The sequence below is a fragment of the Convolutriloba macropyga genome, chromosome 15, assembly GCF_964194025.1.
Source record: "Convolutriloba macropyga chromosome 15, txConMacr16.3, whole genome shotgun sequence".
NCBI classification, from domain to species: Eukaryota; Metazoa; Xenacoelomorpha; order Acoela; family Convolutidae; genus Convolutriloba; species Convolutriloba macropyga.
This window is the reverse complement of record NC_134482.1, coordinates 32,263,679-32,407,857: the sequence shown is the minus strand read 5'-3', so window position 1 is coordinate 32,407,857 and position 144,179 is coordinate 32,263,679. Positions and strand designations below refer to the sequence as shown.

At 35.8% G+C, this 144,179-nt stretch overlaps 3 protein-coding genes across 8 annotated transcripts in view; all 3 read left to right on the top strand.

Moving 5' to 3' along the window:
* Positions 1-31,368: 31,368 nt before the first annotated feature.
* Positions 31,369-56,144, top strand: LOC142354241 (sodium-coupled neutral amino acid transporter 7-like). 2 transcript variants are annotated; one of them, XM_075406495.1, is made up of 6 exons: positions 31,369-31,400; positions 31,739-31,930; positions 46,787-46,948; positions 51,415-51,788; positions 54,429-54,717; positions 55,554-56,144. In XM_075406495.1, exons 2-6 carry the CDS (start codon positions 31,855-31,857, stop codon positions 56,036-56,038), a joined length of 1,386 nt encoding a protein of 461 aa, XP_075262610.1. In that variant the 5' UTR covers positions 31,369-31,400; positions 31,739-31,854; the 3' UTR covers positions 56,039-56,144. The 2 variants fall into 2 exon arrangements, with proteins under 2 accessions (XP_075262610.1, XP_075262611.1); XM_075406496.1 differs by having other exon boundaries at positions 31,383-31,414.
* A 2,916-nt stretch (positions 56,145-59,060) lies between these two features.
* On the top strand, positions 59,061-111,081 carry LOC142354039 (uncharacterized). 5 transcript variants are annotated; one of them, XM_075406301.1, is made up of 10 exons: positions 59,061-59,427; positions 66,588-66,745; positions 73,045-73,242; positions 79,965-80,288; positions 88,128-88,205; positions 90,747-90,950; positions 91,554-91,765; positions 103,349-103,916; positions 104,391-104,485; positions 110,864-111,081. In XM_075406301.1, the coding sequence occupies exons 1-10, from the start codon at positions 59,305-59,307 to the stop codon at positions 111,034-111,036; spliced, it is 2,133 nt and encodes a 710-aa protein (XP_075262416.1). In that variant the 5' UTR covers positions 59,061-59,304; the 3' UTR covers positions 111,037-111,081. The 5 variants fall into 5 exon arrangements, with proteins under 5 accessions (XP_075262416.1, XP_075262417.1, XP_075262420.1 ...); XM_075406302.1 differs by lacking the exon at positions 88,128-88,205; XM_075406303.1 differs by lacking the exons at positions 59,061-59,427; positions 66,588-66,745; positions 73,045-73,242 and adding exons at positions 76,453-76,957; positions 77,533-77,771.
* A 28,467-nt stretch (positions 111,082-139,548) lies between these two features.
* The window catches only part of LOC142354752 (protein Smaug homolog 1-like), a 16,884-nt gene continuing 12,253 nt past the window's right edge, over positions 139,549-144,179 (top strand). The window contains exons 1-4 of the mRNA XM_075407134.1: positions 139,549-139,770; positions 139,994-140,300; positions 142,365-142,504; positions 142,780-143,007. Coding sequence (XP_075263249.1) covers positions 139,551-139,770; positions 139,994-140,300; positions 142,365-142,504; positions 142,780-143,007 — 895 coding nt within the window. The 5' untranslated portion in view covers positions 139,549-139,550. The remainder of the gene's footprint in view (positions 139,771-139,993; positions 140,301-142,364; positions 142,505-142,779; positions 143,008-144,179) is intronic.

Below are 144,179 nucleotides of genomic sequence, written 5' to 3'. Positions count from 1 at the left end.
ACAAGCGGTTGAAATGAAGCAAGAGTCAACAATCTGTTGGATGTAGCTCTCTATCGAAACTGCGCTCTTCGAGTTTCATTTGTTGAGCAGTTCAGCAAAATCTACACTTGCTCTGATCACGATACAATCCAAAGGCTATTAGAATGCTCACACCAGCAAGTCAAGCCTTACATCCTCAACTATTGTAGTTATGGAAATGCATAATTCTCCGATATAAATCGTACCAATAAAAAAAACGCAGTTTCAAGCATTTTTCAGATTCCTATTTTGCATAGAGCTTTATGAATACTTGGAGCAGCTTATCGAAATTCATATTCTTAGAACAACCGGCATCGCCAGTCTCTTGGAAGCCGACGTAGATTGACCTAGCACATCAAACCATCAATGGAAGCTCAAAACACAGAAGCAACTCCTGGTGAGTAAACCAATTAGCTATTGTAAAATTTTGGAAACCAATTTGGAGAAAATCGTTACTGAATGAGATGGGTGTGATCGATTTAATCTCCAGGAGAAAATACTGTCAGTTCGAGACACAAAAATGATCTTCAAGCACCTGAAAAGTTTGAAGACGTCGCCTGACCTGCCCGCAGTTATGATAAAAGATGGGTACCCAACCAAAATTTCTCAGGAGAAAACTGGCTTACTAATTGAGTTCTTTCGCTCGGTTTACTCACCCAAGACGATTTTGGACATAAATAATTTCAACAGTGCAAATCCAGCACACACAATTTTGGATGTTTTCAGAGATGAGATAGCAGAAATTCTATTGTGGCTCAGTAAATCGAAGTCAAGAGGCCCAAATAGCTATCCCCATATTGTCTTACGAAAACTTGCTTTACACATGATTAAATAATTAAACAAGTTAATGAAGATCATCAAAAGTCTCCAGAAATTTCATAAGCTATGCAAGATAGCGTCAATAACTCCGATATACAAAAAGAGACACAAACGACAGGTTAGAAACTACAGACCACCTTCCCCTCTGAACATAGACCTCAAAATACTTGAAGAATGCAAACACCAAGCACTCTAAAAGCACTTTATCATGTTATTCAGGAAGCGTCACCACGGTTTTATCAGGCGAAGGTCAGCCATAGCGAAAAAACTGTCATCTCTGCTGAGGACCTACGAAGCTTTAGCTTTAACTACACGAATGAATTGTTAGCCTTCTACACACATTTCAGCAAAGCCTTTGACAAATTTCCAAATTATGGAATTTTGAACAAAGTTGCTGCTATTGGAGACTGATGGTGTTTCTAGTGACACTTGGTTGACAAGGAAGCAGTATGTAACATCTGATGGCATTTTTCTTAAACTCTGGATGTAACTGTGAGGTACCACAGGTCTCCCTTCTCGGACCACTGCTATTCTGAAAAATCAACCTTGATCTAACAGTTGCTCCCAAACTCAGCAGCCCTACATATTTGCAGACGACCTCGAAAGACTAGAAATTGGAAGATCAGATATTAAAGTGCACGCAGAAGCAACAGCAATAGACAAGTGGATTTTACCAAACACAATGGACTTGGCGATTGGCCAATGTGCTAATCTTATTTTCAAGGTGAAAAACGTCTCCTTCTTCCAGGGAAGAGAATTGCTTCAGGCACAAACGTAAATGACGGACTTGAGAATCACCATCAACAAAAACCTGAATTTGGCAGCGCTCATAATTTTGAGACCCAAGGAAGCCAACAAGTTCATATACTCTAAATACGAGATGTTCTTTACGCAGTAAACATGCACATCAATTTAAATCCCTACAATTCTTATGTTATGCCTGTCCTGCTTTTTGGATTCAGTTGTGTTCAGGTAACTAGAGCAGGCCTGAAAACGCTTGAGAAGTTTCAAAAAATAGAACTCAATTGGATAACTGGACGATATAAAATACACAACATAAATGGCCTGAATATTCTGAATGTATTGGCTCTGCCAAAGTACATTCAGATGACTGAACAATTTTTCCTTTCAACGCTAAACCACTAGATAGAGAACTCATGGAAAAACCTCTACCGATTCCAAACCAAGGAAGAACCCCAGATGTGTTTAGTCTTTAAAAAATACGAACTGAGAAAACGGGACATGGGTTCACATCACAAACAGCAAGAGACGATATTTTTCAATTTTTCAGATGACGTTATTTCAGGTAACTTCAGAAAAACCTTCATCAGATATCCAACGCAGACCAGAAGTGCAACATCAAACGGAGCAAATACAACAGCCAGCGGACAACCGACAACAAACGCAGATCAATTCAAAGATTCATCAAATAAAATAGATTCAACGCAAAATTCCAGCACACTTGATGCCTATAGACGACATTTTTTTCATGGCAAAGGACAGCACTACAGAGGCAATGGTAATTGGAGATTCAAACACCAACCGCATTGACGGAAGGCAAATTGGACCAAGTATCTTGAGAAGAGCTTTCGGGGGTTATAGGATCTCAGGACTATTTGAGAGAACCGCAAACATCCGAACAAAGAAACTGAACCATGTAACAATTCTAATGAGAATCAATGAGTGTCTATCGGCTGATTTTGACATATTTGAATCATTTGCGCCATACAAAAAGCTTATATATACATTTGCTTACAAATTCATATAAGCGAAAATATCAATCTGCACTCTAATACCGCTTGGTGCCTTTAGAAGAGAGAGTAAGGTTAGTGCCAAAAAATTTAACAAGCAACTCTGCAGTTTAGTTTCAAAAGTGAAGGACCTACCCTGCAAAAAATTTAACATGATTGATTTGAATGCCGAGTTTCAAAGTCACCATGATTTTATTCACACAGATGGCCTCCATCCTTCTGAATCCGGCGTTAAGTTTATTGTGAAGTCTCTTCACAACATTCTGATAAATTTAAATGTTGAAATAAACGACTCCAAAAACACCGAGACCTAGCCAAAATTATGTATTTCAATTTTTTTAATTATATTTCTAATAACTAACATTTTGGATAAGGTCGTCCTTTTCTTAGCAAGATGCTTGATGCTATTGAGTATTGCCATAACTGCATTGCAAAAAATAAAATTATTTGTGAATGTAGTGTCACGGGTCACCTGGAATTAACCCAAATTGACTCAAGCAACGTTTATTGCGATAATTATTTTGCTATTTGTGACGTGGAGTCAAATTAAAGACCAACAGTTTTCTTCCAATTCAATGAGCACAACATTGTGGGAGGCTTAGACGTAAAGGATACCAAACCCGCTAAGCTGAAGAGGGGCAAACAGATTAGATCCTATTTTGTCTAAACAGGGGTATGTATAATTTTTTTCTGTTGGCAGGATTATAAAATATATGTAGAAGCTACGGAGTGTAATAAATTCTGGAATTTTACTCAAAAAACCATAAAATAAAATTCCCGAAACCTTCACTGGAAAAAAGCCGGAGAAGATGCTATCTTTGACATGAGGTTTGCTCTAGGAGCTCAGCAACATCATTTACAACAAACCTTTTGGACAAAGTCGTCATTTTCTTAGCAACATGCTTGATGCTCTTGTGCATTGCCATAACTGCAACGCAAAAAATGAAATTCTTTGTGAATGTAGAGTAACGGGTCATCTGGAATCAACCCAAATTGACTCAAACAAAGTTTATTGCGATAATTTTTTTGCTATGTGGTGACGTGGAGTCAAATCAAAAACCAACAGTTTTTAACCAATTCAGTAAGCACAACATTGTGGGACGCTTAGACGTAAAGGATACAAAACCCGCTAAGCCGAGGAGGGGCAAACAGAATAGATCCTAATTGGTCTAAACAAGGGTAAGTACAGTTTTTTTCTGACGGCAGGATCATCACATGGTATGTAGAAGCTACGGAGTGTAATAAATTCTGGAAATTTGTCATATAACCAAAAAACGATAAAGTAAATTTCCCAAAACTCTCACTTGAAAAAAGCCGGAGAAGATGCTACCTTCGACGTGAGCTTTGGTCTAGGAGCTCTGCAACATCAACGACATTTTCTGATAGCTAAAAATTTTTAAATTTGTACAAATTGAGTCACCTAATAAAACGCTTTCCCTGAAAAAAAAAAGCAAATCCGGAATCAAAAACGTTTGCCTCCTACACTTCCTCCAAATGCTTTAGTAGATGCGTAAAAAGATTTCTGTTTGTCGTAAATCCATCGTGTTGGCTTCGCTTTTACATCTGCCTCGAATTGAATTTGGTATCGCAAAAAGATGGCGTCTAACTGAAAGATTTTGTCGAATTAGTCTCAGTGCTTACCAAAAACTCCCCGATTACTATCTGCGGTGACATAATCTTTCTAAACGCAAACTGATGTAATTTACACCACGAAGGATGCCGCAGAACAAGAAATTCTTGACCAATGGGAAGGCAAACTGTTCCAACAAACGGTTGATTATGAGGCAAGAGTCAACAATCTGTTGGATGAAGCTCTCTATCGAAACTGCGCTCTTCGAGTCTCATTTGTTGAGCAGTTCAGCAAAATCTACACTTGCTCTGATCACGATACAATTCGAAGGCTATTGGAATGTTCACACCAGCAAGTCAAGACTTATATCCTCAACTATCGTAGTTATGGAAGTGCATTTTACTCACAAATTAATCGTCCCATAAAAAAACGTACTTCGAAGCAATTTGCTATTACAATTTTGCAAAGAACTGTATGACTACTTGAAGCTGCTAGTCGAAAATCATGTTCCGAGAAGAAGCCAGCATTGCCAGTCTCTTTCGTTGTGGATTACAGCCAGCTTATCATACCTAATGCAGGCTCAAAACACAGAAACAACTCCTGGTTAGAAAACCAATCAGCTATCGTAAAACTCTGGACACCAATTTGAAGAAAATTAATACAGAATGAGCTGAGTCTCGTCAAATTTACCACCAGGAGAAAGCAATGTCATCTCGAGACACAAAAATGATATTCAAGAACTTGGAAAATTTAAAGACATCGCATAATCTGCCCTCAGTTATGATAAAAGTTGGGTCCTCAACCACGACTTCCCAAGAGAAATTTGGCTTACTAGTCAAGTGTTTTTACTCGGCGTACTCACCCCAGACAAACGTGGATGTACAAGATCTCAACAAATCGAGCACATCCACATATTTGGAAGGTTTCAGAAACGAGATAGCAGAAATTCTATTGTATCTCAGCAAATCGAAGTCAAATGGCCCAAATGGCTCTCCACATATTGTCTTACAAAAAAATGCTTCACAAGCGATCAAATAATTGAACAAGTTATCGAAGATCATCAAAAACTTCCACAAAAATCATAAGATTTGCAAGATGGCGTCAATAATTCCGATACAAAAAGAGAGAGACAAACGTCTGGTTAAAATCTAAAGACCACTTTCTCTTCTGAAAGTAGACCTCAAAGTACTTGAAAAATGCACATTTCGAGCATCTTACAAGCACTCTATCATGTACCCCACAAAGCATAAACATGGTTTTGTCAGTCGAAAGTCAGTCATAACGAAAAACTGTAATCACTGTCGAGTATTTACGAAGCTCTAGCTAGGAAATCCACTGATGAAAGATTAGCATTCTACCCACGCTTTAGCAAAGCCTTTGACAAAGTTCCACATTATTGAACTTTGAAAAAAGTTAGCTCCTGCTGTTGCAGTCTGAGGGTGTTTCTTGTGACGAGTGGTTGAGTACCTATAAAACAGGAAGCAGTATGTGAAATCTGATGATATTAGTTCTTAAACTCTGGATGTAACCATTTAGGAATCACAATGCTCCCTCCTGGGACCACTGCTATTCTGCATATTCATCCTGGATCTAACAGGCATTCTCAAACTCAGCAGCCCTACATTTTCGCAGATGACCGCAAAAGACGATAGTTTTTCAATTTTTTTAAATGACGTTATTTCGGGTAACTTCAGAAAACCCTTCATCAGAGATCCAATTCAGACCAAAATTGCAACATCAAACGGAGCAAATACAACAACCAGCGGACAACTGACAACAAACGCAGATCAATTCAATGATTCATCAAATAAACTTGATTCAACGCAAAATTCAAGCACAATTGATGCCTATGGATATTTAGTCATCCCAAAGGACGGCACTACAGAGGCAATGGTAATCGGAGATTAAATCACCAACAAAATTGACGGAAGGCAAAATGGACCAAGTATGTTGAGAAGAGGCTTCGGTGGTCAAAAGATCTCAGGACTACTTGAGAGAACTGCAAACACCAGAACAAAAAAAACTGAAACTTGCAACAATTCTAATGGGAATCAATGAGTGTCTATTGGCTCAATTTGACATTTTTGAATCAACTACGCCATACGAAAAACTTATATATACATTTGTTTACAAATTCATATAAGCGAAAATATCAATCTGCACTCTAATACCGCTTGGTGCCTTTAGAAGAGAGAGTAAGGTTAGTGCCAAAAAATTTAACAAGCAACTCTGCAGTTTAGTTTCAAAAGTGAAGGACCTACCCTGCAAAAAATTTAACATGATTGATTTGAATGCCGAGTTTCAAAGTCACCATGATTTTATTCACACAGATGGCCTCCATCCTTCTGAATCCGGCGTTAAGTTTATTGTGAAGTCTCTTCACAACATTCTGATAAATTTAAATGTTGAAATAAACGACTCCAAAAACACCGAGACCTAGCCAAAATTATGTATTTCAATTTTTTTAATTATATTTCTAATAACTAACATTTTGGATAAGGTCGTCCTTTTCTTAGCAAGATGCTTGATGCTATTGAGTATTGCCATAACTGCATTGCAAAAAATAAAATTATTTGTGAATGTAGTGTCACGGGTCACCTGGAATTAACCCAAATTGACTCAAGCAACGTTTATTGCGATAATTATTTTGCTATTTGTGACGTGGAGTCAAATTAAAGACCAACAGTTTTCTTCCAATTCAATGAGCACAACATTGTGGGAGGCTTAGACGTAAAGGATACCAAACCCGCTAAGCTGAAGAGGGGCAAACAGATTAGATCCTATTTTGTCTAAACAGGGGTATGTATAATTTTTTTCTGTTGGCAGGATTATAAAATATATGTAGAAGCTACGGAGTGTAATAAATTCTGGAATTTTACTCAAAAAACCATAAAATAAAATTCCCGAAACCTTCACTGGAAAAAAGCCGGAGAAGATGCTATCTTTGACATGAGGTTTGCTCTAGGAGCTCAGCAACATCAACGACATTTTGTGATAGCCAAAAGCCTTCATTTTTGTACAAATAGAGGCACCTAATAAAACGCTTTTTCTGCGTCAAAATAAACAGCAAATCTGGATTCAAAATCATTTGCCTCTTACACTTCCTACAAACTTTTAAGTAGATGCGTAAAAAGATTTCTGTTTGTGGTAAAGCCATCGTGTTGGCTTTGCATTTACATCTGCCTTGAATTGAATTTGATGTCGCCAAAAATTGGCGTCGAACTGAAAGATTTTGTCGAAATACTCTCAGTGCTTCCCAAAAACTCCCCGATAATTGTCTGCGGTGACATAATCATTCCAAACGCAAACTGATGTAATTTACACCACGAAGGATGCCGCAGAACAAGAAATTCTTGACCAATGGGAAGGCAAACTGTTCCAACAAACGGTTGATTATGAGGCAAGAGTCAACAATCTGTTGGATGTAGCTCTCTATCGAAACTGCGCTCTTCAAGTCACATTTGTTGAGCAGTTCAGCAAAATCTACACTTGCTCTGATCACGATACAATCCAACGGCTATTAGAATGTTCACACCAGCAAGTCAAGCCTTACACTCTCAACTTTCGTAGTCAGGGAAGTGCATATTACTCACAAATTAATCGTCCCCATAAAAAAAACGAAGTTTGAAGCAATTTGCTATTCCAATTTTGCAAAGAACTGTATGACCACTTGGAGCTGCTAATCAAAAATCCCGCATTGCCAGTCTCTTTCGTTGTGAATTACAGCCATTACATCACACCTAATGTAAGCTCAAAACACTCAAGACACCAAATTGACATTCAAGATCATGGGAAGTTGAAGACATCGCATAATCTGCCCGCAGTTATGATAAAAGTTGGGTCCTCAACCACGATTTCTCAAGAGAAAATTGGCTTACTAGTCAAGTGTTTTTACTCGGCGTACTCACCCCAGACAAACGTGGATGTACAAGATCTCAACAAATCGAGCACATGCACATATTTGGAAGGTTTCAGAAACGAGATAGCAGAAATTCTATTGTATCTCAGCAAATCGAAGTCAAATGGCCCAAATGGCTATCCACATAATGTCTTACAAAAAACTGTTTCACAAATGATCAAATGATTGAACAAGTATACGAATATCATCAAATCCTCCACAAAAATCTTAAGATTTGCAAGATGGCGTCAATAATTCCAATACACAAAAAGAGAGACAAACGACTAGTAAAATCTGCAGATCACTTTCTGATCTTAACACAGACCTCAAAGTACTTGAAAAATGCCTATACCAAGCATCTTACAAGCACTTTATCTTGTACCCCACAGAGCATCAACATGGTTTTGTCAGTCGGAGGTCAGTCGAAAAAACTGTAATCTCTGCCGAGGATCTACAAAGCTCTAGCTAGGAACTCCACTGATGAATAGTTACCTTTCTACACACATTTCACTAAAGCCTTTGACAAAGTTCCACATTATTGAATTTTGAAACCAGGTATTTGCTGCTGTTGGAGTCTGAGCGTGTTTGTTGTGATTACTGGTTGAGTACCTATAAAACAGGAAGCAGTATGTGACATCTGATGGTATTAGTTCTGAACCTATGGATGTAACCAGTGAGGTATCACAAGGCTCCCTCCTGGGACCACTGCTATTCCGCATAATCATCATGGATCTAACCGAAGTTCTCAGACTCAGCAGCCCTACATTTTCGCAGACGACCGCAAAAGACTAACAATTGGCAGATCAGGCATTGAAGTACACTCAGACATAACAGCGATAGACAAGTTGGTTTCGCAAAACACAATGGAGTTGGCAATTGACAAATGTGCTAGTCTTATATTCAGGGGGAAAACGTCTCCTTCTTCTTCGGAGGAGAACTGCTCTAGACGCAATTGTAAATGAGGGACTTGAGAATCACATTCAGCAACAACCTGAATTGGGCAGCACATATAATTTTGAGACCCAAGAAAGCCAACAAGGTCAAATACTTTTAAAGAGAAATGTTGTTCACGCAGTAAACATGCACATCGTGTTAAGCCCGTACAAATCGCCTGTTTTGCTGGTCGTGCTTTCTGGACTCAGTTGTGTTCATGTAACTAGAGCTGACCTGAGAAAGCTTGAGAGGTTTCAAAAAAGAGAACTTAGTTGGATAACTGGAAAACATGAAACCCAGTACACAAATGCCTTGAAGAATCTGAACGTATTGCCTCTACCAATGTATATTCAGACGAATGACCTATTATTCCTTTCAAAGCTAATCCACTAGAGAGAGAACTCACAGAAAAACCTGCACCGATTCCAAACCAAGGAAGAAACCCAGACGTGTTTAATCTTGGAAAAATACGAACTGAGGAAGCGGGAAATGAGTTCATTTCACAAACAGCAAGAGTAGCAAACAGAATCATTTCCGAAATCAATTTTCTGAATCCTGATGAACTGAAAGGAAAAACGTTTTTGAGAGAACGATTGTGGTTGTTTGTAAATATAAACTTCTCGATTGAAAACGTCTGCACATGGCAATACGCTTGTGATTGTAAAATGTGCTAAAGTAAGCGGAAGAGACTTTAAAACAAGTGTGCCAGATAAATAACTCGCCTCTGCTAGCGAGCTGAAACACTCCTACAACAATTGTCTGGAGCTCAACAGAAAATCTCCTACAACAAACAAAAACTGTCAAGAGACGAGTCATTATCATTTTGTTGTTAATTTAACCTTTGAAATTTTGAGCATGTTACTAAGTGCGGACGCTTTCACCACTCTGTTTAATCAAAATCAATACATTATCTTGCAATCTTAAAAAGAAGATATTTATTATATACGAAGAACTGCTACGCATTTAGCTGAAAATTTGAAAAAATCAACAACCCCTAGTGAATTTTTGAAAAGTGATATGTTTTCATTTTTTTAAGATGACGTAATTTCAGGTATTTTGGAAAACCTTCATTAGAGATACAATTCAGACCAGAACTGCAACATCAAGCGGAGCAAAAACAACAGCCAGCGGGCAACTGACAACAGACGCATATCAATTGAAAAATTCAACAAATAAAACTGATTCAACGCAAACTTCCAGCACAATTGATGCCTATAGACGACATTTATCCATCCCAAAAGACAGCACTACAGAGGCAATAGTAATCGGAGATTCAAGCACCAACTGCATTGACGGAGCACAATTTGGACCAAGTAAGTTAAGAAGATGCTTCGGGGGTCAAAGGATCTCAGGACTGCTGGTGAGATCTGCAAACAATGGAGCAAACAGTGTGAAACAAGTAACAACTCTAATGGGAATCAATGGTTGCCTATTGGCTGATTTCGACATAAACGAATCAATTACGGCATACAAAAAACTTGTATATACATGTGCTCTAAAATTCATATCAGAAACAATATCAATCTGCACTCTGTTGCCGCTTAGTGCTTTTAGAAAAGAAAGTAAATTTAGTGCCAAAAAGTCAACATGCAACACTGCAGTTTAGTTTCAAAAGTGAAGAATCTATACCACACAAAAACTAACATGCTTTTGATCATATTCACACAGATGGCCTCCTTCCCTCTGAAAACAGCTTTATGGTTCAAGTAAAGTCGGTTAACGTTGGTTAAATCTCTTCTCAACAATCTGATAAACTTAAATATTGAAATAAACGACTGTGCTACCTCAATTTGAACGAAACAGAACCGAGAAACACCAAGACCTAGCCAAAATGATATATTTCAATTTTTGTATTTATATCTCTAATAACTAACGTTTTGGTTATTGTCGTCCTTTTCATAGCAACATGCTTGATGCTCTTGCATTTTGCCATAACTGCAACGCAGAAAATAAAATTATTTTTGATTGTAGTGTCACGGGTCATCTGTAATCAACCCAAGTTCACTCAGGCAGAGCTTTTGCGATTATTTTTTTGCTATGTGGTGACGTGCAGTAAAATCCAGAACCAACAGTTTTTACGAATACTTTTTAGCAGTTACTAAAAAATGTTCTAAAATTTTGCACTTGAACGCGCAAAGTGTTGTTTAAAAAAATCTCATTGAAACATGACCTTCAGTATTCAAAGGATAACACAATTATTGGACTAATTGAAACTTGGTTAACTGAAAATAATTGATCTAACCTCGGAACGTTTTGAACGGTACTCATGCACTATTCCGAAATGAGCGCTTTCAAAAAATAAAAAGAAAGATGAAGTTGTGACTGTATTTGTCCCAAAGATAATATCATTAAAATAAAGACCTGACTTAATGACGTTTGACGAAAATGTGTTTGAGTCTGTTTGGGTTTAATGTAAAAAAATTTTTTCAAAAAAAAATTGAAAAAATGCATATCAACGTAACGTACAATCCCTCAAAGCAGAATCAAGAGAAATTTTTCGGCGATTAGTCATACAATCTAGACTAAACTTTTGGAGAGTTCAACACTTTACTTGTGCCGGGTAACTTTAACCTCAATTGTTTAAACGCAAGTGAGAAAAACAATTTGGAGAACATCGTAACATTTTGGTCTATAAATTGTTGGCGTATATGAAACCAAAAGACTAGAACTATATTCAGAGTCATATATTGGTTGCTTTTTGATCAAAATAATAGAAAAAAAAACCAGCAATTTTTTTTTGAGACGCCATTCAAATCAGATTTTTTAGCATCTCTTTTTGAACCTGATATCAAATCGATAAAGTTCAATTCAAAAAGTATATACTGTTTCGACAAAAAAAACAGTACAATGCAAATATTTTTGTTAAAGCCCTTTCAATTTCCCCGTGGCACTCCATTCATCAAAGCAATGTTGCTCCCGTAATGTCTAATATTATGATATCGATTGTTAGCAATGCACTCAAAACTCACTGTGCATTCTTTTGAAAAAAAAATAATTTGAAATCGCTAACATGGGAACCTGTTAAAAACTGAATGGTTTGACTAGGAATGTAGAACAGAAATAAGAAGAAAAGAAACTGCATTTAGGCCTAACAGAAAACAAGACGTCTACCAATTGGGATTTTTATAACAAAAGCGACAATCTCTATCAAACCTAATAATTGTTAAAAGAGACAGAACATCGAAACCATCGTTTGAATCTCTGGACACTGAAAAAAACGCTGGAATTCCATTAATTCCATTAGATTGAAACAAAATAAACTCAGTGCTGTAACTGCGTTGCAAAATTTATTTAAAGACTCACAAACTAACGAATTTGAGATTGCGAGTTTTCTAAATCAAACTTTTTCTAACCTTGGTAATTTTTAGGGACAAGAATGTAAAACGATGCACCCACAAAAGTACCCTAAGCAAACTTATCAAACCGTTCTGTTTTCAGTTTTTTACAGAAAAAATAGTTTACAATTTTGTCAGGAAATTGAGTTCCAACAAGCCACTAGGTCCTATTTTGATTCCTGCCTGGGCTATAAAAGATTGTCAAACATTAATTGTACCACATCTTACTTAATTTTTTTCCAAAAGCATTCGACAAAATATTTTCCAGAATGCATTAAAAAACGGAAATCAGCCACCTCTGCAAAAAAGTGGACCCAATAAATGCAAACAACTAACGCCCAATATCAATCACAAATGCATATTCAAAAATTTTTGAGCGATTCCTACATCATCAAATAACAAATCACGTACAAAAATTTCACCTTATGAATTGGCTTCAGTTTGGTTTTCGAAAAAATAACTCCACAGTCGATGCTTTGTTATTTTTCATAGAATCAGTTTGTGAGATTGTTGACTCAAATAATTTTGTCCAAACTGCACATTTGGGTCTCATGAAAGCATTTGATTTCATATCTCATGATATCCTATTAGATAAACTAAAAAATGGCTTTGACATCGATGCAGAAAACATTTTGAAAAGCTTTCTTTCTAACAGATTTCAAAGTGTAAAATTAAACTTAGTTTTCTCCAACAGGATAAAAATTGTCAGAGGTCTAAACCAAGGAACAATTTTGGGACCGCTCTTGTTGAATTTATAAGTGAGCTGTCTTTGTACATCTATTGACACTGACAAAACAATGATACAGTACGTTGATGATTGCCTAGTTTTTTCTTCTAACGAGGATGAAAAGATAGCAAAAAAATTCCTTGGAATCAAACATACATTATTTAGCAAACTACTTCAGAGATCATCAAAGAACTTTGAATTCTTCAAAATCAGAGTTCGTTTGTTTCAGCAAACGAAATGGTCATAGATAAAAACCCAAGACAACGATAATAGAAAACAAAGTACTCAAGAAGTCTAATGAATGTAAATATTTAGGACTAACAATTGATAGTAGTTTCAGTTTCATGAATCATATTAAATAAAAGTTAATGAAGATGCCTCAGGGGTTAAACACCATAGAATGAATTGGAACTCAGCTCCCTTCATCAAGTCTAGAATGTTCACTTCCATCAATTGTTTTGTCACATCTCATATATTCCGCTCTATTTATTCAGCACATTAGAAAACCTATGATGACTTGTCTAGCAAAGCAGCTGAACTGGGGTCTTAAAAATGTGTTTTTCAGCTCTTTGCAAATTGTCACAGCGCTTAAAAATAAAAAAAGCTGACGGGGATTGAACAGCGAATTGATCAACTTTCTAATTTTTATCTCAGAAAATATCTTAGCAGAGAAAAATACTCATTCAAAACGACAGTGATTTTGCCAAATGCTAAATACTCCGTCAACGAAATTACTCAAAAAATCATTTTCAATGACCACAGATCAGTTTCTTTTCGAAACATTTCCTTTTTTTCCATGCTACGTCAAACAAATGGAAACCAATAACTACCATATCAACTCAGGTGATTTTAAAACCGGCAAGGTCGTTCAAAAAATTGTTATTTATATACACATTTCCGCAAAGCCTTTGACAAAGTTCCCCCACTGTGGAAATTTGAAAACAAGTTGTTGCTGTTGTAGTCTGAGGGAGTTTTTTGTGACTACTGGTTGAGTAACTATAAGACAGGAAGCAGTATGTGACATCTGATGGTATTCGTTCTCAAACTTTGGATGTAACCTGTGAGGCATCACAAGACTCCCCCCTGGGACCACTGCTCTTCTGCATACTCATCTTGGAAGTGACAGACATTCTCAAATTCAGCTGCCTTGCATTTTCGTAGACGACCACAAAAGACTAGCAAATGGCAGATCAGACATTGAAGTACACGCAGACATAACAGCGATAGAAAAGTTGGTTTCGCAAAACACAATGGAGTTGGCAATTGACAATTGTTCTAATCTTACATTCAGGGGTAAAAATCCTGTGTATTCCTTGGAAAAGAACTGCTTCAGACCCAAACGTAAATGAAGGACTTGAGAATCACTATCAGCAGCAACTTGAATTGGGGAGCGCACATAAATTGGAGAGCCGAGAAAGCCAACAAGGTCATATACTCTAAAAGCGTAATGTTGTTTACGTAATAGACAAGCACGTCAAGTTAAGCCCGTACAAATTACCTGATATAAAGGTCCTGCTTTTTGGACTCAGTTGTGTTCAAGTAACTAGAGCAGACCTGAGAAACCCTGAGAAGTTTCATAAAAGGGAAATTCAATTTGATAACTCGACAATATGAAATTCAGTACATAAATGGCAGGATGATTCTGAATGCATTGCCTCTACCAATGTAAATTCAGATGATTGACCTAATATTCCTTTCAGCGCTAACGCACTAGATAGAGAACTCATAGAAAAACCTGCACCGATTCCAAACCAAGGAAGAAGCCCAGATGTGCTTAGTCTTAAAAAACGAACTGAGAAAGCGGAAAATGAGTTCAAGCTTGAGAAGTTTAAAAAAAGAGAACTTAGTTGGATAACTGGACAATATGAAAGCTAGTACACAATTGCCTTGAAGAATCTGAACGTATTGCCTCCACCAATGTACTTTGTACTTTCAGATGACTGACCTCTTATTCCTTTCAAAGCTAATCCACTAGATAGAGAACTTATAGAAAAACCTGCACCAATTCCAAACCACGGAAGAAGCCCAGACGTGTTTAATCTTCAAAAAAATACGAATTGAGAAAGCGGAAAATGAGTTGATTTCACAACCAGTAAGAAAAGCAAACATAATCAATTCCAAAATCAACTTTCTGAATCAAGATGGACTGAAAACAAGAATTATTTTGAGAGAACGATTGCGGATATTTGTAAAAATAATCTTCTCGATTGAAAATGTGTGCACATGGCAATATACTTGTGAGTGCAACATTTGCAGAAGTAAAGGAAGAGACTTCAAAACAAGTTTGCCAGATAAATAACTCGCCTCTGCTTGTGAGCTGAAAAACTTCTACAACAACTGTCTAGAGGTCAAGAGAAAAAATCTTACAACAATCAACAACTGTCAAGAGACCGTTCGATATCATTTTATTGTTACTTCAACCTTTGAAATTTTGAGCATGTTACTAAGTGCGGACGCTTTCACCACTCTGTTTAATCAAAATCAATACATTATCTTGCAATCTTACAAAGAAAATGTTTATTATCTACGAAGAATTGCTACGGATTTGGCAGAAATTTTCAAAGAATCAACAACCACTAGTGAATTTTTGAAAAGTGGGAGTTTTTCAAATTTTCAGATGACGGAATTTCAGATAATTTCAGAAAACCCTTCATCAGAGATCCAATTCAGACCAGAACTGCAACATAAAGCGGAGCAAACACAACATCCAGTGGACAACTGACAACAAACGCAGAAAAATTCAAGATTCATCAAATAAAAGAGATTCAACCAAAAATGCCAGCAGAATGGATGCCTATAGACGACATTTTTCCATCCCAATGGACGACACTACAGAGGCAATGACAATCGGAGATTCAATCACCAACAGCATTGACGGAAGGCAAATTGGACTAAGTTTGTTAAGAAGAGGAGGCTTCGGTGGTCATAGGATCTCAGGACTGCTTGAGAGAACTGCAAACAGAGCAAAAAAAGTGAAACAAGTAACATCTCTAATGGGAATCAGTGATTGTCTATCGGCTGATTTTGACATAAAGCTTGTATATACATATGATCACAGATTCAAACCAGAGACGAAAGAAATCTGCGCTCTATTACCGCTTAGAAAAAAGATTATTGCCTTTAGAAAAGAGATTAAGTTTAGTCCAAAAAAAGACGCAACTCTGCGGTTTAGTTTCAAAAGTAAAGGACCTATTCAACACAAAAACTAACATGATTGATTTGAAAGCCGAGTTTCAAAATAATTATGATTATGTTCACACAGATTGCCTCCATCCCTCTGAAAACGGCTTTATCGTTATGATAAAGTCTCTTCGCAACGACAGTCTATGTCTAATAACTAATTTTTGGGATAAGTTGTCTTTTACTTAGTAATACGCTTGATGCTCTTGTATATTGCCATAATTGCAACGCATAAAAAATGATTATTTGTGGATGTTGTGTCACGGGTCATCTGTAATCAACCCAAACTGACTCAGGCAATGTTTTTTGCGATTATTTTTTTGCTATGTGGTGTCGTGGAGTCAAATCCAGGACCAACATTTTTTTACGAAACTTTTTTAGCAGTCACTAAAAAAAGTTCTGAAAACATTAAAATTTTCCACTTGGACGCGCAAAGTGTTGTTAAGAAAAAATCTCATTTAAATATCACCTTCAGTATTTAAAGAATAACAGAATTATTGGACTAAATGAAGCTTGGTTAACTGAAAATATGTGATCTAACTTTGGAACGTTTTAAACGACACTCATGCATTATTCCGAAATGACCGCTTACAAAAAGACAAAGAAAAGATGGAGGTGTCACTCTATTCGTCTCAAAGATATCAGCACCAAAAGAAAGACCTGATTTAATGACGTTTGACGAAAATGTGTTTGAGTCAGTTTGGGTTGAATGTAAAATAAGATTTTTAAAAAGAAATTCGAAAAAATGCTCATCAACGTAAAGCAACGTAATGCAATCCCTCAAAGCAATATCAAGAAAAAATTTTAGGCGAACAGTCATAAAAATAATGCTACGTTTTTGGACAAAGCAACACTTTACATGTACCGGGTGACTTTAAACTCAATTGTTTAAACGCAAGTGAGAAAAACAATTTGGAGGCTTCGTAACATCTTTTGGCCTAAAAATTGTAAAGGTACATGAATCCAAACGATTTGCACTAAATTCAGAGTCACATATTGATTGCTTTTTGACCGAAACTATAGAAAAAACAAGCAATTTACTTTTGAGACGCCATTCAAATCAGGTCTTTTAGCATCTCTTGTTGTAACTGATATCAAATTGATAAAGATGAAAACAAAAAGTATATACTTTTTGACAAAAAAACAGTTCAAAGCAAATATTTTCGTTAAAACCCTTTCATTTTACCATGGCACTCCATTCATCAAAGCAATGCACTGGAAACTCACGCTCCAGATGTTAAAAAATTTATTTGAAATTGCAAACACAGGAAACTGTTAAAAACTGAATGATTTCACTAAGAATGTAAAACAGAATTACGAAGAAAAAAAATGCATTTATCACTTAACAGAAAACAAAATGTCGACCAATTGGGATCTCTATTTTAAAAGCGACAATGTCTATCAAACCTAAAAATTGTTAAAAAAGAAAGAACATCTAAAGCATTGTTTGAACCTCTGGACACTGAAAAAAACGCTGGAATTCCATTAATTCCATTAGATTGAAACAAAATAAACTCAGTGCTGTAACTGCGTTGCAAAATTTATTTAAAGACTCACAAACTAACGAATTTGAGATTGCGAGTTTTCTAAATCAAACTTTTTCTAACATTGGTAATTTTTTAGGGACAAGAATGTAAAACGATGCACCCACCAAAGTAACCTAAGCAAACATATCAAACCGTTCAATTTTCAGTTTGTTACAAAAAAAATCACAATACTGTCAGGGATTTGAGTTCCAACAAGCCACTAGGTCCTATTATGGTTCCTGCCTAGGCTATTAAAGATTGTCAAACACTCAGTGTACCACATCTTACTTACTTTTTTTAACTAAAGCATTCGACAAAATATTTTCCAAACTGCACTTTAAAAGCCCTTGGCTATAAAAGATTATCGAACACTCATTGTACCACATCTTACTTTCTTTTTTTAACGAGAGCATCAGAACAAATATTTTCCAAACTGCACTAAAAAAGCGGAAATCAGTGATATCTACAAAAAATTGACCCAATGGATGCAAACAACTAACGACCAATATCAATCACAAATGCAATTTCAAAAATTTTTGAGCAATACCTACATCAACAAATAACGAATCACGGACAAACATTTCACCTTATAATTTGGCTTCAGATCGGTTTTCAAAAAAATGTTTCCAAATTTGATGCTTTGCTATTTTTCATAGAATCAGTTCGTAAAAGTTTTGACTCAATTAATATTGTCCAAACTGCACTTTTGGATCTCTTAAAAGCGTTTGATTTCATATCAAATGATATCCTAATAGACAAATTTAAAAATTTGGCTTTGACATCGATGCACAAAACCTTATAAACTTCTTTCTAACAGATTTCAAAGTGTAAAATTAGACCCAACAGGATAATGTACCCCAAGGAACTATTTTGGGCCGCTCTTGTTAAGTTTATAAGTGAGCAATCTTTGTACAGCTATTGATACTGATGCAGCATTGATAGAGTATGTTAATGGTTGTCTAGTTTTTGCTTCTAACAAGGATGCAAAAAGATAGCAAAAAAATTCTCTGGAATCAACATACATAATTTTGCACACTACTTCAGAGATCATCAAATATCTTTGATTTCTTCAAAGACAGAGGTCGTTTGTTTCAGCAAACGAAATGGTCTGAGATGTGCTGAATAAATAAACGCTCTAGTTATTCAGCTTATTAGAAAACCTATGATGACTTCTCTAGCAAAGCAGCTGAACTAGACAACCATTAACATACTCTATCATTGTTGCATCAGTATCAATAGCTGTACAAAGATCCCAAACAGGGGATGGCGATTGAACAGAGAATTGGTCAACTTTCTGTTTTTTATCTAAGAAACTATCTTAGCAGAAAAAAATTCATTCAATACGACAGTGATTTTATCAAGTGCTAAATACTGCATCAACGAACGTACTCAAAAAAATAATTTTCGATGACCACAGATCAGCTTCTTTTCTTGGCAGCTCTTTTTTTCCATGCTACGTCAAAATAATGGAATTCACTAACTACCAAATTATTATTATTATTATTATTATGACTTCGTGGATATGCCACTGTGATGTTATTCCCGCTGTTAGGTTCTAGGATATGCACGACACTTTTCACAGATACAAATGACTGTCCATGTGCAAGGATTCTGCTCATTCGAGTTCCTGCAAATCAACTCTAGAGATTTTAAAACTAGCAAGTGTGTTCAAAAAATTGTTATTAAAGCACTACATAGATCAAGCGTGATTAGTTTTGCATGTTTTTGTGGCGTGAGTTTTGACTAGTTTAATCTTTTAAAACCTCACTGTGGAATTTTGCAACAACTTTAACGTAATTTTATTGTGATTTATACGTACTTCAACAATTACAGCGCTACACAATAAAGTGTCTTCTACAACAACATTTTTACTATGGAAAATAATAAATATAGTTGCTTCTCAAACACTAAAAACAGTCCAGGCAAGATACTGACGGTAATTTTCAACGTTGTATAGCAAGTCACTTATGTCGGAGTGACATATGAGAATAGAAGTAGTAGCGAACTCTTTAGGGATATACCATGGGTTTTCACCCTTTATGTCATTAGTGAGTAAGTTTGGAATGTTGGTTACAGTTCGTGCATTGGCAGAGTATCCTCCAGGTACATAGATTGGCTTCGTTGAACTTTTCGAAGAATTTCCAAATTTGCTGTTATTCGTGCTTTTCTGTTTTATTTCGTTGTTGAGTCGATATGTTTACTCAGAATGTTGTGCAGTCTTCCGTTTCGTGTCCAGAAGTTATCGTCGGTCCTTTTGAGTCTGGTTGCGAAGATCTGAATGAGAGGTAACTTTTGGGTATTTCCCATTATAGCCCCCCATTGTGTTATAATTCCTAATCAACATTAAGCTATAATTCAACTGAGCATATTTTATCAAGATTCAGAGAATGTTTGACGTTGTTAGTATACAAATTAATTAAAAAGTAGTGGACCCGGTACAGTAACCTGGGGCACACCTCTTTTAACTTTGCACCAGCTGGAGAACGTATTATTGACTCTTACTCGTTGGTATTCAATAAAATCTTGAATCTTTTCCGTTTGCACCCCAGAGATGCACGTGCCATATTTTTTACATCGTGATTTACTAAATGGCACGTGCTCTGTACCGGGGGGGGGGGTGCATAATGTACCAGGGAAGGGCACAAACGGAAAAGATCCCAAAGTTTTTCTGAGCTTTCTGTAATATATGTTTCATTTTTCAAGTTATAGCATCATTGTCCAGTGCTCTCGTTTTTGCTAGTTATCTTCGTTTATGGGTCTAATTTAAAGAAAGTTTCTCCCATTAACATCTAATTGGTGTCTGGGTAGGGGGTATAGACCAGATAGGTTGTCTGGTCTTCAAAGCTGGTGGAGGGGCTATAATGTGAATTATGGCAAACACCTGAGTTTCTCAATTGGGTTATCGCTTTTTCAGGTTGACTGTAGATGGCCATTCAGGATGATGATAATGAAGATCTGGAAGAGTTGCCGATGTCTGAAGATGAGGAGAGCAGCAAAGTAGCAGCAGGTATACCTTCGAGGATAGTTTACACCGCGAAAGAGCTTCATGATCTGCGGGAGTCGCCTTTCTGCAACGTGAAACCGGAGATTCTGAATGACGAATTTTTTGATGCAAACGGTCGATGGAACCCAAATTTATGGCATTCCAGTCTCTTCAACTCCAGTAAAGGCAGACGGAACCTCTCTAATTCAAGGAATAAGGGCGGAAGCCGTAACTACACTTTCGGGTCAAATGCGCGATCGTGTTATGAAATAAGTAGACGAAGCTATGGCATTCAATACGGCAATTACAGGTCGCGGGAACAAGTTGCAGCTGAAAGTTACAGAAGTTCAGTTCAAGAACCAGTAGAACAAAGTTTTTGTTCTTTGCCGCAATCCTCATCTGCATATGAACTTGGGCAGGCACGCACTGATTCTGTCCCCAGCGAATCAGAAAACGCTGCAATTTCTTCTGTTGACTCGCGACAAAAGCGAAACGTAACATTTGCATCGGCTGAGTGCTCAGCGTCTGCTAACCAAGATTATCCACAGCAAGCACCAAGCACACTTGTAACTGATCAAAACGCAGTTTCTACTAGCCACTCAGCGGATGAATCAAACGTAAGTGTTGATAATCGGTCAGAAGGTGAGCCTGAATGGCTCTCTGTTTCTGTGGAAACAACTGATGCGGAGTTTGATTTCGGAAATCTTGAAGATCTCAAGAAAGAGTATAACGAGCAGGTTTCTGGTGAAAGACCAAGTGGGTCCACAATTGAGCCCGGCTGCAGTCAGTCAACAGCCGTTGATCAATTCTTTTCAGCGAATAGCAGAAGTGGCGACAAGAGTCAGGAAACGCCATCGAGCACACGCGTTCTGCCACTAATGACTCTCGAAGATATTGAGTCAGGCTGTCACCCGGACGCTAATCTAGGAACGGGAGTTCAAACAGATGCTTCCGATGACTTAAAAGCTTTCAAGAGTTTGGTTGACAACGTGAACAAAAGTTCAAGTGACGGTCTTGTTGTGCAGTCCAGCGATGTTTTAAATGAGAGTACCCTGCAAAATCAATCGCGTGTGTCTCAAATGTTTTCACAGCAACAAATTGTATCTGCAAATTTTCATTCCGGTAGAAAAGTACCTATTACTTGGAATAGTGACAAGATCTTGGCGTTCGAGAGAGCTGCGATGCGAAATGCTGCTCCATCTCATTTGGAGTCATCTGTTCCAGTGTGGAACCAAAACTGTTTAGAAAAATTGTCCCTTGGAGGTGAGAGTTTTTCGATGACTTCCTTAGCTTCGCAACGGTCTGTCAACAACACATTCGGGTCGTCGTCTAACGAAGAAAGCTCGGCAACTTGGAGCAGCATGCCTCACGTGCTGCGACAGAACCGCGAGCGCCAATTAACCAATGCTTTGTTTAACGATCCAGCGACGTTGCTGGCTCAAAATCTGCAGCACAATTCTCAGCAAATTATGCGACAGCAATCCGAGGCTTTGCTATATATTCAGAAGCTGCAACAAGAGCGACTGGCATTGACATTAGCCCAGCAAAAACTGCTAGATGCGAAAAGAAATGCTGGACTAATGCAAAGTGCCGCACATTTGCAATCTGCTGCTGAGCTCCAAGAAGCTATTCGGATGAACGAGCGAATGGAGCTTCGATTGTTTCAGGACCAGCTACGGCTCCAAGAACATCAGCGACTGACGGTACCGCTGAACGATCTTTTCATGAGCGTGACAAGAAATGCCCATTCTCTAAACCCATTACAGACTCAGTTGAATGCAGGTTTGAGGATGCGACATCCGATTCCGCCAGGTGGCATCAACATGCGACCTCAAAGTATGCGTCCCCAGCAACCACCACCTGGTTTAACTCCGGCTCTGCAGATGATATTCCAGCGACAGTTGATGGGAGCAATGCAACATGTCCAAAACTGAAATGACTCCAGAACATCTTTATAAATGATCATTGCAAGTAACAATGATGCATTCGATATGGGCTATTCTCATGTAGCTCGGAAATGTAACTCTATCTCAAAAACTACGGGTTAAGTTAGTTAGAAACCTATAAAAGAATAAGCCCCAAATTGTATGCCCAAATAAGCCCCATTAAATCTATTAAATGCGCAGGTACACTTGATAAAATTGGTATACTTTCAATACAGGATAACATTGATTGTTTATCTGCGCAACATATAAGACTGTTGTTGTAACAGTGCAAGACCTCGTCAAAATCTTAGAACTGTTTCCTGAAATCTGTTTTCTTCTTGCTTGTATTGCCTTTCGAAATTGATCCTTTCGAATCGTAATTAAAGTTTATTTTCTGCGAAAATGTCGGAGCGTCACTCATTGTATTTACTATCTAACGGTATCATGTACTACTCACACGCCATTTAAGATGCGAATTGACCAAAGTCACTAAAGTCAAAATTGAACTTGTGAAAATGGCCGAAGAATATTTTAGGGAACAGAAAACAGTTCGTATAAACTATCAAGTATGCCTTTCTCTGTGAGTGCAATACAAGAAAAAGGTGCTGTATGTATTTATGTTAACAAATCTTTAGTTTTAGTGTTACTTGTTTATTTTTGTTTGTTTACACTTGAGTGTGTATTCTACCTGCCATTCTATCATAATCATTATAAATTGGCTAAAGCAATGATCTACTAATAAATATAGGCTGGCTCACTTCCAAACATAAGGATGAAATATATTTACAAAAATAATATGCATACTCTACTCTCGGACAATTTTGACAATAAAGAGAAACTTATTTGGATCATTGTCGATATAACCATTTTTCTGACTCAAAACCCGCGCTGTCGTTTAAATTTGTAAAAATAATCCTCAATTTGCATTTTAATGACTGCCATTAATTGTCAAGGGTTTTGAGTTAGCTTAGGTGCCTTTGCGGCCGCTACGATGTTTAGCTTGCATGACTTCATTTTTACAATCATGTAAGGATCGGATGTAAGGAAGGATTTGCCCGAGGTGTGTGTGATAGTGGTGCCCTGTGAAATGAACTTTGTTTTCTTTCCGACTTATTTTTCTATCTGCTGATGTTGGACGACTAATGATTGCATTATGTCCTGTGCAATAATTCTGTGTCTTCTGTATTGACTGATCGATTGCTTTCTGATTATTGATGCTTGTTTAACCTACTGCTGCTTCTACTAAGGAACAATGAAGGTAAACTAAATGGATGCTTGATTAACTTCATTAATTTGAGTTACTATTACTGCTGCTGCTGTTGATATATGAGTTGAAAAGCTAATTAATGTTTGGTTTGATATCAGACGTTGTAGAAACTAAAATAAAATTGTTCCTCTTTAATTTGATTTTTTCTTACGGGAAGTTTTCTCACTGAATATATTTTTCGGTGAACAAAATAGTGCGAAAGATGACTGACGGACTGTTAAGTTGATCTCCAAATAAGGTTAAAAGCAGTCAGCTGTATCTGCGAGGGTAACTTCTTGCTTTCGGCTTGATGTGAATTGAGCGTTATTTCAGTATTTCATTATATGCACTTGTATCCAATCATTGAAATACAGCTTCATAAAAGACAATTGGGTTTGCGCCACAAACGCTCGGCAGTTCTGCAGCTCCTTATGTACCTAAAAGAAGTGAATGAACTCTACTACGCAGCAAATAGTGAACACATATATGCCGTCTACGTGGACTTCAAAAAAGCTTTCGACAAAGTTGCCCACGAAAAGCTAAAAGACTTCAGCAGTGGTGGAAAACTGCTCAATCTTCTAAGCAGCTGCATTGAGAGCGTAACCAATGTGTCAAGGTAAACAATGCCAGGTCAAGTTTTAGAAATGTGACCGGTGGTGTTCCCGAAGGGTCCATCCTAGGGCCTCTCCTCTTCCTTGCCTTCGTCAACGACCTTCCCAGAGCCGTTTACAATTATTCATCGTATGGCTATGCTGACGACTTCAAAATCATCATGGAGAGCAAAACCGACGCAAATCGGATTGTTACAGAAAATATTCAAACCTGGAGTGAAGAGAACCATATGTCCCTTAAAAGTCGAGAAAAGCAAAATTTTTTGTGTGAAAGGAAGCGCCTCATGCGAATCCGGCGATTCACTCGAAGTGGTGTCGCAACAAAAGGACCTTGGAGTAATCATATCTAGAAGCCTCTCCTGGAGTGATAATTGTTCTCGAAGAGCAACCAAGGCCTGGCGATCCTTCTGGTTCTCGAAAAGAGGCTGCTCACACAAAGCCAATCCCGCCACAAAACTGAATGCGTACGTTAATTACATAGTACCTGTTCTGACCTACGCTTCCCAGGTCTAGTACGCATCAAAAACTGACCTGAAGTCGCTTGAAGGAGTGCAACGCAAAGCCACTGCTTGGATATGCGGAAAAGATGCTGACTACAAACAGCGACTACTAAAACTCAACATGCTGCCTGTATCGTTGTATCTCGAACTACACGATATTCTATTTTTCAACGCAATATGTCAAGGCAAATATGCTCTAGACTCGAACGACAAACCTAAACCCAGATCATTAGAAACGCGGCAAAACGAAAACTTCGAAGTTCCTTTTAACAGGCTGAAGAAGACCGATACAATTTTTTGGACATGGACTGCGCGACTTATGAACATCCTAAACAAGCACATACCTGAAAATTATTCAACGAAATCAAGACTGACAAAGATATATCACAAATTCTTCGATAGGAGCTACAATGTGATGGAACCCTGCTCTTGGCGAGTTCTCTGTCTCTGTGGCTCCTGTAAAGCTGCCAAGAAATTTGTGCCAGCTGAAAACTGAAGGGTTTATTTCACCCCTGGTCTCGTCCTAAAGCCTATCTACTGCTACTAATACTACTATACATATCGGCTAAAGTGTTTCATAATAGAACTTTCAAGTAGCCTTTGAGCCCTCTGATAAAGGGCCTGTGCAAGTGAAATCTAGATTATGTTCCTTTTCCACTTTTGATGAGAACAAAAGTAATGACCGCCACTAGACTTGTCTTGGAGTCCTTGTCTTCTCCAGTACTGAGGAGAACTCTCCAGTTTGCGGGCTGCTCTGGTCGAAGACTGCTTTTTTGTGATAAGTTTTGTTATCGCTTTTAAGAGCCATTCTTTTTATCCGTGGAGCAGCTACAATACTCTTAGTTTGAGCACCATATCAATTTAATAAAGTATCTTGCATCGCCAGCAACCCACCCAGAAAAGATATGGGTCGTAAGAATTCAACCCTCGGCCAATAAGAGAAGAATGACAGTCATTTTGGTCTCATTTAATTGAGAGTTGTCGAACTAAAAAACCACATGCGATTGATTCCGGTCAGTCAAATAGAGGCAGTAAAAGTCCAAAACCAGTTTGTTGGATAATTTAACCACCAACATTGTCACGAGAGAATTGTCCCTAAAGACATTAAAGTTTACCGAAGACAATCAAATTTTCACAAGCGGTAAAAATATTCATTTGTAGCAAAAAATCCGAAGCGTCGCTTGAGATTTCCTTTCTTTTTCGACGTCCGCGTTCAACGGCATTTCCAGCAAGTATTCTGTACAAGTTTTGGCTACCGTTAGAGCGATTCCCGGTTGTGGGTCAAAGTACTTTATACCCGCATACTTTTTTTGACTCAGCAAGTAATAATGGACAGATTAAAACAAAATATTCCTTATTTTCCTCATATCAAATCAGTGCAAGATTATGAAGCAGAAATTCGGAGAAAAAAACTGTCAACATCTTCATGGACGTTTTTAATGTGAATTTTGAAAAAAAAATTAACACATCCTGCATAAATTCAATTATTTAACACAACGTTTTCATGTTCTTGCAATTTTTAATTAGATGCTATAAAGCAGAGGTTTTAAACGCAATTAAACACTATGTTGTGAGCTACACAAAAATTAGCATTGTTTTTGGACGCATCAAGTTTTGCTTTAGTTGTAAGTACTTTGTTTCTCGCAATAACGCCATTTTTACTATGCAGTTAATTTTGGCAAGTCTAGTAAATTGCAAATTCTGTATTTTCGGACCCATATTCTGCACAAGAGAATCATTTGAATTGCCGTCGGATAATTAGTCACAGGTTGCTCAGTTATGGGTCTTTTCTTTCAGTTTATAACTCACCTGCTCTGATTTAGTTTCAATCGATTGAAACCAAATTTCATCATTTGTGAAATCTGTTAAAAACAAGCAAATGGTTCGAAGTCAGTCCTGGTTTTTTGTGAAGACGGATAACTATATCGTATAGACAAAAGTATCCTTTCAGAAGAATTTCAAAGCTAAGATGAGAACTACAGAATTCGTTATTAGAAATTTTATAAAACTTTCGTGAGAAATCCTGCTGATTCATTTGTTTTTATCTTGACCTATGAACGCTAAAAACTGAAATTTTGTTGAGCTCCTATGAAAAGTTTATTTTTTTTCTGGTGTCTCAAAATATTTGAGAGCTTAAGAACTCATGCACAATTGGCTTTTCAGATAATTTTTTGAATAAAGTGTAATTGATTTCATGCAGTAGTAATAACATACTCGTGTCTGATTACAAAGACACGTTCTCAAAGTTAGGTGCCAAACTTTCAGCAGACTGAACCATCAAACCAAGTTGCCAAGTTGTTTTTGGAAAAGTGGAATGTTTTAGAATTCTTATACGCTAGTGGAATTTACTGTAATCCCTTATCACAATGAAATGACGGAATCGTGTGAATATTTTCAGTCATGATTTACAAATCATTTTGGACAATTTTTCACTGTCATTCACTAATTTTTTGCGGAGAGCGTTTTTCACATATTTAATTCTTTCACTTGGAAAATCGTGTTAGTAGTGCTTTCAATTTATAGATATTAATAAAAGATCAAAATCTTTAGAGCTGTTTGTATTGAATTCTATAAGTTTTTCTGTAATCATATACTTTGCGCATAAAAAAACAGAGTACTCAGAAAGATTGATCCCTAAAAATAATGTAAACTAATTTAACCAAGCGTGGATGAAACCATCTTGGTAGTCTCCGTTAAGGAGCTAAATAGTTCAAGGGAAAATGTCGGTTTCGAAAACATTCCATCCTGAGAGATAGCAACTGCATTTAGATTAGTAAGCATCCATAATTAAATTTTTGTCTTAATATGTTTGTCACATAAACAATTGGTAACCAATCAGTGGGTGCTTCACGGTTGTTTTGAGTTCAAATTTGATCAGTCCTAATTTTTTACTCAAATCTATGGCTAAATGAAGCAATTGAATTGGTGCTTTTTACGGATTTTTGGAGCGTCATTTTTATTTTAAATGTCCATTTTTTTTCGCTGTTGTACTTGTATTTAATTCTGATATTGTATTGTGCTCTTTCTTATGTTTCATAAATTTTTTAAAGTCTGGGTGGTAAAAACTTCGTTTTTTAAACACTCGTTAACCGATTTTTGTATCTCTTAATGCTCTTAAGAAAAATTAATATCTGAGTGATATTCTCAGCTTCATTTTTTATGAAAATTTTTTTTTGATAAGCATAAACCTATTTATTTTTCAGAAATCATTTAAAATAATTTTAATCCACAAAAATAAAAATTTTATTTGCTCTCAAACAAAATTTGTAGCAATTTTTTTAGTCCTGTCGGTCTTTTTTAATAAGATTTTTGCTTGACTGATTTTCTGTCGAACGCTTTTGACTTTTCGTCATCAAAAACGGGATAAGCAGGTAGAGCTTAGCGGGCATTAAGTGCTATTAGAGCCTTTCAGCTCAAACTGTTTCGGAGACTTATACTTATTTATGGTGTGAAGAGCGGTTCTTTAGAGGTTGAAGACCACTCCACTGCCACCACCCCCCCACGCGCTGTTACCCCCACCCAACTGTTACCCTACCCCCCCCCATCAAGCCCTCGGTGCATCCCCCCGTTTCTAGCTAATGACTATCAATTTTTGAGCTTTTTATTTTTGTCATCCCTAGGTTTCAAGGAACCTCCTCTAGGTTTTGATATTAATTTACTGCATAGTTTCCAGTGGTAATGGATTGGTTTCAACATTTTAACATCACGAATTTTAGCATTTTTTGACAAATCATGCAATTTTCAAATTTTTTGACATTTGTTTTTCTTTATTCAGGTTATACCAGACCCAGGGACCAGAAAAAATTCTAATGGGTTTGATAATAAGTTACTGACAAATTTTTATTGGCCATGGAATAGTTTTTCAACTTTTTATTGGCACAAATTTTGGCATTTTTTTCTTATAAAGCTTGCTTTTTTTCAACATTTATTGAAAATTTTTGTCGTTTTCGTTAGGTTTCTTCAACCTCAAGAGCCAAATAAACTCCTCTAGGATTTGAAAATAGTTTACTGTATAATTTCTAGAAGTGATGGAATGTCTTGCAAGATTTTAACATCACGAAATTTAGCATTTTATGACAAATTTTGCCTTTTCTTCAATTTTTTGATATTTTTAGTCATCATTCAGGTTTTTTGAGCCTCAAGGGCAGAAAACTTCCGTTAGGTTTTGATAATCAGCTACTAGAAAAATTTTATTGTTCATGGGCTATTTTTCAACTTTTTAATATCACAAGTTGTTAGCATTTTTTTAAAATGAAACTTGCAATTTTCAAGTTTTTTAAAAATTTTTCTATTTCATTGGTTTCTCTAGCCTCAAGAGCGACGGAGCTCCCTCCAGGTTTTAAATTATGTCGCCGCATAAGTCATAGAAGTATGTGATAGTTTTTCAAGATTTTATTTTCACGAAATTAAGCAATTTTTAAATATTTGCAATTTTTTCATGTTTTTGAATTTTTCCGTTACCAGGTCCCCTGCGACCACCTCCAAGGTGTGCTAATAAGCTGCTGTATACTTTTTAGAGTTAATGGAATGATGATCATTTTTTATTCCAGTATTAGTAATTTTTGGATAAAGTTTCCAAATTTTCGGAAATTTTTTATGTTTGAAGTTTATGGACCTTTTTGAGCCAGTGAAAATAATTCAGGCTTGAAACAAGGATACTGGATAGTCTCCTGATGCAATAAAGCGGTTCTTGAGATAATAATATCTTGAATTTCATCAAGATTTTGTTGAAAATTGCAATTGTTTCCAAATTTTTTCAGTTTTTTTAATACTTTTCTGAGTTCAACGACCATTATTGGCAAACGAAACTTTTTAGGTCTCAGAGATGGGTTACTTGACAGAACTTTCGAAACAAATAATAGTTTTGAACCTTTTTTGCTGCAAAGTTGAATTTTTTTAAGTTTTGCCTTTAACTTTTTTCTTCTATATGATTCCTTTACTAACAAGGCTCAAAAACTAGAAGTTGCAGAGTCGAATCCCATCTTGGAAAGTTTTACTGTCTCTGTCTCTCTGTCTCTCTCTCTCTCTCTGTCGAATTGGGTTTCTTCTTTTTCCGTCTCATTCTCCTTTTTGTCTCTCTCTCACTCTCTCTCGTTGATTCCGCACTTCAGCTGCTGTTATGTGGCGTACATCATCTCTGAACCTCAATAACAATGAGTTATAGTAAAAATGTTTTTTATCATAAATGACCTAACATACACTTTTGAGAAATGATCGTCAATTGCTCTCAAATGCAATTTTAAGCAAATATATCCTTATTGTCGCTTTTATGCAATGTTTCGTTTGGCGGATTTTTCCTCCATTTTACGTTCGTCCTTAGAATCGGGATAAAGAGGGGGCCCCCAGTTTGCATTAAGTGCTCTTAGAGCCTTTCAGCTCAGTAGAATTTAAGTATGCGATTCACAGAATCTGTTTTGGAGTCTTATACTTATGGCGCGAAGGGCGGTTCTTAGAGGTTGACCCCCCCCCCCCCCCCCACTTGCCACCCCATCAGCCCTCCGGTGCACCCCCCCCCCACCACTGCGCTCACTTACGCCCCTTCAATTAAGCTAAAGCTAGCCTCACTAAACTGTACCTAGCTACTGACGAAGCCAACCGCTCGCCGGTCGTTTGAGAGCAATTCGCCCGACGTTAGTGGGTTATTTTCATAATTTTTGACAGACAGATGTACGCGACAATGAAATTGTGTTGGGTTTTATCTAAGTCGTGTCAGCATGGAGAATTAAATGCATAAATTCGTGGACATTTTGGTATGAATAAATCGATTTCTTTATAAAAAAAATATGAGAGAAAAGCAATTGCTATAAAAGAAATTTCCGGCCAAAGTTTTTTTTCTAAAGTTTTATGAGTTTTTAAGATATTTTTTAAGAATCTGACACCTTGGAAGTTTTGGGGCAACATCGTGCGATGTTTTATGAGTTTTTAAGATATTTTTTAAGAATCTGACACCTTGGAAGTTTTGGGGCGACATCGTGCGATGTTAACAACCAATTGGAAGAGAAAGTTCACAGTTGGCTCGCACATTATGCACATCATTTATCAAAAAAGCTTTTTTGGATTAATAAAAGCACCGTGATTATCCATTAATTGTCTTGAACATTCACGCAACCGAAGCTCCTTTCGACGACAAACATTTGGTTTTAATGGATGCGTTTGAAAACTCAATTATCATTCTAGAACCATATTTTCTTTAGATTGTGATCCGAACGACACTGACATTTGTGAATGTGTGAAATGTCAAATTTGCTGAACAAACTGGGGAAGGTGAACTGAATTGGCCTTCGTTTATTTATTAAATCTAATCGCCTGATGGCCATACGTTGTTATTTACTTACAAGTTAAAATAGATCAACTGAGTAAATTTTGAAGGATGCCCAAGTCGAGAGATTTCTGTAATCCTTCCTATAGTTAAATCCGAGGGTGTTTCTTTATTTTTTTAGTACTAAAATTGCATCTGCAACTGACTAAGAAATTGGGTTTTTACTGTATTTAAAGTCTAATTTATATTTTTATCATCAAATTGAAGTTTGACTGTTTCTTCAGGTCTGACTCTTTTTCTTTCGGATTATTAGAAAAAAAACTGATTTAAAATGAAAAATATCTCAACCTCGGCACCCATTAAATCGGTCAAAGACTGTAAAATTAATATTAAAAAATACGAGTGGCAAATGTAATTTTCTCTATTTATTTTTGCTCTTAACCCTCGGCTTGGGTAGGTGAAATATTTGGTCTATTGGCGACTAAATTTACAGCATCGAACTACAAGCTGGATTGCTGACCATACCCATAACAGATTCTTGTTGAAGATAAGGCAATACTGTCCATTGGATCTATGAAGGGATCTAACAGCAAGGAGCGATTGATGCTCCTTTCAAATCCCAGTGGAAGTAGCAGTCTAGCTATCAAAGGTACTCACTCAGTTTTTATTTTTTAAGAAAAAATGATATTAATTTCTGAAATCTTGATTTTCAGCCAATCATTCAATCTTCTACAAGATTGAAACATATTTTGAAACAAAGCAAGAAACATACTTTTAATGCGTCGAAAAATGAACTAAACTGTTGAAAATTGATTCATTAAACTGTTGATCTGCTGTTTTGATAAACATAGTCATGATAACCAACTTAATTGTTAATTCAATCTTCCACATCTGTACCAGTAAATTCTTAGATTTTGCAAGGCATGCTACAAGTTTTTTAGCCATTTAAAAATTTTACAGTTAATTAGTCGGTAATGTATCTGCTCATACAAATAATATTAAACAATTAGCCTATGTCTGTGTGTAGCACAGAAACTTCTATCATTAGGTGAAAAAATGCAGCTTGTTGAATCAAGAACGTCCGCATCAAAACGTGTAAAATTTTGTTAGCGGTCAAAATTATACTAATATTTGTTGAATTTTGCTAAGCTTATCAAAAGTGCGCTCAAGAGTCTTTCTACTGCATAACAACGGTGATCTATGTGTAAAAAATGTATTTGGAATTCATTATACAGAGGAAAAAATTGCCTTTGAGACCAATGGACATTAAGATATTTTAAGAAATTAACTGTTAAGAAATTTGGAATTTTGGCTATTATATAACAGAAATGGATAAATATGAGGGTTTTCATATCCGTCATTTCTTTTCCATTTGAATTTTTCAAAAACGTTTATAATGAATCTTGTGTCATCTTGGCATTAGAACTTAACTGTTGTCTCGCAGGAAAAATTTGGGCAAATTCGTTTTGCAAAATATGGCAGTATTGGAAGCAAACACGATTTTGAGTAACCCCTCAATGCTTTTGAGGAGTTTGTGTGCAACTTTTGTGCAATTTTTGCATTACTTTTGGCTTAACAAATTCATTGGCTTAAGCTGTATTATTTTGTAGTTAGCGATTCAACAGAGAGTTTATTCATAATATTTTTAATCAACAGCACAAAAAATGTTGATGGCATTTTCAGGTTTTTCCAAAAATTTATCTGAGTTTTGCATGTTCTAGTTCATTTTCAAAATAATTTTGCACTAATTGGCTCTTGAATCTCATATTTTAGACTCAAAATAAACAAGGAATGAGCAACTTTAATAAGTGAAGTTATTAAAAATTACGCACAAGTGAATCTGAGCTGAATATATTGTTCCTTTGAAATTATGGAATTGAGTGAAGTTTAGCAACCGTTTTTGGGCGTTTGGCTGATGAGGCTTTAGTTAAGTTTGATTGAAGGAGGTGCTTGTGTCTGTCTGTGTTTTTTAACTGTGAACCCAGAAAGTAGTTAAAAAACGGTTTTTATATAAAAATTACACGCAACATTTTCGTATTATATACTAAATTTTGCTTGGGTTTTCATTAGTGCAAAATTACACAGTCAAAATTTTGATTGAAAAAATACATACTAAATAATACATCAATTTTTTGATACAGTACAAGAGTTTTTTTATAAACTTTAAACAAGTACATCTTTTGTACTTCTAAATGGCGATAAAAATTTAATAGTGAGCAAACATATGAAACTAGCGATGAAGTTTGGAAAAGATAATCACTATATTCGAACGAACTTATCATATGTTTCATGTTTACGAGGGTCAGCTAGTGAAATTGAACAAATCAGCGATTAACCATTTAACCACAATTTGCGTCCATCAAGTGTTCGTTTTTTGAGTTTTTGCCAGACAAGAAGCACAGTTTTCAAGTCTTCAACGAAGGTTGCTGTTTGTTTGGTATAGGAGTTTATCTAAAAGTCACATATTTATTTCAAGTGCCAACTTTAGCCCCAACTTCAACTTTACTTGCATCTGGTTATCAAACTCAACCTTAACTGAGCTATGATAACAATTAATCACCTTGCGCAGCGTTTAATTGATCAGAATTTTCGAGTTAAAATTGGTGGAAAAAATGATTTTCAAAGTTTGGCCAGTTGCATCGAAAAAAAGGCGAAGTTCTTTTTTTGATCTCCAGAGCTGCTGCTAAAACTTTGGATTCTCGCACAGTCATCTCGTTTTGCCTATATCTCTATTTTTTGTCTATCTTTTCTCCAAAGGATTGTGTCTCCTCAGTATTATTTAAATCTGTTAATTTAACTAACCTGTACCAAAAAAGAGATAAATTTTCTCCTTTTGCTATTCTGGTTTAAAAATTCTCGAAAACAGCTAATTCTTTGATATTGACATAACAAATTTTTGTAAATTTTGGCATGTTTTCGAGAAAAAATGAACATCAGCTCTGTCACCATGTCTTAAAGTAACAGTTCACAAACAGAAAATCAGTAAATTTTTCTCCCTTTAAAAATGTGAGACACACTTTTTTAACAAGTCCCCGTTTTGGATGAGCCAGGATATAAAAATGACACTTGATGGTGGAAATGCCAAAAGGATTTTTTATTTTTTATTAGAGCCTTCTGGATAATGCATTTTTTTGCGCTAGCTTCGCCACGCCTGTTAAAACCGAGATTTTTTCTGCAGATCCCTTATTTCAGAACTCTTGCAACAGTTCTTTTTTAATAATGGATCTGCTTTACCCAATTGCAAAGTTGAATCGACCAGTTTTTTGTTTTGACTATTTTTTATGAACACAAACCCATTTTTTTCACCGTCAATCTTACAAAAAATGCTAGGTGTTTCTTAAATTTCTTCAGCAGCCTCTAATTACAGCCCTTTGCAGAGACGTTGAAATAAATTGTCAGATGCAGTTTTAAAATTTGCTACAATTCTACTGAACACTAAATTTGTTGTCTACAGCTGGATTAAATTGAAATAAAATTACCTCACAGAAATTTTCCTGAAGGTAAGTCAAAAGCAGTTCACAAAAATTTAGAAAAAAGCACAAGACCTAAATTAGAATTTATAAAAAAGAAACCCTATGCGACTGCCAACAATTGTATATATATATATATATATATATATATATATATATATATATATATATATATATATATATTATATATATACATATATATATATATATATATATATATATATATATATATATATATAAATATATATAATTGTCGGCAGTGGCATAGGTTTTTGTTTTTTATAATCTAGACTATATCTTGTGCCCTTTTCTACGTTTTTGTGAACTTCTTTTGACTTACCTACAGGAAAATTTCTATAAGCTAATTTTATTTCAAATTTTTTTAGTTGTATACAAATATAGTTATATATAGTTGGCAGGGCTTAAAAACAACTTATTTTCCTTTCAGAAACTAATTTTTGTTTACAAATCAGCTTTTGCTTTTTTGTCGTATTTCCTTTTTCAGTTTTATAGAAAATTAAGATACAACTTATCTGTAATGCTTATTGCCACTTCGTTAGCGACCTCAAAAATCAAATCAAGTGTTTGTTAGGTTTTGGTATTCTTTATTTTCTAAAAAATTTGGGTAAAAATGTAATGTCAAACCTGGGTAAAATTGTAATAAACCGGGGTTTTGTGAGTAAAATCAAATTAATAATGCCAATTATTGGAAAGTAAGCTGTTATTTAGAAGCAAGTAAGCATCCCAAAAGATAGAAGAACCGTTTTAACGATTTTAGGTTTACTTAAGAATATTGAAACAAAAAAGGGAACCAAAAAATTGTAATTGTTGCGTTTTGAACATTAATACGTATTCAAATTAACACTTGGTCGAATTATGGCAATAATTTTTAAGCATCGCTTTGTAAATTATCACTGAAATTCTTAAGCTGACTTTTTTTTCGTTTTTGCTGCACTTTTTTTGAACTTCTTTGTTCGAACTTTGGGGGTGATAGGGACTTTTTTATTGTTCCCTAACATACATGCAGATCAGGTATGACTCTCTGTGACCCTAGAAAGACCTTAAAAAATTCTCATGAGCCATTGCAAGATTATACTACCGATGCTTTTGTCTTGATTGGAACCGTGTGTTTTTTGTTGAACTGACTACATTTGTTCTACAAGAAACTACTATTGTTTTAACCGCAAGCGTTTGTTTATGAGTCGATTTCTTTCTGCAACTAAAAATAGATTTAGTTATGCTTCCATAAACCATATCTAAATTTGCAAAGAAATACCAGAGATACCGGAAGGAAAAGTGATCATAACTAAGTAAATATTATTGCTTAAATTTGTTTCATTAAATCTTAAATAAACAGTCAATATCTTTCTTAAAACTATTGTCCATTCCTAGTGAGAGTATAGTCCCCTAGTGCAATGAAGAACCCATTGCCCGATGAAGGTAAAAATTCAATGATTTTTTCCTGCTGATTAAAAAAGGGCATTTGTTTTGTTTGGGTAGACTATGACAAATGATATTTGGGTAGACTATGACTGTAATTGATATTTATCCACAACTACTGTTCCGGACAGTCTTGCCTCTGAAAAAAATAACTGTTCAAAAACTTATTAGTTTCACCGACCGCCTGTTAATGCCCAGTATTAACTTCCTCATTGAAGCAATGTAAAATGCCATAATTCGGATGATTGATTTGTGTAAATCGCCATGATTGTAATGATTGCTAAGGGAAAGATGAAAAAAGTCACGTAAAACGGAACTGAGTTGTAACTTTTGATGTCATGTAAGGAAACCCAAACAAAGAAGCTCAATAAATGAAACTTGTAACTTGAAATAATTGGAAGAAAATTGACATGATACAACAACGAAGGAACGATAGGCAACGCCGTGATTAAATTTGCGCTACGATGAATTCCACCAACAAATGAAGCAAGCTACCTCCAGGAGATGACACAAGGAAGTGGTTCTTCATCAATGCAGTAGAAGATTGTTACTGAATGCTACACTTGTCGGTAACTGGTCAATTCTTTTTGGTCAACGTCACATAAGTGAGAACAAAACAGTAAAAAAAAACAGTCGCGAAGTAGTCAAAGAGTTTGCTCATATTCAAGGTCAGAAGTCAGAAAATCTGTAAAAGTGGCAAATCTTGACGATGCGATAGATCGGGGGTCAAAAGACAGACACTTTTTAAAAATAAATGGTGGTTTTTTGTTCCGACCCCCTTTTTGGAGGGGAGGGAGGAACTATATAATCAAATGAGATTTTTTGTTCAAGCAATTTTGGCTGATCGATATAATCATCGTTGAGCTTTGTAAGTTGCATCATTAAAAAGCACGTACATCCTAAAATATGTAAATAAAAAGATTTTTTTGAGTTTCGTTTTTCACTTGGAGTTATCGAAGTTTAAAATTTTGCGAATTTTCAGAAGTTTTTTTCACATTTTCCGTAATTTGTGCTAAAATTTTACTCAACTTTGCTATTAGAATTTCAAAAAAGAAAAATTTTAACGGTAGAATGTGATTGTTACAGTTGAAGATAGTAGAGCATTGCTGAATTGTTTGATTGGAGTTTTTTGGCTAAAAAATTTAATAACATTTTCAAAATTCAGATACATGTCATCAAAAATTGCAGAAAATATCCTTCTTTTCGTCAACTTTGTTTAAGTTTGCCGAGATTGGAGACATAGAAACCGCTGACAAAATCGCCGTAAATTCCAAAAGAGAGCTAGTTGAAATCCGCTGCCCTATAAAACTCTTCTGGAATTAAAAATATGCCATCTTTTGCAAACTTAACTCAATAATTATACAGACTGCATCATTGTTTTTTTTACATTGAAATATTTCACTTAACGATTGGCTTGCTTCGGAAACATTTGGAACCCTTGAGTAGTGTGTTGGACCCGCGCTGAAATCAGGAATAGGTTTTATATCATCATGGATCCTTACAATCAGAAATTTTAAATTTTCTTTCTGCCTTTTTTTCAAAAACAGATTGCTTTTATTGTTGTTCTTATATTGAGTACTGACAAAATCTTCGATTCTCGTCTTCAAAAATGAAAACTCTCCTCTACTTGGGCCAAATGTAGTTTTAGTATATTTTCAGAAAACCTAATGGTTTTTATGGCATTGAAGAAAAATCTTAGTAACTGAATTCTTGTGTTTTGCCTTCAATTGTTATTCTTATTGCAGTCTAAATACTAAATCGAACCAATTACAGATCCACATGGCTCCATACAAAAGGCTTCTGTGAACTTCTACAAGGAATTCGGTTGTTATCTAATGTCCCTAATGACACTAAAAAATATTGATTTGAAAAAATTTCAGTGATTTTTTGAACTTGTCAATTTTTTTATCATATTTCTGTTAGCAAGTCACATCGCTTACCTATTGAACTGTAATTTCCTCTTTATAACGGTTTTGTTTTTCTCAAATGGTTTTTGTTCTTATTGCGTTGGTTTTCATAAAACATTAGCGATTTTTGCAAATTAAACCATTTTTGTAGGTTTGCTTCCTCAGTATCGCAAAAAAGCGCGGTTAAAACGATTTGAAAAAATTGCAATTAAAAACTTTTAATGTCTTCAGTAAACCGCTTAATGTTTAATTGGCTGGGGCACCGTTTTTGTGCAAATTTTGATTTTTTTTCTTTTTGCCCGTTTTTGTTATTATTTTTTTAGTGGTATGGCATATTTTGGATAATGAAAGGTCTCACTCAATGTTTTCTGAGGCATAAATTAATCTCTCAATGAGTTCAGTTGATGCATAATGTTTCTAATCAATTTGACATTATTTCTCAAAAAAGAAAACTTTTTTAAAACTTTGCCCTTTTGCTCATTTCTTGTCGACTTGTTACCAAGTCGCATTGAGGAAAAGTCCCAATTTTTTTCTAATGATATTTAGATTAATCTTCTTTAGTATAAGTTTTATCTGAGGCTATTTTGGTTTGGTTATTAATGGTTTCTGAAAAAATTGGACAACTAGTTTTGGTCGTACTTAATACTTGTATTTATACGATTTTTTTGCCATCTTTTCTGGTAGTCACATTAATGACAGGTCTCATCGGCCGTCTAAGGTAGATTGCTTTATTAGATTCTCAAAATGGACTAGATTTGTGAGAGGAACAGCCAAAGTCTGTTTCGAATAATAGCGCAACAGAGCAACAGTCCGAGAAGACTAGCTTTGGTAGACATTGCTAAAGCCCGAAATCTTTTTTTTTTCAAGTTTCCTAGCTCGAATAATTTTCTGGAACTGTTAAGGATCTGATAAATGAAAAAAGATCTGCAGAAGAAAGACCGCCTGTTGCGCTTATCACCTCTTTTAAAAAATGGATTTTTACGCGTTGACGGAAGGACAAAAAGATGCTTCTTGCTTTTTGAGGCAAAGTACCGCACAAAACTAGAGGCAAAAGAGGAAATTGTAAAACTTTATTTAGAAGTGTCATGCAATTTGCATCCATCTTTACGTAGAGTATACCAGGAACTACATCCAACAAAGATGGCACATCATTGGAGATCGCAAAGCCTTAGAAGGTTTTTTTTTCAGATGCTTTGAATGTCGAAGTTTTCGGGCTCCAACGACCAATGGCTGAACTTCCAGGAAAATAGTTATGGAGACGTTTCATTGCCTGCAATCTTCACGAATTTTGGTTGGGCTACCTTGGACCATTCGCAGTAATGCATAAATACAAAGAATTAAAAGACATGCATCTGTCATTTTACATGCCTTGTCCAGCATGCCATTCATCTGCAAGTAGCAGGAGACTTGTCAAGCGACAAATGCATCACAGCCATCATCAGACTACTCATGTCAAGACGTGGCCAGCCACGAGTTTTGATGTCAGACAACCCGACAAGCGGGATACCGTAAACAGCTACAACGAAAACTGGTTCTGCACCTCACTTTGGTGGCGTGTGGGAGAGACTCGTCCAAATAATTAAACGAGTTCTCCTCATCAATCTTGGCTCCGCAAAATTTCCACCTGATGTCTTTGCAACCCTTGTCTTGGAAGCGGAATGTCTGGTAAATTCCAGGCCATTGACTCACGTGAGGAGCGACAACCAGGATGACGATCCTCTTACATCCGATCATTTCCTTGGGACGACTTTTTGCGAAGGTGCCAACATTTCTCTTTAAGATTCAGCCTGTCTAAAGTCGACATCATGGACCCAAGTCAAGCAGCGCTTGCATCTGTTCTGGAAACGAATGCTTCAAGATTACCAAGAGTAAAGTTAACTTCAAAAGAAGCTCCTGTGGGAGTTGACTCCCAGAGGAATCTGGCCACAAGGATGTGTCACCAGGATTTTCACCGCAGCCGATAACATCGCTAGGTCTTGCGAATTGGAAACTGCTTTAGGTTCTTTAACCAGACCAGCCGTTAAGCTGCAAAAGGTGTACCTCAAACAACCGTAAGGTTAGGGTTAGGTTTTATGGCCCCGAGGATGTTAAAGCCCAGTATTAACTTCTTCGTTGAATCCATGTAACTTGCCATATTTGATAATTGGTTTGTGTAAAGCGACATTTTTGTAACGATTGCTAACGATTGCTATAGATGAAAATAAAGTCATGTAAAACGGAAATGAGTTGTAACTTTTGATGTCATGTAAGGAAACCCAAACAAAGAAACTCAATAATGGAAACTTGTAACTTGAAATGTTTGGAAGAAAAGACATGATACGACAAAGAAGAAAGGATAGGCAACGCCGTGATCACCGCCTGATTCCACAGTCCTATAGATGAAAAGTTTTTCTGCACGGTGGAAAAATGAACAGATCCTCTACAAAGATACTGGGGCAGAAACCAACTTTTTAAGCTTTTTAAATAGACAGGCTTCAAATAGAAAACGTAACTTCCATCAAAAATCCTCTCTATACAATGAGACAACCTTCATGTCAAGGTTTTCTGGCATAAAATTTTTATTCATTCTATTGTTAAGGCCAAGTGAAGATTTCAGCACTTTCTAGCTGAGTTAGAACTTAAAATAGATTTTTTAGAAGTAGAGGAATGATACTATATTTCATACATTACAGTGTACTGCATGCCGTCTGCTTGAAGTTCCGTATTGTGGATTTGGACATAATAGCTCGTTCTGAGATTATTTTAAGTCTGAGTTCCTGTTCCAACGATTTTGTTTTACTTTTTGTAAGCTGCTTTGTCATGACAATAGGCAATGCTGAGCAACTAACGGTAGCTCAAAATTGTAAATTTTACCAGTTAGCTTTAATATATTCCATAAATTTGAATGTTCTTGTATTTATAAAGCCAAAAACAAACAAATCTAACTTTCATAACAAAAAAACGGATGATGAATTTCAAGTGTAACTTTTTAATCTCTTGATAACAAAATCTAAATTATGGCACCCCTATGAATAATCATGTGAGAACGCCTTAAGAGATAAGGTTTTCTAACGGAACTGGTCTTAGGCAAAACGTCTTTTAGAGACACAATATGAAATGTTCTAGAGACTGAGGTTTGGTATGCGCAAACTTGCATCAAAGGAAGAGAGATTAAAAAAATGGGTTTTTTTAAGAAGAAATTTCACGGTTTTGCGACAACTATATTCAATTTACTTGCGCATTAGTTCAACTTAAATATTTCTGAATATGAAAAAAATTCAGTATCAACTCAATTAACGCATATTTCGCCCATAACGTTACTCTATACAGAATAGTTTTTTGGCATAATTAGCAAAACTATCCTAAATGACCTGGAAATGAAATTTTAGCGCTCAAATTTTATCACAATATTTGCGACTATCTATATCCGAGTGGAACTGATTTATCGAGCGTGACGGATAATTTCTACGATTGCACCGAAGCATTTACATAAAGAATCTCTTCACCTTAATTTTAGCTATTTGTTTTCTAGCAGTCTTCACAGCATAAAAAACATTCTTCATACAGCAGGAAAATTTTGTAAATTTTTGTAAACGAAAGTTTTTACATTTTTGCAAAGTAATTTTCTAAGAAAAAATTCAAAAATAAAATGAGGTGAGATTTACACATATAGGTTTTTCCCAATTTTTCTTTTAAAATATCAAACGTTCTTTAAATAATTTGAAGCGTTTAATAAGTATAAACTGTAACGTTATCTAATCCTCAGAGACACTTGAGAGCAGATCTTTGGCCCAATAGTGACCTCTCTTTAGGCAAATGATTGTGTAGTGTAAATGAGTGATCAACATCTACAGAAAACAATTTATTATTATACATTTCACAAGTCATTCTAAATTGTGACACGAAAATTGGGTGCCACTTGCGAAACATTTGCCATAAATACAATGGCGCCTTTTTATTTAAAGTGTTTTGAAAAGTTGTGATAAGTTGTGAAAAGTATGCCCAGGATGAAGTCCGCGACCCGAGACAGGTATTGGCCAGACCAAACAGACCGAAACAAGGGTATTAGCCAGACGGAACAGCCCGAAAAATGGGTTTTGACCAGACCAAACAGACCGAAACAAGGATTTGGCCAGACCGAACAGACCGAAACAAAGGTATTGGCCAGACCGAACAGACCGATACAAGGGTATTGGCCAGACCGAACAGACCGAAACAAGGGTATTGGCCAGACCGAACAGACCGAACTATGGGTATTGGCCAGACCGACCAGACCGAAATATAGGTATTGGCCAGACCGAACAGACCGAAATATGGGTATTCGCCAGACCGAACAGACCAAAATTGCCATTGGCCAGACGGAAGGCGCGACCCAAATTTTTTCCAGACCATTGTGGACAGTCGCACCGGACCCCCCTGTCCGCGACCCGAGTCGGTCTGGCCAATACCTGTCTTGGGTCGCGGACTTCATCCTGGGTGTGCTGGTGCACTATCCTTATCAACATTTTTGCAAAATTTATTCCATTATTTTCAAGAATAAAAACCAGTTGAACCACTAAAAAACTATTGATGAACTTCCTGTGTAACTTTTTTGTCTCTCAATAATTAAAACGTTTAGTATTAAATGACTAATTTGATAATTGACAATTAAAACCCTATTATTTGAGCAAGTCAGAAGCTTTGTAGATGTGACAAATCTCGACGATGCGATAGATCGAGGGTCAAAAGACAGATACTTTTTAAAAATAAATAGTGGTTTTTTGTTCCGACCCCCACTTTGGTGAGGAGGATGGAACTATATACTCAAATGAGTTTTTTGTTCAGGCAATTATGGCTGATCGATATATCCACAGTTGAGATTTGTAAGTAGCATCATTAAAAAGCACGTACATCCTAGAATATGGAAGTAATAAGTTTTTTTTGAGTTTCGTTTTTCACTTGGAATTATCGAAGTTTAAAATTTTGTGAATGTTCAACTGTTTTTTTTTCACATTATCCGTGATTTTTGGTAAAGATTGACCAAATTTTGCTAATATAAATTTAAAATAAAAAAGTTTCAACGGTATTGTGTGATTGTTAGCGTTCGAGATAGAACAGCGTTGCTGAATTGTTTGATTTATTTTATAACAATTTCAAAATTCACATATTTTTCACCAAAAATTGCACAAAATATAATTTTTTTCGCCAACTTTGTTTAAGTTTCCCGAAATTGGATACATAGAAACCGCTGACCGAATCTCCTTAGGCTCTAAAAGAGAGCTTTTTGAAATCCGCTGCCCAATAAAACTCTTCTGGAGTTAAAATTATGCCATTTTTTTGCAAATTTAACTCAGTAGTTATACAAACTGCATCATTGTTTTTTTTATTTTGAAATATTTCAGTTGACGATTGGTTTGCTTCGGAAACATTTGGAACCCTTGAGTAGTTTTTTGGCCCCGCGCCGAAATCAGGAATAGGTTTGATATAATCATGGGTTCTTACGATCAGAAATTTTGATTTTTTTGTTCTGGCTTTTTTTTCAAAAATAGATTGCTTTTTTTGTTTTTCTTATATTGAATACTGACGAAATCTTTGATTCTCGTCTTTCAAAATGAAAGCTCCCTTTTACATAAAAACGTTGCCAAACGTAGATTTAGTATGTTTTCAGAGAACCTAATGGTTTTTATGGTTTTGAAGAAAAGTCTTAGTAACTGAATTCTTGTGTTTTGTCTTCAATTGTTATTCTTATTGCAGTCTGAATACTAAATCTAACCAATCAAAGATCCAAATGGCTCCTTAAAATGGTTAATGTTAACTTCTACAAGGAATTCGGTTGTTATATAATGTCTCTAATGAGATTAAAAAATATTGCTTTGAAAAAATTGCAGTGATTTTTTGAACTTGTCAATTTTTTATAATTGTTTTGTCAGTTTTTAGATTATTTTAGCTTATTCTCAATGCCAACAGTTGAATCAGTCATCAAATAAGACTTATAAACAAATTCACAAATATATATAAAAATATAATTAGATATATACATAAATATATAATAAAAAATAAATATGATTACATAAAAAAAAAAATTAAAAATAAATATAAATAAATAAATACATTTATACAAATTCAAATAATATATATCTTTTTAAAGTTTTATATGAACAAACTTAGAGTTTTGTATACTTTTTTAAGTTTTGTCCAGTATTCTCTGTTAAATTTTGTTGTATTATGCCCAGTTTTGGATAATAAAAATTCTCAATGGCCAACTATAGATATATAAATGAACTTAGTAACTGATATCAGTATATATCTAACAGTTTTATTCCTTTTCAATTTAATTTTTTTTTCAAAAGTAATTGCAGTCTTCAACTTTTCCCTTTTTGTTCGGATTTTCGTCTTTTTTTCGTTTTATACACTTTTGTATATTTTTGTTATTTTAATTTCATTAGTTATAGATCTTTCTAGTTTTCTCGTTGAACCAAAATAATTTTTTTGGTTAAACGTTTTGACTGATGTCTATAGGGATTAAAGAAATTGTTAGAAGAGTTTTTGAATTTTAGATAATTTTCACTTTTTGTGGTTATTTTTGATGTTATTTTGAAATATTTGTTTTGCAAAAAAAACTTTACGATGTTCAAAGAAGACGCAAGTGAAAATTTAAATGGTTCCGTAATGTTGTTTTTGAAATTTTATATTTCTACTTGAATTTAATGTTATAGTTTTCCGGTTTAGTCTCACTAATAGCAGGAGGAATTAGTTTGCGAAGAATATCCGAATGAAACTGTCTAATCTTTCTGTCGAAAATTTGTGTAAGCCATGAATTTTGAAAATACTTGCTTTTGAAAATGACAATTGATTTCTGAGTTTTGCGAACCTTATTTCCGGTAAATTGTAACTTAATATCCCTATAGACAAGTCACATCCCTTACCTATTGAATTATAAATTCCTCTTTATAACGGTTTTGTTTTTCTCAAATGGTCTTTGTTCTTGTTACGTCGGGTTTTCATAAAATATTAGCGATTTCTGCAAATTAGACCAATTTTTTAGGTTTATTTCCTCTTCACAGTATCACAAAAAAAATGCGGTTTTTTGGCCATTTGAGAAAACGGTAATTAAAAATTGTTAATGTCCTCAGTAAACAGCTTAATATTTTATTGGCTGGGGCACCGTTTTTGTGCAAATTTTGAGGTTTTTCTTTTTGCCCATTTTTGTTATTTTTTAGTGGTATGGCATATCTTGGATATTGAAAAGTCTCCCTCAATCTTTTCTGAGGAATAAATTAATCTCTCAATGAGTTCAGTTGTTGCATAATGTTTCTAATCAATTTGACATTATTTCTTTTCAAAAAAGAAAACGTTTTTTAAAGTTTGCTTTTTTGCTCATTTCTTGCCGACCTGTTACCAAGTCGCATTTAGGAAAAGTCCCAATTTTTTATTCTAATGAAGTACAGATTAATCTTCTTTAGTATAAGTTTTATCTGAGGCTATTTCGGTTTGTTTATTAATTTTTTCAAAAAATTCGACAACTAGTTTTGGTCGTAATTAATACTTCTAATTATATGATTTTATCGCCATCTTTTCTGGTAGTCATATTAATGACAGGTCTCATTGGCCGTCTAAGGTAGATTGTTTTATTCATTTAGTAGCTCGTTGAATAATATGTTAATTTTTTATTCTCTTCCTCTTTTGTTAGTCAATTAAGTGGAAAATGTAGATGAGCGGGGTCAGAACATCATGTGCGAACGCACATTACCAAGCCTCCTTGTTTTCTATAGAGTTGCACTTATTTCACCAGGATAACTTTTTGATGGTGGAAGTACCGCTAAAATGATGCATATCTTTCCTCGGAAGGTTTTAGTTCAGCATGAAAATTAAAAAAAAGGTCTACAGTTATTTTTTATCATTAGGTTGTTTTGCCCTATAATCTTTGTCGATTTTTTGCCAAACTTGAAAACCAGCTTTACGACGACCACATTATCGACCCTCCTTGTCATTTTTACTCTCAGTTCTACTCAAAAATAAAGTGTTTAAGTAAAGTGCGCAAAGTGGACATTGAGTATGTTATTTGATCATTGGAGTTATATTGTCAGAGTAAGATCAATCTGAATGAAGAATTGTGAAGGGCACGAATGTTTTTTTTTAAAATGGGTTTGTTTTTAATCTTTTGGTTTATAATTGAAATCTGTACTTGTGCAAGTGCAAAAAAAGACATGAAAAATTGAAAGTTAATAGTGGTTCTACGGAGTTTATGTTTAGGTGCCTGAAATAAAGTCTTTTTTCAACAAAAATTCAGATAAGAACTGTGTTTTAATTCCAATTTATCTGTAAAAAAAACAAAACTGTATCAATGTGAGCAGAGCTCGACTGGAACCGTGCAAAAAATCTAACACAATAAGCATTTATCATGCATGCTCTCACAAGATATCAATTTTTGCCATAATCTTGTAAGATCTTGCAAGTTAACCTCACGGTCTCTACTGCGGAAGTTGATTTTTCGTAAGTTCCAGTTTTTTTTGCGATAGTAACTATCTTTTTAAATATTATATGACTGCTTGAAAATCGGGATCTTTCCAATATAGCCCCCATCCCACCCCCAGCTTAGTAACCATATAAAGTATATAGCCAACCATTACAGCAATTATACCATCATGGGGGTTTGAATTTCGTGTGGGGGCTATAACGTGGAAAGACCCGATAACTACAACTGCAACAAGCATCCTAAATATTATTTAGGCCCGACTCTGGTTGGCTCTGGACTAATTCTGCTGAACACAGCCTTCGGTGCCTCTCTTCTAACCCTGCCCTACATCGTGAAAACTTCGGGTGGGGTGGTGCCATTTGTAGTCATACAGTATTCTGTCGCCACTCTAGCCATGATCAGCATGTTTGTACTGGGTCAGTAATATTACCACATATTTCAGTGCTCTGTGCAGTGTTTTACAATGCATCTACTCTGTGCATACACTGATAAGGCTAAAGTTTAGTGAATCAGTTCAAATTTCAGACGACGTTCAGTTAGTCTGAGCTTCAAATTCCTAGAATGTTTGCTGCCAAAGCATAAAGAAAAGTATGATGCGCTGCAAGTATTTTCAATTTAAAATTTTCATGCCTTAATTTTTCATGGTCAAAAATCTAACCACAATTATTTATCCATAAAGCTGTTCGGGTGCGGGATACGTGATTCCCATTATAGTGACTTTACAGCAAGCGCCCGTAGCAAATCGAAGCGGACTGCTTTCTCCGTTTCAATCCCATGATTTGAAGAGAGACAACAACGAATTTTGTCGCATTTTGAGACATTTGTACCGTTTTAAACAAAATTTTTATAAATGCTACCGTGCGCAAAACTATGATTTTTGATTTCATATGATTGGCCCTCCCGGATCATAGTAACATTATAAAACAGCGCTGAATCGTAGTATTTCCCAGTTTGTGTTTTTACTGTGAACAGATTATTATCATGTCACTTTTTACACTTTTCAGACAAAAAATCAAAGTAAAAAACCGGCTCTATGAAAACACTCTGAACAGTACAAAATCTAATTCTGGATTTGCTCTGAGCGATCTTAAAAAACATACTGTGAATACTCTGAATCGACTTTTTCTCAGAATAAAAAGCAAAACAAAAAGTCCAACAACAATGAATTGCACCAGATTGTATCTATCTTTTTTATTAAAAAAAATCTTTATGAATATTTCATATTATTTCAGCAATTTCAGCCCACCATTTTGTTCAGAGTCATCTAAACTCAGAGTTTGCTCATCATCATCATCATCATCATGTTGCCAATCATTCCCTGATTGTCAATGTTTCGAAATACAAGCGCAGCAGCTTGCTAAATTTACTTTTTCTGAATTCCTGAGTCATAATAAATTGAGTCATAGACAGCCCCCTGGAATTTCCTGCGATGACACTTCGATATCGTCCACAAACACTGTTGACTGTGAAATGTCCCGTAAACCCTGCCAGTTAAGCAGCCAAAATCCAGGTACTCGATTTTGATTACTTCAAAAATCTCACAACTAAAACAACGAGGAGAACAAAGAAGAAGAGAGAAAGAGAGAGAGAGAGAGAAATTGGGGGGAGAACCAGGGGGAAACAAGGAGAGGGAGAAAAAGAGGGGAGAGAGGGGGGAGAGAAAGAGAGGGGCGAGGAGAAAGAGAGGGGGAAGAGAGAAAGAGGGGAAGGAGAGAGAGAGAGAGAGAGAGAGAGAGAGGAGAGGCGAGAGATAAAGGGGAGAGAACCGGGGGGAGGAAGACAAGGAGAGGGAAAGGGAGAGAAATTGACCCCGTCCGTATTGACCCGTATTGGCTCCGTTCGACCCGTATTCGCTCCGTTCGAGCCGTATTGGCTCCGTCCAACCCAATTCACTCCGTCCGGTGGGTTTGTCATACCCCCCGGACATATCAACCCCCCCATTTGATTATTCAGTTATAGTTAATACGTAACTGGTCAAAGTGCGGGCAACTGGTGGCCTATTTGTATATTCAGTTTACAACTCAGGAGAACTAGTGCCAAATCAAATCAGTCCTGAAACATTGTATTCCATCTTTATAGCGTCGGCCCAGAACTGTATGTTTCGGGGCTTAAACGAAGACATTCATGCAAAATTCCATAACAATCTGAAATAAAAACCATAAAAACTGCAATTTCGGTCCAAATTTGTCAGGTTTCAAGCATTCGGCGTGTAATTTCTGGTTTCGGCGTGTTTTTACTGGTTTTGGCGGGTTTTTTGCTAATCTTAATAATTTCTGTGCAACGTTTTAAGATTGTAAGTTATCGTGATGCTCAGAAAGTGCCTCGACAATAATTTCAAAATTTTTGAAAATGCCCAGTCTATTTTCAGAGAAGAAGCATCTAACGGACTTATACTGAACATTGTTAGTAGCATGATACTCTTAGAATACACTGATACAGTACTGGGCCAACGATATACAATTGTAATACAATGTTTCAGCACTAGCTTTCTATGGCACTAGGGTCCGCGCTAGATTATTGTTCCGACCTCACTTGTGCGTGGAGCAACTCAAATGGGTTTTTTCAGTCAATTTTGGCCGATCGATATGTTCATTGTAGAAAAATATGAGTGGTATCATTAAAAAGCTCGCGCAGCGTAGAATTATAATTTAGTAAGTTTTTTCGAATTTTGTATTTTTCGAGCAGATATTGAGGGTTAAAGTTTTGTGTGAACACAAGATATTTGGCTTGATTTTGTTCACCTTCAGCAAAATTTTCGTTCTTGACTCATAGGGAAGTAAACTATCAAAAAATCTTGAATTCAATTTGAGAGTTGTTTTTTTCTTAGAAAAAGTTTCATACTTTTTGGTTTTTTGTTTTTTTACGTCACCCAGAGACTTGTCACTTTTCTTAAATAGGTTCACCAAAAGTGCAATAGGTTTTCCATTGAACATTAGGTAAACCTATCTAATGCTTTGAGTGGACAGCTAATGGCTGATGAGACTTCAAAAATAATTTTTGAAAATTTTTGAACATTAAATGAACTTAAACATATTTTCGTGAATTGTAAGTCAGTCTCAGTAGGGACATAACCCCCTTCTTTTTTACTAAAATCAGAATCATTCTGATTTGCTGTTTTTCTAACTATTGGTTTTATGATTTTGATGTTATGAGTTTCCATAAATTTTTTTTTTAATATTTGGACATTTTTTGTAATATTGGTTTCTTTGAACTGTTATCGTATTATCTCAAAATTGATAGTTCCCATTGGCTTAGTGAAGGCGTTCAATGGATCGTAGATAAATTTTTCACGGACATACGTATGATTTAAATGGTTTCGACACTTTCTTCTTGCACCTTTTGGTTTTTGCACGTATTTGTTATTGTTTTTATAGGAATAAGACTTGCTGTGATATCTTATTGATGAATTATGAATGACCTATATCTTTCTTCTCATCGAGGCATAATTTAGTGTGCTTTTTCAATTCTGTTAAGGATTTAAAAATAGTTCTACCTAATTTTTTTTCAGCTTGAAATGATCTTATAATTTTTTTCGTGAACTATGAGTCATTCTCCGTGATGACAGCACCTCTTTTTCTAATTTAGCCAAACTAAAACTGGTTTCCGGTTTTATTTTCCATTTATTGGTTTTCTGGCTTCGATGCCACGAGTTTTCATAATTTTTTTATTTTTGCATACTTTTTTCGTAATTTTGGTTCCTTTTGGAATCTTATCACATTATCCTAATAAATATATTTTCCATTGGCTATGACAAAATTTTTCAATGAATCAAAGATTAAATTTCAGAGAAAAGCTTTTGGTATAAATGATTTCGACAATTTCTTCCAGCACTTTCCTATTTAATTTTTATTTTTTGCCTGTATTTGTTGTTTTTTCCATAGTCATAAGACTTATTGACCATTCTTTTTCGATCATTGACCAATCTTAATTTTTTTCGGGAACATTAAGTCAATCTCAGTAATTACAGGATCCATTTCATTTCTACTTCAATCAAACTTAATCTGGTTTTTGTTTTTGTCTTCTAACCATTTGTTTAATGGCTTCGATGCCACGAATTTTCATATATTTTTTTAAAAAAATTTTGAGCTCTTTTTTTGTAATTTTGGTTTCTTTTGAAATTTTAACTTATTGTCCTAATATCGATAGTTCCAAATGGTTTTTTGCCGTTGTTTTATATTCATAAGTCTAATTGTGATGTCTTTCTGATGACTTACGAAAAACAAAAATTTCTATTTTCCCCTCGATGCATAACTTAGCGTATTTATTTACTACTGTTGAAAAAAATTGAGTTTGATGGCGTTGAAACCATGGGTTCGTTTTAAAAACAAACTAACATTGCTAAAATGACATTGCTAAAATTGCAAATTGACATTGCTAAAAGTTAATGATTTTTAAGAATTTTGAAACTGTTTTTGTTATGCTGATTGATTTTTGACTTTCGCCTCATTATTTCTTCTTTTTGTGACTTTTTACCCAGTCTCATTAAGGAATTTTTCCATCTGCTATGTATTTAGGGAAAAGTAAATTTGTGTAGCTAAGGTTTTATCCGATTGCATTTTGCTTTGTTATTAGGTGCTTTTAAATTTAGATAATGATTTTTTTCCGGGAAATTTTTGTTTGCTTATTTTGTTGTTTGGTTTTTTTTTCTCGTATTTTTTTTAATGGAAAATCTCGTGAGCGCTGTAATGAGGCATGCCAATATGTAGTTTGGTTGTGTAACAATTTTTTAAAACTCAAACTTCTATTTTTGATTATCTCTTCTTTTAATAGACAATTATGTCAAAAATGTAGATGATCTCGTGTCGGAACATCATGTGCAAATGCTCATTAACAAGCATCTTTGTTAGGTAACTCTAATCGACCTCTGTTTATTAATTTTCAGCTAAGTTCGCACACGATGGCAACTGCAGCCTACCACGTGAAATTGTAGCATCCGTTCTCAAATCCTCAGCTTGGGATACAACTTACGCCCTCATTATCCTAACCGACACGTATCTGGGCTCGATTGTACACTTAACAATCTGCGCAGACCAATCAGAGAAGATTGTAGAACTAGCCACTGGAACTGAATTCTTCGAACAACATTATTTGCTGCTCCGAAGACTCGCGATTGTAACTTTGGGACTGTCAATTTTTCCCTTTTTGGTTCCCAAGTCAATCAAAATGCTCCAATTTCCTGGAATTTTAACATGTGTCAGCTCAATATCTGTGATATTCCTAGTGTTCTACATTTATTTCTTCCAAACTCACGAAAAGGTTGGTTTCAATTGTGAATTAATCCAGCAGTTACAATTCTTTGTTTATTTTTGTTTACTCCACTGTTTGGGTTTGTAGTGACAGTTCAATGTTAGTTGATCCGCGCTGAATAAATTTTGTGTTCAAACTGTTGTTGCCATTGAGCAAGCCTAAAAGTTTGTGAATCGCAATCCGAAACCGTCAGATTTATTCTCAACTCTTGGAAATTTCCACCCAAACACTACATCAAGAATACTTTTTCTTAAGTTAGATTTAATATGAAAAAGTACAACACTCGTCAGGTTCAATTTCTTTCTTTGAGACGGCATATGGTTCTCTTTAACAAATTTTTCGCAAAAAAAAGCTTTTGATGGGAGATATTAAAAGACCAGTGATTATGTTCCACGATTTCTGTTATATAATTAGCTGTGCTCCAATTTAGCTGTGCTCCAAATTTGTGATAGCTTTTTGAAACGACGACTGGTTATCTTCTTCCAGGATAATTTGAATCTGGTTAAGCAGCAACCTGCTCATAACCTGATTATCAGACATTTGTAATAAATTTGATTAGTTAAGAAAAATCACGCTGATCATGTTTTATCAAACTGTACGTCAGTTATATTTGACAAATCAGTGGAAAAAACCTGAAAGTTAACACTTAATTGGCAGAATTAAAAGAAAAATGATCTCCAAGAGCTTGTAATTTTGGAGCTAAAGGTGTTTAAATCTTGAAATTTGAGATGAAAATCAAATTCAGTGTTGTGACTTGCTTCACAGCTGCAATAAGCAGCTACTTTTCTGTTTTTTAAGCTGAAGGAAAAGCTCAATTAGCAGCACAAAACAATTATTTTTTATCTCTTACGTTTCAAAACAAAGTTTCACAATCGTTGCAAAACTGTTTCTAACAAAATTGTATTGGCATAAAGGGGAATTGAAAACCTTTTTTGAAGCATAAAACTGATAAAACTTGATAATGAAAAAAGTTTAAAAAAATGCAAATTTAGCTCATTCAGCATATTAGGTTGGTTTGAAACACACTTGAGCTGAATTCTAGTATGATCAGAAAATGAAACTGAAAATTGCTTGCGCGCCAAAATTGGTCAAAATCTATTAGTCAAAATACTCTTTTGTCTTAGCCTATAGTTTATTTAACAAAATTGGCAAAAATACACCTTAAAAATACGTTTTAGCTGAATTTTATAACTCATATTTGTCACGCTTATTTTTCAAGCCTTATCGCAAAACATTCAAAGCAATTTCTTCGTAGCACGTCAGCATCTCAGTTTTGATAACAAAGATCAACCTGAATTATTTTACAAAATTTGTTAGATGAAAAGGAGTCCAACGAGGAAACGAGGTGATTAAAAATTGTTCGATAAGTAGCAATTTTTGCTGAATTGGGTTTTAGTTTAAGAACGATTTTGAAAAACTATTTTGAGGAACCATTAATGGTTATGATTGTCGATCTGTCACAAAAAATTATATTGCTTAAGATGTTGATTATTACAACCATGCCGACCTAATATAATACTATGCTGATGTTTACCAGTGCCAAAACTGAAACCGATTTTAAAAATGACGAAACTGTCAATACCAACTAAATATCAGTTAAATGCTATTGGAATTTTAATTTCAAAACAACCAGGGCACGTTGATCAGTAGCTCGGTTGTGATAGATTCGTATCAAGTCTCACGGGCCGATGCGGCATGGCCATTGTCCTCAATTATCATTGTTTGTTTTAAATTAATCTCGCTCCAATTATTTCATCCAAAAATCTCACAACTTCATTGTGATTGGTTCAGATTATTTGCGCTCTTTTCAGTTAACGGTATCTGATTGGTTTGGAAATTTATTGGATGAAAAATTTAATGCATTTTTGGTGCTCTTATAATTGGCATAGTATTTCATCAGCTCAGTTGTACGTTACCAGTAATAAGTTATAGTAAACATGAACTAAAAACACGTTTAGAGCTGTCAAAAAATCAATTCCTATGCATGATTGAAAAAGACGCCCACAATCTTTTTGAATTGGAAATACTACTGTTAATTCAGCAAAAAAGTTGATAGTTGGATTATGAAAGTTTCGAAACCTTACAGATTGAGTAAAATCTGGGCAGGATCAAATGATGAATCAGCAATCGGCGAAGATTTTTTCCTTTCTTCGAAAATTTTGAAATCGTAATATCGAATTTATTCTCGTCTGCCTAAACAGAATAAATGATTTTAGGAATGGCTGTCAGAAGTTATGATGCCATTATAACAGAAATTTGTGCCAAAAAGGCAAATTAAGAAACAGACGTTGTTGATTCCTGACTGAATTTTCCGCATTTGGCATTGTTGAGCATACAATCGAGATAATGTGAATCTTGTAAAGGAATCCTCGCTTCCCCTCATTTGTGCTGGTAGTTCATTTAATCAAAAATTTTTATTCTAAAAAGGAGGATGTTTTCGACAAATCAAGAAAATCTCTTTTTCTTAAATGACTTTTTATGACAATTCTTAATTGATCAACTTATCAGCTTTCTAATCAATAAAAACGAGCATCTCTCCTCTGTGAGTAAATCTTTTGAAATAAATATCGTCTTATAAAGAGTTGCATCTGCCGACGACGACCGATATAATCTATTTATCACTTTTTATTTTCTGTTTGGCCGTTTCAGATAGAAGTAGAGATCTTTAACCTTCCCCGGAACCCTTTAGAACTATCAGCCGTTTTCCCGATGCTAGTGTTCTGCTACGACTGCCACGCCACTTCCATCGTCACGTACGCATCTCTCGGCAGGAGAAGGAAAAGTGTGCGGAATTGGAGCAAAGTGATCTTAGGAGTTGCACTTTGGATCTCTGTTTCATTCACTGTTGTTGGCATAATGGGATACCTGTCGTTTGGGGATAACGTTCACGATGATTTTTTGCTGAATTGTGCTGGAAAGAGCATTCCCGCTGTTATTGGTAAGACTTCCCAGGTTCACTGAACTTAAAAAAAAAACTTGATAAGGCTGTACTACGGCACTGTACAAGTCTTAGCAAAGTTACAAAGTCTTGTCAACTTTACTACGGCACCGTTTTAAGGCCATATTAAGGTTTCTAAGGTAGTGTGTTAAGGCAGTATTATAAGAATAACCACGGTGCCGTACGTTGTTTATCAAGTTTTAATGAGAAGCCGTAAACATTAATATTGCCATACAAATGTCGGAAAAGTCTTTAGTTAAGTTAATACGGCACTGTTCTAAGTTTGGTAATTTTTTGGTCAGCAAACATAATTACTAGTAAAATTTTGAAGTTTTGTCTACAGTGGAAACCCTGTGTAAACATTTTTTATACAGAGACGTTTTCATCAATAGTTTATCACAAGTAGCGAGATAACGAAATCAGCTGGTCTGCATGAAAGACTCCATTAACCCTATTAGATATCTCTTAAATAAGATGACTTCGTGGATGAGACAAGGGAAGCATATTAACTAGTGGTAAAGATTCAACACCAATTAACGTTAGTTTAGTAGTTAAAAGTAACTACATTTGTTGCATATCTGTCTTTGGTCCTATTTTCTATCGGTCAAATTTCCGAGGATTGTTGCTCCAAATTTGTAAAGTATAAAATGGAAAATAGAAGAAAATTTTGTATTGTCTCTGGGTTGAGTAAATGAGATAGAACTAAATTTTTGATGCATACTTGTATAATTTAAGGAACATATTTATCAAACTCGATCTTGCTTCTATTTCATAATTTGAATGGTTGAAATCTCAATTTCTAAATTGTATTCTAAAAAAAAAGATTCGGTTTTCAGCTCGCTGTGCCATTATGATATCCCTCCTCATGTCTTACATTGAGGGCATTTTCCTCTGCAGAAGATACACTGAAGACTTATACAGAAAATTTGCCCAACTTTCCTTCGAAGAGGGCGAAAAATCCTGGACCACAAGATACTACTTACAAACAATCTTCCTTTTCTCTACTACAATATTTTTCACACTAATAGTTGGCGGATTTGCTGACATCGGAAACATCGTCGGTATTTTCGGCTCAATGACCATATTCGGCTTGCCGGGCACCTGTCTGATGGTTAAGTACACTCGTCGCAAACCGGATCATGCCAGTTTAGCCGAAAGTGATGGGAAAGGTCAAGAAGACGAAATTGAGGACATTTCAACAACCAAAAGAGTTCTTTACCTGATTTTAGCGTTTGTTTTATTGTTAGCATTTGTGTTTGTCGCTGCAGAAGGTATTCTTTCTGAAGTGTCAAATGTTATAAAGTATTTTAAAAGAAAGTGAAATAACGGTGGTTTCTATTTTTCAATTTAAATACAATCAAAGATTTTGTTCCCGTTCTTGTATAATTTATACTCTTCTAGAAAATAAATTAAAACTTGCTTCTCAAGTTTGTTTTTGTAATATTTGATTTAAATAAATAGTTTCTGAGAAATATTCTGAAGTTAGCAATATCTAAAAATCGGCGACAGATAAGCAAGCCGTCAGATAGTCAAGCTGGCTCAACTTTTGAAAAGAGGTCAAACAAGAAAAGAGAGCGCAATATTATGTTGCCTCGGGTTGACTAATGGGCGCGCTTTGCGCATCGGATTTTGTGGGTTTTTCGTGATTACGGCACCCTGTTTCTATATTACATCCCACATCGGATAGGAGGTATGGCAATGAACACGACAATCTTGGGGCTCCCACCGATTAAACTGAATAAAAATGTTGGTCTCTTCCGTGAACCATTATAAAAGACAATTACTATGCGCGGAGATTTCCATATTTTTATGTTAAGCTCATATTAATCTGCTCAAATAGGCATATAATTATTTCACGGTTTTTTAAGTTGTTTATCAGATAAACTTTTTCATTTTTATTTTGCGTATTTGTTCGTAGTATCAACAATTTAATCTTCTTTGTTGCAAGTTGCTTGATCAACATGATCAACATTTGTATAACTGTTTTAATTTCTTTTTCTTTTGTTCTGTAATCAGCTAGAACTTAGATGTGATTTGAACTGCTCTGTTGTATCTTATTTTTTGATCTATGGATAGGACTTTCGTCTTTCGCCTCTCGAAATCCGAACTGAAAACAATCGGAGTATTCGAATATTAGATATGAGTGATTTTGCACAGCGAATTCTATAGTAGTTATCCACTTCGCTAATATATAGTATCTCTTTTGTGGATATCACACTAATTTCAAATGTACAATACCGATGATAACGGTTTTTGTTCAAAACAATAGTTTAAATACGAAAAAATTTGCTTTACTTCGTTCATTTAAAATTCATTTTATTGTTGCAAATGATGAATTGTTGGAAAACATTTCATAAATTATTAATGTTAAAATAAAAGATGGGCAAAAGTCCCGAACATTGAATCGAAAAGGTATTTGCCAGATACTCCAGTATTTTTTTCAGTGCAATTCTATAAATTTCACAATATGATGGCCTAAAGAAGATTAAAGTTTCGAAACATCAGAACTAACTGTTTTCTAGCTCGAAAATTTGCGGGGAACTTAAATTTCTGGTTGTTTTTCTGGAAGAACGTATGAGCCAAATATTTTTTAGTACAGAAGTACACTGCAGACGTCGTTAAAAGAAAAATGAAAAGAAAAAAAGAAAAAAAGAAGGAAAGAAAGAAAGAAAGGAAAACATTGCTATAAAACTTGCTGTTATATTACTGAAATCAGTGAGAGTAAATTAAAAATTTTAAACTTATTTTAATAGGTCTTTCACTGTTTGGCAAGAAGTTGCCGCAAGCAAGGGGAATTGAAAACAAAAATAGCAAAGTGCTGCGAGAAAATTTAATAAATTTCAATTACAAATTTTTTAATTGTGTAGTTTCTATTGATTTCCTTCGAAACCCTTCATGGAAATTATCAGGTAATATATCATTAAGCCAATCTTGACTAAACAAAAAATATTCTCGCGCTTTGAAATTTTGACCCGAGTAGTAAGTTCTCGAAAGTTCCCGAAAGTTCTTTTTTTATTGGTTGAATTTCTAACATTGTAACTTTTGGTTTTTATACTGCTTTACCAAATTGTCGCAGTTATCCTCCATTTTAGTAATATCGATCACTACATACATTTCTATCGGTAATTAAATTGACTCTGACTATCAGTCAGTTGTCGTATATATCTGGTCTTAAAATTAATCGACGACGCTATATTCTTATTAAACTTTTGAACCGTTAGTCTTTTCTACGCTGGGCATTTTCAGACAACACATACAGAACAAAGCTTTTGTTTCCTATGCCAGTTCAAAAAACATTGTTAAGCGATAATTTTTCAGTAATTTAATCTGAATTTAACGCAATAATGTAATCTGGTTTTTTCAACATTTAGTTTTGTTCAGAGCAGCACAAATCATCCGTATCAAAAAAATTGAACTTCTATTCTTTTTATCGAATTTTATGATAATAATCGGCCACTTGTTCATGCTAATATGAAGTTTCGGATCGAACACAGCAGAAAAAAAAAGACAAAGGCTTTTAAACAAAATTAAAAATTCTGCACTTTTTTTACTGTTTTCTGAAGTTCTGAAATTATGTCAGAATTGTGCTGAGAATTTGAAGTGTTGAATTTATGTAAGGAAAGTGTTGAAGGATGTGCTTAATTTTTGTTAAAAAAATGTGCTCAATTTATGTAAATAATGTGCTGAAAGCGCTAAAAATCTCAAGTTTTTGAAGTGCTGAGTTAAGGTAAGAATTGTGCTGACAGTTATGCTGAATTTTTGCAAGAAAAGTGCTCAATTTGGTCAAAGAAAGTGCTGAAAGTGCTGAGTTGGGGAATTTATGCATGAGGTGCGTGCTGAATTTATGCATGAGATGTGTTGGAAAAGGTGCTGAAGTTTTGTAAGAATTGTGTTGAGAAGTGATGAAAACGTTAATATTCAGCACATTCGGCGCCAGAAATTATTTTGTCAATACATTTAGCGTATTTTTTTCATAATTGCAGCACATTAAGCGCATTTCTAACAAAAATTTCTGCCTACGCCCGCTCATATCTCGACCCGGGGCGTCACGCTAAGCTTTCTCAGACAACACATACAGAGCAAAACTTGTTTTCTATGAGAGAGTTCATATAAATTGTTCAACGATAATTTTTCTATTAATTTAATTTGAATTTAACGTACTAATGTTATCTGGTTTCATCATTTTTGGTTATTGTTCACAACAGTACAAATCATCTTTATAAGTAAATTTAGATTTCTATTCTTTTTATCGAATATTATGATAAAATGTCACTTTGATAGGCCACTTGTTCACGCTCAGTTGAAGGTGTCACAAACAAATAAACAAACACAACAGAAAACAACGTTTTACTCGCTTTCTAACTTAAAAGAATTAGTTTTGGATCGAACACAGCAGAAAAAAAAGATGAACGCTTTTAAACAAAAATTCAGCACAATTTTTAACTGTTTCATGCCAAACCTTTTCAATAAAAATTGTGATTGGAAAGTTATTAAACATTAATGAGCGGTGTAATAGGTTTATACGTTGTACAACATTTTTGTTGAGTTCAAAATCGATTATTCGTTTTGTTTCTGTTTTAATATTAGATGCACTTTATTCTATTCCTACTCTTGAAAGTCCTTTGTGTGGTTTTACAATTTCACGAATTGTCCACGAGCATCTGTTTTGCTGTTTTTATGGAGACGAACTTGCTCAAAGAACCCGCCGAGGTAAGTTTTGGTGGATTATATCAAATTTTTGGGACAAAAGGGGACCAAGTTGAGTATTAACTTAATTTTCGGTTTTATACTTTCTTAATTCAAAAAACCATATGAGGACAATGAGAATTCTTTTTTACCATAAAAATTTTTATCTCATATCTCAAAACCTGTCATGTAGCTTAATTTAGGGAATTTTGAAAACATTTCGTAGATATGATAAAGGTTGGAAGTTATTGTAATTAAAATTTAAATTTCTGTATGCAAATTCTCCCGGCAACCCCCCCCCCCCCCCCCCCCTCGTTTTTCCACATGCGATGACACCATTTTTCATGCAATTAGAGCTAGTCGTGTTTTGTCATATCAGGAAAATTTAACCACGTGATTATTATTCACACGCGCGAAGACAAAAAATGATCAGCAAAATTTTTGTGCAAATGAAAGTGGAGGTATTCAATACAGAGAACAGATTCAACGTATAGTTGTTTTTTGTTTCGACCCACGGTTTTTTCGATCAGTCAATTTTGGCCAATCAATATACACATTGTAGAGCTCAGAAGGGTATCATTAGAAAGCCCGAGCAGCGTAGAATGTGGAACTTTAACGATTTTTTTTATTCTTGTTCTATACAAGGATTTATAGAGGGGCTTAAGTTTTGTGAATAGTTGACGGAACTTCGTTTGTTTTTATTCACACTTTCCGCATTGCTTCAACAAATTGTTGCGAATTTTGCAAAAGTTTGTTTAAAATATTAACAACAGGAGGCTTATCGATTGATTGGCTTTATCCGCGTCTTTTGGTTAGTATTTTTGCTAAATTTATCGAATTTCAGATTTTGAACCCAAAAATGGCACCAAATACACTTTTTTTATCCCACTTTGTTTAAATTTGCCGGAAAAACAGATCTAACATCCACTGTGACATTTTTTGAAAACTCCAAAAAAAATACGGCAGTTTTTTTTCCTATAGGTGTCTTCTGGAATTAAAACTTTGGCAATGTTTAGAAAAGTTAACTATATAATTATACAAAATACACCCTTCATTTTTGATTTATTGAAATATTCCTCTGCTTATCAAGTTTTTTTTGCGATTTTATGGAATAGTTTAATGTCTTCCTTGGACGCGCAGCAAATTTGGGGCTACGTTTGGACTCGTCTTAGATTCTTACTGATTTCACTATTCGGATTATGTTGGGGCCAGATCTTTTTCAAAATATAATAGCAATTTTATTGTTTTTGTGATTTCAAATCGTGGCCTAAATAATTCAGTTCCCATATACAGCAAATTAAGGCCAAGTAAAATTATGTCATGTCTCAAGAGAAAAGCTCACACATTTTATGGCTTTGACAACGTGTTTTCGTAAACTTTAATAGATTTCGTTTATTTTGCCTTCATTTTTTAATTCCTTTTGCAGACTGATGACAGCGTCTAATTAATCAATGATCCATTTGGATGCTGTAGGAGCTGTCGGCGGACCACTGCAATGCTTTCATATATTCTCTAATGCCTCATAGGCTTCCAATGTATTTGCTTTAAGAAAAAAAGTCCTGAAGTATGCATCACTTCTGTCTACATGTAGCTTAGTGTAGGCATATACAAGCAAAACATATCCTTTTTGAAGCGAAGAAAGAAGCATTTTATACTTGCGTTATTTTTAACTAAAGTTTTATTGTTTTTCTTGCTGTGAAAATTCATAGCATTTTGTCAGTTTTGCTTAATGCCTTGCGGTTGTTATTTGTTCGATTCTCTATTTATTAATTTAAATTTCGTTTCATTTGGACTTGAAATAATGCTCAACAGAACATATATACAAATTTCAGTCAAGAATTTACAGTTTGAATGTCTCAAAAACCTATCTCTCAAAATTTAATAGAAATCATTTTGTTTTTAGTCTATTTGTCGTACTTTTTGAGGTTGCACGGCATATACTTTACAAACAAAATCTTACTTCCGCAGATGATTTTTTTAATTGATTCTATTTATTTATTTCTATATCTAAGGTTTTTAATGACTGTCAATTAATTTTTTTTAAAAGAAAGTTTTTTTGTACTTCCCAATTTTTGTTCCCATTGCTTCAACAATTAACTTAGTCTCGTCATTCAAAAAAATCAGCAACTCCTTGTTTTTCCTTGTGATACTTGTTATGTTATTACTGACGTCTTTAAAGCTTAGAACAATGATTTCATCAGACGTTTGTGTTTTCGATGCGTGTCAGTAATTTTGTTTCTTTTTGTGGTATTCTTCATAGAGAACTTTCCGAAGAAAACCATTTTAAAACCGAAGGGAAACCGGAGCAGAGAACTAAATTTTTTTTCAATTTAGTCTTTTTAGTGGTTTTCAATGGCTTATAGTTTTAATCGCTTCAACACTGCGTTTTCGGTAAATTGTTTATGAAAATTTGATGGCCTCCTGAGCAGTTGTTAGGCAACCTGTTGACGTTTTAAATAGAAGATTTACGGTTTGTTTGACTTTCTGAAATTATTTGTTTTAAAAGAACGGTGGACTCTCGATCTCTGCGAATCTTATTTCTGTCAATTTTGTAGCTTGGTCTCAATAACAGCCGTTTGCTTCCATTTTCTAGTGAACCAAGACACAACCTTAATAATGGTTTCATGTAAAATTAATGGTTTTTGTCATTGATATTTCGCAAAAGAGTTTTGTTTTTGGATATTTGCACATTTCTGATTTTTTTATTTCATTGCCACAATATCACACTAATGATATGACCCTATTGGTTTTTCAAAAAATGCCATTGACAATTATTAATGTTTTCTACAATAATTTATGGTTTTAATGGTTGAGACGCCGTTTTTTGTTAAATTTATTTTTTTTGTTTTTGTCGTTCTTTTTGTAGTCTTTCATATTATGGACAAAGACAGTTTTCAATTGCTTCCTATATGAAATAAATTAACCTTTCTGATGAGCTGAGTTGATACCTATTGGTTTTAAACAATTTCGTATTGGTTGTTTTCAACAATAGAAAGGTCTTTTTGAAATTGGCCCTTTTTTGCTCTTCTTCGTCAACTTGTAACCGATTCTCAACATTGACAGGTCTCATATCTTTTTAAAGAAGAACGGGTTTTATCTGAATCCAGTTTTTTTGATATAAGGTTTTTTTTTAAATTATAGATATCGAGTACTGATCGTAATTATTTTCGTTATTACTTGATTTTCATGTTTGTCTTTTCCAGTACTCTCATAAGTGGCAAGATTCATCGGTCCTCTAATCCAGCATCAATTTTTCACTTGGTTTCTTGTTGAATGATGTGCGAATTGAATTTTTGGAAACTTTTAACTCTTACTCTTTTGGTAGACAATTGCATCAAAACGTGGATGAGTGGGGTCGGAACATTGTGTGAACGCACATTACAGAGCCTCCTCGTTGTCATAAAATTCAGAAAGATGATATGTCAGTTTGTCAGTTTTACCTCAACATGCTTAACCGACATGTCGGGCAAAAAACAGATAGAAATGTTCAAAAGGAATATACCTAAATAAAATAATTTATCACAGTTCAATCTATGTTCTGATTCTAGTCTTGCTCAGACTAATAAAAAAAAACTAATTTGATTTAACAAAGTGAATTTGTAATGTACAACTGGTCTTTTTCAGTAGTTGGAATCGAAGAAAATCTGTTGTCGCTGTTCCCCTTGAGATATACATTGTTCAGCTCTTTCAGTGAAGAGTTTTTGCGACAATTGCATAGTGGTTGTCTTTCAAAGATTGACCGCAGAGAAAGAACAAAAAAACTATCCAGTGATAAGTAAAATTGTTTTACTTTTTCTTTTCCAAGATGCTTTTTTCACATCAACGTTCCAAAATTATTTTTGGGCTAGAAACCTCATTCCAGCGTTTTTTTTTCGTTAAACGCTATGGAGTTTAGTTATACCAATATATATCAAAGAAAATTTTTCTAGAAATATCAGTTTTATTTTTTTTCTCTAACAGCTTGATTTTTACTCAATTTTCCAGTTTCTTGTATTTTCTAAATGAAAACAAACATCAAATTTCAATTTCGATGAAAATTATTAATCTAACTGTTTTAAAGATGTTTTTAAAAAATTTGAAAACTTTCCACAATTATAAAATATTTTTTGGACGTCACAGTGGTTTTGATCTCTTTTTGAGACATGAAAAGTATTTTCATTCTTAAACCGACCAGAAGCCTAAATTAACATATATTACTGACTCGCTCTCAAAGCGTGATCACAATTAGGCATTCAGATACTTAACTGAGAACATCATCGTGCACAAAGTTTCAGTTTATCGATTTCCTATATTGATTATTACAACTAATTTTTTCCTTGATTGATTAGATGTTTCACACCAGTTATGTTTCAGTTTAGACCTGTTTCACCATCTAAAACTTTATTTGTAGTTAAAACCGCCAACTTTTATCAAATATGTCGGATCGGAGTCAACCCTTTTCATAAAAGTGCGCGGAAGGAAACTTTTCATTCATCATTTGATAGTTCTGACCTATATGTGCGAACAAAAATCAAAGATTCTTCTTTTTTAAGCAGTCCAATTGTGAACCCTACAAAATGTTGTCAAAAATTTTACTGCAAAAAAACTAAAACTTATTTATCTGTTGTTTCATTAAAAGCTTGAAAAAAGCATTTAGAGGTCAATAACAAAATTTAGACATTTTTTCAAAGGGCATATAATTCTTTCGGTCGCGAACTTTGGAAATCTCTCTTCTTTTTTCATTGTTTGAATTGCTTCTTACCATTAGAGATTTACAACATCATAGAGTTTAAGTTTTCAAAACAAAAGTATCTTTGAAACTGTTGAAGGTAACTGAACAATATGTTGCTGGAAAATATAGGAAAAATTTTTATAAGTCTTTTTCGTATTCAGAGCAAAAAAATTGAAAAGTTCTTATGCAAAGCTGCAAATCAGGGAGAACTTTTTTATTGTTGAGATTTATTTGTTTAAATTTTAACTTCATTGAGCTGCTAAGAGATTGCTAAAAACTTCAGAAACATAATTTCGGGCATTTTTTTCACTTGTTGAATAGCGGGTTCAAGTTTTTAGTAACGGATAACACCGGTTTATTTTCGGACAGTTGAAATATTTTATTCGTTACATTCATAAAATTTGATTAAAGTCATCGATTAAATTTGAGAAAAGTGACAGCAACTCAATTGAATGATGGTTCTTGCGTTGGTTGTATATTTTCTTCAAATTTTTTGGCGTGAATTCTTTGTATTATCTCCCATTTACGCAGACTACAGAAAAGTATACATATTATATTTCTGGGTTCACGAAATAGTTCTTATATGATAATTTGGGTAGTCTCTCTAAATGGTATTTTATCTTTTTTATAGCAAGAACTGGAGTGATTTTTGTTTCCTTGTCATTACGGCATGTAATGGTAGGTATCAAAAAATTTTCTTGAATATCATTTATTGCAAGTACACTAAATTTCATAACACAGGTCTTAGTTAAATCCGAATATATTAGTTTTTTATTAAAAATAGTCTTTTCGGCAAAATATGAAAAATTGTTTACTTAATTACACATTTTGTTGCTCAAAACGTTTTGCTGGCTTCAATAAACTTGCCAACGGTCAAAAAAAGTGGGTTCAAAACATCATTTCTATTGGTTGGAGTTGTTGCAATATAAAATTGCTGAAGATCTGTTTTCTTGGCCCCACATACAATTGCAAGCAACAACAAATAATTGCGATGGTTTTAATGTGTTAATTTTTTATACAGAAGTTGTTTATTCTTGAAATTTTAGTAAAAACCCATATTAAAACTGATTTTTAATGTTTCCGATGAAAAGAGGGAAACTTTTTGTTAATTTACAAGCAGTTATTGAAACAGAATGCTAAACCTCGTGAATATTAACCTGGTTTCTTTCAATAAAGTGCGCCATGTTTATAATGGATTCTTTTATCAAATGATTGCTACCAAAGTTTTTTAAATTAGCGTATTTTTTAACACTTGCTTTATCAACTTTTTTTATGAACTATGAAAACGATGTTCCCGGTTTTCGACGCTATAATGTATTGACTCGCAGGGTTTTTAGTTGTCCATGGTCAATTTTTCGCAATGTTCAGACAATTTATCATCATAAATATTTGTATTTTAAAACGTTTTAGAGCTGGAAAAAATTGGCAAACAATATTTTTTATATTTCTGTTCCAGTTTTTTGAAACTCTTCAAACAGAATGTCTGGAAATCAATGGTTCAAAAGCGTTTTGAATAGAACAAATAAGCACAGTGTAATTTTACTCGGATATTTTCTAACTTATTCAGAAAATTGGCAACCTTCAGAAATTTGATTTTGACAAATCATCAAAAATCTTTTCAAAGCTGTTGAGTCGTCGTTACATAAACCAGAATGAGCTCGAATTGTTTGTTGAAATTTATAACCACTTGTATACGTGTTTTCCAGGTTTCTCACTCAGTTATATATGAAGAATTTCTCCGCAATTTTTTTAGTGTTAAACAGATAGTGTTAAACAGATAGTGTTCAACAGATTTTTTTAGTGTTAAACAGAAAGATTTTAAACAGATACATGCGTACACTCCGCTGGTTTTCTAAATAAAACTCAGATTTAAACATACTGATGGCCAATCGTCTGTAAATTTTGTTTAAAAATCAGCAGCAAATTAAAAAACTGAACAGCTTTTGTTTTAATTTGCGTACTGTTTTTGTTTTTCTTTCAGTTTTAAAGGCTAAAATCTTAAGGCTGAAAAAAATTAGAGCTACGATTGACCCTGTCATTTGGTGCTAACAACTTTGAGTTCATACACAGAAAGCCCTTCAGATATAATATGACACAAAAAGTGTGTCATAAAACGTATAAAGATGTGATCAAAGCACTCAAACGCACAACTAAATACAATTTGGGTAAAAATTCCCCAATTTTGAGAAGTGTGCTGCCTTGAAAAGTGTATACACAAAAGTTTACGAGAAAAACAAGTATCATGTTTCTCTTCCAAAAACTCTTAATTTTCTTACAAATTCTGAAAACAAAGCTATCCGATATTTGCCCGCATTACTGATGCCGGAAATTTTTTCATGGGTCGAATTGGTGGTTTCCAGAGCACACAAAGGTCTGGCCCGTGGTCACACAAAATGGTAAAGCAAAAGTCTGTTAAGTGGCCATTTTTGTCTAGGACGATCTAATCAAAGATAATTTATACGTTTTTTGACAGGTGGTCCGTAAGCTTGTGCGAATAGACTCAATCTTGAACTACAGTGCAGATTATACTCATCCTCATTATCAACAACACCAGCAGCAAAACAATTCTCATGGATACAAGTCCCCAACTAATCGACCGCCCACAACCCCGCCCTCCAGGGCTCAAATAAGGTATCATTTTAAACTCAACTCATGGTTTTAGTTGACTAGACAGACGAAAACCGGTGATTCTTACGTTTAAATACCGGCGAAAACACATCAAAACGACGAAAAATCGTAAGGTCTTTGATCGGTTTTGGCGAAGTAAAAGCGACGAAAACGGACGATTTCTTATGTTTGAATCTGACGAAATTCTCAACACGCGGGCTGTTATTGTCTTTGTGATATAGTATGATTTATTATGGTTGGGGCTATCATTTTGGGAGTACCAAATCCTCCTAATTTTAGTTAATTTAATTTAGTGCAAATTCATTAACTTTTAGTTCCATTTTAGTCATTTCCTGTTTGAAGATCAAATCTTCATTATTTCATGCTTGTTCAATTTGTTTACATATTTTACTGAAATCATTGTCTGTTCATGTCGTCTAGTACTTCGGTTTGCCGCAGTTTGTAACGTTTAGTTATTATCAAATTGTTGATCACATTCAGTTAATTCTAGTTTCATCATTCTTCTCAATTCTGAATTCAAGTTTAGTTGCATCTCTTTCAATCCAAAAATCGTATTGCGAACAGCTTAAGTATACAATCCTACTCAAAGTCCAATTTCGCTAACCGAAATACTAGTTTCAAAAGGAAAGCTAAATTCGCGTCGCCAAATACCCATAAATTTAGCACTCAGAAAAGTGAATCTTCTGACTGCAAAATTAATAGCGAATTCGCTCCGCAAAATAGCCAAGTAATTCTGAATAACAAATCTCTAAATTTGGCACCGCCGAATTCATTTTGAATACAGTAACGAAGTCTGTATGACATGGCGCAGTTAGCCCGCGAATCTCGGAAAACACCGTTGTCGATAGAGCCCTTTTGGGAACGGCCTACTTCAGATCCTCCAATACGATGGGAAAAGTGGCGTATTCAAGTAAAACTTGCAATCCTTGCACGCGAGAACATTGCGCTAGATACTTTTCTTCAACCGAACCCCACTCTTGTACGTCTACCAGTTGAGCCAAAATATGAGATGGCCATTGAAGATGCAACGGAATATACGGAAAGAGATTGACAAATCAGGAACAGTCAACTGAAACTTCAATAGGAGCTAAAATGCCAAAAAATAACGGAGGCAGGTGTTTTGTGTGCAGAACGGCCATGGCATCTATGTGACCAGAACGTATCTCACTCTTGTATCTCGGCACTGGAACAGAGGGCAGACGTCTTCTAACACAAACATTCCCACATGACAAAATCTATGATCTCACTACCCTGAAGCTCTGGGAGATGATGGACATAGCTTTCATTCGTCCAAGGAACATCACTTTTGATCGCTATGTGTTTTTCTCAAAAAAGCAGAAAAAAGGCGAAACGGTAGAACAATTCTACAGTATTTTGAAAGAAATGGCGGACAATTGAGATTTCGAAAATTGAGAAGAGGTGATAATCAGAGGTATCTTCATCACGAATATGTTGGACGATAATATTCAACGTGAACCCCTTCGCGATACAGTTGACCCGGAAAGAGCTCTCAGTATAGCTGTAAACATGGAGATGGGTCATCAGAATCAACAACGAATTTCATCAAACAACGTTAACAGCGCATCTGGTAGTACAATCAATGCTATACAATCTGTCAATAGATTTCGTGGCGCGAATGCACGTGGAAATCAATCAGGCAGAGTAACAGTCAACCGGGCAGCGATTGGTCAATGTAGAGGATGTGGTCAAGCATGGACACCAACTCATCGTCGGGTTTGCCCTGCTTTGGGTAAGAAATGCAATCATTGTGGTTTGCTCAACCATTTTGCAAAGATATGTCGGAAAAAATTAAATATAACACCAAATTCTCGTCAAGATAATCTCATTAAAAATGTAGAAACTGCTACACCTACAGAACAAAACACACACTCTGAGAATCAAAAAGTTAATTATATTAACTATAATGAACAATTTAACTCTGATTAGGACTAATCAGATGATAATTACGTTGCAACGGTAGAAAGTATTAACACACCGCCTATTGCACTGCAAAATATGACGATAACAATTGGAAATACAGAATCTCATTTGCTCCTCGATTCTGGTAGTGGTTGTACAATAATCAATATGTCACTCGCAAAGGAAATGTTTTTAGATTGTGCGCAATCACAATGGTCGGAGAAAAAAACACTCGAATTGAAGTCATTTTCGAACGATATAGTCGAAACTTTAGGAACTTTAAAAACGCCAGTTCGTTGTAATGATTGGAAAATTCAAAAAGCGAAAATCACGGTAGTAGCAGACGGATTTAGGACCATTCTTGGACGTGATCTTTTTGACCAATTGGGGATAACAATTTCAAAAAAAGCCCTGTCTGAACATAGAGATAAACAACATAGAAACTCCCATGGGCGATAAAAAGAAAATACTTGCAAAAGAATTTCCGGGATTATTCTCACGAGTAGGAAAATCGAAATATCATACAGTTAATTCAAGATTTCACAACAGAAATTATCGTGTATCGCAGCAAAAAGGGAGAAAATTACCAATCCATCTTCAACCAAAATTAAAAATCGAACTCAAAAAATTGTTAAACGAAGGAAACATCGAAAAACTAACGAATTGTTCCGCTCAGTTTTTCATATCTCCAATAGTTATAACAGTCAAAAATGACCAATCAATCAAAATAGCCCTAGACTCTAAAAGCCTGAATAAGGCTATTCACAAAAACAAGTACCAGATGCCAAATATCAATTCGCTAATTCAAACGATCTTACAAACATTGTCAACCGCGCCGCAAGAGCCAGCTTATTTTACAACACTCGATTTGCAGTACGCTTATAATCAATTGAATTTACATAGTGATACTGCCCGCCATTGTAACTTCAATCTTGTAAGCGGAGATATGACCGGCACTTACCGTTTTAAAACGGGATTTTACGGACTAACGGATATGCCAGCCGAATTCCAAAAAGCAATCGATTGTACACTCGCCGGTCTATCAAATACTTTCTGTTTCTTAGATGATATACTGATAGTAAGTATAGGCAAAATCGAACCACATCTTGATCTTGTACGAAAATGTTTAATTAAATTAGACCAAGAAAACCTTCGAATCAATCTTGCAAAATGTCAAAGGTAAAATTGAATGGCTCGGGCATATCATCACTCAGACAGGTATAACGCCACTATCAAGTAAGACTGACGAGATTGAAAAATTATCATCTCCCTCGAATCTCAAAAAAACTAAGATCTTTTATGGGATCAGTTCATGATTTGGGAAAAGTTATTCCTAATCTGTCGCAATTTTGTTGTCCACTAAGACCTCTCCTTAAGAAAAAAAACAAAATTCATTTGGACAAACGAACATGAAGAACAATTTAAGCTAATAAAACAGAAGATTGCTGAAACAACGGAAAAAGAGGACTTTAACCCTGATCCTGAAACACGTATAAAATGCGATGTCTCTCGTAAAGGTTTGGGTTGTGCTTTATAGCAAAGAACTCCAAACGGTTGGCACACCGTAGCTTTCGCATCACAATTTTTAAATTCTGTAGAAGATCGATATAGTATTAATGAACTTGAATTATTAGGAGTAATTTGGTCGATTGATTATTTCAAGTACTATCTCTATGGTAAGCCATTCACTGTAATAACCGATCACAGGGCTTTGCTTTCAATCATAAGAGAAAATAGAGCCAACAAATCTTACAATAGTCGTCTAACACGTTGGGTTGAAAGATTATTACCGTTTGATTTTACAATCGATCATCTTCCTGGATCAAAAATTGGACTCGTTGACTATATATCTTGTGAGCCACAGCAAAAAGCTGTTAATATATCTCCGTAAGACGAGCAATTCATAGTTGCAAAATGGGACGTGATTAAACGCAGCGCGAAACGCTTCTTATTAAATGCAGAGAATTACACTGATTTTGAACCGTGAATTCTGCTTATAAAACAAGCCTCAAATACTCTGCATTCCATTATCAAATTATGCAGTGAGTTCGCACCGCGAAATCGAGAATATTCTATGATTACGGAAATTAATGATAAAATTAGCAAATTAGTACCAAATAACTACCAAATTCTAATCCCCAAATCCAGACAGCAAACATTCCACACTGGCTTTTTGCCTTAAATCACTCCAAAAAACAGGCGAACACAAAATTAATTAATTTTCAACCGATTGCCAGTAAATTTAATAGTGTACTAATGATGTCAAACTCGGACGACGAAACTCTAAGGCAAGTGAAGCAGTCAACCCCATTTAAAGTCAGATTTGCAGACGAAGCAGGTCCATCCACGGCTCGTGCAGAACCAGCAACACCATCAACGCCTAATACCGATACCACAACAGTCACTTCGCCATCCAATGACGATCTTCATACGGACGCATTTAATTTCGCATTATCCAATATATTTTCGAGTACCCTGATGGCAAGCTTGACTTCAAAAGACGCCATCCTCAAGGAGATCAGGGATTGCGTTCTCACAGAAAATGAGGACCGATGTAAACAGATAAGCCCCTATATCCATAGTTTTTGGAAGGACCTGCACGTTACGAATGAATGTGTATGCATAGACGACCGCATCGCCATACCGAACTCAATCAAGGACGCCTATGTGGAGGCAATCCATGCAACACACCCAGAGAGTTGGGGGTGGTAGATATGCCGACACGTGCATGGTGGCCGTATATGCATCGTGATATCGTAACAAAAACAGCAAAGTGCAACCCTTGTGTCAAAATTGATATGGAGACTGTCCGTTGGGAAGACCTGATTTCGGAGAAAAATTGGAACGTGGAGGCCAGAAGCGACATCGAGTTGAAGCTAAATAGAGACAAACTAAGCAAAGATGCGATCAGACGGAGCAACGCAGATCCGGACAGGGAATCTCGAGTAATTCCCCACCCAGATGTTGGTATGGCAGTTCCACGAACAGAGACTTCTTTTAAAGTAAAACTGGCAAAGAATAAACCAAGGAGCAAGAGGTCAAAGAAAATGCTCGATGGCCTCCACGAGGTTCTGGCGCCTGGATCTTCTGTAACCAATACAGACGCTTTTACATCTGTAATCAAAGAACCGGGAAGAGAGAAGTTACAATTCGCAACTCTGATTTGGCAAAATTTGGGACAAGGGAAGAACGCCTAACAGAGCTACAATTTTACGCTAATAAGAAGCCGAAAGTACCCTCAGGGAAGATAACTGAGGACTTAATAAACCAGCATGCGAAAGAGGCAAGGAAAAAATTGGAGGGTAATAAGAAAATGAAACATAAACGGATCGCAGATGATGTCAGTGCCGTTTCATCCATCCACTCAAACGTGACGAGAGCGTTTCGAGTACGAATGCCTGTAAAACCAAAGAGAACGTTAGTACCCGCACCGCCACAGAAACCATCTGAAAACGAAACTGAATTCACGTCACCGAAATAGCTTCCACTTACATCTATTGTAATTGCAGAGCCACCATCGAGACCAAAGAGGAAAGCAGCAACAAAGGCAAAAGAGGCCAATACCGAAAAGAAAAAGATCCTCCCCATCAATTACAGAATCTGTCGAGTTTTTAGCTTCAATTCAGACATGTCCACCGACAACATCTTTATCTTCTGCACCTTCGCGACAAAAATACAAAACAAGTCAATCGTTTCAAAAATTCATAAGACTGCAGCCAAACCTTAAAATGTAGAGTCTGACTATACAGTAGGTCCATGTTCTCCAGTACAAAGCTACCGGACTCAATACTACATTTCACCGAATTACGAGGGACCAGAAATGTCTATGACAGTGGGTAAAGCGGAAAGGTTATACGAAAGTGATTATGGTTAAAACTTTCATAAACATTAAATTATTATTTATAGTAACCAGCAAATATGTTATTAATTTCATGAGAAACTACTTCGTCGTTTATTTTGTCGAGGGGGAAATGTGATATAGTATAATTTAGTATGGATGGGGCTATCATTTTGGGAGTACCAAATCCTCCTATTTTTAGTTAATTTAATTTAGTTCAAATTCATTAACTTTTAGTTCCATTTTAGAGATTTACTGTTTGAAGATCAAATCTTCATTTTTTCATGCTTATTCAATTTGTTTACATATTTTACTGAAAACCTTGTCTGTTCTTGTCGTCTAGTAGTTCGGTTTGCCGCAGTTTGTAAAGTTTAGTTATGATCAAATTGTTGATCACATTCAGTTAATTTTAATTTCATCATTCTTCTCAATTCTAAATTCAAGTTTAGTTGCATCTCTTTATTATTGCCGAGAACTTTTTAAAACCCGGGCGGTCGACAAGTTTTATTTTTAATTTGTTCTTGATTCTTTTTCACCATTTCAGACGCAACCGCACTTTCGTATACAACTCCCTTCCGAACAGTGACGTGTATGGCGAAGGGACAGGATGTACAAGCAATGGTGGAAGTGGAATGACCTCTGTGGTTTCCAAGACAGACTGGTTTGTGGAAGAGATCTTAGCACAGTACAGGGGAACCACAATCACCTCCTTCGCACACTCCAGGCAGAAATTTTACAAAGTGTTAGTCCTGTTATACCATTCCCATAATACGCGAAAAAAATGAGTCTTTCCAATTCGCAAGTATAAAGGTTAATTCCTGCTTTTTTGGTGATTATGGTTTATATAGCCCTAAAAGAAGACGGACTTGAAGCTGCCGTTATTTTCATTTATAAAAGAGTAAAAAAGATTGTCGTATTTTCCAGGAAAAAGGAAATAGCCCATTGTTATGGGCAACTTCTTTACCTAGTGAGTGAGCCTATAGTCAAGTGATGAGCCTAGTGACTGAGCCTGGTCACGTGATGACCAAAGGCTGTACCATGAAAAGAGTATCAAGGGCAAGAAAGAGAGGAGGGCTAGGTAATACTGTTTGTGCGCACGGTCCCTTGCTGATCATTCTCAGAAACTAGAAATAGGTATACCATACAAGAGGTGCCTTGTTCTTTGTTTGGGTGCGTCTGTCCATTAACGATCAAAAGTTTTTTTCAGAAAAAAAAATCTTTATTCGTAGTATTGAGGCATCATTAAAAGTTCGAAGGCAGTGCCAAAAAAACTATGCGTTGCTAACTGGGCAAACTAATTGATCTGTTCTTCTACGGTGCTCATGCATTTAGTTTATGCTTCAAAATAATTGTTTCTAGGAAGGCTTAGTTCAATAAAGCATCATAGCTATGCTGTTACTGAATATATGTCCAACTAAAATGACTACTTTACAGTAGCTCAAGATGGCCTTATAATATTTCTCAGCTGACTAGAGATATTTTGTTTTAACAAAACTTCATAGGGAATGCTCAGAGATACTAAAATATCAAGAGAAAATTTTCTCCTAGCTTGACTTTTTACAAACAAAAATCAGTTTTTCCTCCAATTTAAAGAAACATCTATTTAACTGATCTATTTAACTTCAAATTGATCCAAAAATGTTGCCCAGAATTGAGATTTTTGTTCCACATAAATGTTTTCCTCGTTTAGTGTTTGACTTGTTCTTCATCTGCAAAAACACACAAAAAAATAAACCAACTGTTACAAAGAAAATATATTCATGTTTTGACAGTTCGAGACAACAATAGTTTTTGTTTTTCAAATCTTCCTACATTTCTATAAAATTCAACTCAGCTATTTCTGAGACATAAATATTTTTTTGGAAATTTTTGATTTTGCAAGAATATTACAAGGTAACTATTCTTCTTGCGAGATCTCGTAAAATAATCATTTTTCGCCGGATTCTTGCAAGATTTGGAAACATCGTCTGGATGCGTTAGCAGAAGAACGAGGTCCTGATCTTGGCCGATTGTTGTCTGTATGGATCTGTTTTAGAGTTTGAGACTACCAAAATTTTAAAAATGAGCCATGTTCTGCTCATAGCTGTTCTGAATTGAATTCAATTTTTGAATCGAGGGTTAGCTCAAAATTTTGCTCTCATAGAAGCCGTTCAAATGCTTTGGATAACGAAGCACTTAGACAAATGGGACTGTAGTTCTCAGGTTAAATTTGTCGCCTTTTTTAAACAAGGAATATGTCTCGCTCTATTGAGATCTTTTGGATATTTTCCTTCTTTTATATTTTTAATAAAAAAGAAGGTGAGCCACTTTTTTTCCTTCGATTAGAATCAATAACGGAGATGTTTCGTTTTCCCCGCTTCGCCAATATAATTTTGATTTAAGTCGCTCTAAACTTCGACCCGATATAGAACGTCTTGTAGGTTTGATTGACTTTATTTTATTTTTGTTTTTTTATATAGTAATAGTTAATTTTTTTGACACACTTTGCCGCGTTTTGCCCTCCTCCGTGCATAATAATCTGAAAGAAACGAGCGGTTCCATAATAAGCTGCAAAACATATCAAAAATTAACTATTATTTTTCTAAAAAAAACAGGTAAAATAGAGTCCAACGTTCTATATCGGGTGGAAGTTTAGAGCGACTAAAATCAAAATTCTATCGGCGAAGCAGGGAAACGAATCATTTTCGTTATCGAATCTAATTGAAGGAAAAAAGTCGCTCACACTATTTTTTATTAAAATCTTATAAGAAGGAAAATATCCACAAGATCTGAAAAGAGCGCGATGAGGTGTCGATCTCCGAAGCGGGCACTTATGATTAGTTAATAAAACTGGTAATCAGAATGCATTCTTCTCGTTCTCTTTTGTTCCAACCTACCGTTTTGGATCAATATACTGAATTGTAATTGCTATTGGTTTCTTCATTATAGTGGTCCTTGTTTTTTGGTTAGTGGGAGGCTCAGGTTAACGTCGAATTTGAATTCGAGTCATTTCTTGGGTCTTCGGTCTGTTCACAAAGTAGACGTATTTTTTTAATCAGAACTGTTTTTTTCACTTCCTGAACTTGATGTTCCAGCCCTTTTGACAGCAATCCATTGTCGTTGGTTACGATTTCACACTTTTCAATGTCGGCCACTTTTGTTCAATTGTCAAATCATGTCAAACGGGGGGAATTTAATCCTAATTCACTTGTTGTGTAAATCCCTGCCTTTATTATTGTTTGTTCATGCCTGTTTTCCACTTTTGTGATCAAAATGTGAACAACTAAACGGAGCATGATCGCATTTGCGTAATTGATCTGAGAATGCGGTTTGAAAATAAGTATATACGCACAAGTATTTACTTATGCATGTAAATATTAGGTGATTGCCGCGTACAAAATTGGCCGTATAGATGAAAACAGGTGAAAATGTCTATATTTGTTCAATAAATTACATCAGTGCTTTTACAGCCTTCTAAAAAATCAACCAATGAAGCATCAAAATCGAAACTTAACCGAATAACTCAACCAGCAGAAAAATTCAGAGACCTCAATTTCGCCTGTTTTTAACGTTTTTTTTTCAGTTATTTCTTGTTTTTGCAAAGAACCCAAAATTCTATTTCTCAATAGTCTGAAAAACCAATGATCACCAAAAAAATTTAACCTAAAATTATGGTGAGTACTAGTTCATTTGTTACAACATAAAAAAAGTCATAATTGTCGGGGAAAAACAGGAAAAAAACAAAAAATGCAAAAAAAATTTCGAAAAAATTGCAACAAAAATTGCCGCAAAGAACTGCAAAATCATTTTTTGTATAAAACTGAAAACTGACCATAAAATAGGATTTTGACTTTGCAAATTTTCGGCTAAAAGAGATGGAAAAATAGAAGATATGGAAGACATATTGCACAAAAACCACTGCAACTGAAACGCAGAAAATGCGGTTAATAGAGTAGGGGGAAAATTTACAAAGCTGTTTAATTATATATTTTTCTCCAGTCCAAAACGTTTTTGTAGTCCAGTGTTATTTCCAGAGCTAAAACCGGACAACCTTGCTCTAATCTTCTGGCATAATTCCACGAATTATAGCTGGATTAGAAAGCTCATTCTTTGAATTTTGTTTTTCAAGAGCGAATTTTAGGTTTTTCCAGATTTCAGCTGTTTAAATAGACAGTTATTAACAGTATTTTTGACATATCATTTTCACGGAATTAAAATTTTTCAGTTCTATGTCACTGCAAAATAAACAGTCGTAAATTATTGCATCGTTATTTACTGAGCAACTACGTCAAACCTTAAATAAAAATAGGAATTTGCATTTTTTTTGTGAATTATTTGAAAATTTTGAGAATTATCAACACACATCTATTTAATGTGTTTATTCTTATTTACTTATCTGTTTCTTATAACTATTTAATTATTAATTGGTTATTATAAATGAATGAATGACGTTACAATTGCCCAACAGCAGAATAAAAGCAACCGTTTCCTTCTACGCCCACCACCATGAGCAAAAAGCAAAAACGTGAACACTTTCTTCCAGGAATATTTGCAAAATTTTAAAAAATATTTTCATTCCTGACTATAGGACAAGAATTGAGTTTTCAGTTAGGCCGGCTGATTTAGTGAAAACTATGTCCTGCAATTTTCTTAAAGAACTTTGAAAAGAAATTCTTCTCTACTTCAAAAAAGTAGGTTTAAATAATTCCGATCAAATGCGTAACTATTAATCATTATCCTGTATTAAACTCAAATTAGATTTCAGATATCTATTGATTTTGATGTCATAAATTAGTGTCGAGAGTTTTTTTCCAAGTCATGTCTAGAAACTTTCTTTGTGTATCCTGGTAAGAACTTATTAAGGAATATAAAGAACAATAAAAATTGACGATTCAAGTTCTTGGCAGGATGAGTAAAGTTTTTACCCGAGTGTCATTAGCTTGCTTGTCTAGGCAATGCTTATAAAATATCGTTTGAATGGGTAGGAAGAACGAAACCTAAAGAACAAATAACGGCATTAGATAACAGTTGCTTTTATACTGAATGACTTAAGTACATAACATCTTCGCTCAACTCGTTAATGAGGACGGGTGGGGCTGCAGGGGCAGACAACCTCAACAATTCCTTAACATCCAGAATAGACACAACAACTATAGCAGGGACAAGAGAGTCAAGAGGGAAAGGAGGTGGGGGGTCAGTTGCGTCTTCTAACTCTAAGCAGAGCCCTAAATCTAATGATATACATCGTCACGTACAAATTATTGACAGAATACCTCATGGTGTTCCGCAATGGTAAGTTTCCTCGAAGTGGTGTTCCTCAAGAAATTCTTGGCAATTAAAGAGCGAAGATCATTGTCGTCGAACATGCTCAAATTTTTTACATATGTCATCGATGCAAATTCTAAAATGCTGTTTTCCACCTGTGCTGCGTTTGAAAAAAGATCTCGGGGAGAATTTGTTTCTGTTAATACTGTCATGCTACAATGAACTTCGTTTATTATAAAAACATTTTTTTGGTCTTCTATTATTAAATTTGCAACCCTGATTGAAAACAAAATCTCAAAAGAACAAATTAATAAAATTGAAGAATTTGGAAAATTCAATTTCAAATTAAAGCTATGCAGCGAAGATTTTTCTGTTTTTCTGAATTTTCCTCAACGCTTTTTCAATTTTTTAAAAAATTATATGCATTTAGCAAATCTTGATTAAATATGGAAACCAGGAGCATGTTTTTGAATATATTTCATTCATTTGACTTTATAAAGAACATAAAAAGTTTGAACTGATGTCAAAGAAGCAAACATATTTGCCCAAAATAATGCTCACTTCGAAAAACGATACTTTTTAAATAAAATCAAAAAGTCTGTATTAACCTATAAAGAAACCTGTAAACAAAATTTTTAATGGGAATTATACAACAATTGCAAAATTATTTTTGCAAAATTTCTCCAAACAAAATTTTTACAAAACGCTGAACTACAGAATTTAAAAAATTGTATTGATAGCACTGGGAACAATAATGAAATTTAAAGAACTTTAAAAGAGCGATTTGGCCTTATGAATGCTTTTTCTCCAATGATAGTCAAGAACAAGCAGATTTGTTTCGCAGCGGATAAAACATTTTTATTAGAAGTGCACTGAGATTAAAAAAGTTTAAGTTTTGCAATTCATAATTGAAAACCAAATAAAGACTAAATTAGTACAAAATCTTTAGGGTGCCTTTTCATTTGGGTTTTTTATGCTGTTCTTTTTCTTTTTCTCTGTCTAAATGATAAAAAAAATATTTTAACAGGCGAATTAATAAAAAAAGTATTTCCTTCTAACATTCCAGTTGATAAAACAATTTGGCATGTCCAAATAAATTTTTTTCAGAGTCCTATTTGATCAAAATATCTATTTTTCTTCGCATTGAAAATCTGTTTTCTTCTTCAAACAGGATATCATAATTGTGCTACAGACAAATACAAATGTTGATCTGCTTAAACAGTCTGCTTAAATTTATTCGCAATGCTAGACGAAAACAACATTAAGGCCTTAATTCTGTTTCAACTTCTATATTAAATCTTACTTCATAAAAAAAACTAAGAAAAATTACACAAAAACTTGTGTAATTACAACCCGCTCAACTTGAGGACGCATCATCGCAAAACTACAAAATGTGATAAAATTGTTCCGCACAAGTAAACATGCTAAAATAGCAACATATATATATATATATATATATATATATATATATGATGTTAATTAGGCAGAAATAAAGAAAATAAGAGAAAACCTAACTGGTAAAGAATTGCATAAAAATACAAATTGCTGATAACCAGTTACTCATTTTTTGCTCCTTAAGCTGTATATATGGCTTCTCACATACATATATTTTAGGTAGGTTATGGCAAATTTTTCAAAAGAACATTTTTTTTGCTCCGAAGCTATTTATGCTGAAACGTTGCCAAAAAAGTGATTCTAGTTTGGCTCCGAGAGTTCTACTTGCTTTTTGATTAAGATAATGTTCCATTTAAAATTTTTTGACAAAGCAAATTTTAAAAAAAATGAAACTGCTATCACAGAAACATTTATGTGAAATAAAATAGCTGAGTTATGACATTTTTAAGACCGCCCTTAAAAACATCAAATCTGTAGAAGTAATTGGTTACTGGCTGTATTTTTTGTGTGTGATTTTATTTAAGATGAACATTTGTTCGACAGTGCTATAGACCCAAACATACTGGCATATATTTTGGTTCTTATTTTTTTACAGCAAAGAGACGATGTGTTAACTTCAATTAAATGTCAGTCAAATCTCTTCGTCTGGCGAAGAGGGACTTTAGTTAACAGTCTTAATTGTACGGTCAAAAGTAGATTTTGCTAAAGTTGAAAGTTTTTAATGAAGTAATTTTGAGCACAAAATATTCTATCCTGCTTCTCTCGCTGGATTATCTTAATATCTTAATTAGAATTTGGGATCAAGTCTGAACTGTCGTTCAAAAGGCATTCGGGAAATCTTCACTTAGTTTCCTACATTTGTTGGGATAACAGTCAACACAGAACGTCGCCTAATAACAACAACAAACAACATAATAGTCAACAAAACCAAACAAGTCAGCATTTGCCCAATAACCCTTCAACTCAGACCCACGTGACCTATTACGAACCCTCGTCGCATTCCGTGACCTCTCCCCAAAGTTACGCCAACCCTTACGATAGTCACCCGAAGTACTCGATTGTGAATAATATTAGTAATAACCGGAGTAGTTATTACAAGTTCAAAAGGGCGGCCACTCAGCCCACTTTTGGCCCCAAGTACACCAACAGGTAAATTGGAGGTCATCATAGAACAACATCAGCAGAAAAGTAAACAAATTGTTTACCTCCTTTTGTTCATTTTAGTCTCTTTAGTTTTCCGCAAATACTCGCCCGAAGAACAGCTTGGTATGCGGGAAAAATAGAAAAGGGCAGCTGAGAATAGGCTTCTGTTCAGCAATTTACAAATTTAACCACACAAAATTGTCCCGCGGCGAATACTTAAAAAATTACTATTATTAAAAATGTGCCAATGTCCATAACTGAAAACATACCATTTAAACACTGGATTTTTTGAAGGCTGAGTATGTTTAAACACATTGTTTGTATGCTGCACTATATAAACTCCATTTGGCATAAATATTGCATTGAGATTTACACACCTGCATTACACTTACTGCAAATATCAAACTATACAGCTGTAGATATTGCATTTATGTTTATATGTATAGCTGCGGAAAACTCAGTCTATCGGAACTTTATTTGAGGTATTCAAACTATATCGTAACAACGTATTAAGGCAACGTTTAAAGGCAAAACAAAACGACTGTATTCATCCACGTATTAAGGCCAATGGCCCATGTCAATGGCCCGGCAAATCTAGCTCGATCTTTTTTAGCAGGTATTTTGTCTGAGTCGATTTTCGACTCAGATTGGTCACCGATACGTTTTCGAAACATAAAAATATTAAGCCTAAAAAGAGCGCAATCGATTCAGTATATTAGTAGGCTCAACGAAAATTATGTTTAACGAACTTTTTCTGAGCTCTCTACGTATAAAAGAACGGATATAAGGCTTATATGGTTAAGAGATTACGTAATAAACTTTCTCGCTGGATAGCGCATAGATTTCTCGCTGCTCTTTTATTTACTCAGTACCATCGTCGCACGGTTTCAAATGAGATGAAGATATTCAATCATTTGTCGCATGATTGCAGGTCAAACAAATGATATTGAACAATCGTCGTACGATTGCAATTCAAGAAAAGATATTTTCTCGCTGATAACGTTTATTTACTTAGTAACATCCTCCGGCCCAGAAGAAGATGTTGGGAGAATCGGTACCAGCTTAACGAGTGGGCGAACGAGCGATCCGGAAGACGTGCGTACGACGGCGGAGCGGGCGACGCTGTCGGATCCGTAACGGAGTTCTTCGATCCGAGCAGTTGGATAGTAACCCCTAGGGTTGCTTTCTTCAACGATCCACACTAAATCACCAGCCTTGAGGTGATGCTCCGCAGGCGTCTGCCACTTAGCTCTGCGGTTCAGCGCAGGTACATACTCCTTAAGCCAACGTGCCCAGATTGCATTGGCGTATGACTGTGCACGGGCGTACCGCTTACGATGATCGAACTCGTCGACTCCAACGATGGACGGAATTCTGGTTGCTTGGTTACCGAGTAGAAAATGATTAGGTGTTATTGCGCCTAGGTCGGACGGGTCGGCGCTTACGGGCGTTAAAGGACGTGAGTTTAGTGCGTATTCGACCAGACAAAAAGTAGTGTTCAACACCTCATCTGTGAGGCGACGCGTACCGAGGATAGTGTACAGTACTCTTTTAAAACTTCGAACTAGCCTCTCCCAGCTGCCACCTTGGTGTGGCGCACTGGGTGGATTGAACCTCCACTTAATGCCCTTATGTGCAAGTTCGGTGGCAATGTTAAGCGTATTCCATTTTTCCACACATTCACGGAGCTCTTTCTCCGCTCCAATGAAGTTCGTACCATTATCCGACCAAATCATAGCAGGAGTACCCCGACGGGAGACGAACCGCTCCACTCCCATTACACAAGAACTAGTGTCCATGGACGGGACAACTTCAACATGGACAGCACGAGTAGTGAGACAAGTGAAGAGAAATCCCCACCTCTTCTCGGTAGTCCGACGAACTGTGACGTAGAATGGGCCGAAGTAATCAACCCCGGTGTTGGTAAAGGGAGGAGACTGGTATGCCAGTCTCTCCTTTGGGAGGTCTGCCATGATAGGTTGAATGGTTGCTGCACGGAACTTTCTACACAAGACGCAGTTTGATTTGATGGAACGCAGTGTGGAGCGTAGTTTTAGGATGGCATAACGTTCCTGTACCTTTGACCGTAAGTAATCGATGCCCTGATGATGGTTCTTCAAATGAGCATGCCGCAGAAACAGTTTAACAAAAGTATGACGCGCATCCAGCACGATAGGATGCTTAGTGTCAAAGTCAATTTCCACTAGCCGTCGGAGTCGACCAGAAGAACGGATGAGACCATGAGGCCCAATAAACGGAGTGAACTGAGCAATGCGGCTGCTCTTCTTAACGGATTTGTTGTCGAGAAGGTCCTTTCTTTCAGTACTAAAGGACTCTTCCTGAACCAAGTACTGGAGATGACGCTCGGCTTCGTCAAGCTCAACAGGATCGGCTATGCTGCCGTCTACGGTACGGTAACTTTCATGAGATGGTAAAAGACGGAGCACATATGCGGTGACACGCAGTAATTTTTGATAAGAACTGAACTTATCAAACGGGATTAGATTGATACTTTGTTCCTTAGGGGGCTTGGTTACGGATGCGGCTAAAGATGAGATGGAATCATCATCTTGTTCCTTGGTTACAACGCCGAGTTTGATGTTATCAACGACGTCAGTATTTGGCACAAAAGGGAATTGCTTAGTTCTCAAGAAGTCAGGGCCCCTCACCCAGCTACTTGATTGCAAAACTTCAGCGGACATGCCACGCGTGCCAGCATCTGCCGGATTATCACAAGTGGCGACGTGGTTCCATTGGTCAACGCTGGTGTTCTCCAGGATTTCACTAACACGATTTGCAATGAAGATGGGGTGTTTGTTCGTTGAGTTTATCCACTGCAAGACGATGGTACTATCTGTCCACATAAAGACTTTGTCCACAGTAACCGTTAATGCTCGACAGATTTCCCTTTTTAAACGGGCAGCGAGGAGCGCGGCTTGTAATTCCAACTTAGGAACTGTCATTACCTTCATAGGTGCAACACGGGCCTTGCCCAAGACAAACGCCAGCTCTGTTATAGTCTCCCCGGAGGAGCAAGTTACTTGAGCCCTAAGAAATCCTACTGCACTGAATACGTCTTGCGAGCTATCACCAAACATGTGGAGTTCAAGATGTTGGAATGGTCCTGAAAAGTAACTTCTCGGTATAGTGATCTCAGCCAACCGCGGCAGTTCAACACACCAGGCAAGGAATCTGTCAACTGTGTCTTTAGGTAACTCGTCATCCCAACTTTGTCCATTGATACGCCAAATGTCTTTCAAGACTAACCGAGCACCAACAGTAAACGGTGCGACAAGACCAATTGGGTCGTAGACCTTTGACACAAGACTTAAGACCAAGCGCTGTGTTAAACTTTTCGTGATGGTGCTCTTAGTACCCCTGCTCACAACCAGAGTATCGTTGTTGTGATCCCACTTAAGCCCAAGCACGTGCATTGATTCCTCCTTGGATGAAACGATGACCTTAGGTTCAGTGGATTGAGCAGACCCATCAATTCGGTCAGCCAGATCTGGTACATTGCTTACAAATTTAGTAAGCTTGAACCCACCTAGATGGAGAAGATGTACCAATTCCTTCGACCTAATGAGGGCCCTCTCGGGGGATTCCACAGAGTCCAAGTAATCGTCCATGTAGAAGTTCTCAAGGACGGCTTTCGCAGCTTCTGGGTACTCCTTAGCATTGTCGCGTGCCGTGCGCTGAAGTGCGTAGTTGGCGCAGGTGGGCGAATCTTTTGCCCCAAAGATGTGGCGCGTATACTGGTGTACCACAACATTTGATGTGGGGTCCTCCCGCCACAAAAAGCGCAATGATGGCTGATCACATGGTAACACTCCAACTTGGAGGAACATTCCCTCGATGTCGGCGGATACGGCAAATGGATGTTGTCTGAACCGTAGGAGTACATAGATTAGGTTTTGCAGTAGGTCAGGTCCGGTGAGTAATGACTTATTGAGAGATGCGCCATGGAATTTTGCTGCTCCGTTTAGTACCCTACGAACCTTGCCCGGCTTGTTCGGGTTAACAACCGGATGGTGTGGTAGGTACCACTCTCGTTCCGAGCGACTTTCCACCTTATGAGCATCTTTGACCCTTACTACGTAGCCTTTGTCTAAGTCCTCTTTGATGGTATTCGAGTACTTTTCCCTTAATGTCTGATCTTTCGTTAGCCGCTTTTCCAAAGACTTTAAATGAACAAGCGCTGAGAAATAATTGTTGGGCAGTTCGATGTTATCTTCAGCCCATAGCATTCCGACATCGTACCTTTTTCCATTATGCACGGTGGTGTTTTCAAGAATTTCATGCGCACGTGCATCCGATGCGGATCGTGGGTCTACTTGCTTAAGTGCGCCGTACGACTCCATGTCGTACCAAGATTTTACCTGACTAGCGAGTTCAAAATCCTGCTCCATATTGGCTTTGAAACAAGTCGATACTAAACCTGAAGACGACGGTAGAGGGCCGCTTAGAACCCAACCTATGGGCAAGCGAACAGCGAAGGGCGAGGACTTCTCGTCGGCAGCGAAGTACTCTAACGGGCGGATGGCATGATACACATCCTGTCCAAGTATCATTTCGATGTTTCCATAGCAATATGTAACTGGGTCTAGAACTGCTAGGTGCGGGTATGTTTCCTGAAGTGCTTTAATGTTAATGACATCGGCGCCTACATTCAAATTTTCCTTTACGTAAGGGCTGACTTTAAATGGTTCAAATGCTTGGTTGTCGCGTGGTGTTACAATCAGTTCAACTAACTCAGTGTCTACGACCTCTTCGGTATTTATACCCTTGACTGTTAGTTTCAATGCTGTACCGTGCAAACCAAGTCTATTTGCAAGATCATTGGACACCCAAGAGTTACTGCAAGCGGTATCGCACAAAACTAAAGCCGTGGTATCTTTACCGGAGGAGCTCTTCAACTGTAATTCAGTCACCTGAAGGAGGCCTTTCACATTACTCACAGATGACAAAGTAGTGGTCTTACTCGATGATTGGACACTAGGAAGTTTACTTTGATTTGCGCCAGCATTAGAATTAATGTTGTTGTTGTTTGAAGGGAATTTTGGTGGATACACCCTCTCAGCTCCATGAAGAAGTGTGTTATGGGAGCTGTTGCAACCGTCCTTCCTGCATTTCCTGGGGTTTGGGCATTGCCTGAACATATGCTTTTCTCTCAAACATGAGAAACACAGTTTTGCTTCAGCCACTACCTTTGCTCGCTGAGTGGGAGACTTTTCTTTAAATACCCTACACTCCCAGATGCGGTGGATACCTTTACACACAATGCAGCGAGGGGTTGCAGGCGTTGCCGATGTTGAGGCTGGTCTCTGAGTGCCCTTAGTTTGTGTATTAGCAGCAAAAGTTCTTGAGGCAACTTTGGTCTTTACTACTGAGTTGGTGTTATCCTCAGTTCTTGCCTTCGATGAAGTTAGTTTCATTAAATCATGTGCCTCGGCCTTCTCCTTCAACCAATCGTTGAAGTCAAGGAGTGTTGGCTTAACCCAATGTTTCTTCACTGTGAAGAGTGACCAGGATTCTTTCAGATTGGGCGGCAATTTTTGCACAGCCGTGTTGAGAAGTGAGGCGCTCTTAAGGTCTGCGTCATATGAAAGTGATTTAAAGACCCCAACAAGACTTGAAATTGTTGCAGAATAGTTTATGATGTTATCACTATTGTGCATCTTTAGTGGTGGAAAAGAGCTGAGTTTTTCTAAGTGTGCACTGACTACTGCCTGTGGTTGGCCAAATTTACGTTCGAGTGTCTTAAGTGCATCCTTATACATTACACCACAGTATGCGAACTCAGCGATGGCGGTTTTAGCTTTTCCAGTTACAAGAGTTTTTAAGTATGTTAACTTGACATCATCAGTCAAGGACTGTGCGTCTATGGCGCTTTTAAATTGTCCGAACCATTCGTGCCACTGCAGGGGATCACCATTGTATTGTGACAACTTCCACTCGGGCAGTGGATCGTTCTTCTTACAAGTAATTGCGTCCGCCAACTGCTTTATCAAATCCGCAGAGTCCAAAGAAGGAGCCGAAGGTGTGGGATTCGGCGGGCCACCCCAACACAACGGGTTCGGAACGGTAGCTCCATACGTTGGCGGAATGATCGGAGTGACAAAGGTGGGGGCGGTACCTGTGGAAGAACTAAATGGATTCGCTTGCATGAAGTCTGATGTTACGTAATTTTGAGCGCCTGCTGCTGCTTGTACATGAGGGGAGCGGTGCGATGTAGATATATGAGGGTTGATTAACGGGACCGGTTGTACGGTGTATAAATTTGCAGATGTACGTACAAGTGGTACTGCATTAGGTGGGACTGCTGCCGGAAAACGCCAGACATTTGGATCTGGAGGAGCAGGAGGTGCGTGGGTTATGGGTACAAAATTTTGGGGCTGGAAACTCTTTTGTGGAGGTGCTGGATGATTTAATTGAGGTACGAAATTGTTTGCGGAGGAAATGAATGATGCAGGCGGAGAATGGGGTAACAGATTGACATTATTCGCCACGGGGTTAGTGGCTTGCAGTGGGAGTGCTTGTGGCGGGGAAGGAGGAAAGCGGAATGCTGGTGAGATTAACGGAAAATGTGGTGGTGCGGGGTTTAGAACGGGGGATGGAGGGGCTGGTACATTTATGTGTGCTTGTTGCGGATTAAGTGCTAGCGGAGCATTAACAAGTGTGTTTAAAGGTAGTGAACGCGAAGGGCTGACTAAATTCAACTGTCCCGGCATGCTCGACCTGCGAGGGAATTGATGATCTAACTGTAAACCATCGAAGGGCATTGTTGCTTGAGACAGTTCTCGGGCTGTGTTTGGGGCGTTTAGTTGAGTTGGCATACCAAAGTTTATTGGTGGTGATGGAGGCGTATATTGAGGCTGTCGCTGCTCTTGCATGATGTTGTTTGCAACATGTGCATCATTGGTTACATTGGTTCCACTACTTGGTTCATGGACAGGGAGGTTGATGTTGGCCTCAACTTGACCCTGTGTATTGAGATTGAAGTGTGAGTTAGGAAGTTGAGCTGAAGAAGGTCGTTGGACAATTGCTTGGTTGGATTGGGCGATGGAACCAGAAAAGTGCAAACTCGGTTCGTTTGCAACATCTGCCATGTTCCCGGCTGGTGACGAATTAACCCAATCTTGAACAAGTTTCTTGCTCTTCACTGAACTTCTTTCCGTAAAGAGCCCACTCATTTTGCCTGTACCAGACCCGTCCGCTGATGATTTTGTCATCAACTCAATTTCCTCAAGGGCTGCAGCAGCTACTTCCTTGCGATGATCTTCCTCAAGCTGTTCAATTTCTAATTCCCGCAATTTCGTTTGTTTTTCAATTTCAAGACGTTGTCTAGCAATGCGGAGTTTTGCCTCATGTTGTTTCTCAAGTTCCTCCCTTTTGAGTCTAGATAGTTCTAAGTCTCGATGACGCTGACTTGATCTTTTTGAGGAAGTCATATGTGAACCTGATCTTGATTGGTGAGAGGTATACAGCTCTGCCGTCTCTTTGTCATGGACCGAATTGATATACCCTCGAGCAGCAGCAATGAACTCATCAGTTTTCTTTGTTACAGTCTCTAACCATTTCTCAAGGTTCTCACAGGCAGCATCTGGATCTTCAGTCTTTTGTGCCAGATCAAAGAGCTCTTCATTCTTATCAATATGCGTGATAGCACTCAATTAATGCATTTTCAGATAGTTCCATATAAGGACATCGGATTGGTCATCGTTTTTGACAACATCTTAGACATAATTTTTTGGCCATAAATTATTGACAAAAAAATTGTGTTCGCTTATTTACTACTCTATTGTGACATTACTATTGTTTGTTGTTATTGTTGTGGTGTTGCAGTAAACACACCACCATCATCGCCCCAGTTGAGGTGAAGCGCGGCAGCGGCGAGTACATCCCCACTAAGGCTGCCACAGGGTAGGACACTAACACTATACACAACCTTAACAATTAACCTTTCATCACTGCATTTTGGGCACTTTATTCATATCCCTTAACCGCAATCTTAAGTGTTTACACATTTCTTTGATTTTCAAGTCAATTGTTAGCAGTCAAAATTTGTCATACATTTCAGATGGAACATTATATGTCTTCATTATATGCAAATTATTACCCAAAGTTGATCACGCTTGCGCAAGATCAGCATGCGGTGACCATGGTTATATTTAGATTTTAGATATGAAGGACGTTTCAAAAATCAAACTGTGTGAAATTACTTGAAAAATTGCGCGAAATATATCGAAAAGTAATACAAATATTTCGAATTTTGTCTCAAGTCTAGTTCCATGCCAATGATACACATATTGAATTTAATATGCACAGTCAGTTCAGCAGACTAAGATAAAATTTCAGTTCAACTTGGATAGCAATTTTTTGATGCTCTCGTGACATCTTTTTGTTGTGTGATCTCTGATCAACCCAACGACTATCATCATTTTGTTCCATCAATTTAAAAACAGTCAGCCTAAGTTAACTTATTTGGTAGTTTTTGTAAAATGTTCACAACAAATTAGACTAAGAAAGTTGTTTTTGAGCGGAATTTCGAAATTGCAATCCCATTAAAAATTCTTTAATTGACCGTAATTTGTTTGAATATCCTATTCGTTATACTTAAAGCTCACCCTATTCAACCTTAGACGCCTATCTTGTAAGGAACTTGCAAGACTATTGCACCAAATTGTATAATCTTACAGGTGTCTTGCAAGATCCTTGCAAGATTTTACAAGAGGGGCGTGAAAATGCAAGACACTTGCAAGATGGGCACGTAATCTTGCAAGAAACCTTCAAGATTCTTCTTGCATGAGTTTTACAAGATTGTTGCTTGTTCTTGCAAAAATTTTATGAGATAGGAGTTTTCTCTTGTAATAATCTGGCAAGATAGTCATATTTTATCCCAGGCGCCCTAAATAACATGGTTGTAATTGAAATAACAAAATTCTGTCGGAAAACTGTCTCAAGTCGAGTTAAAATAAATTGATTTTGTGATGTTTCTAGTATCTTTTGGTGCTGTTCTCGTCTCTCTCTTTCTCATCCGGGCAAGGAACTGACTGCGGTCGAGATACAAACAGACCACTATAGGAGATTTGAGCCGAGCATTAAGTAAAAAACCAGGCTTAAAGTCTATCTACAAACGAAACAAAATAAATCAAAACACAGCAAAAATATACATAAGAAAGCATTAGCTCAAGTTGATATAAAGCTTTATTTACGAGCCAAGAAACCCTGCAAAAGGTGAAAATATATTGAAACTTTGTATTACCCAAACGAGCGTACGACTGACAACTTTTTGAGTAAGAATATTCTATCCAAGTGATGGCAAGGAAACCACTGGTTGGTCTTTTGAACTATTCAACAAAATCTCTAAAATTAGGCATTTTTGATAGATTTCTGCCGTGAAACGTCCATTTAGTTCAAAAACTATTGCTTGACGTTCCAAAACCTAATGAAGTTGACATATTACTGCACATTGATGTAACAGGGCCAAACAAAGGTCTCCAAAAAGAGACTCAGGAAAGAGAGAGAGAGAGAGAGAGAGAGAGAGAGAGAGAGAGAAAGAAAGAGAGAGAGAGAGAGAGAGAGAGAGAGAAAGAGAGAGAGATAGAGAGAGAGAGAGAGCGCGCGCGCGCGAGAGAGAGAGAGAGAGAGAGAGAGAGAGAGAGAGAGAGAGAGAGAGAGAGAGAGAGAGAGAGAGAGAGAGAGAGATTGTAGCAAGCTCTACCAGGTGTTCAAGATTTAGTTAGTGACCTAAGTTGTACATTGTCAGTATTACGCGCTGAAAAAATATCAATCAGATATACTCAGGTCAGATGCCACCGTGATTTGATGCTTCAATCTGTTTGAACCCCAAAGATCCCGCGATTCTGCGCAAGCGAACCAATTGAAGGAAGTCATGGCAACAATTGGCTGCAATAGGAACAAGTTCTTCCATATCACAAGTTTTATATTCAAAAAAAGTACCCACCATGTTACTTTTGGTTGTTGATGAGTCACCATAAATAACAGTTCAAACAAATGTCAACTGAAAAAATTAGGAAAACGTTTTTGCGCCAACATTTAGAAAAAGTTATAACTCATTGTTGTCACTTTTCTGGGGAATTTTAAAACAAAAAACAACTGTTTACTTTCTTTCGTCATATTCATGCCCTCTTAAGAAAATATGAAAACAATAACAGTCCAAAAGAAATATAGAAAATTCAACTTTTGAATTTACATAATTTTTCTTGCTGAGTAAGTAACACCACCTAATTTGCGATTTACTAATAGATTTTAGCTTTGATTGACCCATCACCTCTATCAAAAACTAATTATCTGCAGTTCAGTCAGGAGTCACCAATTAAGTCTGTGTTAATATAACCTGTCAACAATACTCACCATTTTTTTTATCCAATCTAAAATACTGAAACTTTGATACAATTCACACTATACCAATTTCATTAACATTAATCTGCTCTGTTTTAGACACTTTCCCAATGCTAAGATCAGGTACCACAGTCTTCCGACAAACAACAACAACAACAACAACAATAACAGCCCCGGTACTTCAACAACAGCAGCCAATAATGAGGGGGACCCTCCTGGTTACCATAGCAACCGCCACACCCTCTCCACGCCCCCCTCAGCTGAGCTGAACTACAGATCATATACAAACGGAGCTTCCAAAAGGTTGTCTTGAAGTGTCTTTTACTCTGAACAATCGTGAAAAAAATTGACAAAATTAAAATCACTTTGAGGTGTTTCTTGAAAAATTTGCTACACAACTAATTATTGTCAGACTTGCATAACTATCTTGTAGACTGATAATTTTGCAGAATGATTGCTTAAATATTGGAGCTGAAATAATGTCACCCAATGAGAGGGGAATTTATTTATCAATCGTCCTCTTCTCGACTCACTCAATGAGAGGAGAGTTGAAGAAAATGCTTAGTTGACTGAAAATCAGAAAAAGCACGATGAAATTAACGAACATGAAGGCGACGCTAAACGCAATTAATGGACTATCATTTCAAATTAGAACCAGGTCAGCAATGAACCAATTAATGTCATTCGTTTTTTGACATTAAAAACATCGTCAAACTACAAAAATTTTAATTTCTGTAAGATTTAATGGTGCAAATACCCTTATGAAAACTTCAACGACGATAACTACTCGAATGAAAATAGAGAACAACGTATTTTTCCAACAGAAAGTGCAGAAATGTCTCACAGATTATCGCATCTCCATAAAATGTGTATGATTCTATTATAATTTTTTTTGTTTACTTCAAGGTCAGGCTTGGCCCCCCACATAGAGATCTCTAGACCCACTCTATACCATCAACAGCAAGTCCAACAACAACAACAACAGCAGCAGTTCATTGATCCATCTTCTGTCTATGCAGACGACATTCAAAACAACCACCATCAACATCAGTTGTCATTAGTGACGTCACAACCACATCATCAGCAGGGCTCTCTCAGTCACACTTCATCGCCAAAATGTTAGTGCATTATATACTGTCTTATTTGGGTTTTAACAATATTTCCGTTCAATTTTTTTTTTAAAATTGTGTCTGGCTTTTAGCGGTTTCTTGTTTCCCAATTTTATACCGTCCCAGTTTTTATTTAACCAATTTTATACCTTCAACCCTCCAACAATAAACGTGTAAATTTGGAATCCTATAAAATGGAGAAAAAGAATCATACAACACGGTCAGTTTATCTAATCCAACACTGAATCTTAACAGCTCGGCTTAATTCTGTAAGTGGCTTGAAATTTTACCCGGCGTACGTAATTAACTGTAAACAAGGAATGGTAAGACTGTATTCAGCAGGCCATTGCAAAAACATTCTCCTTAGCTCAAGAGTTTGAAAAAGTTAAAGGAATTAAGAAAGAACGCAAAAGTGCTGAAGTGATACATGCGCCTAATTTTGTTCACAAATTTTAAAATGAGGATTGAAACACAGGTACTTCTACAAAAAAAACAAAAATCAGAAAGTGTTTCCAAATAAAAGTTGTTATAGATGTTGGCGAAGGCTCATCGTATTTTCCTTGCATCTTCGTTTCTTTCTTATGCAGATTTAGAAAAATTAAGAAAAATTAGAAAAATTAAAAAGGGAAAACGTTGACGAGGCTTTCTAAAGAAACCATTCTGATCATGGATCTGATATAATTTGTTTGTAAAAACAAAAAAAAAACACTAAACTATAACATATAATGTTCTCAACTTCTTTTACTGACAACAAATCCTATCGTAATGAGTAATAGAATTTTATTTATAGGCAACAAAATAATTAACTTATACATATAACAATAGATATTAAAAAATAAAAAATAATCGTTTCATGAAAAAAGGAGGAGCTGCAACATATAATTGCTGCTCCCAGAGAGTCGGACAAAAACAGCATTTTCGAAATCAATTAGAATTTGCAAAAATTGAAGCTGGTATCTAAACTGAAGGTTCGTGAAGTTGTATGTAATGGAAAAAAAACGCAACAATTAGTTCGTCAAAGTTGTTCTCAAAAACAAATAGGCGTTAGCAATGACATTGAAATGTATTTAAGAGCCCGGATCTGGTCAACCTAAAAACAATAGTAAAAATATTTTTCAAGGAAGGTCACAAAAATTTTTCAAGAATAACGTAACAATAAAAAATTTGATGACTTGATTCTAGCAGTTGACAATTTATCAAAAATTTAACTCGGTTCTCGCCATCAAGAAGAATTTTCAATTTCAACTCATTAGCTTCTGTTGGTGACAGTTTTTAACAATTGGAAGAAAATTTGAATTTCGATAGAAAATTTAACAAATTTCAAGAGTGACTGTAAAATTGAAAAGTGATCAGTCTTGATCGGAGAATATGGAAACCTAATTTTGACATTAAAAACACGTTTTCAAAAGTTCTGCCTCTCCATTTGTTTTGGGTATTAAAACGACAGTGTCGAAACACGTTTTGCTAAAACACATTTGGCAGAGGTGGCTTTGATTTAAGTGAACTTTAGTAAGCGGGGGCATACAATTTTCAAAGAAGTATGAAGAAATTTTGAAATCAATCTTGATTTTAAACTGATTATCTACCAATTGGAAAAAGAACAAGCATACTAAATTTCTGCGTGAAAAAATTTTTTCTAAATTAATTGAACTTATGTGTCTCATTTGTCTTCTGTTGCGCTTGTCCCATGACTGATGCAAAAAGCGACGGTTAAGATAATTGAAGTACTTAATTCTCCTGACTTCTGCCGAGAACACTAGATATTACCAAAGATTAGGATTCAATTCTAAGAGGTGCTTGATTGGTTTATAAGACTAATGAAATAAAAAAATAAATTAAAATAAAAAAGTTCCATATTTTACCATTATCTAAAATTTTTCATAGAAAACTATAAAAAAAAAGAGAACGTTTGACCGAAGTTTAATTTGGTCTTTATCTCAAACTAAGCGGCTAACAAATTAAGATAAAATTGAAAACCAAGGTAGTTTTAATCTATTAAGAATTTAGGAAAGCAGGTATTTGTAAAACTTCATCCATATTTGAGTTTATTTCTATTTTAGTTCAATTATTTCCACCTATTCAGGTGATAAGCCCGTTCCAGGAATAAGATGTTCAAAAGCCGTAAAATTACTTATTCAATTTGTAAACAAATTTGGTTTACCAATTTCCGTTGGAACCAATTTTCATTTCAAATTGCAAAATCTTGTTGGTTTTATGCTCTTGATAATTCTCTTCTAAATCAGTTGGCTAATTTAATATTTTCAGTTGCTCATAGTTTAACTTGTGCTATGAATAGTGTCATTTGCACTGCGATATCTAGTCTAGAAATGCAGATGAAAGTAGTGCTAACTAAAAGAACACTACTCGAAGATCCCCCTCAGGAAAAATATACCCGGAAAAGAACACGTACGAGAAGCAGGTCAAAGGTGGTACTCAACAGTTGGAAAGAGACAGATTGACACTGAATGCCCAACTCAAGTTCGCAATGAAGAATATATGCGAAAAGATTGACGAAAAAGGCTTCTTGTGCGGAGACAAACTGTGGGGAACATGCGACCAGATAACAGTTTCACTTTTCATTTTTGCTTCGGAGTAAATGGTTGTCGAATATTCAGCAGCAAACACCCGCACCTCGATGGCGAAAAACAATCCTCACGTGGTCTCTGGAAGGCAATGGTAGATTCTTTTATCAGAAGTTGGAGTATAATGTAGGACCGTTTCGTCCTATTTATACTGAAACAATAAAAAGGAGAGGCAGTAGAACTGTTCTACGGCAGACTGAAAAAACTAGCGAAAACTAGGAAAATTGCAGACATTGGGATGAAGAAGATTCCATAACTTGTGAGATGTGATCTTAAATATGATAGAATTGGACACGCAGAAAGATCTTCTTCGCGAAACGTTCACTCCCACTAAAGCACTTGAATAGACAATTTGTATGCAAATCGGTATTAAAAACCAACCAGTGTTAAACCAAAAACAAGACGAGCAATCAAACATTCAATTTAATAAAAATTCTCAAAACAGAAATCTTAACTCGAATTAAAATCAGCAACGTCAACCCTTCACTCACAACGCGAATGCCTGCCCACAAAATCGAAACTCTAACAATTGCCAAAATTGCTGTCAATATTGGAACAATACCGACAGACAAAATTGGCCCGCACGAGTGAAAAACTGTAACAACAGCGGAAAGTGTCGCAAACCTAAAAAGCAAACACATACTCCAACCCGGCAACCAAATGTTAACCAAATCGAGGAAACTGTTGAAGAAGACAATGATGAAGAGTCAGTAAACTACATCATTAGCTACAACCAATTGTATAACGAGATTTTTGACATTTCATATGAAAGCTCCGGCGATGATTACGTAGCAACAATAACGAGCAAAAAAGCAACAAATGTGGTGTCCAATCGACGTATGGGAACATAAAAAGGACAGCAATGATCGACTCTGGTGTTTGCAGTATAATCAAACAATGCCTTGCTACAAGAATCCTGAAAGATACACCCCTATCCTCTTGGATTACCGGAACTTACGACAAAGAACTAAAAACCTACTTGATTGAACCAATCAGAGTAAACTGCGATGCTGGGAAGACAATTGTAATGGTTGGACAGATTGGTCATGTTTCGAGTAATCAAAATTGTCGACCTATTAAATCTGTCGATAAAATTTCTCTTTCTTTTCTGTTTGGCTAAACACTATCGACCATTTGTTCCCAGCAGCCTTTTGTGTATATGATTGGTGTAATAATGCTAAAACTTGGCAGTCATCGACTCGGCCGATGGGGAATTCAACCGACAACCAAAAAATGAGATTCGAAGCGACAACCCTGCACAAGGGTGCACAACAATTCTAATGATTGGAGGATTTAGTTATATTTTGACCAATCAGATTGTTCCGCCAGTCAGAATTAAGTTGTCGGCTAAATTTGACAACTTTTCTTTGTCGGCTAATACCACTGTCGGTCAAAATACCTATCATCCTAGAAATTACTGTGGTCTGAACTTTAGTCCACCGATGTGCTGTTGGCAACTTCGATCGCAATTGTCCACAAATGGACGTTTTGATTGAACGGTGGCTACCAGTTTTCAGGTAGACATTTTGGCTATTTCAGAATAAAACTCATCTTCAGTAAACAATCAGTTTCATTCAAACTTGGCAAAATTTTCTTTTTTTCTTGCCAAGTTTTTTTGTATTTTCAACGCCATTTTCGTCTCGCTCAATATGTGCAAAATACTGAATTCAAATTTATTTTCCAAGTTGGAAATTCATCAATTATTGATTAGCCGAGTGCTTTGTTCCTTAAAAACACGTGAAGTCATGTTCACGCGCTTCCTTCTTTTCAAAAAAGAGAAACGGATAAAAAAGATAGATTATATATTGGTTGCCAAATGGCGTTAAATACTAAGTTGTATAAAGAAACCTTACTCTGTAAAATTATTTCTTCCCAACTGTGAATACATTATTAAAAAGGCGAAAGCAATATTGGAGCCTTCAATCGGAAAAAGGCGGAAAAAAGTTTCCGCTTCCATTGGAAAAATGGAAAAAATGGCAAACATCGTTTTTGTTTTGTATGTTTTACGAAATAATCAAATTTATAGAATCTGTTTCCTTTTCCTACCATGATAATTAAATTTTATTAATATTAAAAGACAGAAAAATATTGCGTTATATTAAAAAATGGACACACAAATACTTCAAACCGCAGAACACATTCACGTCAGCAGAATATCATCATTATGTAAACCTTACGTCATAAAATACCCAAAATCTGCAGCGAAAACGAAGCACCGTGTCAGTATTAAGCGCCTTGAAAGAGCAGTAACCCCAAAATTTCACGAAGTCAAGATATCTCGAAGAAAAGAAGCTGTTTTAGAAAAACCGCTAGTCAAAGTTCATGACAAACATCAACATCGTTTGCCGAAATTATCGTCAAAATGTCTCCATTCGACAAGAAATTCTAGAGAACAGAAAACAGGAAATTTACGAAATTTTGGATATTTGGGCAAGAAAATTGTGCCAAATTTAGCAATAATAAATCGAGCTGTTACTCAGCCAGCTTTTGGCTCTAAATTATCTGCAGCTGATAATTGTACTCAAATTGGAGACTTAAATATTGCAACTTCGGATGAAGATTTCACGACTAATCTCAGCGCTGCTCATTTGAGGTCAAACGGTGATGAAAATTTTGAAAAGTGTGAACGATGGAGCAGATCTAAAACTGAAGTTTCACAGACAAAAGTGGATCCAAAGAAATTGCTGCAAGCTATCAAAGTTTGTCATCTGGGCAGTTCGAAACTTTTGGGAAAATGGAAACAATATGACAACAGGCAATCATTTCACAATTTTATAGTATTACAACCGTTTTAAGAAATAGCTCCATCGTAAAATAACGAAGCAGTTTAAAAAACACCCACCCCAAGCATTTTTAGCAGATAAAGTGGAACAAATACGAAAAGCTAGACCTGTTTAATATTAAAAAAATCAAATTTATTGAGGTGCATTAACACCTGGTTTGGGGGTGAGGGGGTCATAAGACAATATACCACAATACGGGGCGGCTTGGGAGTCTCTGCAGATAGGATCCAATTTTTCTCTTTTTTTCTGGACTTGGATACAATACTAGGAGACATTAATTGGACGTTACAATTTGCTGGGATTGCCCGTTCAAATATATCAATTGTCTGAATAAAGTTGCACAATTCACCCTCGACTGAAGAAGTTTTATGAAGATTGCATAGAGTACCTCAAGTCCAATGGAGCAGAGTACTGTGTGAACAAACCACCCTCCGACTCATTTCAAAATGAACATCAGCAGTTAAATATTGATAGGACTGCCCAGCTGTTTCGTAAGTTTATTTGGCACTACTTTAATAATAACGTATACTTTGAGCTTTTAAATGCTCCGACTTAAGAATCGCTCTGCAAACACGTGCAGCAGTAATTCAATTTTGCTATTTTGATTTGAGGAAAAATTGATCCTAAGAAATAGTGGATTGGTTGGGTGTAAACTCCCCAGTGGTTTGAAAGTTCGGCTCGTTTCCGTTCATGCTCGCTCCCCAGTACGTAATGCGCCCCAAGAAACAGAGCACGTGCCATTACATGGTACTTCCTTATATAAAAATATGGAACGTGCGTCTGTGGTGCAAATAATATGCACCCACTAACCGGGGGGAGGACACAAACGGAAAATTTGCATCGAGTATTATCTTGCAAATTTCACATATGCACACTTATAAGCACTTATCAGATTACGCTTCGCCTAATTAAGACTTTATAAGATATGTGATCATTTTGAATCTTTTTGAATAGATTTTGGTGGGCTAAAAACAAATGCAAAGCTGATGAAAAGAACACATACTAAGAATAAGAATACATTACCGATGATAAGAAACATAATAAAACAAGGTAAATCTTGATAGAACACCATGAATATATCAAGATTTTTACGAAATTGTAAGATTTTTGCATGACTATAAGGAACCAAGATTTTGGCAAGATAACCAAGAATGATTAACCATGACATAGCAAGATATTCTTAGTTGTAAAAAATAAAAAAAACACACACTTTTCACAAAAATTAGCACAAATACATATAATTTTGCTTAAATTATTATGTATTAACAAGATTTATCAGGATTAATCAAGAATTGTCGCAAAATTCAGTTCCATTATTTCATTAACCAAAATTAAGCCTTCTGTTTTCAGTATAATGAATTATTTAGTGGATGCAAACTCGGTATGTACATGTTTCGCACTTTATACGGGACCGTCACTAGGAAGACCTCAACCATTTGATGAACAAATAAGCTTTTGTATCAAGTACAATACGTTAAACACACGAAATTTCATTTTTCTAGCACCGCTTATTTAAACTTTTTTCCAATTTTTTGATTCTGTTTTCGTGGTTTATCAATTCTATGGTTTTATTTGTGTGGCTTGGGCTCTTGCATGTTTACAAGTGTAGTGCATAGACAGCTTAGTGGGTCGAAACCACTTATAATTTTCACTTTGTGGTAATAATCTACCCACAATTTAGTTTTCATATAAAAGTTACAGTGATTGCAGCGAACACGGTGTAAGATTATTGGATTGTGAATTTTAGATTGTTTTGGTGCAAAATTTTTGTCGCTATTTCAGTAGTAAAATTGGTTCGTTTCGATTCACTTATCATAGTAGACACAAAATGAAATTCAATTTTACGTGAGGTATGTTAAGACATTTTTCTGACATGTTCCGTCAGGAAATTGATTTTTACCATTCTGTTTAGTACAGAAAAACCGTAAGACTCCCAATCAAGTAAAATTAGAATTGACAAGTTTTGGCAAGTCTCAGAAGTTGAAACCAACAATATTAGCACTGTTTCTTTCCAAACAATACAAGCTTTTAAGTGATCAAATACTCGTCAAGACTGAAAACTCGTTTTCGGAAAACTTATATTATGACAACTTCATTTTCCGGGTGTCTCAAAAATATCTTTAATCCTCGTGTATGTGTTTTTAATTCAAATTGGTTTTATGTTTCTTAAAAATTTATTAATTTTTTCAAACTGGATGGTTTTATTTTGTTTAGGATTCTTGAGAAATTTGTGTAGTTCAAAACTTTTAATGAGATCTCAAGCAGTTCAATGTAGCTCAAACGATTAGAGTGTCATGCTTGATCAAGCTTTTGGCGTTTGCGTTTAATCTGTAAATTACTGGAAATCGCAACTCAATAACCAGAATTTGGTTGTGCTCTTTTGGATATTTGAACCAAAACAAATGAACTGTAAGAGGATTTAGTTTTATTGCCACAATGAAAAGTGAAAGCTCATAGAGTCGCGTATGATTACTGGTGGGGCGTATAAATACTCGAGTAAAATTCTTATTGGCCGTTTTACAATCGCGTGTCACAAAACCCCTGCAAACAAAAATGTCAAAAAAATTTGATTTGGTGAAAATTTTTTGATTTGTTTTAAACAATATATTATGTGATCATTTCCTACGAAAAAATTCAAATCAAAAATAGTAAATAGGAACTATATACTCAAATGGGTTTTTTTTGTTCCGTGAATTTTGGCCGACCGATATATTCATCCTAGAGAAATGTGCGTGGTATCATTAAAAAGCTCGTCCAGCGTAGAATTCGGAATTAAAAAGAGTTTTTGAATTTCGTTTTTTTCGAGGAGTTATCGAGGTTTAAAGTTTCATGTGAACACTGGATATTTGGTTCACTTTTACCGTAATTTTCGTTCGAAATAACGTTTTTTCTACGAAAAAATTTAACTCAAAACTAGATTTCACGCCAAAAAGTAAATCAATTTTAGGTTTTTAATAGACGAAAGGAGATAAAAAAGACTAGTTCTAGTCTTAGAGGGAAGTTTAATATATAAAAAAATTCGAATTAGTTTTGGGAGCTCTTTTTTTAGAAAATTTTGCAATTTTTATGTTTTTTCAAGTCACCTAGAGACTACTAGACACTTTTAATATCGAAGTTCCGTTAATGACAAACCTCTTTTACGATCAAATGAAGCCCAATGAACAAAAATTGGTTTCGAAGGGATCGCTCATGTTTTTTTTTGGACTCGTTTCTCAAATTTCGTAATTTCAAATGAAATTTGGATTTATTTTTTGAGGGTGTTACTAAGGTTTTATAATCCTATGGCATAAACTTGTTGACTAAAGGTCCAATAGATTTGCTAATGAGCACTAAGTGAACCTATCTAGTGCTGTAACTGGACAGCTAATGGCTGTTAAGACTTTGAAAAAAAATTTCGAAAGTTTTTTAAAATTAGTAAATCATAAACTTATTTTTATGAACTGTAAGTTCGTCTCAGTAAAAACAGGATCGAACTCCTTCATACCACTGCAACATAAGTTAATCTCATTGGCGGCTTTATCAAATAACTATTGGTTATACGTCTTCAATGCCACAAGATTTCAAATTTTTAAAAAATTTTTTTGGACATTTCGTTTTATTGGTTCATTTTGAAATCTTATCACGTCATCTTAATATTGATGAATACATCTTCCTTTAGTGAAGACGTCCAAAGTATCATAGATAAAACTTTCTGAGAAAAAAATATGGTTTAAATGGCTTCAACACTTTCTTCTCCCGTTTTTCTAAAGAAATTTTGGTTTTTGACTGTATTTGTTGGTTTTTTTTCATAGTCATAAGACATATTGTGATGTCTTATTGATTATCTAGGCATCATAAACAACCTTGTTTTCACATTGCGGCATAGCTGAGCGTATTCATTGAATTCATATGAAAGCTTTTGAGTTTAATGGATGTTAAGACTTTAAAAATATTTTTTTTAACATAAATCAATCTTTAGCTTATTTTCGTGGATTGTATGTCAGCATCGGTAATGACAGAACCGCTTTTTTCTACATCAGCAACAATTTATCTAGTTAGCGAATTTGTCTTCTAACTATTGGTTTTTTTGACTTCGGTGCACGAGTTTTCATAATTTTTATAATTTTTGGATCTTTTTTAGTAATTTTGGTTCCTTTTGAAATCGTATTACATTATCCTAATATTGATAGCTCCCATTGGCTTACTGAAGACGATCAATGGATCGTTGAAAAAGTTTTCAGAGAAAAAAGCTTATGGTTTAAATAGCTTCGACACTTTCTTCTCTCAATTTTCTACCGAACTTTTGGATTTTGCCTGTTTTTGTTGTTGTTTTATAGTGAATGACTTGTTGTAGTGTCTTATTGATAAATTTTGAATGACAAACATCCTAGTTGTCACATCATCTAGGCATAATTTAGCGTATTAAATGCCTTCCGTTGAAAGCTGTAGAATTTTTTGACTTTGATACTATGGGTTTTCTCAAAATTTTCGTGGTTTTGATGTATTTTTCTTTGCCATACGACTTATTGTGATGAGTTATTGATGTCACATGAATGAAACCTATGATTGCTATTTCATCGAGGCAGAATTTAGTTTGTTTAATCAACTTAAAATGTAGCATTTTTTTTAAATTGAAACATCTATTTTTGTTATCTCTTCATTTGGTTGAGTCAAAAATGTAGATGAGCTCGGGTCGGAACATCATGTGCGAACGCACATTAACGAGCCGCCTTGTTTGATTTCGTTTTTCAGGGCTCAAGTTTCAAGATTAGAGTTATATCTGAGCCTGGAAAAAGTAACAGTAAAGCAAATGTGGTTCAAATTTGAGAAAGTTTAGAGATATTCGTCATAGCTGTCCACTATTTGGTCTTTTTAGCTTTCGTTGAACAAGAACTGCTAACACAACCTAGGCCATTTAGGCAGAAATCAAAGCAAGCCTAATTAGATTTAATTAGTCGAAAGTTTACATTTGCATTTTACTGATTGCAGGCTGAAAAGGCAAATTTTTGTTTGGAATGTTCTCATTACGGTAATGAACAAAGTTTATTTTCTGCACAGTCTTAGATCATCATTAATTAAATCGAGAACTCTATCTGTAGGCTAATTGGAAGCAAAAAAGACCGTGGAAAGCGGTGACATAAGTCATGCGACAAGGTATTGCCACATTTGTCAACGATTTGATCAAGTCGGCCGAAAAATACCCAATGTACTTTTTGCGGCGTAATGCTGTTAATTTTTTCAGAAACATCTCATGCTGGTTTCACGTTGTATTATTACAGGAATGCTTTGAAAGCCATACCAAAACTCACAAAAAATAAACTGCGATAAAGTTATACGGCTCAAATTAACAATTTCGCCTTTTTGTTGAAGATTAGTTTGGATATTCATAACAGACCAATAGTTTTTCGGCGCTTTGAATCATCAGATATATGCGTTTTATAGCGTTTTGATAGCTGATGGTTTTCTTTCACGATTAAGTCCAGATAATAGTTAATAAACAGATATTTTGATCAAAGCATGAAAACTTTTTTAATCACTGAGGTCAGATAATACAACGTGAGAACGCCAGCTCATTTTTCATCTTGTGAATAGTTAAAACACTCGCTTCGAGCTTCACGTTTATTAAACAAAAAGTTTCTAGTACGATTTTAGCTGTTTTTACAAACATAATCAAAAATATTCACTCAGATTAAAGTGTTACATCTTTCTGTGTTTTAATAATGTCATACTTGAATAGTGGTTTCATTGAAAATATGCGGCTTAAACGCAACGCGACTTCAATCAAACTTTACCAGAACCCAGAGGCAGTTTTGGGTAATTACCCCATGAATAAAACCACTTATGGCAGCCCCCAAGTTGTCCCATTTATTTCAACCTCACCCAGAAATAACCCAGACAGATTAAGTCCGAGAAAGAAGCGGAATAATGACCCGGGTTCGGCTTTAAGTCTACCCCTGGCGAGAATTAGCAGGTCGCTTGTTTCTGGTGAAATTGACGAGTTGTCCAGACTTAAAAATCTTCTCAAAAGTAAGTATTTAACGGTTGACAACTAGTCTCAATTGGCTTAAATTTGAAAATTTTTACATTATTCGGTTGGCTCTGAAATCGCTTGCTATCAAAATCTCAAGTCGAAGTTTTTTGTTTTATAGATGTCTTGTTTTCGCTTTAATCCCCCTTTTTTTCAGCTGATATCAGTTGTTATTTCATATTGCACTTAATATTTGAAGATAAATTTTACTCTGTTTTAGTCTATTGCAGTCCCTCAAATCAATTCTCGTCATCAAATCCAAATAACAACAATAACAATAGCAACAACAACACAAACAATACCTCCCATAATTCTCATCCACCCGATTTTAGCTCTAGCGACAACTACCCAAATTCCATAGCCACCATTCAGCGTAGACGTACAACCCTGCACGGGTTATCGAACCCGCCCCAATCCCATAACCGAAACCTTAGTTATTACAACGGTATTAGTTATAATAATCACAGTAATAACCACCCAGATTATAACAACCCTAGTTCTACAACCGATGATTTGGTCGCTTTGGGCAAAGTTGCAACATCGAGGTACGAACACAATACCTCGGCGATGCCAGGGTTGCCGAACGGCATTCGAGGTAGCACAAAGAGAGCCCAAAGTGAGCCCTATGGGGGAGGGGGAGGTGGTGGAAATGTTGCCCTCCAGGGTTCCAGTCACGTGGTTGTTGGGGTAGGAGGGGCACACAATAACAGCAGTTCGTTATTGTCTAGTTTGAACTCCAGCTACAACACTTCCAAAAACGGAACAGTGCTTTCTTCAACATTTGCGAGGTTAGCAGGGTTCTTTTAATCAGTAAATTCGTTCTCAATACACCTTCAATCTCTGATCTTAATGTAGTTGCTACTTTGAACAAGTTGAAATTGAGGCTAGAGCTAAACCACGCACGCGCACGTTGTGAAATGCCGAATATGCTGCTGTGTCAGAAGCTAAAATGCTGTTCCTTATAAACATAGCCAGACTTCTGTGATCTTTCGGAAATTTCAATTTTCAAAGTTGTATTCTCAGCAAGATCACGTTTCTCCGTTGAAGTAACTACGCAGATCTTGATAAACGCCAAAATTTTGCCTTTTTTATATCTGATCACAGATTAAAAGTTTGCGTAAGATCTTATCAATCACTCGCAATTGCCTCTTAAGACCTGATCAGATCTTAAAAAATGTCCTACCAATTACTGTTCTTATGTTTTCTGATAACTTTGAGTTTATGTAGCGTATGAATTGAATGGCCAATTCTGTTTTCTTTAGAGCCCGCCCTAGTTTCCACAAGATCAGTAATGGATCTAGCAGCAGTAACAGCTACCCTCATCAGCCTACCACATTCACTGGCCTCTCCAAACATGGTTAGTTCATTACAATTCTTGGAACCACCTGAAGGGGTTAACCTGCCACCAAAAAACGGAATTAAGTTAGGTCTAATGCACACTACTAAAACTTGGACGAACTAGTGATAATTTGACCGGTCAGCCTATTCGACCAATCAGAATAAAGCTGGTGGCTAAATTTCTTTTACTAACTCGTCCTCTGGCGGCCGAAACTACCAGCACTACAATTCGCATCAGCAAATTGTTTATTGCAAAGACCCGAACAGTTTTTGAAAACTTGAATTTGAATTAGTTTACCAGCTACAGCTAACAAATTTGAAGAAAGTTTCAAAAGAAAAACTGCCTTGAGGGTTTCTAACGAGTCGTAGACTCTACTAGTAGAGGCCCAGAGGAGGAATCGAAGAGCACCAAAATGCGAAAGAAGAGTTTGATTATTGATTGATTTTGTTTTATAAATAGGTTAAAAAATACCTTAAAAAACTCTCTGTATTCGGCAATGGACATTTTTTTGGAAAAAGTTCATTCTCTTTTACGAAATTATATGTTTTACGTATTTGGTTTTTCAGCGCTTTTTTCATAACATTTAAGCAGTGTTTATTTTTTAGCAGTGTTCCTCTTGTTTTGCGTCTAGTCGGAAGACGTTCTTTCTGTTGCTCAAATTTCAAATGATCAAAACTTGATGAACCCCTCACCTGCCTAAACATTTCGTTGAGACGCTCAGCAATCTACAATTCGTAGAGGGTAAGGATGTTGTTTTTATCCATGATATTGGAAACGCTGTCACACTTCGGTTTGAAAAAAATGCTCGTATGATCCTTTTCTGCGAATTTAAAATTTCATCTAATAAAATTTTGTTTGTGTTTCTGTCAATCAAAGCTGCATATTGAATTGACGTCTTTGCATACGCATTATAAAGTTTTTCCCGAAAGTTTTTCCCTTAAAAAGAAATTATCGAGCCTGGTACATTATCCCACAGAACTTGGACAATTTTTTCGAACTTTTTTGATATGATCTCCAATTTTCAACGAGCTATCAGCAGTTATACCAAGATGTTTTTGCGAACTTGTATTACCAGTCTGTGATGTAGCTATATAGGTTTTAACGTTTTTTGGTTTTCTCTCGAACTTCATTTGGCAGCACTTTTCATCATTGACAGTCACTTGATTGTCTATAAACCAATTGATACTAGTCGAATATCATCATCAAAATTTTCTTAGCCATCATTGCATTCATTAGTTACAGTAGTGTAGTCGCAAACAAGACTTTTTTTGAGTTTTTAAGACAACTAGGGAGGTCATTAATGTATATAAGAAACAAAAGTGCGTCTAAAACAGAGGTCTGGGGAACGACATAAGTAATTTTTGTTCTAGTTGGTATGTTTCGTGGATTTTTTTAACGTATTGGTATTGGTTAAAAAAAATTTCCTTAATTGAGAACCTTTCCTCGAAAACTCTAACATTCAAGTTTGGAAAAAAGTTCTTTATGGCTTATAGTCCTAAATGCTTTTTTAAATCGACGACAAAAGCTGAACCAGGTAGTTTCGAATCTATTGTCGTTCTCATAATTTCAACGAAACCAATAAATGCATAAACGTATAAAATTTGGCTGCAATCCGTATTGAGATATGAAAAGCATTTAGAAAATGTGCTCAAAAGACTAATTGGTCAATAATTACACGCATCAGATTTAATTCCGGTTTTGTAAAAAATCAATTGTTTTAGCACTGAAGACTTAGTTCAGGGCTCGGAAATAAGTGGAAGTGTAAGCTTGATGATTTTTTTACTTATTTCGTCATGACCTGGGAGTTCTTTGTTTTTTAAGCTCTTGATTATTTTTTCTATTTCTTTTATACTCACTGAAAAAAAAGGTATTTATCACTGCAAACAATGATAGGGCTATATATCGAAAAGTCATCAAGTTTTTCAGAAGGATTTTCTCTTACATTTGAAAAAAGTGGTATAATGTTTTCGCCTCGTTTGGCAAATTTTGTCTTTTACTTATATTACAGAATGATTGGTACGCTTTGAGTAAATCAGAGTCTTTCTTATCAAATCTATCAAAGAACTTACTTTTTTCTGTACGAATAAAATCAGTTACGTTATAACTATTTTTAACAAAATTTTTTCTGTTTTCAAGTATTTTAATGAGAAAGTATTTGTAAAAAAAACTCAGTTTGTTCCGCTCTGGATTTTTTAACCTTGTGGCTGAGCCAAATATTTATACAGCTTTGCCTCTCAAATGGAGCAAACCTTTTCAACTGTTTTCCTATTAAGTTTTTTATCAACGATATTTTTGCATCAATGGATTTTTCAACTGCTAACTCATCTAATTTATGATCAAGCACAAAAAGGAACTAAAGGATTTCAGTATCGTTCTTCAAGAATTTGAAGTCTATTCTTTGTTACTCTTGACTAGGTATAGTAGTTATTTGAAAATTTATATGGACAAGCAGTCCAAAATGATCAGTAAGCGATGTTTTTATTGTATATGTGTTTGAATATGTTTAGTTAATTACGCGATCTATACAAAATAAGATTGATGCACGCGTGGTGAATTTTTAACTGTATATCCAAAACTAGAAATGTGAGAAATGTTTTGAGAATTAATGTTGTTTAATTTCAAGATGTCAAGGTTGAAGTCCCTGCAGAAAAAAAACAGCACGTTGGACCATATTCCAAAAGATATTCAAATGCTTCCAGAAAACAGTGTGTTTTATTTGCAGGTGGTCTGTAAATAACTATTTATCGTGTTTTAGAGTTCTTGTTAGAAATTGTTATCCCTCTCATCTCAAGAAACTTTGTATCCCTATCGAACTTTAGTTTTTCAACTTGAGTTTGATCAGTTACGAAAAAATAAACATCCAAATCCACGCACCTGTTTTCTGTTTTCAAAAAGGAGGATTCTATTAACCTTCTAATTTGAGCATACCTAAATCATCATTATCAGTAGGCCAAATTTCCTTGAGATCAATAATTTGCGGCTGGTGGTGGAAAATATTCAGAAGAACTAGCAACTGGCCATGATGGGCTTTCAACGATTGTACATTTAAAAAAAACAAAGAACTGTTCTCTATTGCGCTCAACTGGTGTTCCTCTTGATACTTTCCCATTAATCAAATATACTGCAATTAATTTATTAGATAAAATTTAAATTAGGCTTTCTATCTCCTCATTTCTTCAATCATGCACTTAATAAAAAGTTGTACTGTTACCATTTGGTGGTGTATTTTTGAAAAGCCCACTTTTTCGCAATGCTTCATCTTCCTCCGATGTCTCTCGTTGATGTTTTGTTTCGGTTCTATGTGCTGCATTCAATTTTTTTCAAAATTAGTCGGAGAGTGGAACAATGATTTAAACGGTTTGAACGGTTGTTCACAAGGCTAGGTTTTATTGCTGCTTTGGTTTTGGCTGCAACATCCACTCACATTCGCAATCGATTCCACAGAAATAATCGGTTGGGAATAAAACGTGCCGTCGGGGTTTTTGCAAAAAAAAAATCGTACTTTGCAGTTTCTTGTAGTAGTTATGATAGCCTCTTCTTTACACATTTTTTTTTCATTTGCAAGTCAAACTTAGGAAATTTTTCAGTATTATACAACTTACTATTTTTCCACGTCTGTTGGCCAAGCATTTTGCGTCTACTATAAATTTCGTCTTTGTCCGAAAAGTATATGTCATTAATTAAAATTCCCGAAAAACTACCGTTTTTTGAGCGCAAAGGATGACTTGCCTTTACTCTATCTGGGGTAATATGATAACGAAAAAAATGATTTTTTGCGTAGCAAGTGTCATCTACTAGATTGTAACTCCTCGGGTTAATAGGGAAATTGTCTAATATTAAACAGACTTTACTGGAGTATCTTTCCTGTTGGTAAATTATTTTTTTCAATTTCCCTAATTGATTTTTGCAAATGAATCATTTTTTGTCTTGTTGTTTCACTGTCTAAATGATGCTTTTTACGCAGAAAACTTTCAACTAATTTATGCATTTCGTTTTGCTGATTGGCTCTGTCAGCACTAATTTTGACAGTTTCAATCTTATTAAAGATTATCTAATGCGTAATATGTGATTATGATATGGCACACGCAGTAGAAAGGTCGTTCAAAACGAAAAAAAGGAGGTCGTGAAAAGCGCAACTGTTCTCTAGCTGTTCGTTTTCTGTTCTCGAAAAGCCTTTATTTCAAGAAATCTGCTAGTAGCACCCATTTACGGCAAAAACGGACCACTTTTATTTCTGTGTGGAATTCGCTTGCCCAATTTATTAAGCTAGTTTTAGAGTTGTGAGTGACGACTCACAAAAGCAAAATCAATTTGAGTATAGTTAAGAACTAAAACATGTGAAAAGTTATGAATCAATTGAGCACCAAAATGCAGCAGGAAACTTTTCTTGAACTTTCAAGTATCCCTTTTTTGTCTAAATGCTGTTGAAGCAATTGACGTACCATCATTTTTGGATAATTTTGATCCGACCAAATAAAAAAAAACGGTTTCTTAATTGGTCACTGAACGCCTTTTTAATAAGAAAAAAGTTAAAATTTTCGCATGACCTCAATTACTTTAGCTTGTGGATGTTACTTGCCTTTTCTCTAATCCCTCTTGAACTCATCAATCGAGATGTTTCCGAAAAAGCAATCCTTTTTAACGAAATCTAGCTCTGGCGCTTGAAATGGCCACGAGTTATCTAAATGCTCGGCACTAACTTGTATTGTATGTAATTCCGAACAACAGTACCTTCAATTTGATTTTGGAAATGATTTCGAAATCATTTTCCGATTGATATTTAGATACTGCACCAAAGCAGTACTGTTTTGGCATAAATACTTTCAGAGTACCGTAAAACATGTCCATTCTTTGTGGATTTATTGATAACGCCACAAAATTGAATCATTTTCATTATTGCTTCAACTTTCGAGATTTTTTAGAAGTAAAAACGTCAAACCGATAATAGATGGCGAGGTAGTGGGGTTTGAAGATGTCAAAACACCGCCCTCCACTAATAATTTTTTCGTTTGTTTTTTCCACATATTCTACTGTCCATATATACATATTATCTCACATATTTGAACTTGCTTGATAAGACATAGCCAAAATGGATGTTAACTGTAAAACAACAATGCACTTATATCCCTTGTTTTTTGTGTAAATGTTTGGAATGATACACTAGCATTGTCAATTTAAAAGACATAATTGAAGAACTTCATTTGCCGATATTCATTACAATTTGGCAAACATCGTCAGTTACAACAGATCATGAAACCTCAAAAAAACAATCTGTTCCATCCGTGTCTATGCGTATCACAAAATGATCCAACGGCCATTGCTTAATTGGTCAACAGAGGGTTTAGCCGACAGTAGAAATGAAGCTGACTAGAGGTACAAAGAGGGTGGTTGCAAAATTACTGCAACGTAGTTTTCTGATGCAAGATAACAACAGGATGGGACGTTGATCGAATTTCTAGACAATTCGAGCTGAGCCTGAGAAACCCAAAACTTTTTCTTATACTGTTCTAACGTCAACTGTATATGGTACTCAACAACATTACCCCTGAATTTGCTTTTTAGCAGTAATTTTAAATCTTGTTCTGACTGAGATGAGATACTGCAACAACGCAATACTTTTTCGGCAAATATCCATTCAGAGTATTGTCAATCATATCTATGTCCGTGTTCGTGTACTCATTGACAACGTCATGGAATTAATTCTTTTGTTATTGGTTGAACTGTTGACATCTTTGCAAGGTGAAAAACCTCAAATCAATAAACGTTGGCGAAATAGTGGGGCTTGAGAATGTCAAAATCGCGACCTTTTTTACTGATTTTTTTTTGCGATTGTCTTCTCCACAGATGTTTTTTGTTATAACCCTCTGGAAAAATATTAACATATGTACATATTATTTTGACACATTTTACAGTGTTTGATGTCAACTTATTTTCGCCCATTACAATAAGATTCAGAAAAAGAAATGCAGTTCTATCCCTAGTTTTTTTTCATAAAATTTGGGAACCGTTTACTAGCGCAGGCATCCTTACAGGCATTTGGTGACAAGAAAACAACGAAAAATATATAGAGGCTTGTGCCCTTGGTGAGAAATTTGCCCTTCCGTGTGCAATTATTTCCTAAAAATAACGGTCAAAAACGTTCACAACCGATCAAAAAACTGTCATTTCTCACAACATTTTGACCTTTTTTGATCTGTCTGGTCAACAGGGGTATGGCTCATGAACATCTTGCAAGTTATAGTCAACAAACTGTTTATCTCCCAGCAGGTATAGGAGATTTTTTCCTTGTCTGCTTAAAAAAATATTGTGGTGGAAAAATATCTTCTAAATCTGAATTTGAGGAAAACTTTGTGCCAATCAGAGTTTCCATAGCCTCTAAATTACATTTTTGTTCAGGTAAATCCTCTACACGTGCTAGCACACACTCGGACTGTTGCTACATAGATCCAATAGCTGGGGCTCAGCCCCCCTTCACCCAGAGACTGCAGGAGTTAGTGGCCTTAGAAGGGGAAACCATCAAATACGAGAGACAGCGTCGACTGGGAAGACGCAGGATTAAGTTTGAGTAAAAAATAAATAGTAATGAAAACTGGAGCTGTTTCCTGTGGCTATTACGTCATTTTGCCCAATGCCAAGATAAATATGCACATATTGCGTCATCAGTTTTTATAGTTAATGAATCGCCCATTTTCTCATTGGGTATTTTGACAAGGGGTGAAACGTCATGAAACAGAAAGTCATTCCTTTTTGGGTCAAAATGGAATTCAAATTATCCATATTTTCAGCTTACTATTAATAATGAAAAATACAAATATATCCCAATTTTTCCTTTTGATCACGTCTTGGAAAGAAAACAGCTCCATACGAGATATTGGAGATGAAAATATATACATAAACCATGCTAACAAAATTTGAAGCATAGTTTTTGAAGCCAGTGTTATACAACTTACAAAAATCAAAATGTCGTGCGTTTTGAATCCCAACACCACTTTTGTAGCCAAAATAGCAAAAGGATAAAAAAATCAAATTACATAAGCTATTTATGTCACTGAACTCAAAAACATTGCTGACTATTTTTTGGTCACCCTCTAAATATCAGGACCGCCTGAAATCGTTAGCATAGTTTATGACTTCTAATTAATAATTAATTCATATTATTTACATAATTATGTTTTTATTTTGCCCTATGGAGTGCTGACTTGTTTCTGCCTTTCGAAGGAAAGATTGAAAATGTTTGGATTTTTGTATGATTTCTCTAATACAACAACTTTCACGATATACGAGATGATAATCTTAGTTATATTTGAACCCATTAGTTGATATTGATTGGTTTTCAGCAGAAACAGTTGTACTGATTGTCCTTAACTGGTGCAATATAGCTTTCAAATTTTAATTGATAGAATATATTTTGTATTCATTTGCTGCGCTATCTTCGTTTATGGAATTGAAGTGTTAGCCACTTAACATTTTTCAGAGCCGTTTCAGTTGACATTAGAGGAAAATTTTTGTAATTTCCCACAAATACGTTATGTTGCCAACCCCCCCCCCCCCCCCCCCCGCACCACCCGTTATACCGTAATTAAAGAATTCGCAACTAGCAACTCCGTTAAAGTTTTTCGGATATTTTCCCGTTTGAGTCCCCCAGCTTAGTGGGTGCATAATATTTGCACCCCCCCCCCCCCCCCCCGACGAACGTGCCATAATTTTACATAATCATTTACTATGTAATATGACACGTGCTCTGTAACTGGGGTGTGCATAACGTACGGGATGCACAAACGGAAAAGATCGACTTTCTGAGATCATGTCTGCTTGAGCCGCAGCTCAGTAAATTAAACTGAACTATTTTGGAATTATTATTATCTCTTCTATCGCTCAAAATGAAGATACCACAGCAACCCATACTTGATCAGAAATTTTACTGCTTGAGTAGGTTGAACCTCTTGGTGAGACAATATTTTTTATCTGCCAAACCTAATCACTTATTTTTTTTAAACAAGTAAATTGAAAATATAACCCAGGGGTTAAATGTTACAAGTTTAAAATTATATAAACAAAATTATTACAATGTTAAAAATTAAAACTAGTGGTTCCGTTTTCTAAAGGTAAAAATAACTTTTGAAGCTACCAACGTTCCTTTCGAACGGTACAAGTTTGAATTGTTGGAGCAGACGCTGTTTTAACATGCTTTTAAATTTTGAGCGTGATCTGATAGTCCGACTTCACGCGGAAGTTTATTCCATTTTTGGATGCTTCTTTTTTGTAATGATCGACTGCTCGACTTTAAGAGAATTAGCTGTTCAGTTCTGTTGTTTTTTCATACTAAGACATTACCACTTAGAAACAAACTCTCAGTGCCGTCTGTTTTCAATAATGAAATATCATTCCTAAGTTTTGAAACACTCATCTGGCTTATTAAAAGTTCTGCAGGCAAAATGTCAGATTTTACTAAGAGATCTGTAGATCTCTCAAACTTTTTTCTCATATAGCAAACTTTAATTCCCCAATTGATTTGTCGATTAATTCGCTGCCTTGCAGAGAAATTCTAGTTCTGAAAAAATAGAGCACTGAATGTTAAATGAGAAAGAACTAGGTATTTGAATAGCATCAATCGTGCTGTCAGAGGTAACTGATAACGTAAAAGGTATATGGATCTAATCGCTGTGGCCATATTTGATAGGACTTTGTTGAGTTGTACCTGAAAATTTGATTTAGAATCAATTCTTAAAACCAAGTGTCTGAAGTGACTTTGTGGTTTAATTTCTTGTCCCCGAAAAACTATTGGATCAAAATTTTCATGTTCCTTTGAGACGCAAAGAAGTTCAGTTTCACCGGTATTCATGGTTAATTTGTTTTGCTTTAGATAATTATGTGTTTTCTCCAGTATTTCAGAAACACATTTTTCCAGTCCGCTGACATTGTTTCTGCTAAAATGGAAACTTGTGTCATCAGCAAATTGATTTATGTCGAAGTTTCCTTGTACTTTTTCTCGAAATTCATTAATATAGAGAAGAAGAACTAGTGGCCCTACAACCGTTCCCTGTGGAACACCATGATTTGTTTCCAGCCATTCTGAGTAAACATCATTTATCTTAACACACTGCTGTCTGTTTTTAAGAAACCAAGCAAATATTTCCACTGCTATTTTTGAAAAACCGTAAACTTCATTGAGTACATTTAGATCATTTCGCTGTTTTGAAGATATGTCTCTAGGAACCCAGATGGCAACACCCCCACCCTTGTTTACTACTGTCTTTGATGACCTCGATTTTGAATAATATTTGTGTTTCGGACTCGCAAAATTCTCTGGATAAATATCTGTTTCATTCAACTACGTTTCAGTTAGGGCCACTTTTGTGTTTTGAGTCAAATTTGTTAAAAAGTCAGTGAAAAGGTCATATTTGTTTTTTAAACTGCGTGCATTGAAAAGACGAATCTTTAGATTTTTGCAATCTTTTGTAACTATTTTTATCAGCATGTCCGATTCACGAATGTGAGAAATGGGTCCCGGATTTAGATGAATATCACCGCTTAGGAGCAAGCGCATGAAGTGTAAAAAAACTATTTTGCAAATACTCACAAATCGAAAAAAGCGGAACCTAATTTTCACATTATAATAATCGTGATTTTGGTTGTGTGACATAACCGAATATATAAATTCTTTATTTGAAGTGCTAAATAAAAAAGCTAAAACTATTAGTTTGGAAATGCTCATTTTTGCTGACAAAACATTAAGTCACACAACCAAAGGACTGATTAAAAACGCTGAATTTGTCGCAGTGCAATGTTGTTTTGTGACACAGTAATATTATGCTGTTGATAATAGTTCCGAACACCCTTGACTATTTTTTGTACTCCAGCCAGTTTTAAGTGAACACCATCATTAGATATTTCGGATGATGTAATGTTGTATTTCAAAACCTCTACTTTTGTCCATTTAAATGTTCCATTTAACTCCATAGCAATATTTCCCAGTTGCTTATTGAACTCTTCAATTTCAATATTATTCGATTCACGCTCATAATGGCCATTTTTAACTTGTGGAATTTCAGAAAGTAGAACTCTGTGAGGTTTCAACTTTTTGATTGCTTTTGTAACAGTTTCACATAATTGAGATGCTGCGGCCATCCTCAAAACACCCTTATCTATACTATTATGACCCGCATGAAAACTGAGTGATTGACATTTCGCTCCTGACGAATACTATTCGACTGTTTGTCCCAAATCAATAATTGTTGCAGAGGGATAAGAATGAATCCCAGTATCATAAGAAATATCAGATTGTCGTATTTTTTTGTATGTACTGTCTGAAATTATAAGATGGTTAGTGTTTCTGTTAATAAACTTTGGAAAAAGTTTTGGTTCCGACGGCTCCACAAAATTTGTTGAATTTTGAATATTGTGACCCATTACGTTTTCCAATAGCGAACTGTTCTGATCCCGTAAATATCCGACTTCCGATTGGAATTGATCAATCATTCGACACTGGTACGCGTTTGCATTATCTTTCAATTCTATCTGCTGCTTTCGTTTGTCAATGACATGGTTTTGTTCTGAGATTGTTTGAGCTTGTTTGTCGATAAATCGTTTCTGTTCTTGTACGATTTTGTTTTTTTGCTTTAACTGCTTTTGCTTGTCCTCGATGGTGTTTGTAAGTCTTCAAAGTTCATTACTCAATTCAGTTTTAGTCTGCTGAGGCATTTTAATTCAAAACTTTGGTTGGATTTCGATTTACGCAGCAAATTGCATTTACCAACTGTTCTCCTCTTTGACTTTTGCTCTTACATCAAATCACAAAACCTCTAAAAAAATAGTCCGGTCCATTCAAGTCTGTGTGTGTCACCAAATGATTCAACGGGCGATCGTCAGTTTGGCCGACAGTTGGTTTAGCCAAAACTCAAAAATAAGAATTTAAATCGACAACCCGGCTCCGCAAATTACTTCGAGCAAACAAGAAAGACTGTCAGCTAATGCTCTCATTTTTTTTCAATTATCAACCATATTCACTGTTAGTCAATACTTCTACCACGACTCCAACTTGCTGGTTATTGCTAAGCATTAACTTCTGCATTTGAACAATGCAAGGTGCCATATTTACACCAGGGTCGAGGTTTGGTGGTGATTTTTCGTAAGAAATGCGGGGAAATGCTCAGTATTCTTACAAAAAGGATTCGTCCCCACACTGGTTCGAATCTCTGACCTCCTGCATCCCTTCAACTGCATAGTCCACTGCGCCAACTGTAATTTACGTTTTCGAAATTTCTTGTGAATTTAAATCAGATTGAGTAAACTTTGGAAATCAAATGCGGTGAATTTTTGTAAGAAAAACGGTGAATTTCGTGGTGAATTTTTGTAAGAAATGCGGTGAAATGTGGTGAATTACTTTTTTTACCGCATTCAACGCTTTCACCGCATTTCTTAATTTAATTTGCCACAAATGTCGATGCGGTGAATTTTTGTAAGAAATGCGGTGAATTTGGCGGTGAATTTTTGTGAGAAATGCGGTGAAATACGGTGGAATATTTATTTTCACCGCATTCACCGCAATCACAGCATTTCTTACAAAAATTCACCGCATTCATCGCATTTCTTACAAAAATTTACCCAAAAACCTTGACCCGGGCAGACTGAAGTTTGTAAAGCACCTGGTTTCAATGATATTCAACCGCTTGTGAAAAGTAAAGTCATCGGACTTCAGAAGAGAAACTGAATATGTGTGTAACGTAAAAATTTGTCTCGTGAATTGAAACTAAAGAAAGGAACCATTATAATTCACTGTTTATGAAGACTGAACAAAAAACAATGGCTGCGTTCACATCAAGTTTAAATGGTTAGGAGAGACTCAACCAGACAGTTAAACGATTAACCCTGATCAACTTGGGAAAAAGAATAGGAGTTTAGAGGCAAAACACGAAACGCCAGTACCTTAATAAATACTTTTTACGAAATGAAACTAAAGAATCCAACCAAAAACAGAATTCAATGATTGCCCGGATCTTTTCCGTTTGTGCCCCCCCCCCCTCTATTACCCTATGCGCCCCCAGTTACAGAGAGCGTGCCGTTATATAGTAAATCATCACTTAAAAATATGGCACGTGTGTCAGGGGGTCCAAATAATATGCGCCCACTAATCTTGGGGGGGGGGGGGGGTGGTGCGCGCGCACAAACGAAAAAGATCCGATTGCCCGTATTGACGGTACTGTGCTGTCTTGTCCTATGTTCCCTCATTGTGTCGGGGGTTGTTGCGAGGTTGTTCAAAATCCGTCATAATTTATACAGTATAAATTATTCAGGTACGAAGTACAGGAAAAGAAAATGGTATATTACGCTTGATCTAGAGAACCGGAAGGCCAGAATGTTTTTTTTGGTATAAAAAGATGTCAATTTCAGGTAACAATTTAAACTTCTTTTGAGATAATTCTGCACTTCAATATTTTACCAATTATCATTGTCGTGAGGTCTGTACTGATATTGCAATTTCGTCTAAGTATGTTGCGTTTCATTGCCTTCCTTATGCAGCATTTTTGTATTCTTTCGCACCTTCACTTAGAGAAGCCTGATCTAGAGCAAGGTGTCTGAAATCAGCCGCAGCTACATAGCCTTCACTTTATCTGCTGACCTAGAATTGACGGTAGGATTCGGAGATGAGTACCAATTTTGGGGACTTTTGTCGGACCACTGTCCTGGAAACTGAGATTCTTGTGCTCATTCGATTATTGGCTCATTATACAATTCCAGGAACACCATTTAATGTAGGAGTTTCAGGAAATAACTTGAAATTACTAGATGATGAATCTCAGATTGTCGACCTTTAAAAAAACAATTTTCTCAATGTCTTTCTAATTGGCTGCTCGCCGTTTTATTCCTCTTCTTTGTGGTGAACTGTTTGATTTGTTTTGAGTCCTGTGTTGAAATGCGTGGCTTGAGTTCTTGGTTCAACGGACAATTGGTTTTCTATGGTTATTTTTTTAAAAAAACTTATGAGAAAACTTACTCAATTCTGCCTAATTGGAAAATTATCTGCAACGATTAGAGAACTATTTATGATGCCTCATTGATTTGCGGCGGGCTCACTTTCAACTCGTCTCAACTCTGCTCAGTACATTTTTCAACTCCTACAAGCAGAAAAAATGTTGAATTAAAAAACGAAACCAACTGATTTTGAATACCATTGCAAGTAACTTTCCAGACGTTGTTTTCTATCAACTTTAAATAGATCTGCTGCAAATTGACAATTTTAGAAAAAAAGTAACAGAAAAAACCTATGGAGTTCTCCGTTAGAAAAGTAATTTGAGATTGACGTGAAAGCTGTTCAGGTTGATCTTTTCTGCATCACTTGGAGCAAAACTTAGCATTGTGAGCATAAGCATTATAATGATCAAGTGTAACCGATATTAGTTGGGAAACAACTTAATGATCTTTTCGTAAAATTGAAAGTCTTTCTGAATTTTTTGCGTTATTATTTTCGTCACTTCTTTGGAACTCAAGCTCTGTTTTTTTGAATGTTTTTGTATAAAAAGGAATATGGAGTTTGGAGTGTTACTATAAAACAGACAGATTTTTAAACGTAGTTTTCACTTGGGTACACTTATCTTTTGTAAGAGAATGTACCAAAATTGGAATAATTCCCAAAAAACAGTGAAAAGAATATGCAGAAACGTATCCTATTGTTCAAAAAAAATTTTGAACATCTTGCAATTAAACATGCATGTAGTTATTCAATCTTTCTTTCAAACTGCAAAACTAAGATTAATCGATTAAAAAACTGAAGAAAAACAAAAATTTTGTCCTCCAACGAGAAAAATTCAAATTACTTAAAGCGACAAAAAAACATTTGATGACAAAATTTGTGCTTGAAACTTCTAGACTTGCCAATAAAATTCATTTCAAAACAAATTTGAACAAAACAGTTGTACCCATTCATCAAGAAACACAACATCCAAATATGCTCTAAGAACAGCTTGGTACAATTTCCTGACATGACGATACAAGTCAATTAGATCAACGAAATGGGGGACGAAAACAAGAAAACGACAAACCGACAAAAATTCAGGTTCTACTTTCAAAATTGTACATTCTCAAACTAGGAAAATCAACGTTTCTTGAATGTCAACTTCAGAGAGCCGAAAATTTGGAAAACGTTATACGATTTGTGGTCCCAAAAAGTTAACAATAGGGCTTATCGAAATCGTAGACGGAGCCTAATATTCACGAGTTGTTATGTCAAAATTTGACAAGGCATGCAAAATCCGTCATAATTTATAAAGTATATATTATTCGTTGACGTCTTAAGAATTAGACGTACCAAAATGTAGAAATTTCAACAAATCTGATTGGTTGAGAATTTTTAAACACTGAAACTTTATGCGTTCAATCAGCCTTAATTGTACATAACCTAATTAAAGATTATATTTTTAACCGCATTTGGCCATGCCTCGCGGTCCATTGCCCTGCATCAGCGGCCCGTGGGACTTGATATGAATATATCACAACTGAACGTGAGATCAGTTTTCCCCAAAAAAACATGGTTTTACTCTGTTGGCTTATCGCGATATCTGAGCAATTTTACGCTAGCTTTTGTATCCTATTTTAAAACTTGGAGAATTAGTTGAGCAGTCAGCCCATCAGAAGACACTGTTCCCATTTGCTCAATTGTGATTGGCCAGCAATAAAGATTTCATATTTTGGTATGTCTGCCATTTTCACTTTCGCCAAATTCTTCAACTACGAAGTATAAGAAAAGAAAAAGGTATTGGTCTGGAAAACTGGAAGCCTGACTGTATTTCTTTGCTATAACAAATGATGTCAGTTCCGGGTAACAGTTTTAGCCTCTTTTGATATAATTCTGCACTTCAATTTTTTTTATCAGTTATTATTGTCGTGAGATCTGTTCTGATATTGCAATTTCACTTGCGTGTAACGCAACAATCTTAGTATGTTGCGTTTCATTTTGTTTTGCATGCAACAATTTTTTATTCTTTCCGCACCTTCAATTAGAGAAGCCTGATCTAGAGCAAGGTGTCTGAAATCAGCTGCAGCTATATAGCCTTCATTTTATCTGCTGACCTAGAATTGACCGTAGGATTCGCAGATGAGTACCAGTTTTGGGGACTTTTGTGGGACCACTGTCCTGGAAACTGAGATTCTTGTGCTCATTCAAACATTGGCTCATTATACAATTCCAGGAACACCATTTAATGTAGGAGTTTCAGGAAACAACTTGAAATTACTAGATGATGAATCTCAGATTGTCGACCTTTAAAAAAACAATTTTCTCAATGTTTTTCTAATTGGCTGCTCGCCGTTTTATTCCTCTTCTTTGTGGTGAACTGTTTGATTTGTTTTGAGTCCTGTGTTGAAATGCGTGGCTTGAGAAGTTCTTGGTTCAACGGACAGTTGGTTTTCTATGGTTATTTTTTTAAAAAAAACTTATGAGAAAACTTACTCAATTCTGCCTAATCGGAAAATTATCTGCAACGATTAGAGAACTATTTATGATGCCCATTGATTTGCGGCGGGCTCACATTCAACTCGTCTCAACTCTGCTCAGTACATTTTTCAACTCCTACAAGCAGAAAGTGTGTTGAGTTAAGAAACGAAACCACCTGATTTTGAATACCATTGCAAGTAACATTCCAGACATTTGATCAGCTGCAAATTGACAATTTTAGAAAAAAGTTACAAAAAAAACCTATGGAGAAAACCCAGAGATAGTTTTGCAAGTTATCCGTTAGAAAAATATTTTGAGATTGACGTGAAATCTGTTCAGATTGATCTTTTCTGCATCATTTGGAGCAAAATTTAGCATTGTGAGCATAAACATTATAATGATCAAGTATAACCGATTTTAATTGGGAATATGGTTTTACTGGAATATGGACCAAAAAAATGGTTTTACTCTGTTGGCTTATCGCGATATCTGAGCAATTTTACGCTAGCTTTTGTATCCTATTTTAAAACATGGAGAATTAGTTGAGCAGTCAGCCCATCAGAAGACACTGTTCCCATTTGCTCAATTGTGATTGGCCAGCAATAAAGTTTTCATATTTTGGTACGTCTGCCATTTTCACTTTCGCCAAAATCTTCAGCTACGAAGTATAAGAAAAGAAAATGGTATTGGTCTGGAAAACTGGAAGCCTGACTGTATTTCTTTGCTATAAAAAATGATGTCAGTTCCAGGTAACAGTTTTAGCCTCATTTGATATAATTCTGCACTTCAATTTTTTTTATCAGTTATTATTGTCGTGAGATGTGTTCTGATATTGCAATTTCACTTGCGTGTAACGCAACAATCTTAGTATGTTGCGTTTCATATCGTTCTGCATGCAACAATTTTTTATTCTTTCCGCACCTTCACTTAGAGAAGCCTGATCTAGAGCAAAGTGTCTGAAGTCAGCTGCAGCTATATAGCCTTCATTTTATCTGCTGACCTAGAATTGACGGTAGGATTCGCAGATGAGTACCAGTTTTGGGGACTTTTGTGGGACCACTGTCCTGGAAACTGAGATTCTTGTGCTCATTCGAATATTGGCTCATTATACAATTCCAGGAACACCATTTAATGTAGGAATTTCAGGAAACAACTTGAAATTACTAGATGATGAATCTCAGATTGTCGACCTTTAAAAAAACAATTTTCTCAATGTCTTTCTAATTGGCTGCTCGCCGTTTTATTCCTCTTCTTTGTGGTGAACTGTTTGATTTGTTTTGAGTCCTGTGTTGAAATGCGTGGCTTGAGAAGTTCTTGGTTCAACGGACAATTGGTTTTCTATGGTTATTTTTTTTTAAAAAAATTATGAGAAAACTTACTCAATTCTGCCTAATCGGAAAATTATCTGCAACGATTAGAGAACTATTTATGATGCCCCATTGATTTGCGGCGGGCTCACATTCAACTCGTCTCAACTCTGCTCAGTACATTTTTCAACTCCTACAAGCAGAAAAAGTGTTGAGTTAAGAAACGAAACCACTTGATTTTGAATACCATTGCAAGTAACATTCCAGACATTTGATCAGATCAGCTGCAAATTCACAATTTTAGAAAAAAAGTAACAGAAAAAACCTATGGAGAAAACCCAGAGATAGTTTTGCAAGTTATCCGTTAGAAAAGCATTTTGAGATTGACGTGAAATCTGTTCTGATTGATCTTTTCTGCATCATTTGGAGCAAAATTTAGCATTGTGAGCATAAACATTATAATGATCAAGTATAACCGATTTTAATTGGGAAACAACTTAATGATCTTTCCGTAAAACTGAAAATCTTTCTCTGAATTTTTTACGTTAGTATTTTCGTCACTTCTGTTACAGGATTCGAGGTCACAATAAAGTTCCTCGAGGAATCATTACAGAAAGGCTTCATATCTACAATCTCCTCTGAAAAAAAGTATATTACTTTTTTGAATTTTGCAGACATTCTGGTAACGTTAAAAATCAAGACAAAAATAGGAGGCTTTCACAATTTAACGTTTGATCAAGCCTAAAATCTGTTACTAGTACTAAATCTCTAATACTAAATCCTAGTACTAAATCTAGCAAGAATGAAGAGCTCAGAGGACGATAAAATTGAAATCAATTAGCTAATCCAAAATAAAATTGCAAATCCTGAACGCCAACCTTAGACCTCCATCCGAACACAAAAAATTGTGATTGCCAACGTCAGAAACCTGTACTGAAGTTATTGTTTCATCACCTTTGCAGCGGGAAATTCTTCAACGAATCCTAAATCTCCAACAACTCGAAAAAAGACACTTCCAGCTCAAAGAAAGGCAGAGAAAACTTTTTGAGACAATTTGGTTTGGAGAACTCCATCCTCACTGACAACAAAGACTTCAAAGTTGAAGAACTATTTTTAGAATTTAGTGACATTTTTGCAAAACAACGATCAAATTCTGGCCACAACACTGAGCTAAAGATAAAGCTAACACCCGAACGCAATTTGCCCAGATACACAAAAACGACCACCAAAACCAATACACATTCGCGACGAACCTACCATCGAACTTGCTCTGATGCACTTCTACGGATTAATTGCAACGCCTCCACATTCAAAGCATATTAACCGTTCTTTCGCTCATCGAAAACAATCGGGGAAACCCAGAATCCTAATTGACCTACGGCGAATTAGTCACCTTTTATAAAACGAATACTTTAACAGTATTTTCCCAGTATCGAACATGGCCGACGCATCAAGCTATTATGCAGGAAAAACACTGTTTACCAATCGTGACTGTTCACAGACTTATCATTGTTTACAGATGGCAGATGATACATCTACCCAATTGTTGGCATTCAACTCAAGTTCGCGCACCTATGCCTACAAATGTTTAGCCCAAAGATGGAACAAATTGTGATTGAAGACTGGATTCATTAAATTTATACAACATTACTTGGATTCATGCTTAGCAGCGGATTTTTGCACTCAATTCATGGTTGACACAGGTAGTGCAGTCAAGATCATGGGTGAGCTGAATACTACGCTTTGAAATATATTTACTTAAATTCGAAAATTCGGTCTAAAACTTTACCTTAAAAAAATGTGATTGCAATGCAGAAGATGAAATTTCTGGGAAATGTATTAACACCAGAAAGAATATCACCTAAATGGACACAACTCGATGGGTTTCGCAACAAATCAAATGCCGAAAGCAATAAAACAAGTAAAACGATTGATTGGATTCGCACAAATGTTTTGAAATTATATGCCGGACCTTGGAACAGAAAAGACGCCGTTTTACCATCTCCTAAAGAAAGACAGAGATTGCTAAGTTACTGAAGAACGCCGAAATAGTTTTGCAACAATTAAACAAGATTTGCGAAGAGCAACAGAAGTAAAACTTAAACAACCAAAACCAGACTACAATAATCAATACTCTGTGAAACTAGTTACCACGGAACTGAATTATTTGTAATGGTGGAGGACTATGTTAAGGAAAGTAATTCATTTGAAAAGAAGACCTACTCGCCAGTTTCATTTGAATCACCATTGTTTACAAGCCCACAACTCAAATTCTCCGTATATTACAAGGAACTTTTATGCCTTGAATTTTGCATTGAATCATTTTGCAAACTATATCGGTAGTAATACAACACAAGTCATAATTCTCACAAGATAACAGAAGATTGACGCAATTTTCCAGGCAAAATTCATACACCCATCTTGTCGAATTTTCTTGTCAAAGGTGTGGCGTTCAATTTTGAAATCGCATAGATTCCAAGAAAGGCAAATTATGCGGCGGATTTTCTTTCACGAATGCAGATGATCCCAGTAGCACAAATTTCACTTACAGAAAAAATACTTACGTCATCGACTTTCAGAAAAAGTACCAGTCAGAGAAACCGAAATAGAATTGGAAGCAGGAACACCAGATGTGTCTTTAAACACAATTGAAAAATTAATCTATGCCTTTAAAGAGGACAAAATTGATTTGGCAGTGGTAGAAAAACTGAAAAAACTTGGTATGTACAAAACGTATCTGAAAAAACAAAGAACATAACTCAAAATTCCAAAAATCAGAGATTTGATAAAATTGAAACGATCACTCAAAAGAATTTCAGCTGTAACTTCCCCAGAACTAGCAGTTTTACTGACCGACATTGATGATCGAATTGAACTACTTGACATTAAAGTTGAACATGGTGAGGATCTAACTATCCGAGAAGTCAATTCGATAGGCAAACATCAAACTGAAGAAATATTATGAGCAATTAGACAGACTAGGAATTGAGAACGACATTTGATATCGTAAATTCTTCGACGATGATGGAACAGTTAAACATTCACAACTCGTGCGACACAAACGTTTTATAGAGAGTTATTTTATTGCATAGCCAACTCGAAAACAACAGGACATTCAGGAATTTCACAAACAGAACAGTAGTTTCGGCAACAATTAAATTTTCCAGATTTCACTTAATATCTCAAAACAAAAAAAATAGTTTGAACTGTATGCAACAAAAAAAGAGCCAGTGAACAACATCAACGACAAAATATACAACCAGCATCATCTGAGCAATCTTTTTAGGAGACATGATGCAAATTGATCTGATAGGACCAATACAGCCGCCAAATTATAAGTACGCATTTTCTTGAAGTGACGGTTTTCAAAGTAATTCTTCGCCGTACACCTCACAAACGCGTCAGCAGATACAGTAGCAAGAGAGCTGGTTAACATTTTCTTCAATCACAGTTTTATAACAAAACAACATTTCAATCCTCGGAACAACTTTTACATCTAGTTTGATGAATGAGCTCTGTTCACTTCTTGAATGTCAACTGAAGCACTCAACATTTGAACATCCACAAACTATTGGACTTGTGGAACAATCACACGCATATCTGAAACGCATCATGAAATTAAACACAAATCAGCGGTGGAACGTCAAGCTCAAATACGTATCCTTAGCAACGTTTATACATAACACATTGTACATATTTGAGCCTTGTAGGCGACAATAAACTCGAACTAACAACTCTTTATTCAACGATTACGAATCGAATAAGCTTCAGGAAACGACTTTTTATGCAATCAAAAGCTTGTTTATATAACCTAAGACACATTAGAAGTTCTCTTATCAACGTTAACAGAAATTATTCAAAGTAACCCTGGCGGCAAAAAGACTAAACTTGACTTAATAATCTTTTTTGGCCAATATCCGTTGTTTGAGTTCATGTATGGCGTAGTCTGACCTTGCTTCGGCTTGAAAGTTAAACCATTCAAAGCGTTTTGATACTCTAATAATTTTAAATCTATGTCATAGTAGTCTGAATCGAATTAGTCCAGCACAAAACCGCTCTCTGACTGTCCGATGCTCAAGGTACATGTATTAGAATACTGATTTTGCTTTGACAATTTGGTCGGAGTCGGGGGCTTGAAACAGCTACCCTTTGACCAAGAGTTCTGAGCGTTACCGTCTGCGCTATGCCGTCTTGATGGCTTGCTATTCAATTCAATTATATACATGCTTACAAATGTACGCTGCTTAGTTTATATACACACTTACTTTGCATTCGCAACATCCTCCGGCCACAAAAAGGTTGTGTCTAAAACAAGTATTAGTTTTACAACCGGTCGGATATACTTACCAGCATTTGTTCTTATCTCAGCCGAACGAGCAATGCCATCGCTGCCATTACGGAAGCTTTCGATGCGGCCCATGGGGAAGTGTCCAAGGGTGTCAATTAGTCGGCTACCCATAAAAGATCAGCAGATTTGGGATTTGTTTTTGCTGGAGTGGACCATTTACTGCGACGATTCAGGCTGGGCACATATTCAGCTAACCTCCTTTTCCAAATTGTGTCAGCGTATCAATGAGTTCGCACGTATCTCATGCGGTGGTCGAAGTCCGTTTCTGCCAAAAGCGAAAGCGCAGTGCTTGACCTGTTTCCTAGAAGAAAGTGATTAGGTGTTATGGCTTCATGTTCAGTAGGGTCAGCGCTTACAGGAGTAAGGGGCCTGTTAATTAAAGTTGATTCAACTAGACAGAATGTCGTTTGTAAGACTTCGTCTGTGGCAAATTTGTCAATATGGGGTTGCCTATGTTTGCTGAAATATGATCTGGTTGACTGAAGTTTGGATCTGTCTGGGGGCTGGAGCCCAGACTGAGGGTTCTGGCAAATGTGGCGGTTCAAGTGCTGATGCTCCCGAATTAGCTGCCTGATTAGCGACGTTGTTATTTCTTTCATGCGGACTGGTCTGTCGTTCTTCTTTTTCAAATGAAAAAAATATGATACTCGTTAGGGAGCACGGACGAAGATATCACGCGGGTTACCGTCGTTTGGCGATGAGGAATTGCATTAATGCATTGACGAATCTGGTTCCACGTTTGGAGCTCTTACTGAATTCTGTAGCATCAAAGACCCTATAATGAGATTATCCGTTTAATGAGGTGGTAACGAGTTCGGAGCTGCAAGGAACCCATTTTGTTGCATTTCGTTTTTGGCGCGGTTTGAACAAAGAGTTGTAGAATTTTGTTTGCTATTGAATTGTCAATCTAATCTGTTTTACGCTCCGAATTTTTATCCTTGTTCATAATTATTTGCTCCCCAGGCTCACCATCAAGGGTCTCATCGGAAAATTCCATTGCTCAAATCTCTTTGGTTTTGCGTCGAACAATCTTTTCCTGTTCTCTTCGCTAATTGTGTCTAGCTCTAATCGATGCTTTTGTGGAGCAAGTTTGATTTTATTCTCTTTCTTTCTCTAAATCTCCTCTCGTTGAGGTTTTGCTTTTCTCTGTTCTCTTCTTCTCTGGCTAGATAAGATTGAGAGAGTTGTCAGTCCACAGCTTGAGGTTTTTTGGCGGAATGTTGATTCACCAATTTTCTCAAAACTGAGCTCAATATATTGTTGTGCTTTTGCAACACAATTGTCATGAGTTTTGTTTGCTTCTTTGAAAAAAAAACTTCAGTGAGTTTTGTTTTATTTGGATGTCGTGAGGCTAACTGAACCAGTTGATAGTTTTTTGTCGATTGTTGTTGACAGAAGTTCCTTTGGTTTATCTACTAATATCTTAAGTTTTTTTGTGTTCCTTTATTTATTGCTTCGTCGAATCCTTTGTACATGTCACTTACACTTAATTCAGTTGTAGATATAGTTTCAGATAACATGATTGTCTGAGCGTCCATCTCGAGAACAACGGCGTTAAACAATAAATAATTGTTTCAATGAACTAGGTACACCTAACTCAAAGTTCTGAATCTTACCAGCAAAAGAATCAGAAAGATGAATCGTTTGAAACAATACTTTTGTAATGCAAACACTCTATGGGGAATTGGGAAACGGACTAGATTGTGGTTTGTTAAGTGCTCAAAAGAACAGATCAACCACTAACAAGGATAAAACTGCAAACAAGCTATAGCCTTGCACTTAAGCTAGCCAGCAGAGTTCCCCCCGAGAGCGGCGGCCCTGCTTAAAGCTGGTTAACTCTTTTTGGTTCTGTCTTCTTTATCAGGCAAGTTAGGTTGGCGCTATGAAATCTCACAATAGAGATTGATTACTTTTTACATCAGAAAGGCGGATGAAGTTGCAAATAGTTGTTCAGAATCGAAAGATCCTTGGCTTTGCGTTTCAAAAGGAGGTCTTTTATGACGTGATCAAAGACGAAACTCGTTTGCTTCAGGGCCTCGAAGATATCCGGGGCGCCCTGTCGTGGACAGTAAACAATCACTTTTATCCTATTTTCGATTGCGTAAAGTTCTTGAATAAGTTCAGACGCTTAGAGTAGGTTATGATTATTGTTATGATGGTGTGTTAAGCTATTGTTTATAGCGTCGTGCGAAATTATTACTTCATTTGCCTGAGGGTACTCGAATTTAAGCTTAAATGGCGCAGTCTTTTTCTGTTAAACGGCCGTAAAATGTCCGGGATCAGCTGTAGAAGTAGTAAGGTGTCGTGTATACTGAGGGTCACGTAGTTTCTTTTTTACACGGCTCAACGAACTGGCACATACTATAAAAAGCATTGAAATCGGCTAAGTGAACAGCTAAAAGTTTTTGGTTAATTGAACATCCAATTTTTCTTCGGCTAATTGAACACCCAAACAAGTTGTCAGCTAACTAAACACAGAAAAACTTTCGGCTAATTAAACAACAATATTTTTTTTTGTTTTTTGAACACCCAATGTTTTTTGGCTAATTCAACACCCAAAAATTTTCAGTGAAAATCCAAAAATTAACCGGCTGAGTTAACACCCAACAATTTTTTTGGCTAATTAAACACCCAAAACATTTTAGTGAACACCCTAATTTTTTTCAGCTAATTAAACACTCAAAAATTTTTCGGCTCAGTGAACACCCAAAATTTTTTCGATTAATTGAACACTCAAAAATTTTTTAGCTAATTGAATACCAAAAATTTTTCGGCACATTGAGCACCCAATGTTTCTTCGGCTAATTGAACATCCAAAAACTTTTCGGCTAATTGAACACCAAAATTTTTTCGGCTAAATGAGCACAGAAAATGATTCAGCTAATTGAGCACCCAAAATTATTCTGCCAATTGAGTACCCAAAGTTATTGGCCTAATTCAGCTCTCAAAGTTTTTCGGCTAATTGAGCACCTAAAGTTATTCGGCTAACTGGGCACTTAAAGTTATTCGGCTATTTGAGCACCCAAGGTAGTTCCGCTAGTTGAGTACCAAAAGTTGTTCGGCTATTTGAGCAATGAAAGTTATTCGGCTTATTGTGAGCCCAAAGTTATTCGGCTAATTGAGCGCCCAAATTTTTCACCGCGTGAAAAAAAACCAGGACGAGGATTTGTCGTTCTCTTACATCGACTTCTACAGATTCCGGGTCGGTGGACCAAATATTCGAGCCTTGTAAGCGACAATAAACTCGATTTAACATAACGGAAAACGGGGAATTTTTTTCAACAATTACGAATCGAATAAGGTTCAAGAAAGGACTCTTTATGCAATCTACAGCTTGTGTATATAACGTACGACACATTAGAAGTTCTATTATCAACGTTAACAGAAGTTATTTCATGCAAAACTGGCGGAAAAAAAGCTAGACATAACCTGATAGCCTTTTCCTTGGAAATATCGGTCGATTCAGGACATGTATGACGTAATTTGGCCTTGCGTTGGCCTTAAAGTTAAACCATTCAAAGCGTTTTGAAACTCTAATAATTTTATACAAGTCATCATAGTATAAACCGAGCTAGTTCTGCCCAAAACTGCTTTCTAACAGTCTCTTGCTCAAGGTACATGTCTTAGAATATTGATTTTGCTTTGCCAATTTAGTCGTAGTCGCGGGCTCGAACCAGCGACCCTTTGATCCGGAGTCCAGTGCGTTACCGACTTTGCTATGCCCTCTTGAAGGCTTGCTATTCAATCACTAATATACAAGCTTAGAAACATAAGCTGCTTAGTTTTTATACACGCTTATTTTGCATTCGCAACAGAACAACGCATCCATTGCGCCAGTGCTGTATTTCATGGCCGAGAGCCTATAAAGCCGTTAGATCTACAATTTTGGTCAACTAATTGGAAAGAGCAACAACCAACACCGGTTTTAAACCAGCATTACGTTACTCCATTTCGTAAAAGTTTGAGGACACCAGAGGCAAGCTAATTGCATCGTACCAGCGTTACCGATAATACTGGGATTAAAATGCTATCGCAGAACTTTTTAACCTTTACGAGTACTGCCTGCTTCTTAAACCGAAACTCACAACACAAAGTATCAAGTATCAAGTTCAAAAGGTTCTTACCAGCTTGAACTACATCATTTGAAAGATTGGAATGAACTTCACCCAATGCGTACATAGAATCAGTCTCCGCTCAATCGGACCAAACGAAGTACCCCATGTTTTCGAACAAATTGAACCCCAAAAGCTGAAAACGGGCCCTAGACTCGCAAAACACAGAAAGAACTAATAATGTTCGAAGGAAACGCTTTTGGATGATAAACAGTTCACTCACCGCCAAAAAAAATGATCCAGCACCCGCAAAATTTAGTCTTGCAATACCTATAGGACAAGCCAGAGCAGTGCCACCTGCGCCAGTGATAATGCCACCTGTAGCAGCACCAGTGATGCCACCCATTTCATTACCAGGGGAAAACAAGAACCAATAGGACCATAAGTTCAGACACCTGAGGAGGCAATCGAACAGGAAAACGACAAAGAAAACAACAAAGCTGATCAAGCAGACCATGGCCCGTTCAACAATTCAACCATTGTTCTAAGTTTGATAACTTGTCAGAACGAACAGCGAACTGATAGCTTGAAAGACCTTAACTTGGAAAATTTTGTTTGGAGAACACACACTTGATTATCAACTGATCAATCAACAAGCATCTCTGGATCGGGTTAGCTTCAACAAGACTGTGGAACTTAGACCAATATTACCAAGGGATTCTATCTTTAGTCCTAGGACAGAAATGAGAACGAATAAATGACAAAGATTAGCGCCAAAGGTGTTCATGGACAAAAGTACGCCTAGAATAACAAAAACGTGCAACTACAACAACTAATTGCGCAAGCGAATCGACAAGAAGGACTGTGAAAAGAAATAAAGCGAGACGTGGTGAGATTAAATTTTCGCCGAATGCATGATATTCTTCAGAGTAGAAGCAGAACAAAAAAAGAAAACGCACGCACGGCGGATATAATGTTATCGAAGGACAAAACATGGTTTATGTTCATGGCAATATCTTGACAAATCCCGGAAACATTGCGCATTGCGTATCCAATGACCGGAAAATGGATAAAGGGGTGGCGCTTAAGCAGAACGGAATCTATCCCAAAATGAAACAAGTCTTAAAATTACACAGTTATAATTGATTGGATCTCCAATTTCTCATTTTATGGCACAGGAGAACAAAAATATCTTTAACAAAGTCCCAAAAGGGAAACTTTTACGACAGTCTATCATGTTACTGACTATCGCGCAGGCTGATTTCATTAGCAAAACAATTTGCATCGAAAGGGATAACAAAAATTGCGTTGCCTAAACTTGGTTGTAGACTCGACGGACTAAATCTGGACTCAGTTATTTGTTTGGTGGAGTGCAAATTTGCTAATTTAAATATTAACGTCATCATTTTTGTTTGATAAAAAAAGATGGGGTTGATTCGCCCCAGAGTCAATCACTGGAGGAGCTTGCAAATGAGGTCAAAAATTTTACAATCTGTTTGAATTAAAAACTTTTTTAATATTTTCCATAATGATGATTTCAATGATGATAACAGATCAACAGCTATGTTTCGAAGAGAACCTTAGATTATCACTCTTTCACTCAAGTTAACCCTACTCTCAATGGGTCAGTGTAACATCTACACTTCCATCGTTGCCATTAACGCAAAACTGAGAAAAGTTGGATTAATTACCTCGCAAAATTGTTAACGTTTTTAGTATTTTAACAAATTGCGGAATCTGAAACTTTCTACAATGTAAACTGAACAACGTTTTGCGACTGTGGATATGTATTACGAAAATTGAAAAATTGAAAATTCAAATTGAAATTTGACCGTGAAGATAAAGTCGGAGATACCAACATAATTGGGACTTCGAACCTTATTCTGGACAAACTATACAATAGAATCATTTGTTTGGCCGAATTCCGACAAAAGGGAAAGCGTTGCCGGGAAAGCGTTTAAGAAAACCTCAAAACTCATTCAATTTTGATGTTTAAGTTACATTTTCTTGGAAATAACTTCGCAGCTAGTAGCCCAAAGCACTTGCTCAACAATTCTCGGACAATTTTTTGCCGGAAGCAATAATTACGACAGGAGAGAAACATTTTTATTTTAAAGTGCAGCCTAAACTGTCGGGAGAAAAATGACTAAAGCCATAGAAACTGTAGTTCGTCCGATGAAAATAGTTATAGTTTTTGAGTCTTTGAAGGAGACTCGTACTCCAAATCGCTCACGGTCCCATTTTCATGGGAAACCGGCGTGCTAGAAAAAAATCAGTAACCTAATCTGGCAAAACGAAAAAAAAATCTAAGAAAAACTGTCCAGGTTTTACATACATGTCAAGACACTCTGTAATTGGCAGGCAGTGGAAATATGGTTCGCTCTTCAAAAACCCCTCCTTACTTCACAATAAGAGTTTGTAAAAAAAATTACAGGGCTGTGTTTTTCCACATCGATACACAGTCCAACCAGAATGGAAAGAATATTTCTAAAACACGGCAATGTCCACCCTGACCAAGCAAAAATTGCCAAACATGGAGGACTCATGAATATAAAACCGCTAGCTTGAGACTCTGAAAGTAGAAAATGAAGCCAGCGAAAGTCCAAATTATGCCTTTGAGCAAAAATCAAAGCCTAAATTGTAAAGTTTTGGGCAAATAACGTTCACTAACCCAGTGTTCCGCAACAGACACTTGATTCTCTTGTGCAAAGACTACCTCAACATCCTTGGAGTCAAAGCCCAGCTGCGCTTTACAATATGGTGAAATTCCTAGTTGCAAAAAACTGTCAGCGCAGGCTAGCTTGATTTTTCCAATGATCTGAGCATAATTTTTGGCCTGATTCAGCCCAACACCAGTCATAAGAAAGGCCACACATAAAAATACACACTCTTCCGACCCTTATGATTTGTTTTTGGGCTCCTCGTGGACACGAAGAGAAATACTGTCGAACGGACAGAAATATGGATCCCTTGACTTGGATCCCAAGTTCTGCAAAAACAGCCTTTTCTTGTTCTCTGTTACGCCCCGAATTTGAAACCTCTGCTCTGAGAACTTGTCCATGGAGCAATCAGGACAAGAACGCAGGAATCTAAAAGAATACATTTTTATAAGGATCGTGTGAATTGAATACGTGAAGTTATAGAGCTAAAAATATATCGTTGAAAATGAATGAGATCTTGCAGTAACTCATGAACAACTCCAGAGAATCCTCCTAAGAAGGCTGGAATACCCATTGACAGGGAGCCTTGAGCTGACCCTAAGATTTTCAGCCGCTGAAAATGGCTACTCGCTTCATTGATATGTGCAACTCGCAGCACAACGGTAGTCTCCTTGTTGGTTAGCACCTTCACACGTTTTGTGCCATATTTGTGTCTGTCATCTTGCAGTGGAATCGAGCGAGCACGATTGTGAACAGTCTTCAGTAAGGCAGCATCTGGCTTGTACTTCTTCCTGAACTCGCTCAATCGTTCAAGAAGCAGACAAGACCTGAATAAAGTTTCTGTTCTATTAGATTGAAAAACTGATAGCCGTTGTACTTCCATTGCATGGTCACAATGTTAATAAGTATTGTTCAAAAAAATTTAGCATGTACATGGGATAAAACCTGAGATACTACTATCTTTCAATATGTGCACAGTTTGCCCTCTATCTCCACTAGTATGTCCTCTACTGGATCTGTCTGCGGACAGTATTCAAGAGCAATCATCAAATTTACGGCAGGTCAAAGTTTACAATGTCAGCAAACAGGGTTACCATACAATAATCCCAACTCGCTATGACGTGGTTTTCCCTTTCTAAAATCAAAATCAAATCTGAGTTTTTTGTATCTGAAGCAGAAATCACCATGAACTGATTAAATTCTCTGACATTGAATTGGCCCTTAGTTTAGTGAAATTCGAAAATTCGATCAACTCCAATTCTGAACTTTCAACTCAAGCAAACAAATGATTTTAAATGTCAATCAAAGAAATGATTATCACAGTTGTTCTTTTCACCATAATAATTACAACTGGTGATGCACTAGTCCCAGTTCCAAAAAAAACGTTCTAAATTCAGCAACGAACACGCCGCAGTGCATTGAACAAATGAGTTTCAAGCTCATTAACGTCGTTCTTACGGCTGAACCCCTTTACTCGAACCGAAGCAGATAAGTACGAAGAAGTCTGAGATGTGGAACCAATTTTCACCAGTAATAGAACATTCATCATGCTGAAGAGTTTGTAAAAATTGAGATTCTGCTACCATCCCTAAATACAGCTTCGAATTAAAAGCCGACATTGCGGAAATGCTATCAAAAATAATAGGAGAAAAATGGAGAACTCCATCCGAAATCTGCCTGCTTGACTTTTCTATACCATTTAACACAACTGTCAACCCTTTGACTGTAAATTGGCTCTGGGAAAAATCAACGAGGATGTCATACTGGTACAACGCGAATCCAATTTAATTCGATATGAGACCGCCAAACTGTTATAAAATGGTAAAATCAAATCGTGTACAAAAAGACGATGGCTCTTCATTAACGACCATCGCCAGAGTTGGACTATTCGGACTAGGCGTTCCATTGACAGGTATTGGAGGAAGCTGTTGAATTTTTGGAATTTTTGGGTCATGCAAAGACAAATCAAAAGCAAAAACAAAAGCAGAAAATATCGAGTGAATGCATCAATACACAATGGCACTAACAGATTATGTCAAGAAAATGGAAGACGAAACAAAAGAAAAAAATTTTCTTTTTACAAGTGCTGAAGATTGACGCATGGAATAAATGATGGCTGAAAACCAGAATGAAAATTAGAAGGTTGCAGAAGAACAGCTGCAATCCATAGAAGACAAATTTCACTTCCTAAGAAGTGAAATTTGCACGCGAATCTTGTTTGCACGCGAATCTTGTACTCAATCAAGAACTGAACTTTATACTTAACACCATCGCTTCACTTCCTAATCTTGTTTGTGCTCACGTGAAGAGCTACAAAAGCAAATTTTATGCACTCAAAAACTCTTTTGTGCTCGGTGGCCACGTTGCTGGATCATAGATTGATAATATTGTTGATGTCACACGCATCACTGCTCACAGTCTTTAACTCAGTACATAAAAGTCAAATTAATGCATCAGACAGACTGAGCCTAGCAATACCAACAGACGAGCTTCACTCTTATTACGACTCATAGTTGTTACGAGAATTAGCAACATTCCTAGAAGGTTTTGCTGTTGACCCTTGCCATACCATTTAATTCCAGTCAGACGGTATTTCAGGTTTACAGAACTGTGACCGTGCTTATGCCGCAGCTTGAACCAAAAAAAACCATTCAGTGGTCAAAAGTAGCCCCTTGCTATGTCGGGAGTTTTTATGAAATCTACTGCTCTAAAAAAGGAGCAGTTTGACAATTGGCTTGGCTCCTCTACTTACAGAATCAGTCACCAGAAGCTGAAAACACAGCTCAGTCAGTCATCTTTTCGCGCAACATTGTTTTTTACGGTGCGGTGACTGCGCTTATTGTTTGTGAGACAGAAATATTGCTGGTGCTATGGACTGAAAAATCCAGGTATCTGCGTTATGGAATCTGGCTGCTGACATATTTATCATACTCTTTTTTCTTACGTGAGTACAGCCTGAATCAGAAGAACGCGCCCAAACGTAGAGAACATCCTGGATGTATCATCTGTATCCTGACTTTTTACTGAGGGACACAGTCATTTTCAAAACATATCAAAAATAGGCCAGACTAAAATCCATTCAAACAATTCAAAGCAACAAGTATAAATGTTTCATTGCCAGAACCACTTCAAAGCATGCTCTCTGAGCTACCTGATCTCAAAGACCTTCTCTTCTTCGAATCTAAAACCGATGCGGGAAAAAAGTCACTACGAAACGTTAAGACAAAGTTGATTGACAGCGCTGAATGTACGTTGAATGTACAAAAACTATTCAGCTTGACGAAATTGCCGAGCCGATAGCGCACAGTATGCGTCTTCTTAAGCAAACTCTAACGCGAAAACTTGGAACTTATATGCCGCTGAAACTTTCACTCAATCCTACTCCAATGGTCTTTTGCGGAAATGTTGTACCTCATAAAATGTTCACAGCTCTTTACCACAGATTCAAAGTATTTCAAGACCTTGAACCAAAATTTCTAAGCACGGCCATCTTTAACTAAATCTTTTATTCACTTTGAGTCCGGATAAAATTGACATAATAGATCAATAGCGGTACGATTAAAAAAAACAGATACAACCTGAAATGACTATCCAAGATTTGGAAGACGTTACAAAAGGACCCCTGAAACGAACTGACTTAGTGAAATGCGATTATGTTGTCAGTTTGCATTAATGACTGAATGTTACTTTCAGGTTCTTCATGCTACTCTGCTTTTTAAAATTCTGTTTCTTAAATTTCAGTGGAAGGAAATATAAAGGCCATTATTGAATTCTTTTTACGCGGGTTAGTATTATTATTTAGCTCCGGCTACTAGTTTTTGCTATTTGAACAAAGAAAATTTGACATAGGACACAAACTCATTACCAAAAAAATTCAGATTTAAACAACGCAATTAAATATAGACAGTGATTTATCATTTCATAATGATCAATTTTAAACATCCAAGTCATGTACCAAACAATCAATGAGGTTCAATTATGACTTCAGTTCGAACTTTTTGAAAAGTTATGATGTCCTTTTTTCAAGTACAATTAACTTTTGTGTCGTGATTTTTAGGATTGAACTCATTATCCCGAGTGGTCTTAATTTAGTTGGATACTATTTGTAACTCCACGCAAGACTTAGAACTGGATCCGACGAGTTCAGGACCAATCGGGTTAATGAGAGGTCCAATCCCAAAATTGCAATTTTTGCTACATTTCACGACACTAAAGTTAATTTTAACCAAACAAACGACATCATAACTTTGCAAAAAGTTCTGATCGAAATCATTAATCAACCTCATTGATTTTTTGATTCTTGAAGTTGATATTTAAATTTGATTATTATGAAAAGATAAGTCACTGTCTATCTATAATTATGTTGGTAGTGTCTGGAGTTTTTAGTAATGAGTTGATAAATGTAATGCACCTACACAGCCTGCTAATATTGTGTTCTATGTTAAATTTTCTTTGTTCAAATAGTGAAATTTAGGAAGCAGAGCAAAATATTAATTTTTAATTAGCGGGGAAGAATCTTAGAAAACAGGGTATCGAGACGTCCCTGAAAGTTACGTTATATCCTTAACACAGTAATCTTTTTATACAATACTTGTTCCCCGTAAAAATCTAGTTGTATAACATTTGTTCGCCATATTTTACCATTTGTTGGAGTATGAAATTTGATACCCTTTATATAATGTACAGGAATTCTACCCTTTACATAATGTGAAGGAATTCTCTTTAACTTGCATTAATTATGTGAACAAGTAAACATTAATTATACTACCACTCAGAACAACGGAAATCGACTGTACCAAAGAGCTGCTTTGTTAGAAGCGAAAATTCATATTGTTATTAAAGTAAATAATTAAAGATTTCAAACTGACTTTACCCAGTTCTATGAACAAGAAGTAGATATAGAGTCAGCTCAAGCATCCCTCTGTACGAAGATACTGCAGAGAACATCCTACGCCATTATATAAACAGTCATCAAAATACACCATACCTATAGTATAACCTATAGTATATTGCAGGACGTCAAGGACAAACTTTGGAAGTTCACCGCCATCCATTATCACAACATTACTAATTCTGTTGAAATGCTTTTGAATTCTTCTACTTTCTACTTCCTCGCTGGTTCCTTATTTCTGTCTCTGTGTCTCACTTCCCGCAACCATGATGCTGTTGTTCTGATCTGTTTTCCCTTATTCCATTGGTTCCTGGTTTACGTCTCTTTTGACCTCACTCCCAGCACACAACATGCTGTTGATCTCCGCTGTTCTTACATTCTGCACTGCTTCTTGGTTTCTATTTGCTTAAAATTGGTTAACTAAAAATTGGTTACTTAAAATTGCTGTAATTGCTCTTCTGGGATCATTACTTTCTACGAAATTAATCTTTATTTGGTTTTACAAACTAATCGTGTCCCTGAGTCATCGTTCTCTTTGGTTTTTCTCATTTTTTATTCTCAAAAATTTTGTTTTCAAATGTTTTCCTTGACATTATCTAGTTTCCAATACTTGAACTATTTTTTGTTGTGAGAGTTTGTTAAAGATTTTGTCTCATAAATAAAAAGCCATAATTAAGCCCAATCAGCGGTAACTTTCAATGTTTCATTTTACTACAGCTGTTTAAATTGGAATTGTCAAATACTTCCTCTTTAGAAAATTCATCAGAAGGTTTAGTGAATTCTTGGAGTCACTAAACACGCCATTAACAGCTTGGACAACGATAAATAACCATCTCCCTTATTTCATCAAAAAAGGATCAACCACACAGAGGTGCAATTGTAGGCCAGGTCAATTTCGGTTACAATAACATTTGCTATAGTTTTTGAATAACTTCTGCCTTCGCAATTGATAGACTTAATGAAAAGCAATATATTGAACAAAGGGAAAATCGGTCTTTATGACTTGAAATCGTCAAAGGATGCAGTGATTTTTTTCACTGATAGTTATAGAAAACATGGAAATTGGAAGAAGGGTAGCCAATTTCTTAGACAGCAGAAATTAATTCAATTCAATTTCGTAGAAAATCTTCTTGAATAAGCGGAACATTTCAATTTTTCCGCCTGGATTTAAGTGATCACAATCCTTCTTAAAGAACGATTGGAGTGCATTTAAATAAGCTCCGAGATGTCAGAAAAAAATATTAATCATGGTTGACCCCAAAGCACACTTTAGGACTTTATTTTTTCTACGTTAAGGATTCTCTCAAAAAATTTGTTTCTACAATCTGCAGAATATACGCGCACATTATGTCGGTATGATCCAGGAGAAAATATGTCATTCAGTGATAATTTTTTTACTAACATTTTCGGAAAACAATATACCGCGTATGAATTGGCTGATAACGTACATAATTATTAGTTCATAAACATGCTATATGCTCAGTATGATCATTGCTGTGGTGTTCTCAGATCTTTTTTCACTCCAGCTGAATTGTTCACTTCTTAAGTTTAGTCTGATGAGACTTCAAAGAGACTGGAGTCAGTGGGATAGAGAGTCCTGGCAATGTAAACATGTAAATTTACCAATTAACAAACAACGAGCATCATTCGGGTGTTTTTAATATATTGGAACGAACAGCCTAATGAGTAATATCAATCAATAATCAAAAGATCATTGATAGATTAATTTATAGTTCCAATTATTTCAATGTATAATTTTAATTCTGAAAGCATGTAAATTTTAACTTTTCGCTTATATTAACATTGGAAGTTTCACGATGGAAGTTGTTGACCATTGACTGAAAAAGCAGATCTTTCCTAATATGTTGATGAAAAAGGCGAAGGTTTTGTCACAATGAGTGACTTTGTTCCCAGACACTTTTTATGCGTCGGACCCGTGAGGACGGGTAGCAAAAAAAATCGCCCAGTATTAATCGCTCAATTCATCATCAGAGATGAGCTTTAGTTTAGACAGTAAGCTATTCAGCAATCTACTGTTACAATGTGAGAGATAACCATGAATTATATAGAAACCATGAAACTTTTAAGAGAGCCGGAGGTTGAGTTTTGAGGGAATCAATGGTTTTTAACGATATTGCCATTTTGTTTAAAAATGGTCTTTTTAATCAGGTTTTAACATGATATTAAAAGACAGATTTGAATCTAACACAACTCCTAGATATTTGCATTCATTGTTTTTTACGGTAATTGAGGAATTTAGGTTTTTGTTCCATCGGGTCTTTTGGTGCTATTGAAATTGCGTACGAAGACTTAGAAACGTTGAAGTGAGGCAAACGTCGTTAGTGGACGTTTTTTCTTGGTTGTTTTCTCCAACGTCAGATTTTTTCAGACCGAAATGAGTCGGTCTGCAGCTGCTAGTGTGTACAGAGATCAGGTCGATTCAATAACAAATTGGTTCAACTCCTGGAATGAATGTGAACAAACTGTTGTTTTGTTTTCTCTTATCAAAAGGCTAAATTTTAAGCAGACAAAGTTTGTAATGATGGTTTTGGAGCAGTCACTCGCTTGCAGTTCGAGCCAGCTTTCGAATATGGAAACGATGGCAAACGGTATTGGTAAGTACAGGGTTGATTATATCGCGTGATAGAAGGAAGATTATATTGCGTGAAAAAATTGAGCTTGTTAATCTGAATTTCTCAATTAAATGCATGATGAATGATATATTTAAAAGGACAAAGCTAAAATAGTGCTAGATTTTTGGAAAACGGATTTTTCCGCAGAATTTTAAGGTCTTGAGTCAATGTATGAACTATAAGGCAATTAATCTGTTTTATTTAGACCATCTGAAATCCCTGGATATGCAAGATCACTCATCAGTTTTCCAACTGCTATCTCTCCTTCCTCTTCTGAAGCCGATGAGCACTGAAGCATCCTCCCTTTTTACCGAACTGATTCCTCTTTGCATCAATCTGTGTTTGGAAAAGGGAAAGAACCTCGAAGAGTGCCGCCAATTAATGAGCTATGCTTTGATCCACCCTGCCTTGAACAGTGAGCAGCGAGGATCAATTTCTCATTTATTCTTGGCTCTGGATCAAGTCAATAACAATGCTGCCGAGAAGAGCTCAGATTTGTCTTTCAAATTGGAGTTAGTTCAGATAATTGATAATATTCTTGAGGGCAAAGCCTAGTTTTGCCTTAGGGAGCAAAGTCTCGTCCTATTTACGACCAGCTGAGTGTTATAAAATGAGAACTCGACTGAGAGGTTTTGATTTTTAGAACTTCGCATCATTATATGAACTATAATCGATAATTACAACTGATCCGAGTCCTGAGAAGGGTGTTTTTTTAATAGCCGCACAGCAATAGCTGGGGCTATTATTGGCCCTCTCTTGGTTTTTTTTACGACTCGACGAGGAGTATTGGTTTACTATCGGTTTTTTTTTCAAAGGAAGTAGTTTTGTTCATGCGGCATTTTGACCTAAAAGCTGTCATGGTGAGCAGATTTTTTTTCTCGGCGAGAGATGATTTTTGATCATGCGCTGAGATCAGTGAATGACTTTCTGTCTTTGAAAAGAGTTTTTAAGAGACTGGCGCATATAGCTATCCGTTTTTGGCCGTTTTTTCGTCCATTTGGCTCATTTTTTTATTTGTAATTTGTTTTTTTTTGTGGAAATAGTTTTTGATCGATGCTGCATTAATGCTTAAATTTATGAAATTGATACCGCAAAGTTTTGCTTGGCCTTATAATTCTTTTTCAAGTTGTAAAATGGGCACACGTTTGTTTATTTCTTCATTTTTGGATCTGTGAGAGGACTTCTCTCTTAAAAATCAGTGAATATGTTAACTTTCGTTTGGCTATTCTTGCATTGAACAACTCTTTTGAACGTGAGGTTTTTTTTTGTTTTTAATAGCCGAAAAAGGATAGCTGGGGCTATTATTGGCCTTCTCTTGTTTTTTTTTATTTCGTCGTCGCGATTTTTGTTACGACCATATGACGTCACAACCACTTAAAGTCTGCTTTTTGTTCACTCGTTCATGCAGTTTTAACTGAATTGCGTGCGTGACGTCATTTTCTAACTCTTAGTGGAGCCAGTTTTTTGTTCATTCGCGTGATTAAGTTTTTGGTCACACTTGACTTACCTCACTCTTAAAAATGACTTCCTCAGTTTGAAATTGACTTTTATTTACTTTAATTCAAAGAGATAATGTCAAATGGGTGTGTATCACTCTAAATGAAAGTTATTTGAGATCAGCTAATAGAGGCAGCAATAACTTATACAGATTTTTTATCAAAATATAACAGATCAGCCTTAATGAAAAAACGAATTTTCTTGGTCTGTCTTTGTTTACTGTTTTTAGACTGCCGATCTACGAATCTATTGCGGCTATTTTCTGGCAATCTGCCAGCTATTTATTATTATATTTATAATAATAATAATAATAATTATTATTATTATTATTATTATTACTATTTCTATTATTACTATTATTATTATTTTTATAATTTTTATTATTATTATTATTACTCTTATTATTATTATTATTATTATTATTATTATTATTATTATTATTATTGTTATTGTTATTATTATTTTTATTATTATTTTTATTATTATTATTTTTATTATTATTATTATTTATTATTATTATTATTATTATTATTATTATTATTATTATTATTATTATTATTATTATTATTATTATTATTATTATTATTATTATTATTATTATTATAAGTATAAGGGCCTATCATACACATCAAAATTAATTATTTGGGTGTATCATACACAGTGAATTATTGAGGTCGTATCATACACTGAATTCCTCAAAGTCGCCTTTTGAACCAAAAATCTTCAAATGTCTTGTGTGCGATTCTTATCTCAGCCCACAATTCTTTACTTTAATTCAAAGAGATAATCTCAAGTGAATGTGTGTCACTCTAATTGAAGGTTTTTTGAGAGCAGCTAATAGATGCAGTAATAACTTTTACAGATTCTTAATCAAAATATAACATCTCATGCTTAAATGAAAAGAGTTTTTTTGGTCTGTTTTTTACTGTTTTTTATACTGCAAATCTACGAAGCTTTTGCGGCTATTTTGTGGCAATCTGTCAGTTGTGTTTTTATTTGTTTTTTCATTTGGAACTTCTGTGGCATGGTCTCATATAAAGATCTGTAGAGTTTCCAGTTATCTCTATAACAATTTTCAGACGTTTGCACGTTGGAGAAATTGGTCAAGCAACCAAGAGCAGTGATCAGAATGGTTTCAGCGGTGAATCAGGGGATGTACCTGTAGAGAGCGTGAACAATTCTCATCTTCCAATTTCAGCTACTTTGTCCGCACCGCCATGTAAGTTGTCAATTAGTCGGGATCAGGTGACTCATAATCGATGATATATATCAACACAGGTATCGCTTTCGCAATTCATGAGAATACAGTGAATACGAGTTTCATGGTAACTACAGAACGTAGTGAATTAAGGTTACAGTAACCCTCTTCAACACTCAACTGTTGCAATTGAAGTGGCAATTAACTTTTATTCAGCGTCCAAATCAATAATTTTACAATTTTAATCTCACAAGATTTTCTTTGAACTGGGAAATAAGATTCTGTCTTAATTTCAGCTTTTATGAACTTAGCAAACGTCTCCAAAGCAGGCAACAGTTCTGGTCAGAACTCGGGCATTTATGCTGTGGCTACCCCTCCCACGCCCCTTTCGACCAGTCCCGACTACGACAGTTCCTATGGGGGATCAACTGGCAGTTTGATTGAAACTTGCGAAAATTCCGTGTGCTCTAACTCAACCAGCACGTCCGTATCAGCACCTGACGTTGACAGATCGGGAATGAAAGGTAACATTCAATTTTCGTGAATACTGAGAACCTCATGAAAAAACAATCGGAAACGCTTTGTGAAGTGATAGGTTTCAAAGCAAACTTACCGTTTTTAAGTTTACAGAGTAGTCCTGGTTAATAGCTGAGCTAGCGAGCTATTATTGTCGTTTCTTTGGTTTTTATTACGACTCGAAGAGGAGTATTGGATTTCTTAAGTTTTTTATAGCTGCGAAGCTGTAAGCTGAGCGTAGCTATATTGCGGTGCTCTTGGTTTTTACGACTCGAAGAGGAGTATTGGTTTTCTCTCGGCTTTTTTTTACATGAAGTAGATTTGTTCACGCGGCATTTTGACCTAAAAGCGAAAGTGAGAAAAGCTGTCTTGGTGAACAGATTTTCGCTGAGCGAGAGAAGTTTTTTGATCATGCGCTGCGTTTAGTGAATGACTTTTTGACTTTGAAAAGTAGATTTTGATTGAATGGCACATATAGATAACCGTTTTTAGCCGTTTTTTCGTCTAAGTGCCTCATTTTTTTTGCTTTTAATTTGGTTTCTTGTAGAAATAAATTTTATTCGATTCTATATTGAAATGTCAACCTCGGAAATTGATGTTTTGCAGAGCCTGAAAATTCATTTGAAATTAAAAATTGGCGCATATTTCTTGATTTTTCAGTTAATTTTTGGCTTTTCTATTAATTCATTTTTGGATCTCTTAACCGTTTTTTTGTCAATAATCAGTTAATGTGGCAACATCTTTGATAATTTATATACTGAACGCCTCATTCTACCTCGATGATTTTTGTTTCATGAAATCGTACATATGCTAATCCGATTTTGGTAGTTTTTTTCCGATTTTCGTCAGTTTTTTGTTTGTATTTCGGTTGTAATTGCTAGAAATAAATTTTTTGTGCAACATGTGGGACTTCAATTTCGTTTCAATAAATATTGAATCAGTTTTTGGCGTTAAGTTTGGCAAAAACATTTAAAACTTTTTCATAAATGCAGTCTGAACTTTGACCTTTTTTTTTTTGCAAAATATTTCAATGTTTCGTATTTATGAATTCTGCTTTTGCCTATTTTTTGTTCTCTTCAGGAGTATAGATCTTTGTATCGGATGACTAGTTATCTGTTCTATGTCTTGAATGCTGAACAATGAAATGTATTCGTTTTTCTTGAATTTTTTAATTTGATTT

Excerpts from the sequence above, each read along its gene's own strand:
- LOC142354039 (XM_075406301.1), top strand. The coding sequence starts at position 59,305 with ATGCACTTTATTCTATTCCTACTCTTGAAAGTCCTTTGTGTGGTTTTA. Across the intron at positions 80,289-88,127 it reads GGCCCCAAGTACACCAACAG|TAAACACACCACCATCATCG; the intron begins GTAAATTGGAGG and ends GTGGTGTTGCAG. Across the intron at positions 88,206-90,746 it reads CCCACTAAGGCTGCCACAGG|ACACTTTCCCAATGCTAAGA; the intron begins GTAGGACACTAA and ends GCTCTGTTTTAG.
- LOC142354241 (XM_075406495.1), top strand. The coding sequence starts at position 31,855 with ATGAAGGGATCTAACAGCAAGGAGCGATTGATGCTCCTTTCAAATCCC. Across the intron at positions 31,931-46,786 it reads TAGCAGTCTAGCTATCAAAG|GCCCGACTCTGGTTGGCTCT; the intron begins GTACTCACTCAG and ends AATATTATTTAG. Across the intron at positions 54,718-55,553 it reads GAGCATTCCCGCTGTTATTG|CTCGCTGTGCCATTATGATA; the intron begins GTAAGACTTCCC and ends TTCGGTTTTCAG.